Raw genomic sequence first — 144,179 nt, forward strand, 5'->3', positions numbered from 1 at the left:
TAATTACATATTAGTAATACACTAAATATTAAATTTGAGTGAGGTCCACATACTGTAGATCCGTCCCTGGCACCTTCAATGTATATTTTCTTAGAAATGTATAAGTCTTGACACATCATAAAATTCTATCTTAGCTAAATATGCTCTAATGTATATACCTATATAACTCATACTAAGATGGGTCCTACCATGTTAGGAAAATATTATCTACTTCAATTTTTTCCAACATGAGCCAATAGGACAACGATCCACTCCAACTAAAATTATTTTTCTAACTTAAGCACCAATTGCCCAAACAAGCGACATGTGTTTAGAATTTCTAATCTAGCACCTATGATCCAATGTATGGCACCTCTTCTTCTTATTTCTCTTTCCTCCATGTACCTCCTTAGCAAATACATTTGAGCTGCTCTGAATTAATGATCCGTGGCTTGGCTTAGCTTAACTCTGAATCTCTGATCAACATGAGCATGAATGGATGCACCCATGCTGCCCTAGCCAGCTAATCTGATTTGCTCATGCGTGTGTGTCCAAAGCGAAGCAACGCATGCTTCACCTCACCAACCAAGCCATGATGGGGGAGAAACGGCCGTCCGTCCATCCAATTCCAGCCTTTGGAGCACCGCAATGTCCTCCATCATTTCACCCTCCTTATCTGTCTAACATATCACTATCCTCTACTATTCAATGCAGCAGTGGTACTTGCTTATATGCACTCACTTGAACTCAAACACATTCCTCTTCCTTCCTCCCCCACACTTTGCTTCCCTTCTACTCCCCTCCTTTATGTCTAGCCACGCTTCTTCCTCTCTCTACTAACGATGAGGCCACACTCGTTTAGGGTGAGAGGGAGGATTAGTTATCTGGCGCGAACGTAGTAATAAATTAGTACATGATTAATTAGTTATTAATTATTAAAAAATATAAAATAGATTAATATGATTTTTCAAAACAACTTATCTATAAAATTTTTTTAAAAAAAATACACCGTTTAGCAGTTTGGAAAGCGTGCAAGTGGATCTTAGCCTCCCGCCTGAACACGGCCTGAGTTGCATCGACACTATTGGGGTCCCTTATTTAATAGACCCCCACTATTATATATCCAACTCTACACATAACCACTTCCTCATTAACATGGTAAAGAGGGGGGTTATCATCCATCACTACTAGCTAGCATGCACGCACGCACTACATTTTGAAACATCCAAGGTGGCCACTTTCGAGGGCTGGTCTAGCTCGCTTTCAAGGTGATGGCTTGTCATTTGCGCGCCGTCGATATCTAAAAGAAAGGCGGATTTCGGTTTCGGGGAATATTACTTTTCGGTAGAGGGGTGGTGGTGAATTTCATGAAAAATAAATATAAATTAGTTTGAAAAAAAATAGATTTGAAATAAAAAATGGTAAATCCATATTGAAGGAATAAATTATTAGGATTTTGCTGATTATTTTAAATTAGTGACACGGGATTAACATATACATTGTAAGAGATATTAGAAAAAGATTAATTTCTAGATATTCTTCAATCCGCATAGGAGAGGGCTTAACTAGAATTATCTTGTCACCCTCGACTTTTCACTTATGCTTATAAACCAAAATTTAGATTTTTAATCTTAAATTTAAAGTTAATTTTGAGTTTTTATCATAGTTTATTTTTTAACCTTAACTTTTATATCGCTAAGAATATAAGTTTTATTCATAAATTATTTTTTGCAGCCAAATATACTGTAATAATCACCCCCTATATTTCTCTGAAAAAAAAGAAACACCTGTTCTACTTCCTGCAAAATGTTTTCATAATTTCCTCTAGTCGAATGAAGCATTAAAAAATTGTTGACAATATAGCCCCTTGATCTAGAGTCCACCCTGAATCCCATAAACCACCAAATGCCTCACATGGCAAACCTAATAAGCTACAATAGCTGCCTCCACAACAACACCCCCAGCAGATCTGCTCCTATAACCATTCCCAGCCTCACCTCCACTCTCTACTATCTAGTACTACTCCATTTCAGTTAAGTGCTAGTGTTAGTGTTAGCCTCACACACAATTCACACTGTTCACTAACCCAAACACTAGGCAGCTCAGCTCAGCTCAGGCTCAGAGTAATTAAGCAAGAAAGAAGAAGAGGAGGAGGAGGAATCTGATACTGTGATGAAGAAGACGCTTCTTCCCACGGCGATTCTGCTTCTGCTGTTGCTGCTCGCGCTGCCGCCGCCGGCCGCCGTGGCGCTCACCGCCGATGGGCTCGCGCTGCTGGCGCTCAAGGCCGCGGTGACCGACGACCCGCTGTCGGTGCTCTCGTCGTGGTCGGAGGCCGACGCCGACCCGTGCCGGTGGCCCGGCGTGACGTGCGGCAACGTGTCGTCGTCGTCGGCGGCGGCGGGGAGGCGGGTGGTGGGGGTGGCGTTGGCCGGCAAGAACCTCTCCGGGTACATCCCGTCGGAGCTCGGCTCGCTACTGTTCCTCCGGCGGCTTAATTTGCATGACAACCGGCTCACCGGCGGCATCCCCGCCGCGCTGTCGAACGCGTCGTCGCTCCACTCGGTGTTCCTCTACGGGAACAGGCTCACCGGCGGCCTCCCCGTCGCGCTCTGCGACCTCCCGCGGCTGCAGAACCTCGACGTGTCGAGGAACGCGCTCTCCGGGGAGCTGCCCGTGGATTTGCGGAGCTGCCGGAGCCTGCAGCGGCTCGTCCTCGCCAAGAACTCCTTCTCCGGCGAGGTGCCGGCGGGCATCTGGCCGGAGATGGCGAGCCTCCAGCAGCTCGACCTCTCGTCGAACGCGTTCAACGGCTCCATCCCGCCCGACCTCGGCGAGCTCCCGAAGCTCGCCGGCACGCTCAACCTCTCCCACAACCGGTTCTCCGGCGTCGTGCCGCCGGAGCTGGGGCGCCTGCCGGCGACCGTCACGCTCGACCTCCGCTTCAACAACCTCTCCGGCGCCATCCCGCAGACCGGCTCGCTCGCCAGCCAGGGCCCCACCTCCTTCCTCAACAACCCCGGCCTCTGCGGCTTCCCTCTCCAGGTCCCCTGCCGCGCCGTCCTGCCGCCGACGCAGTCGCCGCCGGCGCCGACGACGACCACCCCATCGTCGGCCGCCGCCGCCACCTCGTCGGACCATCACCAACCAATCAGAACGAGCCTCATAGCTCTCATATCCATCGCCGACGCCGCCGGCGTCGCCCTCGTCGGCATCATCCTGGTGTACGTCTACTGGAAGGTCAAGGACCGCAAGGAAGGCCGCCGCGGCGGCCGCTCCACCGTCGACGGAGACGACGACGGCGACAGCAGAAAGGGGCTCTGCCGCTGCATATGGGGCCGCGGCGGCGGCGCCAACGACGACGACTCAGACACCTCGTCGTCCGGCGGCGACGAGGAAGGCGGCAAGCCCGGCGGCGGCGGCGGCAGCGAGGGGGAGCTGGTGGCGATCGACCGGGCGTTCCGGGTGGAGCTGGACGAGCTGCTGCGGTCGTCGGCGTACGTGCTGGGGAAAGGCGGGAAGGGGATCGTGTACAAGGTGGTGGTGGGCAACGGCGCGACGCCGGTGGCGGTGCGGCGGCTGGGCGGCGGCGGGGGCGGCGGCGACCGGTGCAAGGAGTTCGCGGCGGAGGCGCGGGCGGTGGGGCGGGCGCGCCACCCCAACGTGGTGCGGCTGCGCGCCTACTACTGGTCGGCCGACGAGAAGCTCGTCGTCACCGACTTCGTCGGCAACGGCAACCTCGCCACCGCGCTGCGCGGTAAGTACCTACCACTACTCTTCCGTAATCACGCTTACTGCTAAACTAATTACTACTACTAAACCTAATTTATCTCATTTTTTACGCTTCCGGTTTGATCTGAAATTAGCCTTTCTTTTCCAACTGAAGAATTTGACTTAAACTTTATAGATTTTCATAAAAATTAAATTCATCGATTGGACTGTATTGGCAGCAAAAGAGTAATTCATGATTAAACTTTTATATATACGATTTTAGCGACTTAAAACTAATGTTGAAATAGAAATTACGATAAAAAAACCCAGAAGAAATTTAAAATTAAGTTATAAAATTTAAATTTTGATAGTGGAATATGCGTTAGAGGGCAAACGATGAAACCCTGGAAACAAATTCCAGTGTTCTAAATAAGGCTTGAGAGCACTGTCGGTTGTTCCTTTTTTTGACGAAATTTTGTCGAGATTTTGATGTTTGTTTATCAGATGTGACGTACGTGTCTTGCATAAACTGTTGTCTAGTGTGTACTTGTTTGGAATTTTGTTATCAGAGTGGTGTGGTAGTTGTAGTACCATGATTTGCATTCGACGAGATTATCCCAAAGAGAAACAAAAGTTTTGGTTATAAAAAAGTGGTTTTCTCTGTCTGAATAGACAGTCAAATAGTTTTTTTTTTGAGATAGACAGTCAAATAGTTGTGACACTATCTAAGAACGTTTGCGTAGAAAAATGTCACAGAGGCAGCTGCTGGTCGCCATCGCATCGCCCAGTTCTTAATATACTAGGGCTTTTTATAATTTTTAGGTTTGCTTTTAAACCAGTGTTAAATTTATAATTGCCTCTAATGTTTCAATAATACTACTGTTTATAGGTATGGTAATGGACCTAACTTTTTACCTATAACATTTAAGTATTAGACTTAAAATGGGTTGAAAATATAATTTTATACAGATTTAAGCTAAATAATTTTAAGGACAGTTGGAAAAGAACCCAAGCAACTATTCCTATTTCCACTCCAAACCGTGTGTAGTACATTAGTGGTACCACTATTTGGTTTTGTTAGTCTTAAGTAGTGTTTTATTTCTTCGTTTCAAATATAGATATTTTCTATCTCGATGTATTTCCAAAATGCTACTATGGCCAATAATATCCATAATAAATTATTTTAAATAAAAAGTTGTAGTTTGTTTGATGATAATTTTTCTCTTGTGTTATTGATCTTCTTGATTTTTTATTAATAATCAAAATTTAAAATATTTTACTTAACACTTCAAACTTATTAGTTAGTTATATTAATTTAGAACGGAATGAGTACGTAATTAACACACACGTACGTTACTCTCAGTGAACGTGTCGTCTAATACACACACCTAAAGAGACGCAGCCCAACCAAAAATTCTCAACCTCACAAAATTAAATTTGAAGTGCTTGCTTATTCCAGAGTTCTTTAATTCAGACACGGTAGGTAACCATGACCGCGTTCGGTATAACTTAACACCATCTTTTTTCGCGCGCACGCTTCCCGAACTGCTAAACGGTGTATTTTTTTTAAAACTTTTTATATGAAATTTGTTTAAAAAAGTCATATTAATTTATTTTATATTTTTAATAATTAATAATTAATTAATCATGTACTAATCTATTACTATGTTTTCCGTGCCGGGTAATTTAACAGCGAACGCAGCCACATGTCTGTCATGAATGTGTATTTCTGTTATTTAAGCAGTTTAATTTATAAATTGCATAGAAACTATCATAACTAATTTGATAACAGCCCATAAGAATTTCTGTAACATTTCTAAAACTCAAATAGAATCCTGTAAATACAATTGCTCCCATTCAACTCCCCCAATCCAAGTAGGGCCCTAAATGTGCTGTAAATAACAGACAGCAAGCAACTTGTAGTAGTCAGAGAAGAGGAGTACAAACTCCAGCACAGAATATTTTAGGCTTACACATGAATAAATAAATGGATGGATGGATGGATGGCTGGATGGATCTCATCCCCAATCATGGGGAGGAATTACCAAAAGGCAAATGCACCAGGACAAAATCTGGAGCTGGGACAGGTCCTTTACAAGGTTCCAAAACAAGCAGAAGGAAGGCACACCGGCTTGTCTCCCTGGCTGGACCACATCCTTCATCCCCGGGCATTTTGCTTGAGATAAACTGGTCTTTTCATTCTCATCTTTGGCCATCCTACTGTTGTTGCCATACTCGGGGAAACTATTGGCAAAATTATTTACTCCCTCCTTCACAAAATATTTAATGCCATTGATTTTTATATACGTTTGACTATTCATCTTATTAAAAAAGTATATAATTATTAATTATTTTTATATCATTTTATTTATCGTTAAATATATATTTTTATACATTTATATAGTTTTACATATTTGATAATTTTTTTTGAATAAGATGAATAGTCAAACTTTTATTAAAAAATATCAACGACGTCAAATATTTAGGGACGAAGACAATAGTTGGAGATTCATCGAGTCAAACGGTTTGACCAGTAAGTGTTTAGCAACTAACCCATCAGTTGGACAGTAACATGAACGAGGGTAATACAAACTTTTAGTTGCTGGCTAGTGAATTGCGGATAGCGGGTGCTATAGTGGATGCTAAGTTTCAATAGCAAAATTCCAAAAATTGAACATAAATTTATATTATATACCAACACCAACATCAAGTTCACCTAAAATTTTGAAGTTTAGGACACGTACTTAGTTAATCATACATTTCTCTCACTATTGCCATTGGCCAAAGTTTGGACTTTGAACCAAATCTTTCATTTCTAATATTTATATGACCTATAAATTGGTAAATCTCGACCATAAACCGAACCAGCCTCCGGCGATGCTTATCGGAGCTTGGGTGGGGATAATGAACCAACACAATATGTACCCTACTCAAGGCCCTAATAGTAAGTTACACCTAAGCAATATTTTTCATCCATGTATCAGATTATTAGCACGCAAATGAATCTAATCAAAGCCAGAAAGTCTTATAACGTGAAACGGAGATAATACAATGTAAACAAAGTTAAGCCATTTATTCAGATCTTCTTAAGTTTTATTATGCACCAGATAGTTTAAGCCAAGAGATTAAAATGATATAGAGAAGGATGATCAATTGACCTACGTGTTGGAGGAACGTCATCTGTCATGGACCGGTGCATCATAGGCTGCCGACGGCGTGGTCCGATTTGTTTTGGAGGAACGACTCAATCCTCCATTCGTCCTGTTTAAATGTGATGTGATCTGCTTCAGAATACGTACGATTTACACCGTGTTAGATTGTTAAGTATAATTAATGAAGTCCAACGCCCAAAACTCCTATATGATAGGAGTAGCATGAGCAGGCATATATATATATATATATATATACATATAGTAGTACTTTGCCTCTGCTCTTTCAATAAAAAATAATTATCTCTAAGCATCACTCCACAAGCTTTAGGTGCATTAAAATACATAGAAACAAATCACACATGTAGACTCTAACCGTACTGTTTTATTTATAGCACACTCCCTCTAGGATGTTAGACTTTTTCTCTTATAATGTTTGGCCTTTAAAAATTGTGAAAATATCGTTTATTTTGTCTTTGACTTAGTTTATTATCAAAAGAATTTTAAACACGACTTGTCATTTTTTATACTTATACTAAATTTTTAAATAAGACAAATGGTTAAATGTTGCAACCAAAAAAGTCAAACATCTTAAAAGAGAGAGGTAATAATAACTAAAGAAGTGAAAGAGTGCCCTGCTTTGTGAAAGATTAATGTTCAGCAGATTCTTTACATCTAATCATGCCAAGCTCCAAAGTTGTCTGTCTTACTGTCTTAGTACTCCATAAAAAAAAAAGGCTGACAAAACCAAAGTGAATAGAAAGGCTGCCAAATAGAAGGAGCCTTTCCAGCCCCTCCAGAAATGCAGAGCCTGAATCAGGGGAAGACAGAAAGGCCTTTTCAGGCCTGAAACCTCTGTCACTGTCATGCCTTAACAGCATGCAACTCCTTGGTCACTAATCTATCATTAGAGACTACTACCAAAGCTGTCCATGAGAGCCAAAGCCAAAAAAAAGACTGATAAAGTGAAAAAAAAAAGAGGACATAATTGGGTATGGGCAGTAGAGGCATGCCTTGCTGATGATGCATGATCAGAATGCCTTTTCTGATGTGCTCAATTACAATGTAGAACTAGCCTGGGGAGGCTGGTGTTTTGGCAGATCTTGTCTTGTGGCTTTAGGCTTAAAGCACAAAGGTTGCCAACTTTTGTCTGTTGGAAGCGAAAATGAAGAAATTTTCTAGGAGGTGCTAACAAGAAATTGTTTGGTGCCTACTAATTCAGATAGCAGAGAGAGAATCATCAAATGGTTCAGTTGGGATATTAGTACTCAACCAGTCCCATAATATAAGACCTAACTATTTTTTTATAATATATAATATATAAGCATGCATTAACTATCACATATATTTTCTCTAAATTTGATTTATTTTAAATTCTTCACCATCAAAACAACCAACCACATTACATGCATAAATACATGACCTATATAATCTAAACGAACCTATATAATCTAAACGAGAAATTGATTATAATTTTTTCTTTGTATTTGTATTTGTGTTAGTGTTAGTAACGTCTTATATTGTGGGATGGAGGGATTATAATATTTCAATCCCCATCTTTTCACTTTTGTTTATACATATAAGCCAAAAGTTAAATTTTTAATCTTAAATTTGTAGTAGATTTTGAGGTTTTTTATCGTAGTTTATTTTTAGCCTTAGTTGTTAGATTGCTAAGAACGAATATATATATATATATATATATATATATATATATATATAAAAGTTCTATTTATAAATTGTTTTTCATTTACAAATATACCAAACAATCACCCCCTTCAAAAAAAAACCATTCTTATTGCTCAGGCATAAGCATAGGTTGGATTGATTTCCGTTATCTAAAGATGTAGAATTAAACTAGAAACAAATGCACCGATGTTAATGAGCCGACATATAGTGTCCGCAATCTCATTTTATGAATCCCACAAAAGAAATTGTGAACTTCGTTCGAAATTCGACACAACCCGAGTGGTTTGGCAGAGCTATGAATTTTGGGACGATGAAATTCGAATGAATCTTGTGAGGTTCCGAGGGTTGTGCTTCTTGTAAACTTTGGCCATTTGGCAACCAACTAATAACTAAACAAACCAAACAGTGAAAGTATCTAGAGTCATTAATGTTTACCACTGTGCCTTGTGGCTTCTGGTCCTGGGACAATCTTGAATGATCCAATCAAACGAGCGACAAAACAAAGGCAGGCAGGCAAGGGTTGCTTGTGTCTGGAGGGAACAATCACCAGGCACTAGTAGTGCAGTGCTGCACTGCATCTGCACTTGCTGCTGCTGCTGCTGCTGCACCATGCGTCTTCTGAAACTTCAAGGCGTTTCTTGATCTGGTCCTGCAGACACATCAATCTGGTAATTAAACGGCCATTATAATTCTGGGAGAGACATAAGTAGTTCAAATCTTTATAGGAGTATAAATTTTAGATTGGATTATTTGAGGGCTAAATTCTTGAATTTTAAAAAAATATTACATATATCCAGTTGGATATAAAGACCGGGTAAAAAAAACCTTATCTAAAAAATTATAATTCTAGGCACTTAGCGATCCATACGCTGCTTCTGGTGCACGTGAGAGCCCTTTGGATCTTAGTTTGAGCTAAGCTGGCCATCTGGCTTGCATTGCACATGGCATGCCTTACAAATTCGTTTGGGTAACCATGTCCATGTGGTTGTTAAACACGCTAATAATGGTTTTTTTTTGCATAGATTCTAATCATGCCTAATTCATACTTTTTTGTGTATTAGCCAAAGCTGCTTGCAGTATTTTTTCTGTAGATTTTTGTGGGATGAAAATAGTGAGTAGTTTGGTCGCTTTACAATTGGGGAGAAATTTCTGTGAGATGCATTATTAGCCACATGATGTTACTGCACTAGCAGCACTGTAGACTGATTATATGGATAGGGATCGGTTGCCTACCAAGAGAGTTCAAATTTCCACACATTTGGTTCAAAATCTTAAAAAATATTTGGATGCATGACAATCATTTGGTTTGAGTTTGTGGAATTTGTATTTAGAAAGCTATATTAATTCACATAAAACGACATGTATGTGAGGTCCGGGGTGGGGGCATGCGTGGCTAACCTCAAGAACATTGTTGTTGAATCTTGTAAAAATGTAATTTTCTCCTAAGTTAATAAATTAGGACAATTATAAATTTACTACTGATTTAAATGGTCATTGTAAAATTACCACTAAAAATGATAAAAATGTCACTAAAATTATTATTCTAATGACATCCTTGTACTCCCTCTATATTTTTTATATTATGTCATTGACTTTTATATTTATGTTTAACATCAAAAACTTATATAATTATCAATTATTTTGTTATAATTTGATTATTATTATAGGAACTTTAAGTATGATTCATAATTTTGTATATTTAAATAAATTTTAAATAAGACGAATGGTAAACTTAGATCTAAAATTAATAGCGTTATCGACGATTGATGTCGGTAATAAACTTATGAAAAAAAGTAGTATAGAAACAACTAATGACTAGTTTGTAAAAGCCCCTAATAATTTTGGTCATAGTATGGGCAATTCAAAACCATTTGTATGTTTCCCCATTTTAATCTTCGAACACAGTACACAAAACATTGTACCAAAAGTGCAGTTAAAAAAAATGAAAAATCTACTTTAAAAATTGACTGTTGACTCTTCTGTGCGTTGACATTTCAGGGCGTCCAGGTCAAACACCCCTGTCGTGGTCAACGCGCCTGAAGATCGCCAGGGGCGCGGCGCGCGGCCTCGCCTACCTCCACGAGTGCAGCCCGCGGCGGTTCGTCCACGGCGAGGTCAAGCCCTCCAACATCCTCCTCGACGCCGACTTCACCCCGCGCGTCGCCGACTTCGGCCTCGCCCGCCTCCTCGCCGTCGCCGGCTGCGCGGAGGACAGCGCCCTCTACTCTTCTGCTGCTGCTCCTCCGCCGCCGCCGCAGCCGTCCTTGGGCACCGGCGGCGGCCTGCTCGGCGGCGCCGTACCGTACACCAAGACGGCGGGGGCGGCCTCCGTGGACCGCGGCGGCGGGTACCGCGCGCCGGAGGCGCGGCTGCCCGGGGCGCGGCCGGCGCAGAAGTGGGACGTGTTCTCCTTCGGCGTGGTGCTGACGGAGCTCCTGACGGGGCGCGGGCCGGGCGACCACGCGTCGCCGTCGACGTCGGCGTCGTTCTCGGCGCCGTCGTCGTCGTCGGCCACGGCGCTGACGACGGACCGGTCCGGGAGCGGCGAGCACGGCGGCGGCGGTGTGCCGGAGGTGGTGCGGTGGGTGCGGCGCGGGTTCGAGGAGGAGACGCGCCCCGTGGCGGAGATGGTGGACCCGGCGCTGCTCCGGGACGCGCACGCGCCGCCGCTGCCCAAGAAGGAGGTGGTGGCGGCGTTCCACCTCGCGCTCGCCTGCACCGAGCTCGACCCGGAGCTCCGGCCGAGGATGAAGGCCGTCGCCGACACGCTCGACAAGATCGGCTCCTCATGAATCCATGAATGTGAAGTGATGATAAGCTTAAGGTTGTCTCTTGTGAGAAATCATTTTCTTTTCTTCTTCTTTTTTTTTTCTTCTTTTTGAGTTCTTGGAAATATTTGGTTGTAAGTGAGGTTTTGGTGGCTGCTATTCTTTTGGATGGAATTGATCAGGTCCTTTTGAGATGATATATAGAGGGTATATAGGAAGGAAGTAGATAATTAATGTGTTCTCTTGTAAGTTGCAAGTTTTATTGTTGTGTCTGCTTTCACTGAAAAGTTACAGATGCAATGTGGATGGAGTAATATTTCAATTTTGGTGAGGAATATGTTCGTATTATACCTTTATCAACTAGAAGGGTTTTTTTAATTGCATGATTGAGAAAATAGAGAAATATAGAAATATAGAATTTTGATAGGAATAGAAATGTAAAATAAATAATTAAAAAAAATTACAGGAATGACCATTTGATTGGACACAAAACACACGGATATCAGGAGAGATAAAGACTCAAGAAAACTTGTCATAAGGTTTAACCTCATGCCACATTTTCAAAACTGTTATGAAATGAAATATTCCATATGAAAAAAATTATAGGTTTGGTAGGATCCAATCATTTGTCCAAAGTGCCATATAAGAAATAAAAATCCAATAAATCGCGATTCTACAAAAATCCTATTTTTCGTTTGAATCAAAAGCGCCTAAAACTTTATAAGACCCATAGAGGTTAGAAGCAAAGTGCGTTTGACGTGAATCCACTTGACCATTTAAGTGGGCCAACTTGCTTAACTGTTCAATCCTTATAATACAAAATCTCTAAACCCTGTGGGATCGGAGAGATTTCAGGCCGTCTACGTCAGTGTTTTTTACACAAATGTCCCTGAACTTTGGTTAATTACGCATTGGTTCCTGCTATCGAGGGCCGTTCGATCCAACACTAGATGTGATCTGACCGTCCATGTTTCTCAGCGTGGCGGCCCTTTCGGACCCATGGAATCGTCGGATCGGGAACAGACGGCTCGGATTGTGCCAGCTCTCACTGAACCCTAGCCACCTCGCCCTCAGCCTCGCGGCCTCTGCCCCAGCTCTGCTCACTCACGTCGCCTCGCCGTCATCCTTCCCTCGCACTCACTGCTCTTCTCGCCACCGCAGCGTCTCTTGCTTCCATCCATCAACGCCGTGACACAGGCCACCACCGCCGCCACCATTGTCCTCTTCTCCTCCCCCTTCCGCTCTTCCAGTCACTCCACCGTTCGTATTTTTGCGCCGCTTGGCTCCTGCCACTGCTGCTTCCACTCCTAGACTTACACATTTGAGCGTCAGATTTGGTGATGCCTCGCCTCATCCGTGCATGCTCTTCGAGGATGGGATGGTGCTGGCCTCGGTTTCCTCTTGCACTTTCCCCTTCTTCGGCTACGGGACAATCGCTCGACTCCTCCGGTGTCCAACCCTGGATGCATAAGCTAGGACTCCATCATCTTGAGGTCAGCAGGCTGATGGGGTTGGAGAGTGTCTACGCCTCCTCCGTGAGCTTGGCGTCATCGTGTCGTTGGCCTAGCCTATCACACCGCCACAGACATAGTTCCCCTAGCCTGTCACACCTCCACAGCTCCACAGGTTAGCTATATCTTATTCCCCTCCCAATTTTTCCCTTTTCCTTATTCTTCCTGATGGATTTAGTTAATCAATTCTGCTGTGCTTACCCTATGGTTAAGTTATTCTCAATTTTCTGCTAATTCGTTTAATTAATTACATTCTACATCAATAATGTAGAAAGGTTCAGTTAATCCATTCCATTCAACATGGATGATGGAGAAAGACGCCAATATCGTCTTGCTACCAACTAACATGCTTTCTATTTGGAGGTATGGATGCGCTCCTGCTGCTTTCTCCTAGCTGATATATGTGGTTAAGTGATTACTCATTAAATTGTTTATGTTTTGTTCCATGCTAGCACGTTGATATATTATAAGACCAAACCTTGAATCTGGCCACCCTAAAGGTACACTTTACTTAAATTCTTGATTTCCATTTGCATTGTGAGATAGAAAGCTTATTCTAGGTTCCCAGATCAAGGAACTCACCCTAGCTGTGGTTTATGATTGTTTTTTGAAGATGTCAACTCCAGCGCCTATCTATCTAACCTGCTATTTACAGTTACTTCTTTATTATTCAGTGCACTTAATATATGGAACAAAAGTAATTGCTTCTCTTGTGCAAATGTTGTGTGATAATTTAACTGGTCTGGATCTCAATGTACAATAATACACTTTTTCTTCTTTTCTTTGCAGGCCCAACAGACCGGTTTAGTGCTGATGAATGCGACGTTGATTAAAGTGCAGGCACAACAGAATTTCTTCCTTGAGCAAAGACAGTAGGTATGCATCTTCTCTTCCTTTTTTTTAATAAAATGTGAGATGTAGTGCCATGCTCCTCGAAAGAAATATTTAGACATGACCATTAGCTTAAAGGTGTCTAGGTGGTCTGTATGTTAATAACTTAAGGGATTATACCTTTGTCGGACTAAGCCTATAAATTCTATTATTCACATTTTTTTGCTGGGAAATACAAATGAGGAACTACATATATCTGTTGGTATGTTTTCCATTTACCATGGTTGTTGTCAGGTAAAAGATTTTGGAATCAATTAGAACTTTAATGCTTTTTTTCACTGAATCGGTTCAAGTCGTATGCATCATTCTAACAATTTTTATTCTGCTATCTCAATATTTTATAATTTGACTCCTAATCTTTAATAGTGTGATTTCCTGTAATTTACATTCCTTTCCAGTTTCACATCCAGCTAACCACAAAGGATCATGGATTACCTTTAGGTACTTCTACCCTACATAGTAGAATGCTCAAATCAAGAACCATATATTTCTATTGGTACATTTTTCATCTACTATGGTTTTCATCAGAAAAAAAATTAAGAATCAGTTAGAACTTTATTAGGTCAACATAATCTTTAATGCTTTCTTTCACTAAATTAGTTCAAGTTATTTGCAGCACACTAACAATTTTTATTCTGCTATCAATATTTTCGAATTGTGCTCCTAATCTTTAATGGTGCGATTGATTCTGTAGTTTACATTCCTTCCCAGTTTCATATCCAACTGATCACAAAGGATAAATACATGGATTACATTTATGTACTTCTACCCTATGTAGTAGCAAGCTCTACTTATTTGTATTTTCCATGATTCCTTAACCTCTGATCATGTGAAGGGTATATGTAACGTATAGAAGGAAGGATCAATGTCTTCAACACATGTTGGTATTTTGATTTGCTACACCAACGACATTTTTAGTGTTCCTTTTAACTAAATCAATCTAAGCTATATGCATAACCTAACATTTTTGTTCTGCCATTATCATTTTCTTTATTTGTTCCTAATTTGTAGTGCCATAACTGATTCTAATGCTTAATTTTCTTTCCACGGTGTTTCAGTCATAGATACATCCATCTCACCCAAAAGGATCAATGCATTGATTACCAGTAGGTACTTCTGATACACTCAAGCTCTTATCACATTAAAAATTGATTGCCTACTACTATTTTGACTTCTACAAAATATTATTCTTGGTTTACCTATATCACATTAGGTTCACTGAGCGTTTGATCATGTCTGGTTGTCTGCTTCCCCATGCCTCTTTTATTTATCAAAGTTACTTCGTATGGGCACATGAGGCTCATACTACTTCATCACACAAGTGCTAATTTTCTTTAGTAATATTTGTTTTCTCATATGCGCTACTTATTGTTTACATATCAGCCTATGTTATGTGATCATTTCACGCATTATGTTCAGAAAAATATACTCTTATAGTGACTGTAGTCATGTGCCTACAGTTTCATATTCACTATTCACCTTACTCACAAATTTCGGTCAGAAAATTCACTTATAAGATCTCTGATTTACCTTTCAATGCCTGATTCTAGATTCAAACATTGGATTATTCAGATTAAGACCAGAGGTGGATTTGTTTCTGTCTTTTGTTGAATCTTTTTCACGGCTCGATAGAGAATTTGATAAGCCAATGATTTTTTTCCGTCTTTCATAATACGGTTAACCACCATGTTAACTAATCGATTACGAAAAATTTCATGCTTCCTTTCAGTTTTCTAACTCATGGTTTGCAACAGCAGGAGACCCCTTGAGGTCATACTACCTCCGTCCTGAAATAAGATTATTTTTCGTTTTTCCGTGTCCAACGTTTGACCATTCGTCTTATTTAAAAAAAAATTTGCGATTAATATTTTTTCTTACTAGATGATAAAACATGAATAGTACTTTATGCGTGACTAATTTTTTTAAGTTTTTATACAAAATTTTTAAATAAGACGAATGGTCAAACGTTGGACACGGAAAAACAAAAAACGATCTTATTTCGGGACGGAGGTAGTACCATCCATGAATAGGACTGAAGTGCCTGTGCTGGTAATGGTTGCTATGCAAACCTTTTGTATTAAAAACTCTATGTTCATGAACCTCTCAGCAATCTAGCTCTAAGTATTTACTCTCTTTTCGTGCTATGTTCTTTTACCTTCTGAAATTAATACTTTTCATTTTTCTTCATGATTGCCATCATTATATTTGTTTGGGCATGCACATGGATCATGGATGGTATGTATTGATGTACATATTTGCCCTATAAAAACACAGACATTTGAAAGGTAACGCAATGTTTAGCTAGCTTCCACTTATTGTGTGGTATATCTACAATTCATCGTTTTATTTTTGACAGGCAACAAGCTTTTAACTTCCTCGGTTGATAATGGCACTGGGCAGCTATGGTGATTCCTCACTTGGTTATAAAAATTACAATGCATGTTCATACATGTACATGGGGTACGAAAACCAATATTGCATGATTGCGTCACATAACTCTGTAAATTAAATTGATGACATACTGACTATTGAGCTTGGTATTATGTTTACATTGTCTTGACTCTTAAATGATAACTTTCGTTACAAATTTGTTGTACGATTATACCCAATGTCCTCATCAAAGAGACATATTTTAGTACGCGCGCAGCATAGTGCGCGTTTATTGGTAGTTATCCATTATCCTACGTCCGTTTACATTGAAGACAAATTCCGAGTGTTTGATTTTAGGTAAGTTCCTACTATATTTAGTGAAATTGGCACCGTCTAGTCTAATTCATTAAAAAAAAGATAGTCTTATTTGCTAGTCCCTCCGTTTTTTGTTACCGTTAACACCAAAATTTGGTAAATTTTCGTATTGGATTCGGATAAGGAAATGTGCAATCGCCGATAGAAAATCTTATCCACAAGAAGCCGAATTCGAGAAGGAATTGTGAAGACCCAGGCTTGGCGGGCAAATTTATCTATTAAGTAGAGTTAGTTAGAATTTTTATTTTATCTCTAAAGGAGTTAGAGTCCAATCGAGACTTGTGTGTTAGAGATAGAATCTAAGTAGGCGTTTGTTATTTGTTTTTATTTAATAGAAGTTGTATGTTGTGTCCAACACGGCCTAGCCTCAACCCGAGGGTATAAATATGTATGCCCGGAGTCATTGTTTTTCATCTACATCAATAAATAGATCAATTACTCTCGGCGCATCGCCACCCTCCTAACCGAGGTTTCAACTCCGGCTAAACTTGGCACCTGACGTGGGGCTGCATCGTCTCGATCTTCGACGGAGGGATAAGTCCTATGTTCCGTCGAGCCACGGTAATCGTTTGACTAGATTAGAACTGTCTCGGTTCGGTCTAATCTTCTAATCTAGTTGCGCGATTACTGGTTATCGTATCAGTTTCAACTTAAATCACTTTCGTGTTTTGAGTTGATCTGATCGACCACTTTGGGCGATCTATGTTGGTTTGATATTCGCTATTTGGCATATTCAACCTAGTACTGTCTCGGTTAGGTCCGATCTAGTAGATTGCGTTTGTCAGATGGTTTATATCAGATTGATGTATTTTACTCATTGTTTTATCGGAGTATCAACCGATAAGTTACCAGTCGTCGGCTCATTGGCTTGATAGCAATCTAGATCTGTTTAGTATCTATCTTGACATTGCTAGGTTTAATCTTGAACTGTCTCGGTTGTGTCCGATCTTCTATGATTATTCTTAGCAATTTGGGCTAGATATTTCATAGATCTTGGTTGTTTGTTCGTCGTCTATAGCTGATGATTTTTGCCGATCTATATGCTTATCATATTTACATCAATAAAGTAGCCGATTGCTTTACTACATTATTTCTATACCAATCGGCTTGATTTAGTTAGATCGACAGTTATTTATGTTACATCGGCTTATGAGAATTATATGCAAGTTGGTTTTAGTCGATCATAACACATGGTTCATTGTCTATTTCAAGTAATTCATCGGTTTATCTATTAGCCTTATCGATCTTCATGTTCCTATAATCATATCGTGCTCAACTATATACTGTCTTGGTTAAGTCCAATCTCTGTACGTCTAGTTCGATTTGGTTATAGAGGCTTGTCCGATTGACTAAGATTAATAAGTGACTTGGCGCAGGTTATGTTGATCTAATATTTATTTCAAGTTTATTTCGATCAAGTTTCTAGCCGATCCAAGCTTTTTACAGCCGATCGTTTATCCTATCGGCTAACCGTTGCAGCATCAACATCTGATCGACTGGATTATTAGTTACCTATTGGCTTGATAACCGATCGGCTTATTTTACTGTTCATCTTGTTAGTTGCAGGATCAAACTGACTGACACGCCCGCGCATCTTCTAAGATTTAGGTCCTGCACTGGAGCTGTTTAAGATTGAGCCTTCGTGTGTGGCACGTCAGATAACATTTTTGACATCAACAGTTACATGATATGCTGATTTTTTTTAAGTTAGATTTCTTTACGTTTGACCAAACTTATAAAAAGATATAGTGATATTTTCAATGTAAAACAAATATACTTTCACAACCTTCTATGGTTTATTTTCAATCTTCTACTGTTCATACAATATATTTAATGTTGTATTTAATAAAACTAATTTAGTGGTGTAGATATTGCTATATTTTTCTATAAATTTGGCTAAATTTTCTAAATAATTAAAACTTCTTATAATATGAAATGGATGGAGCGCATTCTTTTAGACATTTGGAGTTTTGGTAAATTGTCTTAATTTTAATCTATGTTATAAAGAATAATACTTCAATAATCATTACGATATGAAAAATACAAATATTTTGGAAAAATATAACATATAATAACATATTTTATCTAATCATAATTAGATGATTCACAACGTAATTTTTGTGCGTAATATAATATTAAAAAGTAGAAATGGATTTGATGATCAACTCTAACTCTTAAGTCATGTTTGAAAACAATATTTTGGATTAGCTGAATTTTGTCATAGCTATTTATAATACAAATTATTTTACTATTGTAGCAAGAAATTTTACATAATTTTTTTATACGGAATATACCATTTATGCGTTTAAGGGGTACAGATCCCCTAGAGTTGACTGCAACTCCACCGGGTGAATTTGCCATAATCTCTGCCCTCCACTATTTTCTACGGCTAGATGAAGGCATCTCAATATTTCCTAACTAATTTTGTCAAATTATTATTTTGTAAGCCCTAGCAGCTATAGCGTTCCGGGCAATAAAATTAACATAGGATGCACGTTGTTTTGTTCAAAGTTAAAACATTATGCAGTACATTGTTGACCACCTCATAGAAATATTATACCAATGCAAATGTTTCAGCAGAACCATGCTGATTAGGCTCACTAAATTATTTATATAATAAATATAGAGTTATGTAGTGCTCCATCTATATTTTACCTGTACTTTAATAGTTGAGATATTGTTATTTGTTTTGCACACATTTAACCATTCTTGTTATTCAAAAATTTGGTACAAGTATGAGAATATGTAAGTTATAATAAAATACATTTAGTAATAAATCCAATTACAACAAAATAAATGATGATTGCATAAGTTTTTTAAATAAGGTGAATGGTCGAACTTCTGCTAAAATTTAATATGGAGAGTAAAAAAATAACATGGTGAGAAGCAAAATGCATTTTATTTGCAATGTTAATTAGTGGTTACTTATAGTTGAGATTATTTCTAAACGAAATTGAAATTAAGCTTGCTAGATGACATAGATTAAACCAAATCTACCCGGTGGAGTTTCAGCCAACTCTAGGGGATCTGGACCCTGCGTTTAAGAAGTATGCCCATGAAATATTCAAAACATACGTGGGAAAAGAACACGGCCTTAATCTACGATACAATTGTAATTTGTATATCCTTGGACCCTTGTCTTATATTTTCATATACAAAATTAATTTTCTCAACAAGAATTTTATTGTATTTAGCTTCTATTTTCAGCACAGGCACAACATTATTTTGCACACAACTATTTTATTTCAATCAATTTACATCTACTATTCGTCAATCCTCCTCCCCACTACAAGTCAAGCAAAAACCATTGATTCAACGCACACACATGAAAATTCAAGTGGTTTTTCTTTTGAAAAACCATTTCTTTTCTCTATAGTTGTGTGTAGTCTATCGTTATTTATATGAGTACTTTTATGAATCGGTTGCAACACACGTGTATATTACTAGTAACATAAAAATACATAGTATACTCGTAAATGTACGTAAGATTTCCATCTTTTTATTTATTCTTATACTTATAAACCAAACTTTGAATTTTTAAACTTAATTTTACAATTGATTTTGGATTTTTTTTCGTATTTCTTTTCTAGCATTTTTTTACTCCCTCTGTCCTATAAAAAATAAACTTAGTACTGGATTGACATATCTTAGTACAATAAAACTGGACAAATATAGTACTAGGATGTATCACATCCCGTACGAGATTGGTTTGGTATGGGACGGAAGGAGTAGATTGCTGAAAACACATATAAAATTTTAAAAAAATATTTTAATTATTAGTAAGACGTTTTACTTTTGCTTAAATAAGAGAAAAGTGTGGTTGTAGCGCATCATCCCACCAACCTACCAAATTCAAACAAGTGGGACCACTCACCATTATCTCAAAAAGAAAAACTTAACAACCAAAAACCTCCTATTATCTATAAAATTCAGAATATATTTTTTTATATACCATAATTTTATTTACTACTATCTTCGTTCTATATTATAAGACTTTCTAGGTTTGTTTAAATTCACCTATATATTAATTATATATTTTATATATGTCTAGATTCATTGATACGAATATAAATCTAAGAAAACAGAAAATCTATAATATGAAACGAAGAAAATACCAGTTGAAAAAATACCACATATGCATCTGCAAAACCGAAATTGTCGTGCCACCCACTCCTCTTAAACGGACAAAGAAAAAAAAAAAAAGCCATTCAGGTGGTAGCCCATCACCTTTGCAAGGCCCACCAAAACACACAGGAATCAGCCTCCCCCCAATCGGCCGAACACAAATACTACCACCCACCACCTCCCGGCGGCGCCGCCTCCCCCTCCCTCTACCCCGTCGCCGCCGCCCCCCCTTAAACCCTCGCCCTCCCGCTCCGAACTCCCCCCACGATGGCGCACGCCTTCGGCTGCGGCGCCGCCACCGGCCCCGCCGGTGAGCCCATCCCCCCCTTCCTTTTGTGTGTGTGTGTGTGTCTCTCTCTTCTGTTATACTCCGTCTGGTCAGTTTCTCGTCGACTTGCGGCTGACCGGTTTCTGCAGGGGTCGGTCTCCTCCACCGTGAGAAGGCTGGGGCGCTGTCCGGTGGCCTCCCCGCTGCAGGCGCCGCGGTTCGAGCCCAGCGACCCGGCGGGAAGGGCAGCAAAGGCAAAGGTATTGGCTGTTTTGGGTGTGCGATGCCCGAGTGGATCATGCCCCGTGTGTTAGTGTTCCTTGTTTGTTGTATGTGTTTTGGTTGCTGAAATTGTTCCCTCTCTCTGCAATGTAGGATATGTTGTTGTCGACATATTTTCGTGCTAGATTAATACTTGTGTTACTAGCATGCCCAATAGCTCATCCAAATTTGTTCCTCCATATCTCCATCTAAATGACCATCTAAAAAACATTCCTACTCCATATTTATTTGTACTCCAGCAGATCATCCATATTACATTCTCTGTATCACACCCAACTATATTTTATTAATATATTAACTATCCATTTTCCCTTAAGCATATATTACTCAGGAAATAGTCTTGAGTCCTCATTTTCATCCATATTAACTATATGCATGATGGCTGAAAATGGAGGAGGTGTTGGAGTAACTGTTGGACCACATCTTTTACCATTCGTCCTCTGTTTTGTAGATAGAGTATGAGATGGGTGAGCTTCTGGGCATGCTCATGTGGACCTTTTTGGTACTTGCATTTTATTTTGTGATCATCAACCAAGCATCTGATCTAGGTTTGCTACTTTTGAGCAGTTCTTGCTGTGCCAATGAGCCAATCTATCGCCTTAGAATAGTGTCTTGTTTCTTCCTTGGACTTAACCACATTAGTTCTAACGCTGTCGATTGCACAAAAAAAATGTGCTCAGAGCGTATGAAATCACTTAAACATCCAATTGATTGATGGCCTTGTGTTTGCATGACTATGAAATCAGCCAAATTGATTGATGGCCTCTTGTTTTGTTTAATCTGGTTTTACTTAAAAGTATCGTACATGAACTTGTATCTATGAGAGCTTACTGCTTGCACTAGGAAATTCTATGGCGTATGCTATGCTAATTCTGTTCATCTTTGTCTGTAGTTGTTAGCATTCTGCACTTAATAAATGATACTAGTCAAATCATGCAGCTATCAGGTGTGCAAGTGGAAGTGAGCATGGTGGAATTTCAACTGCAACAGCTACTAGTAGTGATCAGAAGAATGGTGGACTGCGTGGGAAATTAAATAAAGTTGTTCTAGCTTACAGTGGTGGTTTGGATACATCGGTTATCGTTCCATGGCTCCGGTATACATATTTCTTGTTTTAATTTCAATTTGTACAATCGTATGCTCTAATAAATTTGGCTCATGCGAGCTATGTGTTTTACTTGTTTGATTGAAGGGAGAACTATGGTTGTGAAGTTGTCTGTTTCACTGCTGATGTTGGCCAGGTATGCTATTCATTACTTGCGTAATTATGAAGGCTAAAGAACCAAGTGGTTGTAGTATTCTCTTTTAGGTTGTAAATTTTAATGTCATGTTATACACAAGTAACAACATCCTGCTGCATCACCCAAGTCATGAATAATTCTTTCTCTGCTTGCCCTCACCGGTTTATGTGTGTTATCTGGTAATACTTTAGTTATTATTTTGGCCATTAGATTATCTTTTACCATATGGCCTTTTGCTCTATAAATTTTATAATTTGGGGTTCTTAGATCTAAGGGTATATTTCTTTTGTTGTCAGTAATTGAACAAAGTTGTACTACAGTTTGAAACTATCTTCTTTTTAGTTACGTTAAGTTCAATTCATATACTTTTGCAGGGTGACATTGAAATGGAAGGACTGGAGAAGAAGGCCAAAGCTAGTGGTGCAAGCCAGCTTGTTGTGAAGGACTTGAAAGAAGAGTTTGTTAGCGAGTACATATACCCCTGCCTGCGTGCTGGTGCAGTTTATGAAAGGAAGTATCTGCTGGGGACTTCAATGGCTAGGCCTGTTATTGCCAAGGTGAAAAATTGCCATCCCCTAGAACTTATGTAATATTACATAACTGTCTTAAAGGTAATGTTTTATATACATCTTTTGCCAGCTAATAAACAACAGTATTCAGAAGACACGCTCTTAAAATTTACAATGACTCTTGCCACAATAACAATGATCTTTATTATAATCAGTACTGTGCCATTGAAACCACTTGTGTGAAACTGATATCGCCTTTTGCAGCAAATTACTAATCTGCCTGAATTTGAAATATGTTTGACTGGAGCATGCCTGATTCCTTGCTAGACAATATATTTTCTTTAGCACCTTAATTTTTATTTGTTCCAAAAAGTCTCACCTGAATGATTTCAAAAGCCATCTTCAATTTTGTTAATCTGCTAGTCCAGTACAGAGTGCTTAGTCTGTAGTGGATGTGATACAGATTAATGATACATGACATTGCACTAATCTGATCAATGGAACTATGGGTGTGCGGCAAAGTGTTGGCCTACATTTGGTGATACCTGTCATTCAATTGATTTGGGCTCTGATAGGCATCATTTAGCAGGGCCTGGGGTGGGAGTAGAATCTTACCATGGGGACGGAGCATGAAGTGTGATACATGAGAAACAGAGGGATTTGCAACATGGAACTTTTCCTGCGCTTTTGTGTGAATTGAACTGTTTCCTGTCAAATTTCCAACGTTCCAAACTAGGCCTTCAATGGGGAACAAGAAACAGTACATCTTTGATTGGCAATGCATACTGACTTGCTGTCTATTAGAAATATTGGAAAAGGCTGGCTCTGCTTCTGCCATTGAACTGGTTGACATCTATTTATACCATCACGCAATGTGTTAAAAGCTCATGGATTGAATGTGATATGAATGTTTTCCTTTATACAGCTATTTCTTGTGGCAAGTTATTTTCTTTCTTATATGTGAGATAACATTAGATCTCTAAGTATTGTAGGATCTTACACTTAATATATAATCAAGTAATTATCATAAATTGTTGGTAACAAATTATGGAAATGATTTGCAGTAACATTCAAAACAGCACAAGTCATTTATATGTTCCTTTGAAAACACAGCCAAACAGAGAAGTGCTAAGTTGTATATATCTCCATTGTAGGCTATGGTTGATGTTGCGAAGGAAGTTGGCGCAGATGCAGTTGCTCATGGATGTACTGGAAAAGGCAATGATCAGGTAAATACTGATTTTAATTTGAATATCAATTGGTAGTCATCTGATGCTAACTTTTTTTTGTAGGTTCGTTTCGAGCTTACATTCTATGCTTTAAACCCTGAACTTAAAGTAGTGGCACCTTGGAGGGAGTGGGATATCACAGGGCGTGAAGATGCTATTGAGTATGCAAAGAAACACAATGTGCCAGTTCCTGTTTCAAAGAAATCAATATACAGCCGTGATAGAAATTTGTGGCACCTTAGCCATGAGGTATTTCTGCTGTTTTTTTTTAATTTTTCATTCCTTTCTATTTTTTATAAAGATCTTTTCTATGGCATTTTCTTTCTATTCTTCGATACCTGTTTATTGCAAATTGTTTGCATAGTTAAGTACTTAAGTTGGTATGAAAACATTTCAGGGTGACATTTTGGAAGATCCATCAAATGAACCAAAGGAAGATATGTATATGATGTCTGTTGCACCAGAAAATGCACCCTCAAAACCTGAGTAAGTGATAATCATTTGTCTTCTAGTTTGCTACTGTAGAAGGCTAAGTATTCTCTATGCTCTTTACTTTCATATGCAATTGGTCATTTCAACCATGTGATATATAATGGAGTTGAATTGAACAGACCATTTTTTCCTCAGAACTTGCTTATGGAGTCTAATCCACATTATCACACCTTGTCTTCCAGCATTGGTGAACTGAACCATCCAAGCTAGGTTCTGGAATCTAGATGCGACAGTCTGAAAAAGAAATGCTGTCTCTTTATATGATTAACTACTAAGCAATGCAAAGTTCTTAAATTTCTGTCATGATACGATTTATTATGCTTTCATCACTTAGCAACTTCATATTTCAGTTTAAGAAAAATATCATTTTAATTTAGATTGAAGTAAATGATGTGGTGAGTTGCCTTATTTCATTTTTTTCCCTGTGACACAGTACCAGCTATCCCAAGGGCCATGCAGACCTGACGTTAATTAGTAAGACATTGAGTGGTAATGTGAGACTAAAGTACTGAAAAGCTAATTTTCAAGGAGTGTTCAAAACTAAAGTACTAAGAACCTCAAGTTCTTTCTCAGATGCCATGAGCAGAATATTGAAATTGGCAACACTAACATCAACTCTTTTGTGTTATAGACTTTTTGTTTAGCAAGTTCTGTTTAACCCGTTACAATTTTGTGTGTGCTGCCCTTTCATCTTAGTGAAATATAGATTTTCATTGCCCCACAATAATATTCTTATTTTTTAATTAGCCCACCGCCCACATCATAATGCACATATGTACTTTGTTAAGTCTCTGGTTTCTAATCTAAGCTTCATACATCCAGGTATTTGGAGATTGGTATTATTGCAGGTGTTCCCGTTTCCATCAATGGAAGAGATCTATCACCAGCATCTCTCCTTGCCAAGCTCAATGAAATTGGTGGAAAGCATGGTATTGGGCGCATTGATATGGTTGAAAATCGCCTCGTAGGAATGAAGTCCCGTGGTGTCTACGAGACCCCCGGTGGCACCATCATGGCAGCTGCTGTCCGTGAGCTTGAGGCCTTGACTTTGGACAGGGAGACCATGCAGTGGAAGGACATGCTTGCCCTCAAATATGCTGAACTTGTCTATGCCGGCCGTTGGTTTGACCCGCTCCGTCAATCCATTGATGCGTTCATGGAGAATATCACTGCTACAACAACTGGCTCCGTGACTCTGAAGCTGTACAAGGGCTCGGTAAACGTTGCATCCCGGAAGAGCCCAAATAGCCTGTACAGGGAAGACATCTCCTCATTTGAGAATGGGGAGATCTACAACCAGGCTGATGCTGAAGGGTTCATCAGGCTGTATGGTCTCCCTACCAGAGTCCGTGCAATGCTGGAGAAGGGCATCTAAGCTCTATTTTTGCTTTAAACTACATCTGTGCTTGGGAAAATGTTATGGATTGACGAGTAGCACCAGACAAATGGGCCTCATGCAGTGTCTACAGGTAGGACGCTGAATACTTTCCGAGTTATTTGTCAGTCTTAGCGTTCGAAAGCTTAAATTGCCGTCTCAATTCTCAGCTGCAACTTTCGGGAAGTGTTGAATGATCTTGTAATGAATAATGGCTGCAGTCCACTGTCTAAACTGCAATAAGAGAATGTCTCGTGTGGTGAATGCACATCTGCATCCAATCAGTACTGGATGTTGTGTTCGGATTCTGTAATCCATGTGCTTTTACGTACCTTATACTAGAGACGTCTCACTTTGCTGGTACTTCACAATCCTAGGCGACCAATAGTTTGACGGATTTGATAGAGATGAGTACCTCCGTACGTACTGGAAGTTTTCTCTGTTCCCGTTAGCCCTTCGACAGGGCATGCATACTTCTTTTATCATAACTAGTACTCTCTCTCTCCGTCTCTAAAATATTTGACGCCGTTGATTTTTTTATATACATTTGACTATTTGTATTATTTAAATTTTTTTGCAAAATATGTAAAGTTATATAAATGCATAAAAGTATACTTAACGATAAATAAAATGATATAAAAATAATAATAATTATATAAATTTTTTGAATAAGACAAATAGTTAAACGTATATAAAAAAGTTAATGGCGTCAAATGTTTAGGGACGGAGGTAGTAATAAATTTGTTCATTATAATATGCTCATAATGGATTTTTTTTTGCTTTTATAAAAGCGGGAGTTTTTGTGAAGTGGGTGTGGGAAAGGAGATTGACGACTCTGTTTTTTTATCAAGTAGTAGAGATGTGGATACTTCTGCCCTTTTGTGGAGAAAATAGGAAATGTGATGGTGTGTTGTGATTAGAGGTAGATGGAGAAGTAGGCTAGTTACACGTTTGCTTGTTAGAAATAGATATATTTTAAGATGGATGAAGTATTATTTGGTTTGCAATTTTGGTTTGATTGGCAGGGTAAAGTCACGGCGGTAAAAATATTGGATTTAATTTATCCTTTTTAGGTTTTATAAAACATAGTTGGATATGATTGCCTATTACATATGCCCACTTAGAAAAATATCAGCATACCATTATCGTTTAAAATTTAAATATTTATCAATAGGCTCAATTTTTAGTCACCTGCAAAATAATCAAAGTTTAGATGGCTTATAAATCATTTAAAGTTCACTACAGTACCAACATTTTCCTCTAAGCCACTGTATGATGCCTTTAGATCAGGAGGCTCATACCTTAGCAAGTTAGTAGCCATTATACCTAAGTTGTTGCTCCCTCGTCCTTCCTAGTTCTAAGCAGTGGTGAGATGTCCTTGCCTCACTCATCTTCCCTGTCTCATTGGCTCTTTAAGTTGAGACACCAATACCATTCCCGCCTCCTAAGAGCAGGTACAATAGTAGACTATAAGCTGACTATAAACATATTTTAAAGAGGTAAGAGAGAAGAGAAGGAAAGTGAACTATAGATTTGTATAGCCAGCTGCAACATGGACTTCAAGACACAGTGTGTATATGATATGTAGGATATAATAATATATGTTTTATAACTAGCTATTGTATGAATTGACTATTAGATTGACTATAGATGAATTGGAGCTAGTAGTTGGCTATTCTATTGAACTTGCTCTACCCACTACATATCCAATGCCCTCAACGCCAGCTTTGCACATCACCCTTCTTCAGCCCTGCATTGCTATCCATCTGTGTTTGACTGCCCCCTAGTTGCATCCCTCCAAAGCCATTGCCATCTTCCGTCTCTATCGCCACTCAACTCCAAACCACATATATGTTATCTGTTAGAGTTCCAACACTGTCATCCATGACACCACGTCATTGTTGGTTAGTTTTCCCCCACAATCCTACTTCTCCCTCTCTCCTAGGTAGAGGTTGAAGATAGCTCTCTGGCCATTGGATTAAGTAGTTAAGATTTGAGAATATCTTAGTCATTTGAAACCTTATTACTACAATAATTCCTCTTTGAATATTGGATGGTTACTTTGGAACAATATTAACATTGGTAAAGGAAGTACACAAATCATATATCTTCGTTCCAAAGTATTTTTGGACCATTGATTCCAATACACATGAATCAAGCATTTCAGCAAATCATGTGCCTAGGAGCTAGCAGTTCAAAATTTGACTAATGAGGTGACTGCAAGGGAATCTTTCCTCTTTAATCTTACACCACCATCTTTTGCCTTTGAGTTGTGCTGATGACAAAAAATACATTTTTAACCTTAAACTTGGAGTTGATTATGAGGATTTTTTATCGAAGTTTATTTTCCAGTTTTAGCTTTTAGATTGTTATGGACACATATATAAATGTTTTATTCGTAAATTATTTTCTGTTCGTAAATATGTTATTTGGCATTTTCTTTTAATATGTCAATAGATGACCCTGAATCTTTTGCTAAACATGATTATATTTATGAACAGAGGGAGCTTTTAAAAAAAAGTATATCGATAATATTTGGTTTACCGGTATTTTTGTATAACATATAGGGGAGAGTCGACGTAAAACATATATGCATAAAAGAAAAATAAAGAACTTTAGCTATCTGCAAGAGAAAAAAAAACTTGAGCTATCTGCAAAAGGAAAAAAAAAAGAAAAATAAAGAACTTTAGCTATCTGCAAGAGAAAAAAAACTTGAGCTATCTGCAAAAGGGAAAAAAAAAAGAGGGCTACTATACGAGTGTAGGGTGGATATATAGGGCCCCTGATCGCTCAGGGACGCCACCAAACCCTACTCACATATACAAGTCCAGGAAGGAGGGGCACCCACGCAAGGCATCGGTGCTTGTTTTATGAAAGGCCAAAGCACCGGAAGAAACGCCTTTTTTTTCGTTTTGCGATGAGATGTTGATCATCGGCCCCCTGCAACTCGAACCCCACGGAGGAGGGAGAAGCAGTATGGTTTAGGGTTACAGCCGCACGTGGAGTGCGCTTGTTACGTGGGTGCCCCTCCCTCTCCCTGCTCGGCCACACTTCACCCTCTGGCGTTGCGGGCCCACGCCACGCTCCCACTTATAAACGAGTTGCGATCGGGGTAGGAAAGCAGTATGGGACTAAAGGGTTTCACTGTCCTCTCCTCAGTGCAACCTTAGTGGCAGCCCAGGTGAATTGATGGGCCGAGCCCATTTCTACAGCCCGGCCAATTCTTTGAGTTGGATGGCTGAGATTTTGGTGAATTTACAGTTGTAGGCAAGGGAGTGACTAGAAGAAATTCATGGGGGCAATTCAGGGACCTGGCAACACACTGGAGCAAGATTCAGATGATCTTACAACATTCTTACATATATAGAAGAACCAAAAAACAGAAAATGTTATTTCCAACTCAACACTTGTAGTTTCTTCCTCTGGTCTTGCTTGTGAATTTTGCCTGGGAATCACCTTGGTGACCATCAGAAAACCAAAAGATTGCTTGTATTTACAGAAGAGAAGCAAGCAGCATCTGATGCTGCTAGGAGCCTAGGACACCCTCATATTACTACTGGTCATCCAGCTTCCACACCTCATGGAGGAGCCTGTACCTGGCTGTGTTTGGGCTCCCAATCTGCTTCAACTTTGCCAGCGGGTTCAACGACGCCTTGGAGATGAAGGTCAATGGCGAGCTCAGCTCATCGAGCTCGTCGTCGCTCGTGTTGGACTTGCGAAGAATGGCCGATCCGCTCTTCCTAGGATCACCAATCATGCTTAGTATCGCGCCTGATGCAGGGTAAGGGTATAGGATGGGCAACGCGCTGCATGGGACCGCTCGGATGCCCTTGATGTTGCCCTCCAAATGCTCCTAACAACAAAATTGCGCAATGAGTAATAGTCCAACACTATCTGTGGATTGTACATAAGATCTGCTTTCCCTCAAATTTTGGTTAAATACATGTAATTCAATGTGGGTAATGCCTAGTTGCAGTTTTCTTCTTATGATACTAGCTACCTACAATTTTAAGTCAAAACAACAAATCCCTTGTACAAACATAATACTAAGTCAATAACCATTTATACAATCAGAACTAGCAATCAATTTCACTTCCCATATTTAGCTTCACAAAAAAACACGTCAAATCCTTAATCTGCCATTTTGGTTACAGTTGCTTGCCCCCCCAAAAAAAAAACATGCGAGTATGCCTAACATAACTATGTTTTGTCTATTTCACCATAAAAGGAATTAGGAAACATTATGGACCTATATACTCCGTGCTCATCACTAGATCTGATACTCTCTGGCTGTAGGTAATCAGGTAATCATCTACTTTTACTAGCAATGTAAGAGTAAATACAATATCAATGCATCCGAAAGCTAAATAAACCAACCTCTGACTCCAGTGCTTCAAGCAAGGAATGTTGAACTGGATCTGGACAAAAATCATCTGGTACAAAGCCATCAAGGATTCTCTTGATTATTGATGAGCTAAAGGTAGGGCAAAGCTGTGAAAAGCAGGACGTTCATATTAGAATTAGAAAACATCGTTACAACCAAAAAAGAGAACTTCACAAGTTCATATGGATATTTTAGGCACTAAAATAATGTCCATTGTTTGAACAAGATGAGAGTGCATGCCTCTTTCCTAGTACTGGTGTCCATGAGTACATCTTTAGGGATCATTAGTAGGTCACTCAATGCATTTAGGAGATAAAATGGCTTGCGGATTTCAGCAGCACCATTGTCACCATTCCCATTCTCAACTTCAGGATACTCATCCATGTCCATACCAAACAAGTCAGTAAGACATCTGGACCAGCTGCCAATCTAGAAATTGCAGTAAGGATAAAAAGTCAGTGCTCTTGATAGCAAGTCCAAAATAAAATAAAAATGTTCCTTTGGATGAGTACCGTGCCTCAGAATGAGCATGATTTTTTCACTTACAGCATTTTTCAGTTGGACCCCAGCACCAAAACTGAATTTCCCAGATGGTATAGGAAGGACCTTAGGATCAGTTATTGGGTCAGACATGGGATCTGTTGGAATCTCATCATCTGATTCCCTCAAAATAGCATTGAACATTGCTACATCCAACCTAGCTATGCATTGCTCCATTACCTATCAAAGAGAAAAACTGTTAGAAATTAGTGCACGTCTTGAAAATTTATATGGAGTCCATATTTTCCCATTCTCGGTTTAAATGTTAAATCAAGATATGATTGATCATATAAAAATTATTAAATTAAAGAAATTAAGGTGAGCTGGATAAAAACAATCGAAACAATACAATTTGAATAATATTAGAAAAAAAATACATATTACAAAGTATAAAATGCACAAAATATTTCAAGGCAAAATTTTATGGTATAACTTATACTTGTACACAAATTTGGACCCAACCCAATAATCATGATGTTCTATGAGTCCAAATAAAAGGAAAATGAAAACAAAGATGTTCTGTGAATCACAATGAACCAATGAACAAAGGGAAAAAATGAAGTATGCGTGCCAAAGGGCTCTGGATCAGACTGCTGAGATGAGGTTACAAGGTTGAATTTGAAATCGGATAGCCTGGAAGTGGTGAAGATGCTGACTGAGGAAGATGCCAATCGGTTGGTGCATGGGACATCAATCCAAGAGTTAAATGAAAGAATAGCTCCCTCCAAGTGGTTAGAGGGAAGTGGATTCGTCAGTGGGCAAAAATGGCAGCACATGTTTTAGCAAAGGAATGCTGCTCTATGAGTGTTTTACGACCTGATGTTCCTTAGGTCTTATTGAGAGGATGATTTAACCAGTCAGATATGCTTGGATAAAGTGGCTACAAGCCTTATCCTAAAGAAAACAATGACTGAAAGAACAAAGGTAAAAGTGACTAGGCTATGGGCTAGTGCTAGCCTACCATTTGCTCTGAAAAGAAAAATGGACATGAGAAAGGTTAGTGTTAGCTTCAATGGGCCTGATTCACGGTTATGCGTTGTACACAAAACTATAGGTTAGAGTTTAGACCTAATTTTAGTAGATAGGAGGAAATTCGAATGTAACTATATTCTAGACCAACTTTTAGTAGTCAGGAGGAAATTCAAATTATCATATCTAGCTCACCAATTTGGCCAACAAAGGCAGACATCCACACTCATGTCCAGCTGCCCTTACTGGGCAAAGCTTTTCAGATGCTTCCTTGAAAGCCCTTTTCCATATGTCAATTGATAAGGTTGCTTGTTGTTGATTGCCCACAACAGTAATCCTTCCATAACATTTCTTTGCATTTGAACTAGGCAATGGTTCACTGCTTACATTAGCAGATTGCATATGTGGTGTGAATGCCTGCAACATAAGATATGTAACACGACAAATATAACAAAAATCTTACAGACAAGGGCACAAACAGCAAAGAATTTAAACTAAAAACGAGGCAGACCTGCCACCAAATGGATTCAACAATTCGTGAGAATATCCATGATTCAATCTTCTTTAGTGCGGCTATAAATGTGTCAACATCTTCCCAGTTATCAAACTCAGGGGAAAGCAATTTTCCTTTCTTCCGGTTAAGAGATTCCCACATTGATGCAGAATTCCTTCTGGGTGTTGTTTTGCCAACATAATTGATAGCACTGCCATTAGATTGCTTAGATGTTTCAGAAACAATTGCTCGCAACACCACACAGTTTGAGAGCCAGAAACTCAACCTGATTGGATAAGTCATATCAGACAGCAGATAAATGAATACAACAGAAATTAAGAAGTTGCACAAACTGCTTACAGGGCATTGCATCTATATAATGATGACATACAGAAGTTAAGCATGCAAAGAATTATCAATTCATTGACAATTATTCCACTGAAAAGAAAGTGCCATTTAAAAATTACAAATGTTTGAGCATAAGAAGAAATCTCATGTACCTTGCCACATCATATCCACAAGCTTTTGCAACCAAAACCAAACCAGAGGAAGCACTTCTTGCTGCACTTCCCATTTTGTCTTTAGACCAATTTTTAAACCCATGAAGGAAATGCCTAGAGAGCCTTCGCGCTGGTGTGTGTACCTTGTTTGCTGAGCTACCATGTTCAGCAATCACTGAATAAAGGCCTATCTCAGCAGCAGCAGTTTCTCGCAACTCTGCTTCAAGCAACTCAACCCTAAGCTCTAGTTCTCGAATTTTGCTGTCATTACGGTTATTTGATATGCGTATTGGCACCTGGGCTTGTGCTCGATCAAAGGCATCAGCTCTATCATGAGAGGGTGCGATATCTTGGGAGTCAACTTCTTTCACTTCTTCCTTCTCAGAATCAACTTTCTTATTAATGATACTTCCACTAAAATCTGGAACTCTCATACTGTACCTCATATTTTTCACTCTATCACTAGTTAGGGTACTATATGTTCTCTCCCCAAAGTTTCTTTGGTGGGAGTCACTCATGCCATAAGCAAATGACATTTTACGACCAGCTCTCAGAGCATTTTGTGGTGGAAACGATGGGGTTTGTTCACCAGGCAAATCTGATAAAAGAGATAGATTCCCTGGATGGCCATTTGCCTTTTGGACTTGAATTGGATACTTTTCAACTTCTTCACTCCTCACTTTTGTACTGGAAGATGGCATTTCACGCTGGGAATCAAATGGTGATCTGGAGTCTTCACTACCAATTGTTCTTACATCCTTTCCCTAGTAAATTTCAAATTGGTTTCAGAATCACGCAGAAAAGAGATTATTAAGTTCAACTATTGCACCATTTTGAGAGTACTACTTTTACTGAAAGTACTAATCGTACATGTGAAAATCCTGACAGATAACATGATATTTACACAACACAATTAACTAAAGAAAAATACCACATATGCCCATTCAGAAATTCCCACAGCAATGAATTGCCTTGAGAGAAAAATTATGTAAAAACTTATTAGATTAAATACTTCTTTTCTGTATCAGCCACATTTTTAGTAAATGCAATGGCTAGAGATAGTTCCCAATGACCTGCCCAAAATTTTGATGTAAAGTACCTTCATTTACTTTCTTGAAAAACATATTTTAGGAAGACAATCAAATACAGCATGGATGCACCAGATCTGCAGAAATAGAGTTTAGCTTTTACCTTGAGAGACTCCTGAGATCTATTACTGCTGATACGTGCATTCCCATCTGAGCGGTAAGGGTATGGAGCTTCCTCATCATCATCATCAGTAAAGGAAGCAAACTCAGTATCCTCAGTGTACTCCTCACTCATTGTTGCCGACATCACTTCTTTTGAATCCCTATCAACTGATGCCTCTTTTGATAATGCATCTCGTGAGGAAACACTCGAGTTATCGCCATCCAAAGGCTGAATCCGAAGGTAAACCATGGGCTGCGCGTTGTTTCTCAAGCTCCTCTTGGAGTTAAGTGGCACAGGAACACTTGTGTCCTCGTGAAACATCGCGTGCTCAGCTAAGTCCAGCGTTGCAGTCCCTAAGTGCTGTCCTTTCAGTTTATCCCTCCTTGGTTCATACAGATTCAGCTCAAGCAGGTTCTTCTGCCATTTACCACTCTTGGATGACCCCTCCTTCTGAAAAACAGCCTGTAGGTTGATGAACTCATTAAATTCAATCTTTCCTAGTGTGGTACCTGATCCAATTGAAGGTGCAACGGCATTAGTCTTCCCCGAATTGCGCTCGCCATTTTCCCAGAAGAGGACCACAGATTTCAAAGACTTGAGAGATTCAGAAGGAGGCCATGGGCTGATTTCTTGAATGAAGATATTGAAGTCTACATGGAAGGGCACATCCTTCCTCGTCTTGCTCCGGAGACCTAACACCATTGTTGCAACACTATATACACAGAGCTTATGTATATAATTTGCACAATGGATGAAGATAAAACCGTCGTCCTCTCTCAATTATCCAACAAAAAAGATAAAACCGTCGTCCTCTCTCAATTATCCAACAAAAAAGTGAGTTGGCATTAAGTTCATTGACAAAGCAAAGGCCCTGCAATTAGCAAAAAGGGGTTAGCAACTTAGTACTAACTAACAAAGGTGGGAAAAGCAGCTACTGTACATGAAAATTAAGGATAAGGAGCACCAAGTCGTACAACCCATCTAACAGCAAAGAACAGCAAATGGAGTAGAAATCCAACTGAAATGAGAAGCATCTGTCCACATCAAAATCATAGGGAAACTTATTACAATGATTAAGGAGGAGAAAACTAAGTCAACCATTCGCATAAATACAACTGATGCCATCACATGGGTGGCATAAACAAGATGAAGCTATATAACTGACAAGAACATATTTTGTGTCTTTTTTTTTTGTTGTTGTGAACCTAGGTTTGGATTATAGCTTACTCTATCTTACAGACAAATCACAACATGGACATGAAGAAGCATCAAAGAATATATGGAAGGAAGCACCCCAAAAATCAAATAAACAAAAAGAAAGGAAAAAATGCCAGAGGCGCATAGAGATCTGAGCAAAAAAAAAAGCAGAGTCAATGCAGCACCCTGAACACTGATTGCACCCTTCTAATTTGCAAATGCCAACATTTTCACCAGAGAAAAAAAAGCAGGGAGAGGGGGATTAACTAAACTAATTTCAAGAACTGCCTCAAATGAAATGCATACATAAACCATACGATATGAAAAAAAAGGGTGGGCTTCTAGGGGGGATAAAGCTCATGAACTTTAACCCACAAAAACACCAAATGCAGTAGCAGAAAGTAAATGAAAAGAAAAAAAAAACTAGCAAGCAACAATACAAGATTGCTCAGTAGGACTGCATTGAATCGATTAAATGGTACTATAGTACTAATATAAATCAAGCTAATATAAATCAAGCTAACAATTTACGGCGCCCAAATCCGGTACCAAAAACCCCAAGAAAGGGGAAGCTGAGGGGATTCAGTACACGTTAATCACACCAAATTCAGTTGGAAAAAACAGCACCAATCAGATCAAGAACCCAAATGCAGCGAGGAGAAGAGAAGCCAGCCATCGAGCCTGTCAGGAAGCAAGAAAAGACAGCAGCTTCCGACAGAACCAAGGTAAACGCGTCAAGAACAGCGACCATCGACCAACCAACCAACCAACCTGAACCAACAAACCGAAAAGGAATTTACCAGAAAGGAAGGAACCGCAAGCAGGGAGGCTCCCCCGCAGCACGAGCTACCTCGGAAAGAATCGAGACCGAGAGAGAGAGGGAGAATGAAATGGCAGAGAAATGGAGATAGTGGTGGGATGAACGAACGAACGAATGAGGATGAATGATTGAGTTCGTGGGCACGCACACGCGGTGGTGGTGGTGGTTGTCGGTGGGCTGGGGGGAGAAGACGACGACGACGACACGGGATGCGAGAAGGAGGAGAAGAGAGAAGAGGGACGGGCCGGCCTTCTCGAGGTAAGCAGAGGATGGTGAGACGAAGCAAAGTGGAGTAAACTATTTTCGCAAGGAACGCATCCGGAGGACGACCGCGCGCCAGGTGAACTTCTTTTTTACCATTGGAACATCTGTAAATCTAAATTTTAAATTTTGACTTTTTTTATTATTTGAGTCATTAGTAATCTAAGTAAATTTTATCAATTATTTTTAAATATAAAAACTTTTGGTCACACCGTCATCGGAACTGCAACGGCAAGTTGTTATGCCATCATGAGTGACATGCATGCCAAAACCATGGTTTTATGAAAATGCTAGGTTTGTTGGAGAGTATGTTTTAATCTAAAATGAAACATTTGGAAAATAAAAAATATGCCAGGTTAGAAGTAATGAATAATTTAGGAATTAATATATTGTACTCTATCAAAAAAAAAGACGATTTCTGAGTTTTGTGTACGAAGCGTTTGATCATCCGTCTTATTTGAAAAAATTATTAAAAAATAAAAAAATTAGTCACATGTAAAATACTATTTATGTTTAACAATAAAAATATTAATCATAAAAAAATTTCAAATAAGACGAAGAGTCAAAAATCCTATCCAAAAACTTAGAAATTCGTTTATTTTGGGACGGAGGTTATATACAATATATGCTGCTTTACAAGGAGCTAGTTGTGCTGACAATATACCTGATACCTCACCTAGTTTCATTAATCTTTATATATTTTGCAAATTATCCATTGGCCTTGTTAATATTAAGAAAAAAACAAATATAAATGATATATATATAAAATCAAATTAAAGCAAATAATCCCATAAAGAAAATATTTGTACAAATTTCCTGAAACATGTATTTTATTTATTTTACATAATCTTATAATATAATTTATTGTTACACATGGCAAAGCATGTGAATTCAGCCAGTGTTATAAAAAAACTTAAGCCCACAGAAAAAAATAAAAATGTGTGAAAAAATGATAACCTGAAGAAAAGGACTAAATCTGAATATGGAACACTTTCAAAGGTTAAAAAAGAAACTCTCCAAACAGCATAGGCCCTTTCTATATACTGAGTATGATTGTTGGAGAGTCTAGAATAAACTTTTTTTAAACTAAACAGGCACAGGACAGCCAATACTTTTCATTAAGCATGAGTAAAAACCTAGATCAGTTACCGTAAACAAAGAAAAAACTCGTGGCCAGTAGCAATGCGTAACACATGGGACACTACTCGGCTCTCCAAATACAAATAAAACCTCGATGAAGCCCAACGCAAGACAACACTGTTACACTTGAATAAAAGCGCTACGACGACTCCAACTTTGCCAAAGCACTTGTGATCGTTGAACCTTCCATCTAGCAATACAGCAACTTTAACTCCATAGCGATCTCAACATCATTGCTAAAGAGTCGCCAAAACGAGCAAGAAAACACTAACTTCGATGGTGGGCATCAGCCTGAGCTATTGAAACACCACATCTTACACGTGACTAGCACCAACACCCTTAGAAAGGAACCGTAGTATGTTATCGTTGCAAACTTCATCACACTCCATGACAAAGCAGCTCCGGTTCCACCTAGTAGAACAATGAAGGAAGTTAATTGCCCACCACAAATAGAATTAAAATAAGAAGACAAAGGCCTTGCCAAACAAGAGAGTCCACCATTGTTCATCACTATGTAAAAAGGTTGTCCAAAGCGGTGCCCCTATAGAAAACACAACGTGAGACGTCACAACCACTCGCCTAGAAACCAAAACAAGGTTTTCACCTAGAGATCGTGGGAAGAGGGAAGCACCATAACGACGCCTCCAAAGAAGGAAACAGTGCAAAAGACATCGCCGTCGTCAAGTTGGTCAATAGACCAAGGATTTTGTCAACAGTTTCCCCTCTATCCTACACCCAACCTGCACAAACAGCATCACCGAACCTACTACAATCGTCCATCTAGTCAGCAAGCTAACCCGCCACCACTACTCACACAGACTCATAGGGTTGCTCTAGGTTGCCTTGGTGCCACCACGTGCCCGCTAACGTTGCTAGGACCACTTCAACTAGATCACCTTGCTATAAAGATCTTAGGAGCACACGGAGCGGCTACCTCCATCCCCATCTAATGCCTTGTTGTTGCGTCAACATTACTACTAATCGAATAGTTACCTCTAACACTGTCTATGGGCTTGTGGCTAGATATTGTTTTTAGTGACATCAGCTCCTGCTGGCCAAAACAACTCCATAGGCTACTATGCCCCTCACCGAAGGCGCTGACTCTAGACCGGGGTGGGGGGGACCAAATTGGGCCCACCGACACCGTGCCTCTGCCCAGCGTTGGTCCCAACATCCCCCAAGCCACTGCACCTCTCATAAAAGAATGGATCTACACTAGGGAGGGGTAAGGTGTGGGAGAGCAGATCCAACCTACCTCTGTCGTGCCTCTTCCCTCTACCATTGCCGCCACCTTATTAGTGTCTCTCGTCCTTCCTCGCTAACTCTGGCTGGATTTGGGTTACGTCGCCGCCTTCCAACCTCTTGGTTGTCGTAGGTCCCCAACTGCTATGGCGCCCTCGGGAGGAAAAGAACAGCCTTGCCGACGTCGTCCTTGCAACTGACCGGCTTTACCATCATACCCGTATAGGCAGCGGTGAGACCAGTGGCGAAGCCAGGATTTAGACTTGAGGGGACATTACCAAATATGGAATGGCCAAAAAAAACATTATAGTACATTAGATTTGTAATATTTCCATGGTAATAAATCATATGAACATATTTATATGTTTTGATGATAAAAAGATGGTTTTGTGTCTATTATTTATCATTGGCTACATAAATAATTTTAGAAGATTTCACTAATTAAAGTGAATAGATAAATCAAGTATTAGTGCTTAAGAAGAAATAGATATTAGCCATTGGAACAGCCAAGCCCATCCAAACATCATTTCTATTTTGTTTGTTATGTTGTCGCAAGCTTTAACTTTCTAAAATGCAAACTTACAAAGATCAACTGCCTAGCTTAATTAGGTGCAGATCACCATAGCAAAGGGATTATATATGGCTATTACTCCTAGCTTGTTTAGGCATGTAAAACCTAGCTAGTGTTGGAAGCTTTAATACACAAAGTACTTGACATATTCACGTGATTAGACTATTACTTAGCTTGTAGTTCGAAACAAACGCATCTCCTCCGGTTTTTTTAGTTGACGCCATTGGCTTGTGATCTACGTTTGATCTTTTTTCTTATTAAAAATATATAATTATTAATTGTTTTGTTACGGTTTGATTTAATACTAAAGTAACTATAACTTATAATTTTTCATATTTGAACAAAATTTTAAATAAGACAAATGATCAAACGTAAATTCAAAAATTAACCGTATCAATTAAAAAGAATCGGAGGAAGCATATTTTTAGTGGAGGCCAGGCCTCTTCCATGTGTTCGCCCTTGGATGAGGCAAGGGGTAGGGCCGACATGAAAGAGGTTCCTCTGACTTAAAGTCAGAGAGACACTAAGACTAACATGTGGATCCTACCGTATATATGTCCACATGTTAGCACCACGGATCCTCTGGCTTTAAGTCAGATGATCCGGTTTCGGGCGACGGGGCTTGGTCGCTGTCCAGTTGGCTCTGGAAGGGACTTGATTTCAGAACTCAGGAGGGGGATGGCTTCAAATCCAGGATAAACTAGAATACTCAAACAGATGCTATGACCAAACTCTCCTAACTTTTGGTTCTTATAAAAGAAAAAACTGACGTTTGTCTATGTCGGGTACGAGCATCGGATTCTACTTCCAGGCTCAAGCAACAAACAAGCCTTTTAACTTATAGTTCCAGACTTACAGGCCAAGATATTAGATGTTAACCACTGCCACGTGGCATAAGGTTCTCAATTGTGGTCGAGCAATCTCACCAACTGGTACATATCAACACCAATCATTTTTTTAATTCATAACACGGGAATTACCATTTTCGCCGATATTTGCACGAATTGAACTGATATTTATGGAAATTCTAAAAAAAAAAATTGAAAAAGAGTGAACACTACGTAATACCCACCTCAAATAACATTAGGCTCCGAACAATAGAACTAGCAAGCTATTTCTACAGCTTTATCTTTTTTTTATAAAATATAGCTATTTTTCACATATCCACTCATATAAATCAACCACAATCTTATTCCAATCATTTATATCTAATTTATTAAGACCTTGTTTAGTTCCTAAAAAGTTTCTCTAAAAACATTACATCGAATTTTTGGATATTTAAATGGAGCATTAAACATAGAAGAAGCAAAAAACTAATTGCACAGTTATAGGAGAAATCCTGAGATGAATCTTTTGAGCCTAATTACTCTATGATTAGCTATAAGTGCTACAGTAACCAACATGTGCCAATAACGGCTTAATTAGGCTCAAAAAATTCGTCTCGCGGTTTTCAGCCAAGCTATGAAATTTATTTTTTTATTCATGTCTAAAAACTCCTTCCGACGTTCGGTCAAACGTTTCACGTGACTTTCTTCCAAAATTTTTGCCATCTAGACTAAACGTGGCCAAATACTCATGTAAGCCTTGCGTTCTAAACCGAGGGAGTACGTTTTTTTCTACGCCTGCTGCCTCCCTACTTCCTACAGCAGTTGCTGGGACAAAGATCCTCTGAATTAATTAAGTCACTGACATTTAGATTCACTTTACTACTGACCTATACGTCACTGATTAAGGCTCCCTTCGGTTGGGAAATTTGTTGAAAGAGAGGTCGCATCGACGTGTACGATCACATATTTGAAATATTAAATATTGTCTAATTATAAAATAAATTTTAAATTTCGTCTGAAAAGAGCGAGACAAATATTTTGAGTCTAATTAATCCGTCATTAGCAAATATTAGTTACTATAGTACTTATAGCTAACTATATACTAAACAAGAAGCGCGCGTACAATAAACGAGAGAGAATCTGAGTTATTAATATGGGAAAAAGAACGCGGCCTAAATGGTCACTTGTTTGGTTTACTAGATAGGCCGGTGAGTCTGTCCTTTGGGCTTTGGCATGCAAAACGGCAATCGGAGCCTGGCTCCAAGGAAACGAGCATAGATGACTAGCTTGAATTGAGAAAACACGACGTATGTGCAATGTTTCTACTAGATATTTGACAAGAAAATTGCATATGCTTCAAACCAAACAACTTGATTGAGTAGACAGGCTGAGAAATCGCAGCTCACCAAACAAACAAATGTGCATGCTAGAAACAAGTTTAGCCGAGCCAGACCATCTAGCCTATAGGCAACCAAACACACTCTAAGTGCTTCATAGCGTGATAATTAAGGATGAATGACGATGAATACGAGGTATTTGGTTTGAATCTCATAAAGAACACATGTCCATACGTCGATAAAAAATATACTATCTCCGTTTCATAACGTAAGATGTTTGATTTTTTTTACCAAGTTTAACCATTCGTCTTATTAAAAATTTAGTACAAATATAAAAAATAATAAATCGTGCTTAAAGTTCTTTTAATAATAAAGTAAATCACAAGCAAAATAAATGATATTTCATAATTTTTTAAATAAGACGAATGATTAAACATTGCAACCAAAAAATTCAAACATCTTACGTTATAAACGCAGGGGAGTAGCTAGCACTGTGGTCTGAGAATCCATTTTCTCAAGCACTGCTGCCTACAAAGAGGTTCATTATCACATACATAAATAGCTAAACGTACGACCCAACCACTTACGAAAATGAGTTATGACCATCTGCACCGATGTTCACTATAGTAGTGAACCTCAATTCCCTTGTTTTTCACATAAATGCTTTCTGAGCTGTTAAACAAAATATTATATATATATATACATATATATATATTTGAAATTATATATAAACAATTGTTTTAAAATCATATCGATTTATTTTTTTTAATTTTCAAAAATTAATACTTAATTCATGATGCGGTAATATGTCCCTCTGTATTAGGTGCTGAGGGGGTTGGAATAATTAACTATTTGCTACTCTTACGAGTAGTGATGACAGAGTTGTCACTGGACTCACATGTCATAGACACATGATGGCCCACGTGTCATAGATATTGAGTGACAAGTATGTTATCGTCCATTCTTAAGAGTGGCAAATAATTAAATATCCCGCCATATAAAAATAAAAGTGCCTTTAAAATATTAAGATAAAGTCAATTGGCTTTTGGGTATCTTTTAAGAAATCAATGAATATAAGAAAAACCTTTGGTATCCCTCATTACGTAAGAGCACGGGGATGGTTAGGAAAGATGTGAATAAAATTTAAATAAATGATTTTAAATAAATGATAATTGGTAGGACAACAGTACTATAAAATATTACATATTTATATATAAAATGAGGAAATATTTGTAATTATGGACGGAGGGTGCAATCCACTACCTCAGTGTGAGATTATACGAGATTTTGACTATTCACTTATAATCTTTAATCATTAGGCTTATTCAAAAATTTAGTACAAATATAAAAATTTATGAATTTATGAGTAATACTTAAACTATCTTTTGATAATAAACAAAATAAATAATATTTTCAATTTTTTTAATAAGACGAGGGATCAAAAATTAAAAAAAAAACTCAAAATACCATGTAATATGGGATGGGACCATGGGAAGATGCCAGAGTGTCACGCTCAGAGAGGCGCACTTGTTTTAAAGCGTGCGTATGCATATTAGTCTTGTTTTGAATAAATAGATGACGTGATATGTCGTGTGACTAACTTGCAGCAACCTGCGCTGGACTCCTCTTGGGATACGAATGAGGTAAGGCCCCAGTGGAGCTTTACTTCGGACGTTTGATCAGATATTAAACAAAGCTTTTGGATATAAATAAAAAAACAAATTTCACAGCTTGCTTGGAAACTGCGAGACGAATCTTTTGAGCCTAATTAATCCATCATTAGCACAAGTGAGTTACTGTAGCACTTATAGCTAATCATGAACTAATTAGGCTCAAAAGATTCGTCTCACGATTTCTCCTAAAACCTTATCTTAGGCCTAATTAGTCTATGATTAGCCATAAGTGCTAAAGTAGTCTACATATGCTAATGATGGATTAATTAGGCTCAAAAGATTCGTCTTGCGGTTTCCAGGCGTGCTATGAAATCATTTTTTCATTCGTGCCCAAAAACCTTTCTAGCATCTGATCAAACATTCGATATGACACCCAAAAATTTTTTTTTCGTGACTGAACACGCCCTTAGATAAAGTTCCAAAAGGTTTTTAATATTGGTTTTCCAAAGATCTAAAAAAAGTAACATATGTAGGAAAAATGTAAATAGAAAATCATACAAAACTACAAAAATAAACTCAACCTGGTTTATGAGTTATAAAATTAACAAATCGCAAACATAAGTCATTGTTACAGTGTTATATTTTGTCATTTTTCTTCGTCATCTAATTTTGTGTCTCAGAAACAAATTTCGAGTTAGTCCTTATGACTTTTGATGATTTTATAGTATCATTTACTCTCTCCATCATAAAATAATTTTATTTTTCATCCAACATACACGTATCAGTATAAAATATAAAAGAGTACGGTACCCTCCACTTTATCAAATTTTAATACAATTAACCCTTATTTTATCTATTTTTAATGTATTCATTTCTTGTTTTTTCAAACTCCAATGCGATGATTAATAAGAAATAAGGAAAAATCTAACGAATGTCATTTACAAACACTAAATTCTAAAAAATACCATCGACGAGTGCAAGTTCTACTAAATGTCATCGTATAAACGAATTTGTCTAAAAAATGTCATCGTCATTAGGGTTTTATCAATATTTCTCCGTTAAGTGCTATAATATGAACAATGTATTTAGCGGCAGAGATGAACGTAACCCTAACGATGGTGATACTTCTCAAACAAAGTCGTTTATATGATGACATTTCATAGAATTTACACTAGTTAATGACATTTCTTAGACTTAGACATTTATTAATGATATTTCTTACATTTTTTTTAAGAAATAAACTTATTTTGGGACAAATTAGATTGAGCAAAAGTGATTTTATTTTGGAACGTATGTAGTCGCTACAGAGTACATGAAATTTTTTATTTGCAAATCTTTTTAATAAATTATTTTATTACTTAACCTACTAGCTAAATATTTTTTCCTTCAAAACCTTTTGCCATGGCACATAGCCTGACATGGAAAGACGGCGCTATGACATTGACTAGTTGACATCGCTATGACATTGAGTAGTTGACGTAGCAGCACTTCCAACCATACCAGTGGCATGTCATGGCAGCCACACTAGGTGTCTCGGCTCTTTTGTAGCCACGCCAAAAAGGGTGACATGGCCAAATCTACCTTGTAATATAGAAACTTGACTTACTCTTTGGATAAATCCAACAACTGAAATTATCTGTATTAAATTAAACGGTCCTCATTTCATCAGATCTCTTTTCATTTCTACCCTGATCTATTTTCCCTCACCTGCCCAGCCAAAATCACCCATGTACTAATAACCACAAGTAACGGAGTTGCCACGCCATCACCGCCGCAGCAATCGCCTATCGCAGTCGCCACGGAATCCCCGTCGCCACCGTCACCACTCCCCACCGCGGCCATCGCCTTGCAATCCTAGAGTGCGGGAGTGCGGGCCATCATGCGGCTGCCGCTGGAGTGCGGCGGATCACCTTCCCCTCCTCGCTCAAGCAGGTGAGGCACGACATCTCAATGCCCAGTTTTACTACACAGGTTTTAAAACAGCTAACTCAATGAAACGATGCATGAAACAGCTACTCACAGTGCAACGTTTTATTATACTATTTCTAAAACTAAACAAATCATTTCATTATTGTTGAAAGTTTGATCGCATGAAACGCCTTAACCCCTTAATGCGAGTTTCATTGCGTTACCGAGAACTTGGTAACGATGCCCAAACGTTTTATGGCCATGAAACGAATTCTCTCTCTCCTCACAATTTTATGCAAATATTTTCTTTTGTACTGATGTGACAACTAATTAATGTGTATGACACCTTCACGAAACCTCTCGTTAAGACTGGCCTTACCTTGTCGTCTTAATCTAGCCACTTTTGGGGGGATTTTGTCGTTGATTCTTTTGCAGTTTGAGATGGGTTTTGTTTTTGTTGAAGAAAGCTTTCACGCAATACTTTCTGAAGTATCGAACCTATCGGCGTGCTTGATTTGCATTTGTTCATTGAGAAAATGCTTTGCTCTTTTATCTGTACGATTCGAGGGGATTTCCGGGATATCAATTGTTGATTTGATTGCTGTTCTGTTTAATTGCTATTATATGTTTTTAGCTTTCGTATATGTAGATGCAATTTATCCGAAGGAATTACGGCCAGAATTTGATTTAATTCAGAAATTGGGATTTTTGTTTTTTGGTAGATGCCTCCGCCTGAATGTATGAAAGGATCAAATTGATCAATATTTGTTGCCTGTCGATCTCGGGATCTCTTTTGGGTTGCAATAATCATTTTATTCAAAGTATTGTCTATCTACTCGTCCTTGTTTTCCGAATTTGGTCGCCGGTCACTTTACTATATATGGTGACCAATATAGTGACGTGGTAGGTGAAGTTATTAAATAAATACGAGGTTTTGATATATTCATATATGAAAATGCTAATTATGACATTTGGATTTTGTTTTACTTTGTTAGTAAGAGTATATTGATGCCTACAGGTACAAGCTTTAGTTTCGCTTCAAGCGCTATAATTGATTTAGTTGATGTTGATACTGTTTTGACAGCCTGGACCGAGGGATGCGCCGATGCACTGCTTCATCAGGACGAACAAAAAGAACCCGACCTTCTGTATTGAGTTTTTTTTCCTGGAAGATATCACTTTCTTCTATGTAAAATTTAGTATCTGCTAGTATCTAAGCTAGTATCTAAGCTAGTATCTAAGGTATTAAAAAAAGGTACCTCTTAGTACCTACTTAAAGACGATAAAATTGATCTTCTATCTTTATCTCAGCTTAACGCATGGTAAGTCAGCTTGGATAATTTTTGCTTCCATCATGCTTTTGGCCCAGTGTTATTATGAATTGAGTGTGGCTTTGTAGACTGCGTCAACATGGTTCCCAGATTGTTCTTTTGGTTTAATTAACTGTGCCAAGTAGACAAAATATAAGTATATTAACTGACTCTCGGGTGGTTTCTGTTCTACTAGTGATCAATTGTACAATTAAATTAAATCTTATATGTCAAATTTAGTACTCCCTCCGTTCATAATGTAAGATGTCTAAATTTTTTAACTGTAATGTTTGACCATTTGTCTTATTCAAAAAATTATGAAAATATCATTTGTTTTGCTTATGATTTACTTTATTATCAAAATAATTTTAAGCGTGACTTGTCATTTTTTATATTTTTACTAAATTTTTGAATAAGACGAATGGTCAAACGTTGCAACCAAAAAATCAAACATATTACATTATAAAACTGAGGCACTAGGCACTAGCACGGTTATAAATATAAAGAAATTTGTTTGCTAACGTGTCAAGGTCTTTTCTATGCATGGCTTGTGAATCATGACGTGCGATCTAACTGTATTAAGGCCATTTCCAACAGATATCTATAAGCTATCTATAATAAGGTATACTATATAATTTTTTAATAGAAGAGAGATAAAAGCTATTTCTTAATCAAGAGATAGCCTCTTGTACATATTTTAATGTCAAGTGGAATGAATCGTGGGATCATTTGTACTACGAGTTATTTGCTAAGAACTAGACATTAAAGAAGTTATTTTTTATAATGCTTAGAGATAGTATGCTACCTCTATTGTCGTAGGTCGTAGGTGGCCCAATCTTGTTTTAAAACAAGATGTTATTTCCTTCTTTTAATTAATGACCCTCACACCTACTTTGCCGCCCACCTACATTATTTAAGGGGCTTAATAAGGAATATTGGACTAATTAACTTTGGTCTTTGGTAGTTGACAAGTTGTTTCAATCGAATACATTTTTATGGGAATAACTTAGAAATTACTGCTTAGAAGCTATGTTGGTGTTGTATTAAACTCTTATTGGCCATCGTAAAGTTTGGAAACATTAACCGTTTAACGTACTATAATCGATCAACTGAAAGGCTGGGTAACATTGATGCGCCACCAATTACACAGTGAACTTTGTGTGAACTTTGTACAATAGCGGGCTATAACCAAAGCATATTTTAAAGAGATAAGAGAGTCGAGAGAAGAGAGGTAGACTACTAAGCTGCACACGGGCTCTAAGATTTTTCAAGTGCTTCAATACATCTCATAGGGGCAATTTCATCAGAAGATGATATAGAAAACTTGTTTGATGTGTACAGATTGGAGAATGTACAAGTGTATAAATTGACTGCCTTTTCTAACCATCGTTAACTTCAAACATGTTCGTGTTCTGAACCACTGATGTTCCTCTGCTTTGTATGGAACCCTTTGTTTGAGGTCATAGGCGACAACAGTGATGTATTAGTATTAGCAAATGGTGTTGTACACGATCTGATTTGTGTTATTTGAATATATGCTTCCATGGTAGTTAGAGAAAAGAGTAGATTCAAGAAAGTAATCCATAATAGTTATATTTGTCATTGAAGGAATATAAGTTAAATATCTAGACAAAAAAGAGATAATAACGGGAATTAGTGAGAGGATAGGTGATGGGAGCAGCTCGGTGGCAAAAAAAAATCATTTGTTTATAAATTTAGAACTAACCATTATCATTTGTTTTTTTAAACAAGTCCAAGCCGATTGGCGAGTACCATGTGATAATCGTTGACATATCGAATATGGTGCAAAGGAATGACTCGTGGCATACATATTTTTGGCACCTTTTGACATATATTGTTTTGATGCAAAGAGACGATAGTTGTCATATTTTTTTATTATCACGTCTAGATCGTTGTTTGTGTTACTTTTGCTAATTGCTCATATACTACTCTATAAGTTACTTATACTAAATTATATTTTATGATTGAACAATTTATATTTGAAAATGATACTTTGAATGTTTTTATTTTATAATGTATTATCAAACATATTATGGCATCGTGGCGCTAGCATAGGCACGTTACTAGTATGTTCATATGTTAAAAATATTACTTGTAAAGTTTGTTCTTAAAAATATTTATAAATAAAAAATCGAGCTCATGTGTTAGCTTTTTTTTTCTAAAAAAGGCAAAAACGTTTCCAGCTTTATTGGTTTCCATGTAGACGTGGCTCCCACCGTAGATTTGATGTGGCTTATCAGTGGCTGTGCGGAAAGCCGGAAATGTATTCTAGATTCTTAAAGGAAACCCTATTAATTTATTATCTATTAGATGTCATCTAAATAGTTGTTAAAAAGTTTTAAAAAATTATAAAAATATATTAATACTAAATATACAACTCTATAAACATGCAAGTTTAAATATAAATTTTATAATCCGCAACAAAAATAAAAAAAATAACCGTGAGTATACATATACTATTTAGAGTTTAATTTGCTATTTTTGTTACGGATGATAGATATTATATTTAAACTTACATATTTACGAAATGATATATATTATATTAATCTATCTTCATAATTTTTCTAAAAATTTAAAAGCTTATTTAAATAACATATAATAGATGAGGGATGCGCCCGAGTTTAAAATTCACCCCGGTGGCTGTGCGGTTGCATTCATGATACATGGGCACGGTCGCCCCAACCAGCCAACTCAAAAGCCAAGTACGCAATTAAACACACTGGCTAGACGCGCGCGCGTACTGTGATCTGTGAGCTAATTAAGCTATGGCTACGGCGACCCCGCCGACGGTGGTGCTCATCCCGTTCTGCGTCTCCGGCCACCTCACGTCCATCCTGGAGGTCGGCAAGCGGATGCTCCGCAGCGGCGGCACCGACCGCGCCGTGTCGCTCACCGTGCTCCTCGCGCAGCTGCCGGCGGCCCAACGCGCGCCCGACCTCGACGACGCCATCCGGAGGGAGGCGGAGGACGCGGAGTCCGCCGGCTACGACGTCCGGTTCCATTGCCTCCCCGCCGAGAAGCTCCCCGAATTCCGCGGCGGCGAGGACTTCATCTCCCGGTTCATGCAGCAGCACGCGTCGCACGCCAGAGAGGCGATCGCCGGCCTGGAGTCCCCCGTCGCCGCCGTCGTCTTGGACTTCTTCTGCACCACGTTGCTCGACGTCACCCGCGAGCTCGGCCTGCCCGGGTACGTGTACTTCACGTCCGCCGCCTCCATGCTCGCGCTCATGCTGCGATTGCCGGCGCTGGACCGGGAGGTGGCCGTGGATTTCGAGGAGATGGAAGGCGCTGTCGACTTACCCGGGCTGCCGCCGGTGCCGGCGGCTCTGTTGCCGGCGCCTATGATGAAGAAGGATCACAACTACACGTGGCTCGTGTACCACGGTGACCGCTTCTTGGAGGCCGCTGGGATCATTGTCAACACGGTGGCTGAGCTCGAGCCGGGCGTCCTCGAGGCCATCGCCGACGGCCGGTGCGTGCCGGGACGCCGCGTTCCGGCCATCTACACAGTCGGTCCCGTGATGTCGTCGTTGAAGCCGCCGCCCGAGAAGCCGCACGAGTGCGTGCAGTGGCTCGACGCCCAGCCGCGTGCCTCCGTCGTGCTGCTCTGCTTCGGGAGCATGGGCAGCTTCGCGCCGCCACAGGTGCTCGAAATAGCCTCCGGCCTCGAGCGCAGCGGGCACCGCTTCTTGTGGGTGCTGCGTGGCCGGCCGCCGGCTCACTCGGCGTACCCGACGGACGCCAACGTGGAGGAGCTTCTCCCGGAGGGGTTCTTGGAGAGGACCAAGGAGAGGGGCCTCGTGTGGTCCAAGTGGGCGCCGCAGAAGGAGATCCTCGCCCACCGCGCCGTCGGCGGGTTCGTGACACACTGCGGGTGGAACTCGACGCTGGAGGCGCTGTGGCACGGCGTGCCGCTGGTGCCATGGCCGCTGTACGCGGAGCAGCACCTGAACGCGTTCGAGCTCGTGGCCGTCATGGGCGTCGCGGTGGCCATGGAGGTGGACAGGAAGCGCGACAACTTCGTCGAGGTGGCTGAGCTGGAGCGGGCGGTGCGGTGCCTGATGGACGACGGGTCGGAGCTGGGGAGGAAGGCGAGGGAGAAGACCACGGAGGCGAAGGCCGCGTGCCGGAACGCCGTGGAGGAAGACGGGTCATCGTACATGGCGTTGCAGAAGCTCACCAAGCAGATGGCCTATCCACGTGGTTATGAAAATTTCTGAATAACATTTTCCGGTAAAATTCAACCTATAGTTGGACGTAGTACGTGCGATTGTTGCAATGTGCTTATTTTGAGTGCAGTGGTTAGGGGCTGATTAGTGGTTACCTTATTCTTCCTTTTGCTTTCCTCTTCTTCCTCTCCCATTTTCTTCCCCCTCCCCCTACACACCGGATCCGCCCCTGTTTGAGTGGATGTAGAAACGTAAAAACAAAATTTACTACAAGATATATATTAAAAAATTTGTGTAATTTGCTAATAGCTATTGTAAAAAGATGTCACATCTAAAGGATATATCAAATATCTGGTAGTAATTTTTGAAGGACACTGTAACTATTATTTTACTATATCCCCATCTAATTGAAGAGAGAAGCATGTTAAAATGATGATTTTGCCCCTTATACCAACTGACCAAGAGATGCTACTCCGGTTGATCTGAGGCACTTGGGTAGCAGACCACCTCTTTCTCGATTGACTCGGAAATCCCAAGTACACTACGAAAAAATTGAAAACTACAAATTATTCAGAATTTTCAAAAATTTAACTACATATTATGCAAATTTTCCAAAATTTTAAATTATATATTATGCAAACATTGGAATTTTCAATACACGAGAGCGCAATGTGTAATTTGATATTTTTGCTTGACGTGTAATTGAAAATTTTTCGTAATGTGTATTTTGAAATGTTGAAATTTTCTTATATTGTAGTTGGGTTTTATAGGGGGTTGAGTGAGAGGTGGTCTAGTGAGACTAGAGGACTTTGACCAAGCCGAGTAATATGTAGTATTGGCTTGAGGGGCAAAATTGATATTTCGTCATGGTTTGTCTCTTCAATCAAACGTAATAGAATAATGGCTGTGATATTCTCAAAACAAATTACTTTTTTCTGGGTGTTCTTCAACCGTGACACGTTCTTATGAAACATTGATACTCACCATTAAATTAGACAAACTTTGAGTTTTATGTATAGCAAATTTGCCAACCGTAAATTTATATTTTCTATGGTTTGCTTCATAAATAAAGTTATGTATGTATGGAATAAGTCATACAACTGCGAAGTCACTTCTAATTGTTGATATCTTTTTAACTGAATCGATAAATATCCCGTGACTGAAAATTTGAGACATCAACTTCGATTTCTTCGACCAATGGATACGGTTTAATATCATGCACAGGGGTGAACAAATGAACAATGACACCATATGTCTTTTCCCTTCTAGTACAAACAGAAACCCTAGAGGAGGCAGCGGCGGCGGCGACCGGAGGCGGCGGTGGCGGCCACAGGGGTCCTCAGCACATGCACAGCAAGCATGACCGCGATGACAATCGATGGATCCGATGAGCCATAAACACTCGAGACAGTGAAGTGGTTATAGTGTTCATTGTCCCCGGGCCGTCTCTCCTTCCTGTTGTACACTGAAGTGTGCTTGCACACATGTCAAATACGGCAAGGAATCCCCAGTGTCAGTTGCTGCAGTGCGAAAAATCGGTAAGAATATTGACATGTGCATGCTATGTTGTTGCCAAATTGAATTGACCCTGTTTTGTTTGAGAAAGGATGGAACTTGCTTCTTATGAATCTAGGAAGACCTTCTAAACGAGTACGTAGAGGAGATTCATACTGTCGCGCCGACAAGTATCATTGTCTATGAGAGTTGGTAGATTTGCTTCGAAAACAATTGGTAGAAGAGAAGAATGAGAAATCAAAGTTGGCTGGGCTGCTAGATGCGAAGGAAAATGAATTGAAGTCACCCATTTTTTTTTGAACAAACTGGCAAGATGCCAGCTTCATTGAATAGAGATGGAGTAAATTGTACATGCGCAAGCGCAAGGGCAAAAAAATAGGTTCAAGGCCTTTGTGTTGAAAAAACTAGAAGGCAAGCCATCTGTCCAGATGATTCGCTCCTGCAAAGGCCCATGTTTTGGCCCCTCCTTAATTTTGGCTAGCAGGTTGTTCACCGGAAGTTCCTGATGCTTGAAGATTCTACGATTTCTTTTGTTCCAAATCTCCTAGGCAACCGGTAGCATTAGTGAACGCAAAGCCTTCTTTGGCGCTTCATTTGCGCAAGCAGTGGTCTCCCACCACTCTAGGAGAGTCGAGGCTTGATGCCACTGCGTGGGTTTTATCTATTCGCATGACATCCAGTCCCCCAGCTCTGCCCATATTCTCTTCACATATTTGCATTACATCGGGAGGTGGAGGGTTGTTTCCGGGCTCCTTCGACATAGGGGGCAGACGTAGTTATTCTGCCACCCACGGGTTGCTAGTCTGTCTGATGTCCAAACTCTATTCTAGATTACTCGCCAAGCAAAGGTTTTACATTTGTGCGACGCCTAGGGCTTCTAGATGATGGTGTTGAAATTGGAAGCTGTTGTGCCTAGGAGTTGAGCATTGTAGGCCAAAGCCGCCGTGTATTCACCGTGGCTGGTTAGCTTCCATGTTATCTTGTCTTCTTCATTCTCCGTTAAGTGTACACTATGGAAGACACCCTAAACCTTGATGAGTTGGCTAATTAGGTTCGTCGTCCATCCTGTGATAGCTGGTAAGTCGAGGTCTGCTAACCGTTGGTCGGAATGTGATGCTTGCTGCAGATTTGCACTCTTCTGTTTTGTCAAGGCATAGACTAGAGGCGTTGTGTCCTTTTGGCGCTGTCCTCGGAACTAGGCCGATTCCTAGAAACTTATTTTGGCTTCGTCGCCGATTGTCAAAGTTGTTGCCGTTGCGAAGAGGAGTTTGTCTGTGTTGTCACTTGGTGTTCCAGACCCCACCTAGGCTTTCTCTAGTGATTCCCACTCGTGCCAGAGCCATCTAAGGTGCAAAGCTCTTGTGAACTTTCCCAGGTTCAGGATCCCCAGTCCACCGGCAGCTGTTGGTAGGATAGTTCGTGTCCAGTTGACCTTACATTTTCCCCTGTCAGAGCCTCTCTGCCTGCCTAGAGGAATCTCCTTCTTTGTTTGTTGAGGGCTTCAAGAGACTCCTTGGAAGCTTTCAATCCCGTTAGGAGGAAAATAGGTTGCGATGTGAGCACCGCCTTTACCAGATTGGACCGCCCAGCCATACTAATGTGCTTCCCACACCATCCAGCTATGCGATTCATCGATTTGTCGAATAGTGGTTGAAGGTGTGTTCTTCGCAATCTTCCAGGTGTTAGGGGCAACCCTAGGTACTTCACTAGGAAGTTTGCTCTGGAGGCAGGCCTGCCCTCTAGGATATCATCGAGGTCCAAGCTGTCACACCTGATCGGGGCCACCTGTGATTTTTGTAGGTTTGTGCAAAGCCAGTTTCTTGCCCAAAGCGATATAGCAGTTCCGCGAACGCAATTACGATGACGTATTCATAAATCCAACCAAGGATTGAAGTCACCAATTGAAAAGCTCAATAAGTGTAGGAAAGATTGTAGCTTTGAAGAAGCAAATGGATAATCAAAAGTTTAGGAGTTATAGAGTGATTTACCTAGTAGTCATTTGCATCTTAGTTGTTATCTTAGTGTTAGGTAGAAATTAGCTAGAAATGTTGTATGTATCTTCTTTTGTTTCAGACAGGAGTTATGCAATGAATGATGTTTCTGTACAAATTGTTATGGATAATAGTTATGCAATGAAAATGGATGGGTTTGGGTTGGCACTCACACCGGCAGAGTGCTGAAACCAGGCGGTATTTCAGGATTTACATAGGCAACAAATTGACACAGCCACTCCAGGTAGGAATGCATAGTAGGCAATAAATTGGCATAGCCTCTAGGCATGAATCAACAATATGCACACATGGGCAGCGCAGCACTTGCTGAGGGGCGCAGGCGCAGGGCTGCAGCCTGCAGGGCCGGGCCGGTCGCAGGGGACAGGGCTGTCCGGCTGTGTGATGGTATGCTTTCATTCATACGAAACTAAAAACTGCCTAGTCATTCGCATACTTCGTACAACACCACAACCATCTCCCTTAAAACACAATTAGCGATGACAATTTCCCCGCGGGTCCCCAGTTTAGGTCGGGTCAGGACCAGGGGAGACTTCACACCCGCGGAGACCCAGAATGTATGTTAGACTTTGAAATGAAGGCCCAATAATACAAAGCCCACTCAATCAAATCCTACCCCCACTCTCTCTCCTCACTCTCTAAGTTCCTCTTCCTCCTGTTTCTCTCGGTCTCATCACTTTCACCCGACGACGGCGGCACGGCAAGGGGCGGCGGCGGCGTCGGGGTGGCGCAACGGAGCAGGCGACATCAAGGGTGGCAGCAGGGCTACCTAGCTGTGCGATGGCTAGTGACAGTGAGTACATACTCTCTTCTCTCTCTGACCATTGTTTTTGCAAGGGCGTCGGGGCCCGTTCGAGGACGGGGATCCGCCGGGACCGGGACCAGGGAAGGAGTTTGGGGTCGGGCAAGGGCCGTTCTTGCCTAACCCGGTCCCGATCCACCCTATTGCCAACCCTAAACACAATCAATCTTTATGTTCCTAGAAATTAGAACTGTAGTTAGTGCATTTTGCCAAATTCCATTGGTAGGTGGTAACATCTAACTCCAGGATTTTTTAAATTTTGTGATTTTTGGCTTTTAGAAGATTTATTTAAGAAAGGGCAGGGAATACACTAGCATCATAATGAGGTAGATGTGGAAATTTTGGTAGATCTATTTAGCACCAATTTAAATGATTGATTGCGTTTTATTGCTTGTCAATGCTATTGTCCGACTTTTGTTTAACTTACGTGCATATTTAGAGCTATTGGAACAGGGGTTAGCCCAAGTGCCAAGGCATAATTAAAAATTTATTCCTCTTTGTTTGACAGCGAAAGATTATTCCTACGTGAATGTTCCTCTCCTTAGCTTCAGTGAATAGTATCGAATCTTTATTTTGAGAGAGAAAAGTACACAAAAGATCCCTGAACTTCTCAGCGAGTTATAAAATCGACGACCAACCGTAAAACCAGATATCTGCATCCCTTAATTAACCATCAAAGCCGGGTCATACGTGATGCTTTTGACCACGGTCGCCGGCGTTCGAGTCAGCACGGTGTAGTTAGGGCATTCACAACCCAACGACTAGGATGGTATTCATAACATTAAATAAGTTACTATGCAGGATAAAAGATGATGTGGTAAGTGAATAAATAAGAAAAGAAAATGAAACCATGTCTTACATGAGACATGGTTTCTACACAATATTCAAGATACTATGTGAGATAAGTAGTATTAAATTGAAGTATGAAATAGTGGTGTTTGTATTAGAAGAGTAGTGTCTAGTACTAGTTTCTTGATAGTGTGGAGTTTATGGAAACTACATCTAGTGTTATGGATTAGAAATGCCCTTGGGATAATGACAAGGTCTTCCCCCCAGCCACCGTCAGCGCAACGATGCACACGCCACCCCGCGCCGCCGCAGCCGGGATGTAGTACTGCTCCCTCTGCATGCTCGCCTCGTGCATGCATGCCCGGCATCACCGTCTACTGCTCCCGGCCGGGAGCTTCCTCGCCACGTCCCTCGGCGATGAACCCGGACACCAGCACCCACGACCGGGAGAGCATCGCGCGCGACATACAGTTTGTTACGCAGTGACATCAAGACTAGCTAGCTTGCACGATGCATGAGACCGGCCGGCCGTGCGTGCTGCCGCTTGTTGTTGTTTGGAGCGACACATGTCGTATGTATAGCTGGAAAGCTAGAGCGGCAGCCCCTGCTTTTGGATTTCAGTACTACTGCGCCTGCGTTCTTTCTTTCACGCGCACGCAGAAATATTAAACGATGTATTTTTTTTAAAAAATATTTTTATAGAAAAGTTACTTTTAAAAAATTATGTACTAATGGTATCATCCCTGCGCGTGCCAGGGTGGATCCGGAGATGCTGCAGATGAAGTTACCTCTATCGTGCCGCGGCCGAGCGCGATGCGGTCGTTCCTGGAGTTGTACCTCGTGCCGGCAGCCGCTGTAGCCGCCAGCGTCCATGGGCACCACGTTGTGCACGGACAAGTCGTACGTAGCTGAACCCACTGCGCATCGGTCGCGAGCGCCTGCAGTACAACACAAGTAATTAGCCCAAGCAGCTGCAGCATGCATTTCATGTGCAACCGCGCGCCAGTAGAAGCAAGCAACGAAACGGTTTTGATCGATCACTAACCGAGGATGTCCCGGGCGAAGCTACAGTGAAATAGAGATGGGTGCCACGGATATCTGAATTTGGATCGGAGGAATGAATATATGGTGAAAATTCATAAACTTTAGTTAAAAAAATTTTCCGAAGGAGGTTCCTGGGAACCCTCCTTCCTTCAAGCAGCTTCGCCACTGAGGATGTCCCTGCCGCGGAAGGAGGGGAGTGGATTTTAAACTCTCTAGAGTGATCATTCTCTCATCTTGTTGAATGTTATTCAAATAATCATTAAAACTTTAGAAAAAATTATGAAGATAGATTAATATAATATATAGCACTTCACAAACATGCAAGTTTAAATATAACTTCTAGTATCTATAACAAAAATAACAAATTAAATTCGAATAGTATCCATAACAAAGATATATTAATATAATATATATTACTTATAGTCATATTTGTTATTTTTTGTTACGGACTGTACAAGTCATATTTAAACTTGCATATTTTAGGAGTTCTATATTTAATACTACCTCCATTTTATATTGTAAGATTTTCTAGCCTTGTCTAAATTTATCAATTGATGAATGTATATAATTTATATATATGTCTAGATTTATTAGCATCCATATGAATCTAGGTAAAGATAGAAAGTCCTATATTATGAAACAGAGGGAGTATTAATCTATCTTCATTTTTTTTCAATTTTTGATGATCATTTAGATGACGTGCAGTAGATAAGGAGATATCCCCTTGAGAAAGCCTCCGGCGCAACGGACAGCTTGTTGGCCTTGGTTGTCAGCAGGTGCGCCATGGTGGTGATCGTGCTGATGAACTCGGCGCCATGCCCACGGGCCACGGTTCACTGCCGCCGGGCTAAGCGCCTTGGTGACCATGCTCTTGTAGGCGATGGCGCGGTGAACAGGAAGATGTCGAAGCCGAGTGCATATCCCTTCTAGAGGAGCTTGTTGAGGAAGAAGCCAAACACACCAAAACATATCGTAACTATCTTGTGCTGACTCAGCACCGACGACCATGGTCAAAGCGCCACGTATGATACGTGAACTAGGTGCAATACTGCCCTAGGACCAAGTATGACCCAGGTTGCGTTCGTCATGCGTAAGGTAAGTTAACTTATCCCTAGCACGGAAAATTTAGTAATAGATTAGCATATAATTAATTAATTATTAATTATTAAAAATTATAAAATAGATTAATATGATTTTTTAAAACAACTTTCATATAGAAATTTTTTGTAAAAAATACACCGTTTAGCAGTTCGGGAAGTGTGCACGCGAAAAACGAGGGAGACAAGTTAACTTATTGGAGGCAACGAACGTGGCCCCAGTACGTTTTGATAGGTAACGGATGTCGGATATCTGGTTTTACGATTGATGGATGATTTTGTAACTCGCTAACAAGTTTGAAAGACCTTCGGTGTACCTTTTTCTTATTTTGATAAAGTATTTTTTGTTGTTCGCTTCTATGTTTGTAGATGGATTTTGTTTTATGAAAATCTAGTGTACGACATTTCGTCCAATGGGATCATTAAAAATATCCTCCACCTCTGCCATATCTCCTCGCAACACCAACGCCGCAACGGCTCGCCACACATTGTCTTGCCTTCCTCGCTGCCACAGCAGCAAAAAGCTCGGTCAATCATCTCTCGTGAAGGCCTGATGGCCATCGGTGTACCACGCATGCTTCGCACAACCCCCTCACTCTCTCCTTCTCCATATTTCTCTCTGTAGGGCTAGCAGCAACGTACTTGCGTTGCACCACCCTGTGCCGCGCCACGTTGCCATCACTGCCGCGTCGACCGCACGCCACCACCAGCAGCCTCGCACCCCGCGCCCTGACCATCCTCGCGCCCTGTGCCACCGATGTCACGTTCTGAGTTTTACTATAGTCTAAATTACTTAAATAAATCACCGAAAATCAATTCACTTAATTAATTCAAGAGAAAAATCCCATGCAAATTAATTTAATTAATTGGAAGCTCGTCGGAATATTTTAAAATATCCGGGGGCACTTGAAATTATTTTTTTGGATAAAAGCCGTAGCCCGACTTTTCATTAAAGCTTAAAAAAGAGGTTTGGGGATCGGGATCAATCGGTTTTACAAAGATAAAGCATCCATAGCCAAACTAACAACACTCTTCAGCCTTACTGGAAAACAAACGAACACATGCACAACCACCAGACCAATCTACAACAGCAGCATACCAAAACACTAGATCATACACTAACTTCTGCCACCAAAGAATTTTTTTAATTTTTAGAACTTTTTAGTAAATAATTTTATTACTAAAACTCCGGGAAAAATATTTCCACCGTATGAATCTTTTGGCCACGCCACCAATATTGGCGTGGTGAAACGGCTTGCCACGCCATTGTTGGCAAGACTGCCACGCCGATCGGGCTGTGTGACAGCGTTGTCTTGCGACACCACAAACACTGGCGTGGCCAAATGGTTTAGTTTTAGAAAAATTTTGTCCGGTGGTTTAGTAATAAAATTACCTACTACAAAGGTTTATTTAATAAAAAAATTTCGCCACCAAAACGTCAACCCGAACTGATTGTCAGCCAATTCTCTGTAATGTTGATTCTTCTTGTTGTTTGTTGCAACGCCCTGATCTAGCGCTCTAGAACTTCACACTCCTCGGACCGCAGAAGCTTTGTCCACTGCATCATCAGAAGACAGATAACCGAATAGGAATGAAACACGGGGAAGAGAGAAATATATCTCTAAAAACCATATCATTGCGCACCACCCATAATTGCCAACATACTGCAGCTAAAATACAGAATTTAACTCTGTCATAGCTAGCTCTGTAATGCTAATTAAAACAATCATCAAAAACCTCAAGGTTAACAGGTAAACTAGACCAACCTAAAGCATCCCTACAAACACACCACATAAAAATTGTATTTCGACAGTTAAAGAAAATATGATTTGAATCTTCTCTAGCACTGACATAACTCTGATCCCTCCCAGTTCATTTTTTTTTAATTGCACAGCCGACTGAATTCTATCTCTTCAAGCTAACCAAATAAAATGTCTTAGCTTTAAAGAAATAGGAGAACTCCACAGATCACTCATTTTCCTGTCCTTAACACCTCTAAAGGTCAAAAGATCATACATAGATTTAGTGGTGTATACCCTTTTATTATTCAGAACCCAAATTGGTCTATCAACTCTCTTAGTAGAAATGTTATCCATAGCCAAATGAACCATACTGCACAGCTCTCTCCAATGTACCTACCATGTCTTCGTCAGGAAAAAAAACTCTTCGAAATTATTAACAAGATTTAAAGAGAAATTTCAAAGTATAAAATATTGTTTAAATAAAGTATTAAAAATCAGCAATTAATTGGAAGCAAATCCATTTTTCCTTTCCTTTTCTCCTCTTTTTTCCCTTCTTTTTTCTCCTTTTCCTTCTTCTTTTCTCCCTTTTTCTTTCTTCTTTTCTCTCCTAGCCGAGTGGGCCATCGGCCCAATCTTCCTCTCTGCTCTGGCCTCCTCTCCCTCCCTCCCTTCCGCACTGGGCCGACCCCGTCCATGGCCCAGCAGCCCCTCCCTGACCGTCCCGCTCTCTCTCTCTCTTTTTCCGTGTGGGCCAAGCCGAGGCCGTCGCCCACCAGCTCCAGAGGTCGAACCAACCTCCCTCTCCTCTCCCGGGACACTGACAGGTGAGGACCACCTGTCAGCCCCATCTTCTTCCGCGCGCCACATCTGCAACCGTCTCGGCCACCAAGATGCGTCACGCCCGCACGCGCTGGCCATGCCTCATTGATCCCGTGCGCCCGCTGCCACCGCGTTGCCAACGTGTCCGCCCGTTGCCGCCGATCCTGCACACCTGCAATTGCCGGCCGCTTCCTCCGCCCCACCTCCACCTCGCTGCAACCACCGCACCAACAGCCACCCCGTAGTTCGCGCTCGCACCGGCCACCCACAACGTCCGCCCCGCCTCCGACTTCGCCGCGCCGTGTCCGCCTCGCGCCGCTAACCGACGCCCCGTCCTACGCATGCCCGCCGCCTCCCTCTCCCCCTATTTATACCCTAGCAGCCGCCGTCGCTGCTCCTGCTTCGCCCGACGTCGCTCTCACTCATCTCGCCAAAACATTCACAAAATAGCAAAAAAATGAAAATGGTATTCCAGTTGTTTTTCCCATGTTAGCGGTGGTATTTTATAGACACTCATTTAATCGATGGTATTTGGGTGAAACCACCGATTATAAATTATATAGGCAAATAAACATCATGTGACCGTGACATTCTTATGCTAGGAGTACTTTATAGTAAGGCTCTAGGCTCACTGGCGGTTTGAGCTTAGCTTATCTTAGCCTCGATTTAATCTTGGTTCTAGCTCTAAACGAGTCGAGCCTGAGCTTTGTTGAGCCAAGCTCGGGCTTCAAATAAACGATCTTTACTTATATATGGTTTTTATTGTTCATTTAGTAACTACGCACAATTTAAGATTTTCTATTCTTACCTGATTCATATGGATGTCAATGTGTATATATTCACACATCCACAAACCCCATACATGCATCAATAAATGGATTATGCAAGGTTAGAAAATCTTATAATATTAAACAAATGGAGTACGTAGTTGATTAAATACACTATTTGTTATATATCCACATAATGAATTAGCATACATTGACATCGTATATTTATTTTATTCCATTTACTCTTCTTCCATCAATATGATCACCTAGAAATTAATTATTTTACAAAATACTATCCTTAAAATATGTTATATTACTTATAACTCGTGCCTGAGCTGAGCCTGTCTAAAAGCTCGAAGGTTACCTCAGCTCGAGCTTATGTGTAGCTTCAACCCTTTTAGGTTATACGTATGCTTATAAGTCAAAATGTTAATTTTTTTAGTTAATTTTTGGAGGTTATTACTAAAGTTTATTTTCAACATTAGCTTTTAGATAGCTAGGATTACGTATATAAAATTTTTATTCATCAATTATTTTTTATTTATAAATATATTATTTAGTTTTTATCATAAAAAAGACAAGCAATCATCTCTAAGCCTATGACATGCACGCTCGCTCGAGCTCGGCTTATTGACCGCCTACTCCCTCGACTCACACGTTCTCCTAGAATTGCTACAAAATCACAAGATTTTGGAACTAAGCGGCCACAGAAACTCTCCCTCGTGGAAACTGATGAACCTGACAACCCAGCTAGTACCCTCTGTGCATCAAGACATCGATCGCTTGGAGTTGAAACAACAAAAAGCTGGATTTGGGCGCCACATGGAAAATTAATTAGCTAATGTGAGAGGATTAGGTGGTCGCCACCAAACCTGGGGTTGGTAATGGTTGAGTGACGTACTGTCAAGTAGTAGTAACTGGTGTGGGTTGGACGTTGTTTTGGCAGGAAAATTAAGGAAAGAAGAATGCTCACGCTGACGTTCGAAAACGTATTATCCATCAGAAGCGAATTTCAAGTCATTCTCTTGTTACCATGTTTGAAAATACAAGAAACAGTGCCAACGGTTTGATGACTCCTGTTGGCTAGTGTGACACTGACTTGTATCAAAAACCTCAAATTGTGTCTTATTGTTATTACCGAAAAGCCCCAGCTTTATTCCATCCCACTCCTACAGTATCTTTCTACTTATATATTAAAATTTAAATTTTCTACCTTAAATTTAAAGTTAATTTTATGATTTTTTTCTCCAAAGTTTATTTTATATCATTGATTTTTAGATCGCTAAGAATATAAGAATAAAAATTTTATTCACAGATTATTTTTCATTTATAAATATGTCATTTGGTTTTTTACAAAAACCGAAACAATCACCCCTTAAATACAAATTTATAGCTGAACTCTACACATCTATTTAGGCCATGTTTAGTTCACAAAAATTTTTGGAAGGAATATCACATCAACGTGTACGGTCACATATTTAAAATATTAAACGTAGTATAATTACAAAATAAATTTTAGATTCCGGCTAGAAACTGCGAGACGAATCTTTTGAGCCTAATTAATTCGTCATTAGCACATGTTGGTTACTGTAGCATCTATAGCTAATCATGTTCTAATTAGACTCAAAAATTCGTCTCGTGATTTCCCCATAACTGCCATAAGTGTGTAATTAGTTTTAGTGTTTATGTATATTTAATGCTTTATTTAGGTGTCCAAAGATTTGATGTGGTATTTTTGGAATAAGTTTTTGGAACTAAATAGGACCTTAAATACAAATTCGCAAAAAATGGCGGTTATCTTGGCCAAATTCGAACGTGAATCCAATTGAAGCTGAAATACGAATCAATGCCTCACCGAATAGGAGGCTGGTAACCGTGCCAGTGTTCGTATATTACAGTTTCCAATCAATCTCTAGCCTCTTTGTTTCATACAAAAAATTATAATTTTCAGACAAGACAAAGTTCATGTTTTGTATAGCTCCAGATCACCGATACATATTGGATTTAGATTATCGTGATTTGTAATAATAGGACGGAGTTATTAACAAAAGTGCGTGGGTAAAACCGTCTTTTTGGCAATATAATAAAGTGTAACAGAAAGCCCACCAAGTAGTAACAAAAGGCCCACCTAAAGCTCACCTCCACCTGCATTGCACTGCACAGTCTGCACTGCACGAGTAGTTGTTGCGGCGGCGGCGGAGAGGAGGAGACGGAGATGGCGGCAGCGGCGGCGGCGAACCTGGAGGATGTCCCGTCGCTGGAGCTGATGACGGAGCTGCTCCGCCGCATGAAGTGCAGCTCCAAGCCCGACAAGCGCGTCATCCTCGTCGGTAAGGCCTGCCCCCCTCATCCTCCCTCCCTCATGTTCGTCTCGGTGGTTTGGGTTGGTGGATTCCGCTTCGATGCGTGCCTGCCCTGATTTTGAGAGATGCCGCAGAAAGGCCCTGCGGGTTGCTAGATCTAGATCCGCAGCTGCAAAGTTGTCTCTTTTCTGGTCAAATCTGGGGTTTCCTTTCTACTTCCACACACACACTCTCTCTCTCTCTCTCTCTCTCGTCTCTCGTCTTGTCGTGGTTGTTGCGAAGAACATGTCCGGCTGGATTCGGAGGAAAATGTTGTAAAATTCAATGTAAAAACCTCTTCTTGCCCCCCTGGAAAATGCGACGATTTTGATGGGTGAATGTAAAAACTAATACGAGCATTATCCATTTGTATCTGCTCTTTTTTTCATCTCTGGACTTAGGTGCATAAGGATAGTTTATTAGGCATCCTGGGCAGAAACCTTTGCAATTGATGTTCTAGAATGGCAAGACAGACAATTTTGACATCCTTTGTTTCACAAAATTCTCTAGGTCCACCTGGCTGTGGGAAGGGTACACAGTCACCGCTGATCAAGGATGAATTCTGCTTGTGCCATTTAGCCACCGGTGATATGTTGAGGGCTGCTGTGGCTGCTAAAACTCCACTTGGGGTCAAGGCTAAAGAAGCTATGGACAAGGTAGGGTTCAAGAAACACATACAGATTGCAAATTATAACCAGAAGATATGGGTTTCTTGATTCTTTTGTGTCTTCCCTTATCTTCTAGGGAGAGCTTGTTTCCGACGATTTGGTTGTTGGGATTATTGATGAAGCCATGAAGAAAACTTCGTGCCAGAAAGGTTTTATCCTTGACGGTTTCCCTAGAACTGTTGTTCAAGCACAAAAGGTGAGTTCTGTGGTCAATATGCATCACTAGGAAAAAAAAACATAGCTTCCTTTTATTCTTAGCACTGTCTAAATAATGGATAGTTTCTATCATTTTATCACTTATTAAAAAAATGGGTGCAGCTTGACGAAATGTTGGCCAAACAAGGTACTAAGATTGACAAGGTTCTGAACTTTGCAATTGATGATTCAATATTGGAAGAACGAATTACCGGTCGGTGGATCCACCCATCAAGTGGTAGATCTTACCATACAAAATTTGCTCCTCCTAAGACTCCTGGAATTGATGATGTAAGTCACACCAGAATACTTGGTCTCGCATGCATGTCAGATTTGTATCATTTTCATTACTTCTACTAGATTCGGTTCATATATTGTTTGATTGCAGCATGCGCTTTTACCATAATTTCCCTTTTCATTGTTGTAACACTCTGCTTGTTTCAAAATTAAAAAGTTTCATTAGATATCTTCTTTCCACTGTTTATTTAGTTTGATTATGGATATTTTGTTCTTGTTTATGTTGTTTCTGTATGAAAGTTAAGTGCACCTTTTTTGGCCAAGATATGCTAGGCATTGTTTGCATGACACACCTTTTGCTTCCTTTACTGACAGTTGTGACTGCTTAAGTGTCCGTAAGTAGATCTATTGACATGTGTTTGTAGCAGGAGATTGTATATTGTTTCCATTGCTTCCAAGCATATTCTTCTTTAGCAAAGGGTTAATATCGAACATATCTGTGCTGCTATTATGTAAATTTGTTTGATATAATTTGTTTAATTGGTAATATTCTGTGCACTGCTTCTCCCTGATTGCTTTGTCTTATCACTAAGGTTACTGGAGAACCATTAATTCAAAGGAAAGATGACACAGCTGCAGTATTGAAGTCAAGGCTGGAAGCCTTCCACGTACAAACTAAGCCTGTATGTTTTCTTAAGCACTTATGTTTTTAAATATTCAGATTCTTTTCCAGGACAAAACCTTATTTCAGTTAAGGTGTTTCTTGCTTATCTTTCATTCTTTTTTGTTCTGATTGCATTTTGCAGACCTTACATTTCTAGATTTGTACTTTTCTTCCATTTTTGAGTTTGTTTAGTAGAGCTCCAAGAGTTCTTGACTATTGGTACTCTAGATCAAAAAATTCTTTGAGCTGAAACTGGGAGTAGATTATGGTTTCTTAGGCGAATCATTTTGTTCATGGACATTATTTTTGCCTACAAATTCCACATCATTTAAAATTCATGTGTTAGAGCTCTTAATATTTCACTAGTTAAATATCTGTGCTTTGCTACGGATTTTATGATGTGTTATCAAATTTTCTTATATGAAATAGTCACCTCAAATTGAATTTATATGTATATATCAATCTATATTTAACTGGTTTTTAATATCAAGAAATTTGAGGGTTAAATTGTAAAACTGTAGTGAGGGTAGGTGGTGGCCACTACTTTTTATAGGAGTATAGATACTTCATATGCATGACATATAACACAGTTATATGTCTTGCCTCACGTTTTAATCTGAGAACTTTAACTTCCTCATTATTTTTTTTAAATCCTGAATTTTGTTGTGGAAGCTCTATTGTTCTTTATCTTCCATAGTGCAAAGCAGTTGCTACCTGTTCAGTCAGTTTAAATTTTTGGAATGGTTTCCTTACTCTAGGTGATTGACTACTACACCAAGAAGGGCATAGTCGCAAATCTTCATGCAGAAAAGCCACCAAAGGAAGTGACTGCTGAGGTGCAGAAAGCCCTCTCATGAAGTGCATGTTCTTCAGCCTAAAACATGGCATGTGCCAACAACCCTTTGACTGGTTTTCTAGATGTTTAAGCTGCCACCAACACCTTGTAATTTTTCATTTTGATTCTCCGTATCCGCAGTCGCTCCATTTTGTCACAGCTTTCACTCCAGTCTCGGGAATTTGTCAAAATAATTTGTTGGAATGAGGAAAGAAATTTTGTATACCAACACCAGTATGATCACATCAAGTCAATCTTGACAAAGTATTTCTTCGGTTCATCTTAATTCTGGAAATGATGCCGTTGTTGTGATTGATTGTTTTGGATTCAAAGAGACCATCAATAAGTTATAACTAAAGGGAGGTGTTTGTGCAGCACTGCTACATTTATTTAGAGTTGGACCCATAGGGCGTGTTTGGTTTTGTAAACGCATGAGCTGAGGCCATCTTATTTTTATTTTTGCTTGTGTTTGGTTATGGATTAGATGGGTTTGGGCGTCCTCCCCATGCTAGCCCGCTGCGACCCGCCTGGCTTCATGGTACGGACTCCTCTAGCTTAAAGTTAGAGTGGCTAACATGTGGGCCTATGAGCGGTGGATCCACTGTTAGTTATTCATGTCCCTCTGACTTAAGTCAGACGAGCTCCTTTCTGGGGCTTAATGCTCTCCCTCACACGGGTGCATCGGTGATGCCACCATCGAAGCGCTTGCCCCCTACCTCGACATCGGCAACGCCATTATCGCCGGTGGGAAGGGTCACGTCGACTCCTACAACACAACACCAGGGATATCCTCGAGAAGGCCGGCATGCGCACAGAGGACGAGGCCTATGTCACCTTCATTAGCCCCAACAACAGAATCAAGTAGCAGAAGATCAGAAATTGTCTAATTTTTTTACCACATTTACATGATCAAAATAGAAAATCCATGGCAAATTTGATATATGATTTGGCCATATAATTTTGCTATATTAAATAATTAATACATTCTTTATTGTAGGTGTGAGTTCACATTCTACTTAGGGGAATACGTAAAAGGCAACATTGTCGGAGATCCATAATAAAGCAAAGAAAGGTGGGTAGTTGACATAAGCAGTAAAATAATATGTTCTATATTAGCTATTGCATGAATAACACCTGCTCTACCTCTCAGTTTAGGTAATTATTTGGCTGAATCGGAAAAGCTACAATATTCAAAAGATTTCGTGTAGCATCCAAGAAATGTTTATTTAATTCTATACACAAGATGTGTTCTTGTAGTTTTGAATTTCTATTCTCAAGATGTATTCTTACACATACCTAAGAAAGATGCATTATTATGAGTGATCTACGAGAAGTATATATGCTAAATATATATTTAAGTCCCATTTATTCCATATGATTAAATGATGAGAGCGTTGTTAATCCTGCTACAACATGCATGAATAATAAATTTTCTTGAACATATAGGTAATAAAATAAAATAATTTTTCACATATGAAGTTATTTAATTTTCTCTGATTACTAAATTAAATTGAGGATACATATGTTCTAGGAATGCTTCTTAAATAATATCACCCTTCCTAACAACAGTATTTCCGGACCACACTTCTTATTATGGGCTTCGTGCCCATGTGTGCCAATATTGTGGTGCAGAATTTCGGTATATTTAAGTAATCATATTCACTTTCATCTTTGTTGCTGGGGTGGTAAGGTTTGTTTGCCATATTTGGAACCTCCTCCAACTTTTTTGCCAAACTGCTAGACTCAGATAGTCGTATGTTATCTAAATACTTAAATCTCTATTAGATCATACAATTCTATGTTTGCTTTCACATCAATGAGTGCTAAAATTATGTATAAACAAAGGTCTTGGGCCATACATGTTTGAAATTCATGGCTAGCTTTATCATCGAATTGGATATTTACTTCCTCAAGGGGTGAGTTTTCAGGGTATGCAAAACCTTACATTGTTGATACTAAGTATGAGGTCCACAACCGCATATCAATTTTTCATTGAGATAGGTATTGCAATGATGGCAACAAAGTTTATACAAACATAGTTGACGGTTTAATAAGCATGTTTGAATTAGTAAAATCATTCATCGCTGCTAGGGACTTTCTGAGGCAAAGGCATAGCCAACCTTTGTGTCTTAGGATATTGCACGATGGCTCTAGGGCTACCCCACATAATAGTGCACCTACAACTTCTCAAATGACTTTTTTGGTGGGGCTACTAGCAGCTACAACTTCTCAAACAAATCTCCAAAAATCAAGAACTCTCCTAAATAACACTCAACTTTTGAGAATATGAAGTTGTGGAATCCAAAAAAAAATGAACTATAAGCTAGAAGCTAGAAAACCTAGCTTTTCTATATTATGAGAAGATTGCTTCTCACCAATTGCTTTGCTGAATTTTAAGCTCTCACAAATAGACCCAAAAGATAGTTGCTCGAGTACTGGGTGATTTCTCAGGAAAAAAAAGAAGTCATGATGCAATAATGCAAGAGAGGAGGTGGGTTACGAAGAATTAGTAAATTCTTTTTGCTATGTTCAATATAGAGTTGCTAACCTTTCTTCTTCCTTGACAGTTGACAAGTCAAGGGCCAACCGGAGACAACACAGTGACAGCTAAAGCACTCTTGTGGCCAAATTAGAGGGAGAGATCATTAGGGTTTTGCTGGTGGTAAAGGTTAGAAGGGAGAAGCTTGGCGGTGGCTATGGATCTAAGTTGTGTGACTGAAGACGCCACACAAGATAGAATAACTTAATTCGCTCGTCTGAACTTATTGTCTTAACAAGCTAGCCCGGCTTTGACTCGTGAGCTAGCTTGTTAGGCTTATTAACCAGCTATAGCTCACTTAAATTATCTTCATAATTCATAATTTTTACTATTTTATTATATAGTAAAGAATATACTTAATCAATAAAGAAAACTTTAACAGTTTGTATGTAAATATAAGACTAACCACTAGTTAAGCATCCCTAAATATATATACTTATAGTGATCTATTATACTAGCGAGCTAAATAATCAGCTCTCAAGCTAGCTTGTTAGCCTCACGAGCTAAAAACCTAGCTCAACTTGATTTTAAGACTTAAATTTAAGCAGCACTTCCAAATTTAGCATGATCCACCTCCGAGTCGTGAGCTTTTTCTCTACCCTGATGTACAGATCAGAGTGGTTTGTGGTAGAAGGGTCAAGACTGGAATAGGGTCAGAGAGGGGCTGTGTTATGGTGAAATAATAAGATCTATGTGTGGTTGTATTGCTGTAATTTTGACATTTTGGCCCTTTTGAAAAACTTATTTTATAAATAGACCCGTGAAAAAACTTATTGCACAAATAGACCTTTTTAACCGCGCCAATGTCATTGGCGCCGTCGTTGTATAGGACCACACGAACTCAACGAAATCATTTGGAGGACGATACCAATATCATTGGCGCCGTCCTATACAACGACGGCGCTAATGACGTTGGCGCGGTCAAAAAGCTCTATTTGTACAATAAGTTTTTTCACGGGTCTATTTATAAAATAAGTTTTTCAAAAGGGCCAAAATGTCAAAATTCCACTCTGTATTGAGATCCATAGCTGAAAAGGAATTAATGTTTAAGAAAAAAATTAGTTATAATCCCTAGAAGATTCCACAATTATTTCACTAGATGGTGTGAGAGAACGAGGAAAAAAATCATAGTAAAAAAACATGCATGAGTGCTCTCAACATGAACACACACGATTTTTAGCTTGCAAGTTAACCTTGGGACCACTACGACAGAATTCTACGGGCGAGCAAAATACATCAGGTTCCGACGGCACTTAAAAATTTGATAATTTAAACTAGTCATAAACCAAAAAAAAATCTCCATATGGTTCCTACTATAATAGTTTAACCCAATTTATTTTTCATTTATTTTGCATTAGTTGTTGCTGTCAAACAATGCAGCATTATGTCACAGCAACACCACCAGTGGGCTGACCCAGGATGGTTCCCTACTTCATCTTAGCAATCTACTCTAACTTTGCTGTCCAATTCAGTGAACTCTTCGAAATATGCCTTGAAATGTTCATACGAGTGACTGACATCATCGACAGCGCACATTTCCCTGATGCTGTGCATGGAAAGTTGTGGTGCTCCGATATCCACAGTTCGAATACCAACACCGCTGGCTAGTATTGGGCCGATTGTTGAACCGCAACCCATGTCGTTCCGAACAACGAAATCCTGCAAAAATAAAAAAAATGAATGCAGAAATTAGACTGTACTGATGCATGAAAGAGTGGCTCAGGATGGTATTATTATGTCATGATTTATGTTGCTCATATACATCTGCAACGGGTCAAAGCCTGATAAAGTGGAACATAACCAGTCCAGGAGCTTAAATGAGTTTATTCAGCTCTAACCCGATAAACAGAGAAAAAATAACCATAGGTTAGTCAAACATGATTTTGAAGTTAAAATAATAAGGATGCAAAGATCAAATAAACATTGAAGTAACTATGACAGTTTGATTAATTCAGAAGAAACCACTATTTCATAGCTGTGACACATGGGTCCCTCACACATGAACTAACCTGTACAGGTAGATGGTGATTCTCAGCAATTTCCCTAAAAATAAATGCCGTCACAGCATTTGTTGCATATCGTTGGTTAGCGTTATGTTTAATCACAAGTCCACCATGTAATTTTGGCTGGTGATTCTCCTCATGCTTGTCCTGCAAAGATAAATAGAATGTGGTTCAAAAGGTTGAATTTAATTGTAGCTGTACATATGCAAATCTCAGATACTGCTTCAAAGAAAATCTTACCATATAATTGGGGTGTAAGGCATGTGCCATATCTGCAGATACTAAAAAGCTTCTTTGAATAGCCTTTTCTAGCAACTGAAAATTAAAAGAAGGTTCTCATAATGTAAACCAAAATGGGTACACAGACAGTAAGCAGTCTGGTGTAAAAACTATAATGCTATATGATGAATTATTTCACATAAGAGAAGAACACGCATAATGGGGAGGTTATTTCAGTAACTCTCACCCTATTTTTTTTTTGGATCTTAATCAATTTATAATTGAATCTGACTAGTAAATGTAAAAAAAAAATATGCAACACTCCTATAAACAATCCTTTGAACCACAACAAAGTATGTGGTCAACAAAAATAATATGGTTGCATGAAATAAGTAACAGATTTGGTCACTGACTGAAACAGGAACAAAAAAGCTTTAGTCTTGGGTCACGAATTCAGTTAGTACCCTTGCATTCGAAGAGTTAAAAGACCCTGTAATTCTTGACAAAGCATCTAACATGGCTGGAGAACCAGCTCCCTGAGCTGAATCAGATCCAACCTCCTCATGGTCAAATAGAGCCACCATTCTCACACCAGATTCATGAGCAAGAGAGTCTTCAGAAGTTGAGTCTATTAGGGCCTGAAACAGTATAGGGTAAGTAATTGCATGTTATTTCCGCACAACAGAAAATAACTAATTGGTCGTCACAAAAAAGGAACTAATTAGTGTTCTGTTCAAAAATGGATGCACCTAACTTTAGTACCTTCAAGTACTTTATGGAACAGGTACCTTATGGAGCAGCATATCCAAAATGAAAACATAATGTAGCAAGTAAAAATATTATAGCATTCTAAAGGACACTAAGTCGCTAATCCATTCAATAAAAACAGTTGAGATTCATGAAACAAGCAGGGTTCCATGTATACAAAAGAAATGAATAAAAGGTCAGAATATGAGCTATTAGTTGTAGCAAATTTTACTGCCTAATTTTGGTATCGTTGTTTGTTTTACTTCTCTCCCATTTTGTCATTCTTATAACACTATTAGATGCTCCCTCCATCCAAAAATATAAGCATTTTGGCTATATATCCAGATTCATGGTTAGAAGTTGCTATATTTTGGGATAGAGTAAATTTCAAAAAATAAGTTTAAAAGGTTATAAAGTAGCGTAAGTTCATACTAGCTAAAATAGTGCTTTTTGATACATTTAAAAAAAATTAAAAATTTATCCTGCAAAAGGCTAGCATGCAAGTAATTTCTTCCTGTAACAGAAAATAAGATTTGCAAATAGAACAGCATAAATCACTCAAAAGTGGTGTAACGAGCTAGATTCTACACAAACTTAAGCTATAGTATAAAGAGGTGGCATGGAAAGTTGTTACTAGAGTCAAGTAAGAAAATTCATACTTGTAGGAACAATAGGTGAACTGAAAACAGAAAGACAAACCTTCAATGAACAAAATGACATGCAAAGATTGTCAAGCCTTCCTGAAAAGATGAACTCTTTCATAGCACCTGCAACAATGCTTGGCTGTGTATCACACAGTTGCAGCTCAAAGTCGCATATCTCATCAGGCTTGCAGTTTGCCTCTTTAGCGATGAACTGCAACAAAAATGAAAGCAAGATATATCATTAGAAAGAACTTACTTTGGAACCAGACGATATTGATATGTATTATTTGAGAACAAATTTGTTCAATGCAATTACTATATAGTCTATGATAAAAGAAGTACCTGCAATAATAGTGGGTGATGCTTGATGTTCTCACTTCCAGATGACTCCTCTGGACCATTTTCTTCCACTAATTTATTCATTTCATCCTGCAAAATATCGTACTCAATTAAGACCTGCCTTCTGAAAGGAAAATAAAAACTAGCAACATCTCCATACTTCTAATGGAAGTCCATACATATAAGTTTCACATAATGAAGTGCCAGCGATACATTCAGTATCATGCCAACATTTTTCGTGGATGCAATAGGTCAAGTGTTACAATTACTACAAAAAGGATCCTAATGTTTAGAAATCCATTAGTAATAATTTGTAGAAATTGACAATAATATAGTTCTGCATTCAAATTTAGAAGATAAAAAAAATAATACATGGTGTACCATGTCGATAGCATCTTATACACAGTAGATGCAACATCACAATGTATCCTCAATATATATGAACAGCGGCTGTCATTCATTTGTGCTACATCAAATCTTTTGAGCCCAGTTAAGAAGGTTAGTCACTGGTTTGTCTTTTCACCCAAAGAAAACATAATATTTACTCCAAAATTGATTCCAAGGACCAACTACTTCAATGGATATAACAAAGTGAGTAAAATTGGTGACAATCAAGCGACTGAACATAAGGAGGCTTTAGCACAAGATGGATCAGGCAACACAAATCTATACTATTATAAAAAGCGGTAACGATTCTGTCTGGTATTTTCGTCCGTCGCCACCTGGGCCGACCAGGCCGCGCATGGGCCTCCAACAGCCCACGCACCGCACCACTCCCCGCCCATCGCCTCGGCTTCTCCTCCGGTCGCCTAGCACCTCTCCCCTCCGGTTGCCTCACCCTGCACCACTCCCCACCCGCCTCGCACCGCCGTCGCGAGCTCCCCTCCCCTCCGGTCATCTCGCACCGCACCACTCCCCGCTGGTCGCCTCGGCCTTCTCAGCCACCTGTGCACCAAGCCGAGCCGGCGAGCCCGAGGCAGCACGCGTGGGTCTCGCTACAGGGCCGCCTCGGCCGCGCTGGGGCTCCCTCCGGATGAGGCGATGGCTTGGGAGCTCTTCAGCCCACTCCACCGCGTGCTCCTGGTCACGACTGTTGCGGCTGCCTCCTCCCGCTTTCTTTCTCCTCTGTTCTTATCTTTCTTCTGTTTTTTTCTCTTTTCCTTATTTTATTTTATTTTATTTGGTTTAGTTTAGTAAGCTATGTGAGGAATAACTCTGATCGAGATTAGTTTAATATGGTCCCAAGAGAGTTCTGAATCAGCTTGTGTATACATACAGTAGCATCATTTAGAGCATAACAGGGTTGGGATCGAGCGAGTGGGTGTGGGTCCTGGGAAGCCAGCAACCACTTTTGTAATGTTAGATGCATCTGAAGAATTGGTTGTTGTTCTATATGCGGGTTCTATCAGTGTTAGATCTCAAGGTGTTGCCGAGCAGCAGCAGATGAAGAATGACCAGCAGCGAGTTTTGAAGTTTATGACTGATTAACAGCCTCATGTCGTATCTGTAGGATCGTCAAACTATACTTGTAGGCAACTCAGGGATAACATTTATGAGGTATTTTTTTATTCTGTTCATTTAGCAATTTCTTTTCCAAATCAGGTTATAAGTTTAGTTGTCATCTACAGAGTTATATGCTCATAAAGTTTCTAATTAGGGCCCAGCAGAATGTATTGTTTTAACCTTTTTATTTTAGTTGGTTGCTATGTCACTAGGAGCAACATTCATGCCCATATGCAGAGAATTTTTTCAGCCTGTGCTATAGCCAGAACACCGCTTAAGCTCACCTTAGTGTTGGATGTTACCTCAGTAGGTGTGAGCAGAAAAAAAAACCGAACCGATAATACTGGGACCGAGACCCTGAAATTCAGTCATCAATTCGGTCTTAGATACTGAAGGACCGAATTTTTGTTCAGTCATTTCGGTCATGTCTACATCTATCTTGGTGTGTGTTCTTTGATGCTTATCCAGCATCGCCATCGCCGTACGTGTGCGTTAAATTTTGTTGCTCCCAATCTTAATTTACTAATTTTAATTCTGCTAATATTTTTAGTTTTGGTGACGTTGATTTCCATTATACGTTCGTGATGAACTGATTAATAGAACGATGGAGCTCTAATTTTCACAACCCTACTCCTACACATGCAACCCAATATGAGTCTTCATTAGGGCGTGCAATTTTTTTTGTGATTTTTGTTCTATAAAATCGTTGAATATTTCTATGGTTTCTTCCCATATATGAAACCTCTTGCTGATTTTAATTCATGAGCAATACCGAATTTTTTGGGTCCTCAATTTTTCTTAAGAGTTTCTAATATATATTATATCTATGAACCTTTTACATGGTAAGTCATATCGTATACATGCCGTATTAAGTTTCAATAACCTATTTATTAGTGTGGATAGATTTTTGCGAGTGGGGTACGTAAAGCGAGAGTATTATGATTCTAAATAAGTAGGTTTTTCCCGTTGCAACGCACGGGCACCTTTTCTAGTATAATACAATATTGCTACGTAAGCCAACAAATTTATGATGCTTGATTTGGATGTTATTAATCTCATGTTTAGTCCTAGCAACTGTAATGCAATATTGTGCATGAACAAGCCAAATTCATCACAGGGCTTTACATTCTTTGTCAAGCTCGTTTATTTGGCATGGAGATGATTGGAGTGTATCTAGAATGGCTATTAATGATTTTCCTAACTTGTCATGTTATATTAATGGAATGTACTCAAATCAGATCCTAGTAATTGTAATCAAATCACCTTAACAGATGTGGCCAGCACAGGGACAAGATGACTCTGGTTGTTAATCTTGAAACCTTCAGAGGAGATAGTCCTGTACATAATTTAAGCAAAGACAATGTAATTGTAAAGAATAACAGTATAAAAAAAGGAATTATGTCCAGTGTAGGTTGCTCTATGGAAAGTAAATTGCATGGTGAGAGTAACTTGTCAAATTACTGGCAAGCTAGCATGACAAGCAAAAATATTACTCCCTCCGTTTTTTTATTCGATATCGTTGACTTTTGGATCTACGTTTGACCGTTCATCTTATTCAGTTTATTTTAGCAAATATGCAAAATTATAAGTCATTCTTAAAGTTGCTTTAGTAATAAATCAAATCATGAAAAAAATAATTAATAACTATATTTTTTGAATAAGACGAATGGTTAAACGTAGACCCAAAAGTCAACGGCGTTAAATAAAAATGCAGAGGGTGTACATTAATTACATATAGTGATTTATTTTCAAAAGGTCCATTTAAAATTAATATATGAATGCTAATTAATTTACATGTGTTGCACGTCAATTACATAAGATGCTAAAAGCTAGGGCTTTTATCCACATTTACCATTGGTATACATGTAAACTGCTAGCTATGTTACCTTAATATATATCTAAAGTTCAGAAAACCAATTAGCATGATAAATCTTTCAGCATTGGATACCATGCAAAAACTATACCAAGAGTAAGGTATAATTTGAAAGAAAAAGAAGATAATGTCATTTCTGTAAAAATATTTCAATACGAAATGAGCAAATGGACATGATCTGGGTATGCATGATCTCTCTAGTAATCAATGGTGCAATTATGTCCCCTGTTCAGTTTAAGCAAGCACATCCCAGGCCAGCTATTCCTATGCTGGTATTAGTTTTAGTTTCCTGTAAATTGGTGCAGTATGTTTTTAGTTAGGCATCTGAGTAGATGGCTCAGTTAGCTTTTGTGGTGATTCTGTTCGGTTGAGGTTTAGATTTCTATTCTGATGCTAATTAGCTTAAGTTAATACTGACAGTGCCAAGCTGGTATCACAAGCAAGTTTGACATGGGCATTAGGCTAGGATGCCAAGATCCACAACACCCAATACCTGGTCTGGCCAGGGAAGTCTGTTAGGAGATTAGACTGAGTTGTTATAACGGTCAGGTCGTTTCATCTATATAAGGATGGGATCGCACCTGCTTTCATTAAGCAATGAATCATAATTATTCTGATATCTCTCAAGTTCTGCCCGACCTAGAGTTCTCCTCTCATCCAAATCAAGCCAAAGCTGACCAGCTATCCTCCCGATGTTGTTTATCCCCTACAATAAAAAAGTTTCTTCTGCAATTTGGATCTATTTGTTATCACCAGTTCAAATTTTTAAGAAAGGTTAACTCATTATTTGCTACTGGATAGTACATAGAATAGATGAGTTGCCAAGAGAAATCAAACAGGCCGTTGGACATATATGTGACCTATGGTTTAATCTATCTTATAAACTGTTTTAATCTACCACTACAGATCAAACCGTCTAACAAAATTACGACCTAAAATTCAATGTAGGTCCAACTTTCATGGGCTTTACAAGAACGAAATGCATTAATGGATAACTTGCTAACACCAACCTGTCAAGGTGAATAGCCAAAGTGGGGATTCTCATGATTGGCTCTTGCACTCTTACAAGCTTATGTGCATACGACACTTCACCATCCTTCTTCTCCCGTACAATCACCCTACCAGCAACAGTGAGATCACGATCGAACCACGTGTGCCACAAGCCACCTCCGTAAGTTTGGACTCCAACCTCAAGATAACCCCCTTTTGTTACCTGCATGGCAAGACGCGGGATTTAGTCATCAAATGATCAAGCTTATATCACATCATTAACTCAAACATAAATCAAATGCGGAGTAGTACTAATACGAGTTAAAACATGAAAACCAACCATGGACACGGGCTTGAGCTTCAGGCAGGGACTGTCGGTGTGTGCGCCGATTATATGGAACCCATTTCCAGCAACATACCTACAACACATCAACATAGCCAACAATCCACAAACAATGAAACAAGGGCTTACATAATCCACCACAAAACCGTATAAAACTACTAAAAGTGTGTTTCTTTTTACAAAACAAGAGTATGGTAAATTCAAAATCTAAGAGATGTGAGTAAGATAGGGACAAATGAGGGGGGTGGAGGCAAGCGGATCTCACTGGGCGCCGATGGCGAAGGCGACGATGGTGGAGTGGTTGCGCGTGAAGAAGTACTTGCGGCCGGGCTCGAGCCCCACCCACTCCTCCCGCTCCGACAGCTGCGAGAACCCCGCCGCCTTCAGCCGCCGCTTCGCCTCATCTGGTCCCCGCCGGCGGGCCGCGGAAGTGCCAGGCGACCACGTCAGTCCAGTCCAGTCCAGTCCCAGTGAAGAAAAGAAGGAAGGAGTGAGTGGATCGGTCGGGCGCGCGTACCGACGGCGTGGAAGGCGGTGGGGGAGGCGTTGAGGAAGTCGACGAGGTCGCAGACGACGGGGGCGACGGAGGCCATGGGCGGCGGCGGCGGTGGATCGATGGGTCGGACCGTCGGAGACGCGGAGATGATGGTATTTTGCTATACTTATTTTTCGTGGGAATCTATCGTATGGAGTGAGTAGTATACAGTACTAGCGACAAATTTCTAGTTCCAAATCATACCGATTTTTGAATAGATGAATGAATTAGAGAGTCTAGATATCTTGATAAGACCGAAATTTTGATGATTTTATCCATTTCTAGACTTAGAATAACAATCAATTGTGTCAAAAACTTATTCCAAAACTAAATCGTTACCTTAGTGTTAACGCCCGTTTTTGGAAAATAGTCATTATGGATTAATGCACGATTAGAAACCGAATCGGACACGAAAGGGAATAGGCTAGAAGAATAAGTTGAAGTTGATATGGATTCAGCCGATAGAGTTTGAATCGAATAAGGATTGCAGTCCGATTGGACCTAAAAGCTTGGATATAGATTTGGAACTAATCAGAGTCCGTATAATTTAGAGTTATTTGTAAATTAGAGTTTGTTTAGGATTTTATATCTAATTAGAATTTGTGTGTAATAGGTTAGTTGTTAATACAGATCTATATCCAGTTAGGTTAGTTAGATTTCAGGATATAAATAGGTTATCACGTGGCTTCGTAAAAACAACAATCGGTTCATCCAATTCAACTTCGGCACATCACCAAATTTTTCAACAGAGCAAGCTCTCAGCACGAGGTTTGTCAGATTCGCAATGTAAGCTCGTGTTTGTCAACCTATTGATCAGCTAGAATATGACTATCTCGATTTAGTTCGATCTCCTCTCTAGCTGACCAACAACCTATCTAAGGGTTGTTATTGCTTTAATCTATTTGTAGTTTGAAGTAGTGATAGTTTCTCGATCAAGTCCTCGCGAGTTTTTTATTCGATTTGTCAATATGAATCTGTTCAACTTAGTTCTATTTCGATTTAGTCCGATCAATCTAGTTGGCTAGGTTTGTGTTGTCAGATTGGATCAAGTACTCGTGAGGGCTTATCGCTGGAGTTCTAGCCAGCATTATCTTAAGTAATTCATCGGTTTATTTATTAAACTTATTGATCTTCATGTTTCCTATAGTTATATCGTGCCTAGCTGCATATTGTCTCGGTTTGGTCCGATCTATGTAAGTTTGGTCCAATTTGGCTGTAGGAACCTATACGATCGGCTAAGATTAGTAAATAGATTGATTTATTACGCTAGTTTGATATCCGATTACTCATACGTTGCAATATTTTACTGATTTCATGCATGATTACGATTAGATTTGAATTATCTTGGTTTAGTCCGATCTTCTAGATCTAGCGCAATTATGTGTGCGTTTATTTATTATTGTTTTGTGTTAGTAATTACCATAGCATTCCAATTTACTTCGAATTCCATGTTTAGTCTCCTGTCGGTTGCTGACTGTGTGTGCGATAAACACCAGATTGGTCCGATCAGTCGATTAATCTTAAAACTGTCTTGGTTAAGTCCGATTTTTTTAAGATTAATTGGTTGGTAGAGCTATTCGGTAATTATCCAACCCTTGATTCAGCCGATTGGGCATATTTTCATCTGTCACCATAAAATTCCTGTAAAGCCGATCATATAGCTCATCGGCTAGGGTCCTGAAATGGTATCAGCTATCTGGCCGATAGCGGTTTACGTTTGCCTTTTTCTATGTTATATCTTGTCAGTTATAGGATCAAACTAACTAGCACGTCCAGCAATCTAAGAATTTAGTTCCTACACTGGAACGTTCTTAGAAGTGATTCTCATGCCTTCGTGGATACGTTGTTATCATTTTCAGCGTCAACACTTAGAGCTATCTATGAAGACGCGGAAGTAGAGCATCTCCGTGTCATACCAGCTGGCGCTAGGAATATTGCTATGGTAGCACCAAATCCACGTCAGTAATTATTCCAAGCCCAATGGCATTGGCCTCTTGCTGACATCGAATTTGTACCACTAACTAGCCCAACACTAAGATGTTCTACTTCCGCTCTTTAAGGATGATGTCAAATCCCTTTGTGCCTTTCACAAGTTTAATCGACAACGGAAGGCCTAAGACTTCGTTCATACCATATGCCATGGTGTTATTGCTAAACTATCAGACAATATATTGCAAAAGTAACTGGTCAGATTATCCAACGTAATTGATGAGACTGTGTTCATGTCATCTGTCTCGACTAGTTAAAACAAAGATGGAGGTGCCCCTTACCAAATGGAGGGCTTGAGGTGCTACCTATGACATCTAAGATGATTATATGGGCATAAACATAGAATGATGACATCGCATAGTGTGTCTTGCCCGAACATATAGGGTATTTGTGGAAAACAAGGAATATAGTTAGAAATGATTTTTTTTAAAAAGCTTCAAGAAAAAACATGGCCTAACATATTTATATAATTGATTATATATATATATATATATATATATGTATGTATGTATGTATGTATGTATGTGTATAGTGTACATAGTTCCCTACAGATTTGTTGCTTTTGATTATTTGCATATTATATATCACTTTAAATATTGAAGTAGCTGGGGCACATACAATAAGACTTTCATATTGTCAAATTATGACATATGTACGTATTGTCCGAGTACTATAGAAAAATTTCTTGCTCTTGAACCGATAAAGGACATTGCCTCAATTATGTTCTTTTGGCTAAATGCAACCGTGAGAAAGATATTTGGTATTGCCCAGAACACTCAATGTATTTTTGTAGTCAGGACAATATACACAATAAAAGACAACCTAACATCGGGTGGAACAAGAGAAATTAAAAAATTATAATTATGGACAAAGTACATCTGAGTATGCAAAAATTATTGTGTGTCCTATAATTGCAATTACTCGCTTATATTTAAATATCTATATTAATCTGCCCAATAATGCTTGATGGCATCAATGTTTGCTAATATGTTTATCCAAATATTTCATGGGAAAGAAAAATAGATAAAATAAGTTGGTACTATGTCGATATTTTATGCATACACTTAGACTAATTTCTGAACTCCACTTAGATATTATAACCAATTATAAAGCAACATGCTTAGATAAAAGGGTCAATGGTATCGGTGTAACTTAGTTGGATAAATGATAACTATGTAATCCTACTCCAAAGTTGACTCGTTGAGATAGTTAAATTGATGACATATCTGTTTAAGTTCGGGGACCACTGCCATTACCATAAATATGAGATACTCTATAAATATGTATCTACTCCGGTAAGAATACTACATACTAAATCCTACGTAAAAAGAAATCCATACATATGGATAAAGTTCCACACAAACAAGGAAAGAATCATAAATAATGAAACAAATACGATGTTTTACCTGGTTCCTATTCATCTGCACCTCCCTAGTTCTACTTGCACAATAGAGCAATTGATTCTATAAAAACACAAAACCCTGGAAGATGGAAGACAAGATAGATGTTTTACCTGGTTCCTATTCATCTGCACCTCCCTAGTTCTACTTGCACAATAGAGCAATTGATTCTATAAAAACACAAAACCCTGGAAGATGGGAGACAAGATAGCTGTCACGCCCAGAAATTCCTCACATGAATTTCTGAACTTAATTGTGTATTAAAATCCCTGTCCAGGACTAGCCAGGATACACAAATAGACAATGTTGATTACATAACCATTGTTCTTAGAAACAACTGAAAATGACACTTATTCTAACGAAAATGCAGCAGAAAGGAAAGTAGACTAGCTCCAGCGGGTACGACTCCAGTCCACAAGCAAAGCTTCGACGGTAGACCAGCTCACTCCTGAGAGTCTCCTCCATCGGACTCCACTTCTAACTCTGAAGGGGGAAATTGGGCAAGGCTGAGTACAAACCACCGTACTCAATAAGTAGCACGAAAAATAGGGCAATAAATGATGCATAGGGATCATCAAGGACATGCTAAGGTTAGTTGCAATAAAGCAACATTTAAATAAATAACAGAGAGTAAATTGAATAAAAGTAATTAAATACGTTAAAGAATAAATACATAAATGATAATTGTAAAGTACCACAACACTGTCCAACGTTACACCACGTTGCGACAGGCCCAACCACTACTCAACGTTACACCACGTTGCAGTAGTCCCAGGTGAAAACTAGTTTAACCAAGTCATTAAAGGTTCACTAATCACAGTGAAGCTGAGAGTCCGCCCATAACCGTGGGCACGGCTATTCGAATAGATTATACTCTGATCAGAGGTGTACTACTGTACCCACAAGACACGACTCCACTACACTTGAACATGCACCGACATACCACCATGGCATACCGGAAAGGAGACCGTGATAGAACCCGTCACATAACCCTCCCTATTCAATCGCACCGCACTTCAGGTTTCACTCCCTCCTTTACACCAAGTCGGGTAGTCCCCTCTTGTGCCTTGGTAGATCCGAAAGCAGCAGAGGCTTTCGTTACACCACGATTGTCCGTCCATACTCCATCATGCCTACCCTTACCTTGGTACATCAAATAGTTCGAAGCCATGCTCCAGATCCCACCTTACCTATTCGGCATGTGGTTAGCACTAACTTACTTCCAGGGTTTCCCGTGAACCGGTCCTTAATTGCCATGGGTGCGACTCTCAAAACCATGCACCCACAACCCACCATTAGCAATATTTTAGTTGACATTAACCCGAACCGGGTAATGAATCATAATTAACAGCTATCCAGAACTAGTGATGATTAAGTGTGATCCCATGAGCTACTTGTTCTAAGCACGACTAAGCATTAACCTAGGCCTAACTCTACTCAAGTTACCCCTGGTCTAACATGAATAAAGTCAGATAATCAACGACATGATAATAAGGATTACCCGAAAATAGATACAGTAAATACTTTAATTAAAACAATGCATATTTGAATAAATAAAGCGGAGAATTTGCAAGAATAGGTTCAATATGATCAAAGATGAGTGTCAATTGCCTTGCTCTGGCCCCTAGGGAACTTCGGCGACAATCTCAAAGTAAACCGGCTCTTTGGCGGGGTCCAAATCTAAGCGACAAAGCACAAAAATAAATAAAATAGGCACAAACTCTAGTGAAACAGTAAAAGAAAGTATTTTTAATGATTCTTGACAATTTTATGAATTTAATGAAATTTGAATGGACCTAAACGGAGACTAGATGAATTAGATATGAATTTTAGAAGTTTTCTGGGTTTTTTAACTAAACAGAAAAGTCCTAAATCAATTATTGCGTAATTAATAGGGCTGCTGACGTCAGCCCGAGAGGAGAGAGGGTTCAGGCTGACAAGTGGGCCCAAGGTGTCGGTGAGAGAGGGGGAGCGCAAAGGGGCTGACGGGTGGGGACCCGAGGGGAGAGAGAGAGGGAGAGGGCGGTGGGTCGGCCGACCAGTGGGCCCGGCCGAGAGGAAGAGAGGGAGAGGCTAGCGGGTGGGACCCTCCGGCCGTTGAGAGGGAAATAGAGAGGGGGAGGAGAGCGTGGCCGGCGACGAGCGACTCGAGCGGCGCGACGATGGGGGCAGCAGCGCGACTCGGCGGTGGCGACGATGGCGGGCACGGCGGCGACGACGCGACCGACGGCAACGGCGCAGGACGGCGGCCGGCAGTGGACGCGGCGCACTGCGGCGACACGATGAGAACGCCAGGCGGCTCGGGGAGGCGACAACGGCGCGACGGGCGCGGCGGTGCGGCGATGCACGGATGACGGCGGGATCACGTCGGTGTTGATGAGGCGAGGGTGATGGCGGGCAGAGAGACGGCGGCGACGGCCGGAGCGCACACGCGCGCGGCGGCGGCGGCGACGGTTTCGGCGGTGATGCGCGGAGAGGAAAAGGGAGGGGAGGAGGAAGCGGCGAGGGGGTTACCGGTGGCGGGAGCGGCGCGACGAGCTGGCGACGAGGCGGGACGTGGTGTGACGGCCAACGGCGAGCGAGATCGGCGACGGAGGGCGAGATGGGTCAGCAATGGCGAGAGGGACGAAGGAGGCGGTGACGACGCTGGGAATGCCCGCCGGTGACGACGGGGCGGCAGCAAGTCGACGAGGCGACGGGACGCTCGGTGACGGCCGATGGCGAGGGCGGCGAGGCATGGACGGCGAGATCGATCGGTGAGGAGAAGGCGGCGGCGCTCGGGTGCAAGTGGGGGAAACCGGCGGCGATGCGCGAAGGGAGGCGGGATTTAAAGGGGAGGGGCGCCAGCTAGGGCGGGACGGTCGTTGGAGACCGGGTTGGCCACGACGACGGATCCCGCGGCGGCCGTTGCGCTGCGGTTGCGGCGGCGGCGGAGTCCGGTTTGACCCCGGCGCGGCGTGGAGGGAGGCGGCGCGGACCTAGTGCGGGCGCGGGCAGACGAGCTGTGCTGGGGCGAGCGGCGGCCCAAGAGAGAGGGAAGAGGCGCGCACGCGGGAGAGGGGGCGGCCGATCGGCTGGACCGGCCGAGCGGGGGAGGTAGGCTGGCTCGGCTGGGCCGGCCCGGGAAGGAAGAGGGGAAAAAGAAAAGGAAAAAGAAAAAGAGAGAGGAGGAAAATTGAACTTCGGCCCAATTTGAGAAGGAAGGGAAAAAGAAAGAAAAAGGAGAGGAAAAAGGAAAGCCCCACTTTTGCCGAATTTTAAATTAATTTGTTTGGTCAAATTTTATACTTCTTCAATTTGAGTTTAAATCCAGTTAATCGATTTGCAAACCTCGATTTAATTAAATTACTTTCTTTATAGAGATTTTTTTCTGAGTTCATTAAGCAATTATTATTTACGAATTTCTTTTACGAATTAAGGCTTAGGATAAAACTCTGGATGTGACAATAGCTAGACAAGACAAATCCTATTGAGTCAATATTGGAGAATCTTGAAATCATCTAATGAGCGACAATCATGAACAAGCTCTACACCAATATAATTGTAGACTGGATTATGGTTTTTGTATTTATACATCGTGCTCATATGAGATTGATATAAAGACAACACCATCCTTATCCAACAAAAGTAGGTATTACTCATCGCCAGGTGCCTGGACCTATATATAAAAATCCATGTCTTTCTTCTCGCTGACAATCTTACAAGACTGACCCTACGCCTAATAACTACCGTACTCGTGTATCACCCGTCAACAACCCATGTCCAGCACTTTTCTTTGTAAAATATAAATGGAGTACTGCTTCCGTCCGAAAGGGACTTTATTCGTTGGTTTCTATGTAGCGTTTAGTCATCCGTCTCATTTAAAAAAATTATAAAAAAACTTAAAAAAAGTCACACGTAAAGTAATATTCATATTTTATCATGTAATGACAATAAAAATATTAATCGCAAAAAAATTTAAATAAAACGAAAAGTCAAACGTGGTATTAAAAACTAAAAAATGAACTAATTTTGGGACATAGGGAGTATAAGCTTCAACAAAATCCAAATGATTTGATAAGAATCAGCCAAAAAATATCAAATCAAGTCCAAAATAAAAAAAATCAATCAAGTACTGTACAAAATAAAAAAATATCGGCCGACCTGGCCCAATCAACGCCCTCCCCTCATCCACACCGCACCACACCAACCACCTGCGCTCCGCCTCCGCCGTCCGCCTCCTCCCCCCCTCCCCCAACCGCCGCCGCCCCACCCCAACCCGCTATGGCCTCCTCCGCCTCCGTCTCCGGCGCCCACCACCGCGTCCTCCTCCCCTGCTCCCCGCGCCGCCTCCCCCGCCCCCGCCCGCGCACGCGCGCGTGGCCCCGCTCCGGCCGCCTCCGCCTCGTCGCCTGCCACGCGGACACCCTCCTCCCGTCCTCCTCCACCCACGCGCCCGCCGCGTGCCCCTCCACCGCCTCCGCCAACGGGTTCTCCGACTGGCTGAGGGAGCACGGGCTGCCGCCGGGCAAGGTCGCCATCCTTGACCGCCCCGTCCCGTGCTTCCGGGAGGGCAAGGACCTGCCGCTGCACTACGTCGCCGCTGGCCAGGATCTCGAGGTGCGGATTAGGTGGGATTTACGGTTGGTTCCGGTGGCCGTGGCTACCGATCCTCATGTGGTTTGTCGATCCGTTGCTTGCGCAGGCGGGGGATGTGGCGTTCGAGGTGCCCATGTCGCTCGTCGTTACGCTGGAGAGGGTGCTCGGCGACGAGTCCGTCGGTGAGTGCCACTTGATCTATTTTAGTGTTCAATTCTGTAATCTGGTCGGCTTATGGTTGAGGAAATGGAGAATGTTCATTCCCTCGGTGCACATTTCACAATCGACATGAATTTAGCACTGCGATGGTCTTCCTGTTGCGGCATTCTGTTTAAATGCAGAGTTTCTTTGGTTTGATCTGATGTCCATCCTATACCGTGGACTGTTAAATGAGTGAAGTATAACTTGACTTGATGGAATTCATAGAACCTAGAAATAAGATATCGGTGGGATTAGTTTACTTTGTTAAGTAATCTTCCCTGTTCTCTCTGATTAGCTTTAGTACCATGTAGGGCATCGGATCTAATATTGGTACCAACAATATGACAATGTGTGTGCTCTGGGGGAATTCTATTTGAGTGTTAATAATCAGTATTTAGCATCTCTAGGCATAGTTTGTGTATGATTCAACTGGTTCAAGAATCTGTCAATCTGCCACCTTGTAATTCAACTTTAGCATGTGTGAAACTAACCCCATCTTGCTTGCGCATCTTAAGTATGTTTTCAAGAACTCGTAGTCTTCCTCTATGCGAACATGCTGCACATTGTAGTTAAAATGTAGGAATTCCGCATCTCAACCTTGACTTAGGTTAGCGAGCGAGTTTATAGAATTTTATTTCTATTTTCAAGCAGGTTCTTTTGCGAGATTGCATTTTCTTTACCTATTGCATTCGTCATAAAGTTGAGTCCAGAGCTTTAAAAGTTTTAGTCATCAATAATGGCAGCCAGAGTAAGAAAGCAGCCCGATGTTTACTACATCTTGGTTAAAAATAGTTTAACCTGGATAAGTTTGAATTCACATGATATTTCTGTTGGATAGGTCTTCCATGAATCAGTTGTTCAATCCCTGTGTATTTTCTTGTTAAGACCTGATATTTGAAACTTATTGGTGGTTTATGTTTGCCCAGTTGTGCTAACACCAAAAGAAGAATATCCAAACCAATCTATTTTTTTATGTTATTGCAAATTGTTTTTATTTTTATACTATGGTGATGAGTTGATATTTTTTAACCATACAGCTGAATTGCTAACGACAAACAAATTATCTGAGCTGGCATGCTTGGCTTTGTATCTCATGTATGAGAAAAAGCAAGGAAAAGATTCATTTTGGTATCCTTACATTAAGGAGCTTGATCGGCAGCGAGGAAGGGGGCAACTAGCTGTAGAATCTCCTCTCTTGTGGACCGAAAACGAACTGAACTACCTGAAGGGCAGCCCCATCAGGGTTAGTTGTTTCTTGTGCACTATAGGTCAATATATTATGAGCAGATTTTATGCACTGTTAAGCAATACACAACTTAAGTGCTATAATAATTCAGGATGAAGTTTTTGCAAGAGATGAGGGAATAAGGAGAGAGTATAATGAGCTTGATACATTGTGGTTCATGGCAGGTTCATTGTTTCAGGTTCTCTTTTTTGACCTTCCCAAAATTTTCCCTTCTGTGGGAGGTTGTTGCATTAGCTGTTTGTTGTTCTCATATCAACTCTTTTGCAGCAATATCCGTTTGACATACCTACCGAGGCTTTTCCATTTGAGATCTTCAAGCAGGCTTTTGTTGCAGTACAGTCTTGTGTGGTCCATTTGCAGGTAACATAATGTGCAATGAAATCTCATTTATCAAAAAACCTATGATTTCTGAACATCTGATTTAATTTATTTTCTGTGGTGTTGAACTTGAAGTTTAAGATTAATTTATCAAAATCTGCTTCTCCAAATTACATAGATTTTTTCTGTGAGTATTTTTTTAAAAACTTTCTTAGTATTTTAGTTTGGTTAAACAATCCATTATATGGCAACCCCTTTTCAATCACTGGATAAATACTGAATCTGCTTGTCACTAAGTTGGTTTTACTTTCCCTTGAAGAACAGAAAGTTAGTTTAGCTCGAAGATTTGCACTAGTTCCATTGGGTCCACCACTCTTGACATACAAGAGCAACTGCAAAGCTATGCTGACAGCTGGTGGTGATTCTGTTCGGTTGGTTGTGGATCGACCATACAAATCAGGAGAACCAATAATCGTTTGGTACGACATTTTCGTCGGATGCATTAAAATTCTTGTTGTACCTCATCATATTCTGCAATCTTCAGTTCTGATTTACTGTTTGCAGATTTCATTCATTTTGTTTGTGCATCTCCACTGTAATGTCAAGCTATGTAAATTATACAGGTGTGGGCCACAGCCAAACTCTAGACTGCTCCTCAACTACGGATTTGTTGACGAAGACAATCCATATGATCGCGTAGTAATTGAGGTGGAACTTGTTTGCTGTTGGTGTGCATTGATCTTCTAATTGGATTTTACTAAGCAATACTGAATTATTGTCTCAGGCATCCCTAAACACAGAAGATCCTCAATTCCAAGAGAAAAGAATGGTTGCTCAAAGAAATGGAAAACTGGCTATCCAAAATTTCCACGTGGGAACCTCAATTTTGTTTTTCTTTTCGTTTGTAATGCAACTGCAAGTGTTGTATATTGACATCCCTTAGGTGTATCAGGTCTGTGTAGGTAAAGAGAAGGAAACAATTGCAGAAATGCTGCCCTATTTGAGGCTAGGATATATTTCAGATCCAGATGAAATGCAAGCCATACTTTCTTCCGAAGGTGATACATGTCCAGTAAGCCTACTTGCCCTTCCTTTGACTTGCTACATGTTACATTTAGTAAATTATTTGATTCCTATTTGGACAGATATACTGGGTACTGTTAGAATTTGCAATTACAAATATGAGATAATGTGCCCTTTTATATATTTCCTGCAGTCTGCGTGATCCGAAACCCCTAAACATGTCTATTTTATTTATTACATTTTTGTGGTCATCATGTGCACAGTCAGCCAGTTTGTGGTTTCTGCATTTTCTTTCTTTATAAAACTCCAAAAGCACCTTCCAATGGGCAGTTTATATGGGGCATCTACCTTGAACTATTGTTTTAAGCCTTGTACAAACGCAGAAGTCAGCCAGCCCGTTGATCTAGCTTTCATTAGTATGTCTGTAGCAACTGAAGCCATTTGATCTCGAGATCTTGTATTCTCTGAAAATGTGAATTACAATAAGTAGATCTGGTTGAACATTTCACATTCTTAGGTTATTCGGAAAATGGCTTTAGTTTTTTTAGGCCACCACAATTTCCATTCCCTGTTTTTAGGCTCGTAAGTGTATAGGTTCATTTAACCAATTATTAAGTACTTATATTTGTAATGGTTTCTGTATATATAAATAGGAGTACAGGACAGTGAGGTGCTAGTACATTTGTTTGAAAATGACCAGATATTTACTGAAAATGCTTGTGGTGAATCTACTCTATGTAGTCCTATATACCTATACAAATTTTCCCTCAGTGTATTTATCACTAATTCTCTTTTCTGTCATCAAACCACATTATCCAAGGTGCAGATTATAGAAAGACAAATCGGCTAGCTACAAAGCAAATCCACATTGCATTTAACTGCAATATTTTTCCATGCAAATTTCCTGTAGCAACATGTGGGGTTTCTATTGAGTTTGTTATTGAAAGTTGAGCAATGTACCAAAATAAATATGTTTCCAACTGTGATTGTAGGTCAGTCCATGCACAGAACGAGCAGTACTTGACCAACTTGTTGGATACTTGGAATCACGATTGGCTGGCTATCCAACAACTTTGGATGAGGATGAAGCTATGGTAATGAGTTGCAAAGTATCACATGTATATTTTTTAAAAGCTGTTACCTAATGTAAAAAGCTATTCATTACTCTGGTATTGGCCAGTTGGAAGATGGCAATTTGGAACCAAAAAAGGAAGTTGCCACTAGGCTTGTAAGATCGGAGAAGAAATTGTTGCATAGTTGTCTCCAGGCTGCTAATGATTTAATAAATAATTTGCCTGACCACACTGTGTCACCTTGCCCTGCTCCATTTGCTCCTGAACTGAAATAAGGTACCCTTGGCAACACTCTGTATGTTTTCACTATTTCCCGATGTAAATGTATTACATTGTTCTCTTTAATTCCTGCTCAGTAATCACACAATGAGCATCAGTCCTTGCAACATGGATGCCAGTTCAAGCAGCGTTCTCCTTAATGATCACATCCAGTTGAAGTACATCTGTAGAAGGTAAATATGATAAATTTTCATGTGTTTACGTATGAACTAGTGATAGGATTTGAACCATTACTAATATTTCAGTGCTGTTATGTTTATTATAACCTACTGAAAGGGTGTACCGCGTGGTTTTAGCCAAAATCCGCCACTGGTTGAACCGAGGTAAGCCGCAGTAGGGGTGGTTTTGTCACAGCTTCATTGCAGTAACCACACATTTTGAAGTGAAATTAGCCGCTAGTTAAACCAAAAACTTTTTAAATTTAGACAAATTTATCCAAATAAAACCTCTGGTTACCGCTACCGCGCCATAGCAGTAACCCCGGTTATCACAGCGGTAACCAGCGGTTTCGTGAAACCTGGATTCAACTAGTCCATTGTTAGTTGGTGTACATTACATGTTTTCATTCTCTGTGCACGTGTACTAGTTTTAGTAGTTGACTACAAATCACTGAATAATTAATGAAGAGACCAACATAACTATGTCAATCATAGTCACAAACTCACAACACCTAAATCACTATATAATTTTAGTCAACTAAAGTAGTCTGTTAAGAATAGGTAAGCTCCTTCATTTCTTGTTGAAAATAGTTCCTATAATCTTAATGGCTTGTCTAGAACACAAAACAAGCTGAAAACATATATAAGGCACAGGAATGTCCTGTATGGAGCAGGGGAAAGTAAACTTATTAGGAATTTTGTGCTATTCGATGTCCCATTTGGTCTGTGCCCTGTTCCTTGGGCACTGTAAATTAAATGGCTTTTGTACATATGCAGCAGTCTTTATGCTCTCTTATCCCAGTCCTGTGACTCCTGTCTCGTGCATATCTCTCCCTCTTCACACTTGTGCATATTTGAGGGGGAGAAGGTAGATTGTCAACTACACTGCATACGTAAGTTTGATTAGGTTGCACTGCAACATGCACAACAGTAGTAGCACATAGAATGTACTGCGAGAAGTCGGATCAGATCAGGGATCCAAGGTCAGGCTGATGGTTCAGCAGTACAACTACTTATTATTTACATCAATATAACATAATTTTTTCTCTTTTATTTTGAGAACACAACTGGTTGGCAATTAGATTTAATATATGGATGCATGTATGCATGACACAACAAGAAATCAAAATGTCGCAGCAAGAAAATCTGACAACAGATGAGCAACTGGATTTTATAGTTCATGCAAACATGAACATGATTTCAGAAATAAATGGCTAGACCTCTACATCTGATGCAAAGACAAACTCAGCAAAGCATGGCATCTCTAATAATCCAAATTGCACAGCAAAGACATAATGGATATCAAGGACTAAAGTCACTAAACTTGTTAAATGTTCAACTTTTACCTGACCAAGGCAACTGCTATTACTGGGAGGTGGGGATGGCTGATTAATTCAGCGGCTGGGGACCTTGCTGAACTGGCCAAACTGAACAAGTCCATGTTGGATGTAGCAATGTTGACTTTAGACCATATTGATACTTCATTGCTTGGTTGCTGTGCAGTGTAGAGATAAGGGCACATTAGCAGTTGCTTGTCTGTGTCTTCATATAGGATAGCTTCCCAAGATTTAGTCGTTTATTTGGTGAGGCATTCTAGAAGCATGTTAGCAATCTGACATGAATATTCCTAGTTTACCTGATCATATCTAATTCTGTAAGTGAATGCTCCTTAAGTCATGCATCTTTTTGCAGGAAATCTGAAGTCTGGCTGATGGGTGTCCGCATGTAGATTTGGCAATTAGTTGCATTGCACATAAGTGTGCACGGATGTTTTGTTAACCTAGTGGCTGTTATATTCACTGAGTAGTTTCTGTACATTTTGATGATTGGGAGATAGGAACACCAATGATGTACATGTTCGGTCTCATTGTTGAGAGAGATTTTGGGAGCCGTCATGATTTCTGCAATTCTCTTTTTCATGAGCTTCTGATTTTAGCTAGCTCATTCTGACTACATGGCAGCAGAGAATTGTATAAAGCAGCTTACACAGGAATTGCTATGGATTTGGAATATTTCATCCATTTCTCTCTGTCTACCGTAATGGTAGACGTTTTACTGCGCGGATTGCAATTTTTTGGGTGTTCCATAAAGCGTATGAATGTGAAAATTAATGATCGTGCTGCATACTCCCTTCTCCTGTTTCAAAATGCAAGTATTTGTAGGATTTAAATATTGTATCATGATATAAGAGCATTTCTCGTATTATTTATAGTACTATCTGTTCCATCAACTATTTGAAATCCTCTCATCCTCGTTCATTTTTTATTTATCAAGGGGTGTCATGGTATCTTTTTTTTTCTTAACCTTAACCTGTTAAATAACCTATAAATGTATACATTTTAGGATAGAGGGAGTAGGTTATTTTCTGGATAGCCTACAGCTACTGCATCTGCACACAGATTCGATAGATGGTGATCAGCCACGGTTCTCATACTTGCTGGACAATAAATTCATGGGAAGATTAGTGGAGATGATGAGAAAACGGAAGAACTTGGCGGGGGGATTTCGGGTGTCATTTATTTTATTGACCCCCTGCTGGATGCTGATGAAGAACGCCCCAGTTTAACCCTCTCATACAGCAACTAACCAAACACATTTACTTCAGTTGGCATAAAAAACTAATAATCTAGTTAGAACTGATTCTCCCAACAAATGTATTACAGTAGTAGAGCTGTCCAAATAAACTCTTGTTCATCTTCTATTCCTTTTTATGCTATGGGCTTATATCTTCTTCATGAGGTCATTCAACAAGAGATTGACTATGTGAGGCGAGTTTTACTGGGAAAGCCTGGATCGATGATAAAAAAAGATGCCATATGGTGAAATGGGATAATATAACTTTCTCAAAAGATTTTGGTGGTCTGAGCTTCAATGACACACAAGAGCTATGAATATATCTCTTCTGGCTAAATGGATCTTTGAACTAGAATCTAACAATAATTGTCTTTGTACGATGGTGCTTAGAAATAAATATACGAAATCCGTTGGTTTCTTTCAATCTAATCCTATTTCTAGTTCCATGTTTTGGCAGGGGCTAAAAAAATTAAAATTTGGACTAATAGAGGTTCTAAATGGAAAATTGGAAGTGGGAGTCATTTTTTGTTTTGGAAAGACATTTGGATTCGAGAGGTGGCTCTAAAAACCAAATTTTCCTTACCTCTTTGAGATTTGCAATCAACAAAACATTTTGGTTAAAGAAGTTAGAGAAGTTGGAGCTAGCAGTCTTAGCTTCAGAAGAGTTTTAAGTTAGATTTTGTTTGTTGGAGAGAGTTATATGAGGTGATAAATTCTCTACAGAGTTATGTTGGTGAGCTGGAAAATGATGAAATTAAATGGGTCCTGATTACAAAAGAGATGTATACCTCCAAGTCAATGTATAATTTCCTAACTTTTAGAGGTATAAATGATTAAGAGATACAAATGATCTGGGGTGCCCCTATCTCTTTGAAATACAAACGTTTTCTGTGGCTTGCGTGGAGAAACAAAATTCAATTAGTAGGGCAGCTTAAAAAGATAGGTTGGGAAGGAGCTGATACTTGTCAACTTTGTAAACAACGTGAGGATTCCTTACGTATCTTTTTTAAGTGCCCCATGGCAGTTTTTATCTGGTGCACTTGCAGAGATGCATTGAGATGGAATAGATTACCGATGTCATTCGCAGATTTCGCTGATTGCGAGTTATGGCATTGTCGTTCAAAAATACCTAGAATAAGTATTTGTTTGCTAGCTGCTTGCTGTTGGTATTCGTGGGCGGTGAGAAATGACATGATTTTCAGAGATCATTATACCTAAGTCACCCTTACACATTTTCTTTCCGGTTATCTGTTGTCTTATGCAGTGGAAACTGTTGTTGAAGTGTTGTTGGTGTAGTGTTTTAGTTTTTAGTCTTCAGTAATTAGTGTTTCGGTTTCTGTAGCCATCCATCCTCAAGTGCTGGAAGTTTCTATCAGACTCTGTGATGGTGGACCTTTTATCTACGCTGAGTTATTCGGTTGTTGGTGGTTATTGTTTCGGGGCTACTTGCTGTGTCATTGAGAATCAGGTACTTTGTACCCCGGTCGATATTGTTCTGGTTTGCTTGCTTTATAAAAAGCTGGGCTTTTTAAGCCTTTTATCAAAAAAAAATTATTTGGTTCACATCTTTCTTTTAATACATCTTAACAACAGTAAAGGGGGCACGCACAGTACATCTCATTTTACCCTTTCGTATATTTTTGCATCTTCTTCCAACTTACACATGTATACATACATATATGACCCTTGGCTGAGTGTGGCATGTTCATCTGATGAAATATCCTGTTTCATATTTTTCCTCTTGCAATGCATATGTGTCGCTCATGTACTCCAAGCCATTGGGATTGGTAGGAACCAGGAAAGGATAGAGCAATACGACCATATGTGTTGCTCACCAAGCGCATCTAGCACACGTTGCTGAGGAGTGACCAACGTCTTGCAGTTTGCTGTGATGGCAACCACAGATTCATGTGTTGCTGGCTGAGAGACCTAGGAGTAAAAATGGGACGGATATTTCCCGTCATCCCGCCTGACCCGAGGCTTATGGGAATAATGTGGGAAAGAAGAATGGTTAACCAATATTATTCGAGTTCGAATCCAAATTGACAAAAAAATATAGGTTAGGATATGTGAAGAGCTATATCTGCCTGAATGTCTCATATTATTAAATATGTAATAAAATATATTATGAGTTTATATATAAACATGGTAAAATTAAGGTAATCACTATTTTATAAGCTCACGAGTAGTATTGTATATTTTTTTATTAAATATTATTTTTAAATTCTAATAATCTTTCTAGATTTAATACACACATATATATATTAGAGGTAAAAAATACCCGTTTTTGAATCCGAATGTAAGAAAAAAAATATGGGTTAGGATACGGGACGAGGGATATATTATCCGGCACTATCCATATCCGGTTCCGAATTCAAATGAAAATATGGGTTAGGATATAAGAATGTTGTGATCCGATCGTACCCGACCCGATTTCACCCCTAGAGAGAACTACGGAAGCATCTCTACATTGCAACTCCTCTGCGCATTTCGATCGGCATGTGATTCAACTTCCATGCAAGTGAGCATTAAAAATGAGCTCAGTTTTCTACATTGGCCAGGGAGGAGCTTCATGCATCATGATTGGGGTCTGAGTGTGCTATGTCCATTCGGTCAAGTTGTAATCTTTGTTTCATGTTTTATTCTTCTTGCAATGTAAATTTGTTTTTTCTAGCGAGAAGGCCTCAACCCAGGTTTCTATAGAAAGCCAAAGGTGCCAATGGGTGATTGTTGCTGGGGTTACCGGTTTAGGGCTTGTTCGGTTCACAGGATTTTCAAACCATAGGAATAGGAAAAACATAATAATATTGTAGAAATGCACGTGCAAAAAAAAATGATTGAAACAGAGAAAATTTTTCTTCAATGAGCTAAATAAAGAGGATGGAGTTGGAGTGGATATTCTTATTCTTATGGAATTAGTACATTTTGGAGAACTTGTACATGATTCCTATGGAAAATTTTCATTTGAATCCCGTGAAAGATATACAAGAACAGTGTATATTCCAAAGGAATAGACATTCCCTATGGTTTTCTTTCAAAATGAACGTGCCCTTACATGGCAAGAGCAACCAACATGCATGCCAAGCCATCAGGCTAAAACATCCTACACCTAGACATCTCTGCTACTTACAAAAGCACAGCCATCCGTCATCCTTCTCAGTGCAATTCCATCCTGAGAAAACTGAAAAACAAAATGAACCCTCCAATCATAAGAAAACCGAAAAAAATCCAACCACTCCCCACCAAGGTTCTAAACTTTTTTAGATAATGAGTCCCCACTCACAAGAAAATCAAATTAAAAAAAAACCATATCATTTTGAACAGACCAAGTTGCCAGCATACAATAGCAAGTATAAACAAAAATGAACTTTTTTTTAAGAATACAGTACAACACAGAAGACACCACGAGCGCCTCGTTTGTCGAGGGGGAGTCGAACTCAAGACCTCAGATGCTACTGAGGCCTTTTTAACCACTAGGCTACAAGCCCTTTTGCAATAAAAATGAACTCTTTAGTTGAGATCAAAGAATCTTCAAAATTTTCCGGGAATCTCCCCCAGCCAAGCCCAGTGGATCTTGTTCTTACTAGCCATCCAGAGGAAGTGCTTTAATCTTACCTCTAAAGATTAGCATCTTATACATATATAGAGTTAGAAGTGAAAATCCATTTTTTGTCCGGAGCCCACCGAATTTGTATCAGCAGAATTGATATTTGGCCTTGAAACAACATTTATGAACCTGCATAGGTCTTGCCACTCTTGGATCTTCCATAAGAAGTCCACACCTCTATATAGAGGTGATTGCTTTGGTGTTTTATGGAAAAAGCAAAATGACATATTTATAGACAAAAAATATTTGTGAATAAAAAGTTTTATATACGTATTCTTAGCGATTTAAAAACCAAGGACATAAAATAAACTTCGGTGAAAACCCCCAAAATCAACACTAAATATAAGGTTGAAAATTCAAATTTTGGCTTATAAGCATAAGTATAAGCGAAAAGATGTGGATGAATAACAGGTTTGATAGAGTAAGGGGAAGAGTGTTTTCAGAGAGCAGTTATCAAGCCAACTATGGAGGCGGCGGCACCGAGCCTATTCGAGGGCGGTGCTGACTAGCATAAGTGCTCTACTTTAAAGTTGTAGATGTTAAGTTGATCTACCAACTTTATAATTGACTAAATATACATTTGAATTTTTTTATTGTCCAAATATACGTTATAATTATTTTGATATATTTCGAAAATAAATAATTAAAAGTTTTGAATGACCATAGACGAACAAGGTTCCTATATGAGAACTATAGATCTCATCGAGAACTCAAACTTTGTAATTAATAACCTTTTAATTTAAGATCATACAGTGATTCAATATGTGTTACATGATTTAAAATTAATAGTCAAAATAATAAAATGAAAGAAGTAATCAAAAGTGCTTCATAGATGAGATGGTTGGGGTGCTCTGGAGGTGGAGGTCATTCGTAACGGGGTTTACCTATTAGTAATTATTTTTATATTCGTAACTATTAGTTTTTATTTAGCCCATATAGACATGATAATCTCCCCACTCACACATCGATTAGATGGCGTCCACAAACCATCTGACTCATTTGCTGTGAGTCACACAGTAGATCTAAGTAGCGCTGCAACATAAGGTTCACGTGTCTATACACAACCCAAAAGATTAGACAAATGATGAGCATCATCCTAACCCAAACTTTTATGGGACTAAACCTAACAGTGTACATCTATGTGCGGAGAATTTTGTAGTTTATTCATTGGTTGATTCTTTCCTCAAGATACATAGAAGCTATTTTGTCTGTTTCATATTATAAGACTTTATTTACAAATGAATCTAGACACATATACAAAACATATACATTGATATATAGATAAATCTAGACAAGCTTATAAAATCTTATAACATAAAACGAAGGGAGTAATATTTAACTGACTAATCCACCGTCGTACCTACCATTTGCCCATTGAGAAACTCTGGACATATGCCCCTACAACTATATATGTATATGTAGTGAAGCTCTCACAGCCGTAACTTCCGTTCGCCACCGTCTATTGCCATCGTGCAAGTTCGATAAATATATAAATGCACGACATGTGTTCATATATACTTGGCCGAGTCACTTCGTCCAGAGAGGGTTTTACCTAGTTACACATATTTGTGTTACTGTATGTACTTCAGAAAATGTGTTTTAAGACTTTCTTGTTCTACTACATTGGTTTTGCCAAGCAAAGACAGATATTAGTCACACTACGGAATTAGTGGGCACCAGGAAGAAATAGTGCAGATCCACAAAACTGTCCTGTTCGTATTAATCTTCTTGTTATCGATTCTTGACGTACGTGATTATTGTAGGTACCAAATGCTATGAAAATATATCCGTTGGTTCTTCATGCAAACAGATGAATACAAGTTTATTTCTGATGATGATACGAGGGGTGTATATATATATACACACACAGTAATCTAGCCATATTTATTTTGGTTTCTTTTAATATAATTTTTAACAAACCTGTTTTTGTTATCACTAGCATAGAACATCCTTTTAATGCCAATTGGGAACCCCATGTAGGGGATATATTACCGACGCACAGTACAAAATAATTAACAAAAGCATCAGCTAGGGAGGTCCATCATTAGTGCCGGATTATGAACTAGTAATGATGGGGTGAGTAAAAAAGGAAAAGCATAGAGCCTGGCTCAAGGAATCAAGCCGACGGGGCGCTCGTGTCGCTCACCCCCGGGGCGGCACGGGCGGCGACAGCCTCGCCGGGGCTAACCGCTTCCCTCCTCCCTCTAGCCTTGCCGCCGCTCGAGCGGCCACCGGCAAAGCCGGCCGGCTGCCAGGACGGCGGCGGCAGGGCCATCTCTTCTCTCCGCTCGCGCCGTTCGTCTGGGGTGCGTCGAAACCGAGCGGAGGCGGGCTGCGACGGCACGGACGTCGGCGGCCACGGCCGGCGCCGCTGGGGCTGGATCCGGTGCCCCGGCGCCCAGATAGATACCGCGGAGGAGGCTGCAAGGCAAGGGCTGTGGCGGTGGCTGCGTCCGCTCGGCCGGCGAGGGGCGAGGCGAGGTGAGGTGAGGGCTGGCTGCGTCGGCTTGGCCGGCGCTCGGCGGGGAGCGTCGTCGCAGTGAAGGTTGCTTCATCGTGCCCCGCAAACGGTGCAACAGCAGCAGCAGTGGGCCACGTCGGCGGCGCGCAACCTCCGGCGTGCTGCTGCGGCGCCGGGTGCTTTGGAGACGGCAGGACGTACGACGACGGCCGTGCAGGTGGGGCGGCTGTGGCGGCCTCGGTGGCGGCGGGGCGTAAGCGTCCGCTGCATGCGTCGTGGCTGTCGCAGGGCGGCGGCGCTGTCCGCGTGACCGACGGTGCATGGCATCTGTGCGTGGCTGGGTTCCACGGCCGGGGTCACTGGATCCGTGGCCGGCGTGCCCGGATGTGGCTGTCCTCGGCGTGGTGGTGGCGGCGGTGGTCTGCTGACGGCGGCTGTTGGCGTGGAGCAGAACGGAACAGGTGTCCATGGCAATCTGTCTTCCTCGCTGCCGGCCGGGTTCTCTCCCTCTTTTCGAATTTCCCTCCCTTCTATGGCCGGACCTTGCTCTGGTTGTGGGGAACATTCGAGGGTGGGCTGGGTCTCCGGCCTGTGCTAGGAGATGGCAGCGGTTTGTTGGCACTACCGTAAGTTTGGCTGAGGTTTGATTGCTTGTGAAGTGATTTAGATTGTTCTTTGGACGTCAGTGTGAAGGATGCTTCTATGGGGGGTGCGGAGACGCTGGCGAAAGCCTTGCTGTGCCTTGGGCCGGCTTGACAACGATGACGCTTGTGGGCGCCGTTTCCCTCCCTAGAGGCGTTGTCGTAGCGTTCTCTCCCATGTCCCGTAATTTTCCAGGTGAAAACCTTGTTCCGATCTTCGGACGAGCGGCGGTGGCGTTCCACGTCGTATCCCTCTTGGGGGCATCACTTCGGGGAAGCCACTCTGAGCATCGACAACCATTGGCGGTCAGTTCTATAGCCTTCGTTCCTTGTGTTTCGGCGAGGCCTTTGTCTTCTTGGACCTGCTTTGTTCTTGTAGCAGGCAACTTACTCCTTTGTGATTTTGCTCGGTGAAGTCGGAGCTACTCGCTGAGGGTGTGACGACGCTTAGCAATGATGACATGGTGTTTGCAATCTCTCCGCAGGTGTCTAGTGCTAGCTTGAAGGAAGTGGCTCTTTGGTGGCTTGGCTGATGTCTTTTGTAGGTTGTTGAAGCTGCTATTTGCTTGGTCGGCATACTGGCAACAATGTCGCTTGCGGCTGTGAAGTTGGCGCTGCTGGGTCACTTGGGCGGCTAGCTCGGCAATGATAACATCTCTTTTGCGAGGTTGGAGCTGTTTGTGTCGTCTTGTGCTTAGCGCGGTTGAGGCATCTTATGTTAGGCTCCGCTGTTGTGGTTGGTTGTGTAGTAGGCCTCATGTCTTCTGTGTGAAGGTTTTGCCGGTTCTCCTTAATTAACCGTGCATTTGTAAGGTTTTCGGGCCCGGTTTACCTATAAACTGGGTCAATTCTCTTCTTCTTAATATAAAAGCGGAACTTTTTACGCCTCGGTTTCAAAAAATCAAGCCGATGATTCGAGCAACCTAAGATCCTCATCCACTCCCTAATCCCCAAAATCAGATCTAGAAACGACATCTGCTCCCCTAATCCCCACATCAGATCAAGACCATTCAACATCAAGAACCCTTCCTAATCCGCAAATTAAATTCAACATCACACTAATATCCCAATCCACAGATCAAGTACATAACGAATCAAAAGAACATGACTGAGAGAGGGGGCAGGGTTACTGCTAGCCAAATCTTTAACCCGGCCACACTAATACTATTTGTATCACGAAAGGACCCGTAGCCTAATGGTTATAAAGGCCTTAGTAGCATTTAAGGTCCTAGGTTCGAGACGCTTGCGTGTGTTGTACCGTGTTCTAAAAAAACTCTTTGTATGGATTTTTAAATGAACGTGGATTAGTAAGGTGTCATACATACCATTATACCAATACTAAATTGGAATAAAAAATACCCCATGGGTGCTGGTTTTAGATGAACGAATATTCATCTAAAAAATATTCTAGGTCTGTCGAAGATTCTGAAATGTATACAGAGTACAAAAGAAAAACATAGAGAAATAGGTTCCATTTTATAGGCTAGAGCTAGATGAGATTTATTCTGCTTGTCACATTACTAGGGCTCCGTGTTTTTGGGCTAGATGCATAATTACTGGAAAATTTGATGCTTGAAACGGATTCGGGGTAAACAAAATAATATTAACATTGACAATGGAAAATTTACTTGCAGTTAAAATAATGTCGTCGAACTATTGACCACATTGAGATGAACATGCGTGCATATAAAACAGTCCAGCCAATACCCCGTTTCTGCATACTTTGGATTTCCTGTCCCAATTAATTACTCCCTAAGTCCCTATGGTCATTTATATAGTTTAATTCTCCCATCGTGAAATATAAGTTACTAGAGGGACTACCAGTACTATATATACAAACACTTGAAAATGCAACAAAAGGATCCTAAAAACATATGTGAAAATGAGCTTTCTGGAGTTTCTGCTTGTATGTCTACTGTCCTCCTGCTATTGTCGATCGTCACAGACATACCATTTGGCTTGAGAGCCATTGGGAGAAGATTTCGGTGCTCCTCTGTCTTCTTTGGTTGCTATAACCATTTTTGGTTTTTGGCACCAAAAGAGTGTAGATATCCACAGGGAACAGCCCAAGTTAGCGTAATTTTGACTACCCATGTCTGTTAAGTTGACTCCAGAACATAGGTCTTATAGCTTAGGAATATCAACCTGTTATCCTCTTAGAGCATCTCCAATAAAGAGATAAAAATTAAGTCATAAAAATCCTGTATTGGAGCTCTTCTAAAAAATAATGGGTGTAAAAATTACCCCATACTCTCGTAGAAGTCCAAAATGAGATCCTAAAAATAGTAGTTGGCCACCTAAGCAAAATTCGTTAGTTAACGATCTGGCGTTCCTCCCATCTCGTTCATGTTTTCACGTTTTTTCTACCCTTCCAGAAAATTCAGTACATATCAGATTGTGGAGATAATTGTAACGAAATATCAACATACATTTGTAACAATTCTCATCACTCGCAACACTTCCGGTGGCATATAATTAGCATAGGACCATTGCAGGTCGTACATGAATACAGGTATAAAATTCAAGCACTCAATTCTGGAACTAGAGACAGAAACATATGAGATATAAATGGGGGAAATTGGGTTGGTTAGTGGCAACTATATGAGCAGATTTGGTTCATATGAGCAGATTTGGAGAAAAGAAATTATCATCGCAGCTCTACACTCTGCAGCTTCCGATTTGGATCGGTTCCATTGACCCCCACTCGATCCAAAAACATCTCACACACTCGCATGACTGGATGCTCAAACAAAGGTAGTAAACAATAGCTATTTTTGATTAAAAGCATAAATCTGATATCATCGCTACTGATGGAAAAAAACATGTCCAGCTTACAAGCAAAAAAAAAAAACACTATTAAACTGCCCACAAGCTTATTTTTGCAGTAATCCCAAAATAAAACCGAAGGAAATTCATGACCACCAAGCACTCTCCTGAGAAAGGAAGATATAACAAAATTAATACCACTAACACCAAACATTGATATGCACGGTCATCTCCTCTCCTTAATATTTTTAAAAATCATCCCCTGATCAAACAAAAAATAATGATAAGTAACCAAATAGCATAAATATTAATATTTTGAACAAATAATAAACGCTTAATAGGACAATCAGAGTTTTTCGTGCGACGAGCAATTATCTTATTTTGTAGGCTCTTATAGTACTGTTGTTGAAGTACAACATTATTGAAGTAAAATCTACTGTCATAATCCTCTCTTCTTTTAACATTCTCTTCAATTATACTTCATTAGCTTACATTGCAACCCTCGCCTATTCAGCTTGAGTCCTAACTAGTTCACTTGCAACTCTTTTTTGTTACAACTCAACACTATCTATGTTTATTTTATAAGACTGGTTATATCTCTCTTTATTTTTTTTCTCGTTTTCCACATCTAACTCTTTTTTTCTCCCACAAATGTTCAATAGCCTTCACACATGCTTCACCCCCTCCTTTCCTCGATTGACCCTTTGTCCCTTTTTTACCCATGAGTCTCTGTAGTTTCTATTTCTCCTACATCATGGAAAGTCATATCATCATCAGTATTAGTTCTAACTGGACATGTATTTGTAATAGCTTCCTTTGCTTCATCTTATTATGCCACTTGGGTTATGAACGCAACAGACTTTAGCAATGAGAGGATTGAAATTGCTTGTTGTCATCTATGGTAGAAACAAAGCCATCGCCTGTGTAATCTGAACAACTAAAGTCAGAAAAATATAGAAAACATGTACAACTTAGATAAAAGAGCCTACATTATTATGAATTACCTTGTCCTCTATGGTAGCCCTGGCCCGCTTTGTCTTCTTCCTTCAATTTTACTAACACACCCACAAAACATGTTCACATTTTCTTAAGTAGTTCTCCAACTACGCGCATTGGACTTACAATAGGAACTAATGTGAATTGTTTGTTTTCATGGAAGTAGTCATAAATTTTCCTCCAAAATGCAAAACTGGTTTGATTTATACCTAGCACTGGATCCTTACTTGTATTCAGCTATGCTGAAACAAGAAGCACATCTTTCTCCCCAGTAAAATTCTTTATTCTTTTTTAATTTGGTCTAGCTGAAGGAATTTTCTCCACAATAAGTGTATGATCCTCCTCATATTGTCTACTCTGACCATCCCAATCATCTGTTGCTCCATGACTACTTTTATTGCATAAACAAAGTTTTCCACAACCAATGAAAGTAATATACATGTGATATCATGATAATCTCTAAACAAAGTGGCCGGACTGTCTGCTATGTGCCTTCACTTATTGTTATATAAACACCTCATTAATCTATGTAGTTCGATCGAATATCTACTTTCAATTTAGAATGTTCTCACAATTACCTTTTCCAACTAGTTGCAGATTGCACATGTGCTGCTTTACATTGTAAAGATGCAGACTACTCCCTCCGTCCCTAAATGTTTAAATGTTTGACGCTGCTGACTTTTTTATACACGTTTGACCGTTCGTACTATTCAAAAAAATTATGTAATTATTAATTATTTTTATACCATTTTATGTATTGTTAAATATATTTTTATGCATATATATAGCTTTACATATTTGACAAAAGAAATTGAATAAGACGAGTAATAAAACGTGTATAAAAAAGTCAACTGCGTCAAATATTTAGGGACGGAGGTAGTATTATACTGTATTAATCAGGATGACAATCTATTGGACTGGAGTGGAGGGGACAGGGGCAGGGGCAGAGACTAAAAGACTGATACGCTGGCAACTTGTAATCCTTATCGGCTAGTAAAATTAAGCATCAATATTGTTAGTAAAAATGTAAATGCAAATGTTGTTACTTGGAATTAATGTTATCCCCTGGTGATGGCATTCTTTTATTGCATTGTCTAAGATAATCACTCTTGTGTGCTTGTTTGACTTATGCTGTCTTTATCAGAGCTAGAAGGGTCACAAAGATGTCCAAGAGGGTGGCAAATTCAATCCTATCTGGTGTTCTAAAGGTCTCTGGGTTTGTTATCAGCACTGTGCTGAACTCGAAACCTGCTCAGAAATTCTTCAAGTTGAAACCTGCACAGTAGCAGGAAATATTAAATCTTAAGTTTGATTGCAAAGTTGTATTCTATTTGCTGTATCGCCATATGCTTTTAGAATGTTCGAAAATCTGTATCTATGACCTGGGCTAGAGGAGCAGGCCCTGATGACGCGGAGGAGGGGCTGGCAATGACCTTGGGAGGAGGGGCAGAGCTAGCGGAGATCTGGGTGAAGGGGTGGAGTGGCCCGCGGCGCCTGTGGCGAGTTGATGCGGAAGGGGCGGCGCTGGCCGTGACCTATTGCGGAGAAGGACTGCGCGGGTAGAGGAGTCATGGAGCAAATAGCGCGGGATAGGTGTGGATGCAGAAAAATAACTTGCTTTGATGAACCATTGCTTTGATACGAGTGGGACAATTTGAAAAGTTGGTAACATACTAAGATTCATGGTGATGATAATAAAGACGAAGAAATAAATTGAGGAGAAATTTCAGGTATCATCCATCCTTTGCTGGATGTTTTGGATGAGGAATACTGCTGTTTAAACGCTTTTTCTTACTATCCCTCCTGGTATTGAAAATTGGGTAAAATACTCACACATGATTTCACTATCACATTCACTGAAAGTTTCGGACTTGCTACAGGAGACAGAGGAATTGAAGAACTTCAGAAAGAGAGAGAAACCAGAGTTTTGTGCTATGAAGCTTTAGCACCTCTTCTACAGTTCACTTGTTATTATTAGAACCAAACCCGGGTTTATTAGACTCAACAAATTTGTGCCTAAAACGCTAGTCTGGTCCATCATGATCGCCCCATTCGGCATAATTTATATATATTTCACGATACCAGCGTGAAATATATATAAATTACGCCATGTGACTACTAGTACTACCTCCGTTTCATAATATAAGATGTTTCACTTTTTTAATTGTAACGTTTGACTATTCGTCTTATTTAAAAATTTAGTATAAATATAAAAAATGACAAGTCATACTTAAAGTTCTTTTGATAATAGAGTACGTCACTAGCAAAATAAATGATATTTCCATAATATTTTGAATAAGACAAATGATTAAACATTACAAGCAAAATAGTCAAACATTTTACATTATGAAACGGAGGGAGTACTATATATACGGGCTTTCTTTAGTTGCTGCTTCGATGTCTACTGTCCTCCTGCTATTGTCAATCGTCACAAACACGCCATGTGGCTTGGGAGCCATTGGGAGAAGATTTCAGAGCTGCTCTGTCTTCTTTGGTTGCTAGGACCAGTTTTGGCCCCAATGGAGTATATATATCAATTAGGAACAGCCCAAATTACAGTAAGTTTGACTGTCCATGCTTGTCATGTTGACTTCAGAACATAGGTCTCCCAGACTAGGGATATTAATGTGTTATCCTCACTCGACTTTGGTAGTTTTATCCTCCTATTTGAGAAGCAATAAGAATAACTAGAAAGAGTCACGCGCTTCGCTGCGTGCGTCGTATTGGCGTTCAAGGTCTAACGTGGACATTAAAATAAATTCATGAATACTGCATTCAGATCTTGCCACACTGAGATTCAAATATGAATTACTGAGTTTCTTTTGACAACTATCTATATGGTCATGACCACTTTGTAAAACATCAACTGGACAAAATCGGCACATGGATACTATGAATTATATTAGAGAAAACGATCAAGGTTGTAATCACACTCATTAAAAGGCAGTCTTTCATATGTATATGTAAATCTTCGCCACGAACAAATGGAATCTTTTGTGATAGCTCCTGCATTGTAAATCTATTTTAGTTCTTTAGCTCAGTGAAATCAGAAGGGCATCACATGTATTGACAACAATTTAGCACATCAGCAGTACACCCTTCGCAGAGTGGCACTGAATACTGAGCTACCCTCTGCATTATATCTAAAAATTTCAAATTAGATTTCATATATTAGATGGGCATTCATAAGTGGGCTCAATAATATTTTGAACTCCCAAAAGGAGGGGACAAAATTAAGGGGTCCTTCATGCTGAAGTGAAAATTTTTTTGAAGGAATAGGAACAATACATGAATATGATAGGATTGCATGTGTAAAATAGAGACCGGATTATTGGAAAATACAATATTTCTAATAGAAGAATACAAGGTTAATACGAATAGGCTAGAGTGGATTATTTTATTCCATGTGAAAATGTAGGGAGGGAATAGAGCTCCTCTGGAATCAAATGCAGCAAATCCTTCGAACCGAAAACATCTAAAGCAGCAAATCGAAAGTTATCCTAAATTCTCACATATCCTCCGTTTTGAATAACCCCTCAATTGTCAAACACAAAAATACTTGATGAAATCATAACACAAAGTGAACCTATGATGAAAGCTTCATAATCATATTTGTGAAAGCATAAATTCAATCCAAATGGATGGATGTACTTCCAATATCATGGGGTGTTTAGATTGAGAAAATTTTTGAGAGAAGTGTCACGTCAAATGTTTGACCAGATGTCAGAAGGGGTTCTCGGACACGAATGAAAAAACGAATTTCACGGCTAGCCTGGAAACCGCGAGACGAATCTTTTGAGCCTAATTAATCCATCATTAGCACATGTTGGTTACTGTAGCACTTATGACTAATCATGGACTAATTAGGCTCAAAAGATTCGTCTCAAGATTTTTTCCGTAACTGTGCAATTAGTTTTTTGGTTCATCTATGTTTAATGTTTTATTTAGATGTCCAAAAATTCGATGTGATGTTTTTGGAAAAAAAAATTAGGAACTAAACAAGGCCTCAGTGTAGGGGAAAAAATAAGAGAGAAATATTGCTTGTTAGGCAAGAAATTAACAGCCACAACTGCAGGTATTAGAGCATAAGCCAGGGCCATCTAAAATGGTTTAAACTGAAGAGATTTCCAAAATTGCATGTGACATGCCAAAAGATACTCAGGCAGAACTTTATGACCACTGCACAAAAAAGAATAACACAGTATAGCTAAGGATATGGATGCATGATCCTTTGGGGTATCACATATGCTGTTGATGTGATCAAAAGTTCACTATATCATGGACATTATATAAATCAATTGAGAATGATACTTCTGTAGGTTAGAAGTACATATGGGTAATCCGTAATCCATGCATTGATCCTTTGGGATGAGCAACAGCTGTAATGTGAGATTGGATAGCATTTAAAGAAAAAGGTATGAAAATAATTGCGCCATTAATGATTAAGAACAGATATAGAGAATGCTAGAAAAAAATGTTAGGTTATTACATAGAGCTAGAACTGATTTCATTTAGACATTAAAAAATGGTCATTTTGGTCTAGTAAAGTTATGCCCAATATTACAACGTTCAATCAAACCAACTATATCCTTTTTCAAGGTTCAGTTGTTGTTGCCTTGACCTACAAACTGAGTTTTGGGTGGCTGCAGCTGTTATAATATGCATAAATTATAGAAGTACCATGCTTGCATCAAATATGGTTGCTAAAATATTCATACCATGGTACGATATCTTTACCTTAAGTGTGGAGTCCTTGAGACCATGAGATTGATCTCTTCGAAATAAAATGATGATGAACAAATCAGTAGGAAACAACCACAGATGGAAAGTTACCATAAGGAAATGTGGTTGCTTATCTGCAGCTATTATAATATGCATAATTTATAGAACTACAAGGCTTGCACCAAATATGATTGCTAAAATATTTATAGCATGAGACGATCATTACCTTAAGCATGGAGCCCTTGAGACCATGAGATTTATCTCTTAATTTGAAATAATAGGATGATCAACAAATAGTAGGAAACAACCACAGGTGTAAAGCCACCACAAGGAAATGTCGTTGCTGATCTGCATTCCATGGCAATAAATAAAAGGAGTTATAGAATGTATAGGTCTGTATTAATCACATGGTTATGTAAACACAAACCAGCTAGATCTTTTTAATGCTAATGATCTCTGAATATGCTTTTGTAGAATATGCTGCCACGTTTTAGTTTTTTAAGGCTGGAAAAGGTTAGCAGATCTGGAGAGAAGATAACATACTGTCTCATGCTGGAAGAAGTCCAGCAGGTTTCTATTGGACATGGAAACAGAAACTGAAGAACAGGAGAGATAACTACTTCATTGTGCAGGCAGGTGGCACAAAACATTTCATCAGAAAGAAACAATTGTTTTTACTCCCCATATTCACTGACTTGTATATATATCTTACTATGAATTTCGCACAAACCAGAGATTAGGAATAAAATTATTTTTATACCAGGATGCTCATTATCCCTATCTGTAAGTTCCAAAATCCTTGAATGAATAACATAAAAGGAGTATATTGGCAAAGAAAGACATAAATATTATAGCCTTCTATCGTAAAGAAATAGACACAGACTGCATAATAGATATTTATGCACTGGAAGTAACATATATGAATCTGGAATAAACTTACTATCTCAAAATGCATATAGAGGTTAATAAATTAATAGGTCAATAAAAATGGAGATAAATAAATGTACCTTTACACTGGTCAGATTGAAAGGCTGGATATGGTAATATGCAACATTGTCCGTTTCACAGATAATCCTTGATGACTTATTCAAGGACAGTGCCAGTATAAGATTGTCCCCATAATGAACATGATCAATGCATTCATACTTGGTCATCCTACTAATAAAAACAGTGGGCAATGAATTAACAAAATAAATATAATTTATTGGAAAGGCTAGGAACCCGAGGATACTGAATAGATATATCATCCACTCATAGCATAAACACGATATTTCGGCATCAAACTAAACCTAACTAATCTGATGAGCAGTGTAATGACCACATACATTACCCCTAGAGAAGACATGAAAATAAGCATCCATAACTTAAAATACACACACAATAGCTAGCTAACGACAACTAATTCATCTTGCCATTGTGTTTCACCTATGTGGAACTGAATGAGCAGGAAGGCAAGAACATGCATCGGATGTTACCTCTTTCAGGCAGAGACGAACCAGCATCGGCGGCTTCCGACGATGCGTAGCGCACGGCTGGAGCAGAGATGCCCAAGTGCAGCCCATTTTGATCTGCTCCGCCGCGAGCTCACTGGCCCCCAGCTCAATCTGTGTTGCCTCTCGATATGCCATCTTCCTTGATCAGCGTCGCCACCTCGTCGCCGTTGGATCTTGGCTTGGCTTCCTGCAGTGGAGGTCGTGGTAGGGGAGCCGACGGTGCTGCCCTGTGGCCATGTGGCCTTGCCAAAGCAACCAGCAGCCGGAGCCAAGATTGGAGGAGGCACACACAAATCCATGGCAGGTACACCGAAGGAAGTGAATGGATTTGGCTCCGTACTGAGCAGAGGAGGGAGAGGAAAGTGAGAGGGAAGGGGTGGTGGATCCAGCGGCAAGGAGGCTAGGGCCGCCGTTGGGGATCCCGCTGGAGGAGGGCGAGGCGACCGTAAGCAAGCGGAGGAGGAGGGTGAGACAACGCCTGCGACGACACGCGCGTGGGAAGGAGGAGGGCGAGGTGGCGGCGACGACGTTGATAGGGTGCGGCGCAACGGAGGTCCGGAGGACGGGGCAAGCGGTGCGGGTGCGGCAGCTAGTGTTTGGTGCTGCTGGCGAAATCTACGCCGTCCGTTTCCGATCCAATGATCCCACGGGCCCGAAAGAGCAGCCACGCTGGGACACGTGGACAGCTAGATTGTGCCTAGGGCGAGATCGAAGGGTGTGCAATAGCAGGGACCATCGCGCAGTTAACAGAAATTTTAGGAGCTTTTTTGCAAAAGGTGCTAACGTGGCACGTCTGCCCATCCGCCAAACCCACGGTGTTTAGGTGTTTAGAGATTTTATATTCTTCACTCATCACCGAGTCTGTCTTGTCGTGATGATGAGACTTGGCAGATGGCATGTTTTGTGTCTCGTTAAATCAAGAAGTTAATATCTGCGATCACTGTTAGAACATATTACATAATCTTGATCCACACCATTTGCTGAGATGGTCTGGCCGTCGCCACACCATTTTGCGTGCAACTCGTATATTTATGTAAAATAAATTTTACAAAACTACATATAGTTTGATTAAATTATCATACAACTATAGATTTAATATTACTTTTTTCACAACGGTATTTTTTTTGTAAAACTTTTCTATAGGAAAGTTATTTTAAAAAATCATATTAATCTATTTTATATTTTTAAATAATTAATAACTAATTAGTCATATATTAATCTATTACTACGTTTTTCGCACCGGATAGCTAACACTCCCTCTCACCCCAAATGAACGCGGCCTAAATATGTGGTTGTCTCATACTTAAATTTGTAATTTGTTAAGAAATTTGCTGCTAAAATTATAGTTTTATAATACACAATCTTAAATATGTAGTTTTGTGATAATTTGATCAAAATACCAGTAGTTTTTGTGGAATTTACTCATTCATGTATATTTTAGGTTTATTCTTTAAAATAAAAAAATATCTATATTTGAAAAAATTGCCCAGAGCAACACTATCCCACAGTCTGAGTACACAGCAGCATAGAATTGTGTAAAGCAGTTTACTGTGACGTCTGGCTGCCGTACAATCGCTGTTGATTTTAAATGTTCCATCCATTTTTCACTCTTTAAAAACCTACATATAGTTTGATTAAATTAACATAAAACAACGTATTTAAAGACGTGTATTATAAAACTATATATTTAACATTATTTTTCATAAAACTCCAGATTTAAGTTATTGTTCATAAAACTACAAATTTCACATCAATTTTATCATAAAACTATAACTTTTTGTAACTTAAAATAGATAATAGTGAAAGTGTAAAACCTGTAGTCCCTTAATAGTTTTACCACTAAATATGTAGTTGTCTAAGACTTAATTTGTAGTTTTTAAAGAAATTTGTTGCTAAATCTATAGTTTTGTGATACATCTTAAATATGCCGTTTTGTGATAATTTGATCAATGTACCAGTAGTTTTGTGAAATTTACTCATTCATGTATTTTTTAGGTTTATTTTCAAAAATCAAAAAAGAAAATATGTATTTAAAGAAATTGCCCAGAGCAACACTACCGCACAGTCTGAGTACAAAGCAGCATAGAATTGTGTAAAGCAGTTTACTGTGATGGCTGCGGTGCAATCGCTATTGATTTTAAATGCTCCATCCATTTTTCACTCTTTCTAACTTTTTGATACCTTTTACCGGCCGGATATTAAAATTTGGATGTTTGATAAAAAAAAAGGCATGAAGGTGACAATTATCGCGCTGCATAGTTTATTTTCTGGACAGCCTTCCACTGCTGCACTCAGATTTGACAGATGTTGATGAACCATGGCTTTGATACAAGTGGGACAATTTGAAAACCTGGTAAGATTCATCCATCTTATTGATCCTTTGCTGGATGTTGAACGAGGAATGCTGCCGTCTAAACCCCTTTTCTTACCCTGGTGTTGTAAATTGGCTAAAATACTATCCTACCTGGTATTGTAAATTGACGAAAATACTCACACAGGATTTCACTATCGCATCCACACCGAATTTTTCAGAACTGGTACAGTAGACAGAAGAACTGAAGAAACAGAGAAAAAAACAGAGTTTTGTGCTATGAAGCTACAGCAGCTTTTCTGAAGTTCACTTCTCATTATCTATAACCAAACCTGGGTTTGTTAGAGTGAACTGGCTTGTGCCTAAAACGCTGCCATCACACGATCAGACGGTTACAGCTACGGCAACTCAATAACAGAAAGAACGCTACTTTGCCTTGACTGAAATTACTTAGATCGAGAAGCGTGCACATAAAAAAACTAGAGAATTTTGATAAGTTGTAGGAACAACCGAACGCGGCCTCACTTTGATTTATAGTGTACCTTATAAGTTTGTATATATTTGTATCGATACTAATGTATATACACACGAACCATATATATTGATTAATGAATTAACCTAGGCAAAGTTAAAAGTCTTACAGTATAATATAAAACTGAAGGAGTATAAAATTTTAATTCAAGATAAACTAGCAACAGGATTACAGATCACCTGATATGTCAGTAGTTATGGAGTTTGCCCAACGCAGTGATACAACTTTAGATCCTGCAAACAAGTTGACACCCCAAAGAAGGTCTTAGCAACAGTGCAAGGGGTGGAAGCTTGATACAGTTACTTCAGTTGGCATAAAAAAAACAACCATATAGTTAGAACTGATTTTCCCAATAACAAAGAATTTGGTACCATCTTTCTTTTTATCCACCTCCTTCTATATTTCCTCCATAATACATATGAACTCAACAACTATTAGTCTGTTACCATTATACTGCGTATATATGGAAGATATGGCAGATAATTATATGGAACAATTTATGAGGTAATTGTTTAGTTTTTTCATAGAAAAAAATCAAATTGTATATTTGCGAATAAAAAATAGTTTGTACATGAAACTTTCATATCCATGTTCTTAGCAACGTAAAAGTCAAGGCTGAAAAATAAACTACGAATAAAAAAATTCCCAAAATCTATTCCAGATTTAGAGTTGAAATTTTAAATTTTAGCTTATATGCATAAACAGAACAGAAAAGATGATATCGTTACAATGATGTGCCCATCCATAAAAAGCTTATCATGTGAACTATTTCATCCATTTCTTTGTGCAGCAACTGATCTTTCTTGTATGTGATGATAAAACCTATTAATACATATGACCCTTTGAGAGATAAAGAATTCTATTGTTTAACACCATTAATTACATAATTATTACCTTGTGTGGCATGTGTGCCCTTTTAAACTCGCCTATAGACAACTGTGGAACCAGACAGGAAACTCTTTTATTTGGGTTGCTGAGGATGCCAAAACGGTGGGAGTGGGACTTTATTTCCGAGGTAAAAATGATCGAAGAAAATATCTTGGTGCAGTCATTTGCATGTTTTCTCTCCCTGTATTAAAACAATATTGCTAACCACAGAAACAAAATAGTGAGCTACCAATATAATGTATGTGTCAACTACACAATGAGAAACAGTAAATGAGAATAAATAGGGAAAAGTCAATTTACCATGTAACTGCAATGTGCAAATACACATTCATGTCGTTAGATTTTCTTTTAGATTTGCACAGATGTTAATAAAGCTTTGAATCGCTCTTTTAAGTATAACGTGAATTTCAATGAAGTATGCAATGACTTAATTAGGATAAATATGCACATATGCACATAAATGCCATTGACTTTTAGTCCATGTTTATCCTTTCATCTTATTAAAGAGAATACATGATTATTAATTATGTTATAGTGATTTTATTTATTACTAAAACTATTTTAAATGTGAATTATAATTTTGCATATTGCCTTGAAAATATTGAATGAGATGAATGCTCAAACGTAAATCCAAAAGTAAACGACGTTAAATAAAATTAATTTGAGGGAGTACTTGTTTACATATAAATGCACACAAAAATGGCACAACATATATATGAACTGTACGAAAATGATGGCAGAGACTTGTCATTTCCTTAGAGCTTGGCAACAAAGAGCTTCTGAGCTTGCCATATATTAATTGTTTTCTTTTCCCTTTCTCCTTGCAATGCTACTCTACCAACATAGGATTGGAATGCACCACGAATAAAGAAAACAGTACCTGCATCTATGTGTTGCTCATCAAGTGCATGTTGAATGGATGAAAAACACATATTTGTCCGAACGTGCAAACTTGGGCTTGCAGCGCAGCTGTAGGAGCAGCTAGCATCATGCTAGTAGCTATGGTGACAGTGCGGAGGGGAGTGTTGCTGAAGAATGGCACTCGAAGCTCCCCGTTTGCTTCGGTAACCATAGATATATGTGAAAATGTCATCCATGGTGACAAAATCCTAGCCGTAGGTAGTTCTCCCAAGTCAAGCCCTAGCGGCCTAGCCGCATATGGACGCTAGCACATATGTGCACGACGTTTCTGTCGCGCATGCGTGGATCTCAATAGAGACATCACCAAGTTACAATATTGATCAGCGAAGTTGCACCATGAGGTGTAGGTGCGAGAAAGTGAAGGTTGGATTACACCTATCCACTACTTTCTCTATATCGACGCGTGTCTGTCCGTCAAATCACTCACTATACTGTGGTCTTTTAGCACATTCTTTGGCTGCATAACACATCATTTGGTAATCATACATGATCATTTAGTTACATGGTTCCTAGTTTATGTGCTAAAAATTTTTGTTCTATAATATTATAGCCTACGCGACATATGACCTTCTAATATGGATGAACGTACCTTTTAAGAGAGAAATAATTCTATTGTTTAACACCATTAATTACGTAATTATTACCTTGTTTGACATGTGTTCCCTTTTAAACTTGCCTAGAGACAATTGTGAAACCAAACAGGGAACTCTTTTATTGGGGCATTTAGTTATTTACCACTCTTAGGATTAATGATAACATATTTATCACTCGTTGTCTATGACATGTATGCCCTCATGTGTCTATGATATGTGAATCTAGTGGTAAATATGTTATCTCCACTCATAAGAGTGGTAAAAAGTTAATTATTCCTGTTTTATTTGGGTTGGTGAAGATGCCAAAATTGTGGGTGTGGGACTTTATTTCCGAGGTAAAAATGATCGAAGAAAATATCTTGGTGCAATCACTTGGATGTTTTCTCTCCTGTATTAAAACACTACTACTAACCACAAAAACAAATAGTGAGTTACCAATATATTATATGTGTCAACCACCCAATGAGAAACAACAAAGGTGAAAAAATAGGGAGAAGCCCATTAATACCACGTAACTGCAGGTGCAAATACACATCCATGTAGTTAGATTTGCTTTCTGATTTGTGCATGACACATATGTTAATAAAGCTTTGGATCGCTTTTTTTAGAGCAAGTTCAATAGAATAGCCAACTGTTGGTTCTAAATCGTCTATAGCCAACTTAATAGTCAATTCATACAATAGTCATATACTACAGAATTAATTTCGGTCCCACCTATCATACACATATGTGTCTTGGAGTCCGTGCTGTAGCTGGCTACAAATTAGTAACCCGCTGCTCTTCTCTCTCTTCTCTTATCTCTTTAAAATATACTTATAGCTGGCTTGTAGCCTGCTATTGTACCTGCTCTAAGTATAACATGAATCTCAATAAAGTATATATGCTATGACTTAATTAGGATGGATATGCACATAAAGACCATTGACTTAGTCTATGTTTATCCTTTCGTCTTTTTAAAGAGAATACATGATTATTAATTATGTTGTAGTGATTTTATTTATTACTGAAGATACTTTAAATATGAATTACAATTTTGTATGTTGGCATAAAATTTCTGAATGAGACAAATGCTCAAATATAAATATAAAAATCAATAGCGTTAAATAAAATTAATTGGCGGGAGTACTTGTTTACATATAAATGCACACAAAAATGTCCCAACATATATATGAACGGCACAAAAATGATGGCAAGAGGTTTGTCATTTCCTTAGAGCTTGGCAACGAAGAGCCTGCCATATATTAATTGTTTTCTTTTCCCTTTCTTCTTGCAATGCTACTCTAGCCCATATAAGATTGGAATGCACCAGGAAAGAACAAAACAATACCGACATCTATGTGTTGCTCATCAAGCGCATGCAGCATGGATGAAAAACACATTTGTCTGAACGTGTGAACTTCGTCCTGCAGCGCAGTTGTAGGAGCATCTAGCGTCATGCTAATAGCTATGGCGACAGTGTTGAGAGGAATGTTTTCATGAGGAATGTTGCTGAATGAAAGACACTCTAAGCTCCCTGCTGCAACCATACATCTACGTGAAAGTGTCGTCCATTGTCCACTATGCTGAATTTTGCTGGATGGAATAATTCTCTACCGCCGCGCGCTCAACTGTCCCTCCCATGTGAACTCCTGCACAGCGGATAGATCATGGATATGATCCCATATTGTCATCCCCCATGTTCCTCGTGTCACTGGTGTTTGATGTTAGGTATAGGTTTGGGACGGACCAAACCGTCACTAGAAATGTGCTAACTAGCTAGTGCCCCATTTCTAGCTTTGTGTCTTGGGATTAATTTGCTTCAGTAACCTACCTGATTTAGGATTATGTTTCAGAAAGGAACACTGGAAACCACCATATATTTGGCGATCATAGTTGTTTTGATATGTATTCATGTCAAAATCTAACGTAACTTGGAAAAAAGATATTTTTTCTCTTTTAAAAAGGGAAATTTGTAATAAAAAAGTCAAACATCTTACATTATGAAATGGAGGCAGTAGTTTGGTTGCTCAATGTCGACGATGTCGTCGTGTTCGGCAGCGGTGCAGACCATCTTGACTCCCAAGAGCACATATTTGTGCCAGGTATTTCAAAAAACAACAACTCTGTACTATCAACGTCCGAGAAACAATGTATTTTCGCATTATTCATGTTCAATACTTGACCGTTTGTTTTTTAAATTATTTTTCATGATTACTATTTTTATTATTACTAGATGATAAAATATGAATAATATTTTATTTATGACTATTTTTTTAATTTTTTAAATAAAACGAATGGTCAAATGTTGAGCGCGAAAATCTATAAATGCAGATAAATTGTGACGGAGGTAACAGGTACTAATGTACCCGATACAAATGAGATTATATATTTGTTTTGGTTGGCATCTATACTTGCACAAATAGCTCTTACCTGCCTATTTTTTCACATATTTTTTATAACTGGCAAGAATGAGGTCAATATTTGTGCCAGTTCGTATCTATACCTAGCAAAAAAAAAAAAACACATGCAACCATATTTGTGCCTATCGAATTTTTTATGATGGTTATTTATTAGGCTCGGGTGTTAGTTTTGCTGCAGGAGTTGCCTGGTTTTGGAAATATCAGTGACGGGTATTCGCTCACCGGCACTAATGCGCCAACATTTTTGTGTAGTTATATGGTAGTGTTTGAAGAGGATGAATTTTCGAACATATATTGAAAAATTAACGACGTCAAACATTAAAAACCAGAAAAAAGTAATATGATATAATGCTTATATTTAACCAGCTAATGGACCATCGTACCATCCATGTGCCCGTTGAGGTACTTGACATATTCTCCCACAACTATATATGTATAGCCACACCTTTTGTGTTAGCATATTTTCTCTTAGCATCTATATAGACGCAGACACCATCTATTCCCATCAATTTAGCTAAAAACCTTGATACATCATATTTGACCGAGTGCTTTATCCATTCAATTACATCTGCTTGTTTAAACTTCTCTTGTTTTGCCACATTGTTGCGGCTTTTGCACACACATGTATTAGTGACACTATGTATAGGATTGGAGGGCACCAGGCAAAAATCTTGCACATGGACCAAGCTACACCAATTACTATCTCAACATCTTCTTGATTCCTCGTTTTATTACTCTATCTATCCATACATGTTTGAACATATCAGTGTCACATTCTGTCATAATTTGCACTGATTAATTCTCAATGCACATACTACAAGGTGTAGAGTTGTGAGTTGTTTCTCATGATGATATATACGAATCCGTGCGTCCTAGCAATAAAGAAAATATGAACCGTTAATATACTCTTTCTAGATCTCTCTTTATGTCTGAGGTCAGTGGTGTCTTCGACTATGTTTGACCATTCGTCAAATTCACACAAAATTATATAACTATCATTTTCTCCATCCATTTGTTTTGTCATTAATAAAACATTATGTATGACTTTTATTTCTGCATATTTAAAATAAATCTAAATATGATGTATGATCAAACATAAAAACCCAGAGGGAGTATCTCAAAGCACAAATGATAGATTGAATGAATAGAAGTATCAGAAGTAGCACTCAGTAGCAAGCAATCCGGTGATCTAACCAATCATGGGATCACTCGACAAAGTAGTGACGCTAACAAAACCCAAATAAACTTGAAGGGGTAACTAACTATTTATGGAGTGAAGGAGGTGGGGGTGCGTCCCCAAACAGGGGGAATAATTTACTTTTTGTCACTTTTACAACTAGTGTTAACATATTTGCTACTGGACCCACATATCATAGACAGCGAGTGACAAACCTATTATTTGCCATTTATAAGAGTGGCAAAAAGTTAAATGCCCTGCCACCTTGAGACTCTCTTGGGGTGGGGTCCTAGACGAAGTTACAAGTCCATAGGCCCATATATGGTAATGCAACACCTTGTTTTCATGAATGTGGACGACTTGGAAGGAATTTTGTAATTGGACTAGATCCGTTGGGTAGATGACTCTGACCTTTCCATCAAGTACTCATAGGCCGGAAACGGATCTCGTATGTAGATTTAGCGTTTGTTTGAGGTTAGCACTGTCTCGAGAATCTGAAGTAGAATCTAGAACTCGAACGACTTGATCACAATATCTTTTTGGTGACATATGATATGAGCAAAAGGTGGTAACATGCATGCATATAAAATATGCCACCACCCCGTTCTGCATTCTTTTGATTTCCTGTCCCTATTACACCCTATGGTCATTTATATACTACCTCCGTCCCATAATAATCTCATTTTTCGTTTTTCCGTGTCCAACGTTTGACCATTCGTCTTATTTAAAAAATTTGTACACCAACTTAAAAAAATTAGTCACGTATAAAGTACTATTCATATTTTATTATCTAGTAACGTTTGACCATTCGTCTTATTTAAAAAATTTGTACACCAACTTAAAAAAATTAGTCACGTATAAAGTACTATTCATATTTTATCATCTAGTAAAAATAAAAATATTAATCGCAAAAAAATTTTAAATAAGACAAATGATCAAATGTTGGATACGGAAAAACGAAAAATAGAGTTATTACGGGACGGAGGTAGAGGTAGTAGTTTAATTCTCCGAGCGTGAAATATACAGAAATGCCAGTGTCACATTTCTGGAGTTGCTGCTTCTATGTCTACTGTCCTTCTGCTATTGTCAATCGTCACAAACACGCCATTGGGATAAGATTTCATTGCTGCTCTGTCTTCTGTGGTTGATATGACCATTTTTGGCACCAATAGAGTACATATATCAACCGGGAACAGCCCACATGACCGTAAGTTTGACTGTCCATGCCTGTCAAGTTGACTCCAGAACATGGTTCTCTCATATTAGGAATATCATTCTGTTTCCCTCACTCGACGTGGGTAGTTTTCTCCTCCTATTTGAGAAGCAACAAGAATAATTCATCACTCATCAGCGAGTCTGTCATGTCGTGATGATGAGACTTGGCAGATTTTACATGTTTGGTGTCTCCTTGAATCAAGAAGTTAATTACTTCGACCATTGTTAGAACACATTATATAATCTAAGAGCCACACCATTTGCTAAGATGGACTGGCCGTTGCCACACCATTTGGCGAGAGCTTAATCTTGCCACCATACACATGCAGGTCATATATGTATGTAGAGTAAATTTTATAAATCTACACATAGTTTGATTAAATTATCATAAATTATAGATTTAACATTAATTTTTCATAAAACTACAGAATTAAGATATTGTATCACAAAAACTACAGATCTCACATCAATTTTATCACAAAACTATAACTTTTGTAGCTTAAAAAGGATAATAGTGAAACTCCAAAACCTGATGTGCTTTGCTAGTGTCACCACTAAATATGCAGTTGTCTGATACTTAAATTTGTATTTTTTTAAGAATTTTGCTGCTAAATCTATAATTTCGTGATACACTGTTTTAAATCTGTAGTTTCATGATAATTTGATCAAAGTACTAGTAGTTTTATGGAATTTACTCATTCATGTATTTTTTTAGGTTTATTCTTTAAAATCAAAAAAGAAAATATATATTTAAAGGAATTGCCCAGAGCAACTACCGTACAGTCTGAGTACAAAGCAGCATAGTTTTTCACTCTTTCTACTATGTTAGTAAGACTTTTTGATACATTTTACCGGCCGGATATCAAAATTTGAGTGTTCGATAAAAAAAGCATTAAGGTGACAATTATCGCGCTGCATAGTTTATTTTCTTGACAGCCTTCCACTACTGCACACAGATTTGACAAATGTTGATGAACCATGGCTTTGATACAAGTGGGACAATTTGAAAACCTGGTAAGATTCATCCATCTTATTGATCCTTTGCTGGATGCTGGATGAGGAATGTTGTTGTTTAAACCCCTTTTCTTACCTGGTGTTGTAAATTGGCTAAAATACTATCCTACCTGGTACTGTAAATTGACGAAAAACACTCAAACAGGATTTCACTATCGCATCCACCCCAAAATTTTTCGGACCTGCTACAGTAGACTGACGAACCGAAGAACTTCAGAAACAGAGAAAAAAAACAGAGTTTTGTGCTATGAAGCGACAGCAGCTTTTCTACAGTTCACTTGTCATTATTTATAACCAAACCTGGGTTTATTAGACTCAACTGCTTCGTGCCTAAAACACTGCCACGATCTATGATCAGACAGTTACAGCTACGACAACTGAATAATAGACTGAAAAACATAAAGAACGCTACTTCTACGCCTTGCCTGAAACTACTTGGACCCCACCGTGAATACAGGACGTGTCAAACAAATCCAGTTCCCGTTTTACAACGTAAGACACTATAACTTTGTATATATTCATATAAATGCGAATATATATATATAAAAGATCCTGTATAGCTACTCCCTGTACATCTATAATAAAAAATATTTTCATAACTATTTCTGTTCCTACCCAACAGAAAGTATAGATACTGTTAAATCTTATGTGAATGATATAACTACATGTATAGAGTTTGTACTTTCTGTTGGAAGAGAGAAGAAATATGTATAGAGATGTTTTTGCACCTTAGACATGAAGAGAGTAGCTACACCTGATAGTAGGACAGAGTCTTCTTATATATGAAAAATGAACCATATATATTGATTAATTGATTAACTAGGTAAAGTTAAAAAGTCTTACAATATAATTAAAACTATAGGAGTATTAAAAACTTAATTCAAGATACACTAGCAACAGGAATACATATCACCTGATATGCGAGCACTTTATGTAGTTTGCCCAACGCAGTGATTAGCCTGTCAGGCTGTCACCTTGACACAGTTACTTCAGTTGGCATCAAAACAACCATATGGTTAGAACTGAGGGCATGTTTGGATCCCCTAAATTTTTTCTAGGCCCTGTCACATCGAATGTTTAGACACTAATTAGAGGTATTAAATATAGACTATTAATAAAACCCACCTCATACTCTAGACTATTTTGCGAGACGAATCTATTAAGTCTAATTAGTTCATGATTAGCGAATGTGATGCTACAGTAAACATTTGCTAATCATGAAGTAATTAGGCTTAAACATTTTGTCTAATGAATTAAATAGCATTTATTTATACAATTAGTTTTATTATCAGTCTATATTTAGTACTCCTAATTAACGTCCAAACATCCGATGTGACAAAGGACTAAAAAAAAGTCTCTGGATCCAAACAGCCCCTGATTTTCCCAGCAACAAAGAATTCGGTACCATCTTTCTTTTGATCCACCCCATTCTATATTTCCTCCATAATACATCTGAACTCAACAATATATAGAAGATATGGCAGATAATTGTATGGAACAATTTATGAGGTGATTATTTGGTTTTTTCAGAGAAAATGATCAAACCGTATATTTGCAAATAAAAAATAATTTGTAGATAGAACTTGTATACACATGTTCTTAGATGTAAAAGCCAAAGATGAAAAATAAAATATGAAGAAAATCTACTCTATATTCTAGGTTGAAAATTTAAATTTTGGCTTATAAGCATAAGCAGAACCAAAAAGATGATACTATTACAGTCATGTGCCCATCCATAAACAGCTACACATGTGAATTATTTCATCCATTTCTTTGTGCAGCAACTGGTTTTTCTTGTATGTGATGATAAAACCTTTTAATACATATGAGTATATGACCCTTCGAGAGAGATAATTCTATTGTTTAATGCCGTCACGTAACTATTACCTTGTCTGGCATGTGGGCCCTTTTAAACTCGCCTACAGGCAACTGTGAAACTAAACAGGGGAACTCTTTTATTTGGGTTGGGACTTTATTTCCGAGGTAAAAGATGGTCGAAGAAAATATCTTGGTGCAATCACTTGCATGTTTTCTCTCCTGTATTAAAACACTACTGCTAACCACACAAACGAATAGTGAGCTACTCATATATAATGTATGTGTCTACCAAACAATGAGAAACAATAAAGAAGAAAAAAAAGGAAAAAGTCAATTTACCATGTAACTGCAATGTGCAAATACACATTCATGTGGTTAGATTTTCTTTCAGAATTGCACATGGCACAGATGTTAATAAAGCTATTAATTGCTCTTTTAGTTAAGTATAAAGCTATGAGTATGCAGTGACTTAACTAGGATGAATATGCACAAATGCACATAAACACCATTGACTTTTAGTCCATGTTTATTCTTTCGTTTTATTAAAGAGAATACTTGATTATTAATTATGTTGTAGTGATTTTATTTATTAGTAAAGATATTTAAGATATGAATTATAATTTTGTATATTGGTATAAAATTTCTAAATGAGACGAATGGTTAAACGTAAATCCAAAAGTCAATGGCGTTAAATAAAATAAACTGGAGGGACTACTTCTTTGCATATAAATGCACGCAGAAATGAACCAACATATATATGAACTGCATGAAATGATGGCAAGAGGTTTGTCATATTTCCTTGGAGCTTGGTAACAAAGAGCTTGCCATTGTTTTCTTTTCCCTTTCTTCTTGCAATGCCACTCTACCCCATATAGGATTGGAAGGCACCAAGAAACAAGCAAACAGTACCGGCATCTATGTGTTGCACATTAAGCGCATGCAACATGGATGAAAAACACATGTGTCCGAACGTGCAATCTTGGGCTTGCAGCGCAGTTGTAAGAGCAGCTAGGGTCATGCTAGTAGCTGTGATGACAGCACAGAGAGGAATGTTGCTCAATGAAAGGCACTCGGAGTTCCCCATTTGCTTCTATAACCATACATCTATGTGAAAATGTCATCTATGGTGAGAAAATCATAGCCGTACGTAGTCCTCCCGAGTCAAGCCCTAGCCACAAATGGACGCTAGCACATCTACGCCCTACGTTTCTGGCGCGTACGCGTGGATATCAATAGAGACACTGCCAAATTACGATGTTAATCGGCAAAGTTACACGATGAGGTGTAGGTGCGTGAAAGAGAAGGTCAGACAACACCGATCAACTACTTTATCTACATCGACACGTGACAGTTGTCAGATCGCCTAACTCTACTTCGGTTTTTTAGCACGTTCTTCAGCTGCACAACGCATCATATGGTAATGATACATGATCCTTTAGTTACATGGTTCCTAGTTTATGTGGTAAAAATTTTTGTCCTACATTATTATAGCCTACACGTACCTATACACATATGACCTTCTATTACAGATGACCCTTTGAGAGATAAATAATTCTATTGTTTAACACCGTTAATTACGTAATTATTATCTTGTCTGACATGTGTGCCCTTTTAAACTCGCCTATAGACAATTGTGAAACCAAACAAGGAAGTCTTTTATTGAGGCATTTAATGATTTACCACTCTTATGATTAAATGATAACAAATTTATCACTCATTGTTGTGTGCCCTCATGTGTTTATGACATATAGATGCAGTGGCAAAATATATTATCACCACTCATAAGAGTGGTAAAAAGTTAATTATTCCTCTTTTATTTGGGTTGGTGAGGATGCCAAAACGGTGGGAGAGGGACTTTATTTCCGAGCTAAAACTGATCGAACAAAATATCTTGGTGCAATCACTTGGATGTTTTCTCTCCTGTATTAAAACACTACTGCTAACCACAAAAACAAATAGTGAGCTACCAATATAGTGTATGTGTCAAGTCTCAACCACACAATGAGAAACAATAAAGGAGAAAAAATAGGGAGAAGTTAGTTATTATCACTAGTACAGATCCCCTCATCTATGACGGTCCATCGTATGCCTAGGCTATTGGGCCGTCAGAACGAAGTCATCTTAATCGGGCCTAAAATGAGCCCGTTATAGATATAGTCGCACATCTGAATGCAGGTGTATATGTTTAGAGCCCGTCGGAGATGATACTCATCTGTGACGGGCACAAATATATGCCCGATTGAGATTGTCTCAATCACCTCAATCGGGCCGAACTATCAAGCCTGTCAGAGATGACACTCATCTCAATCGGGCCTAGATTATGGCCTGTCATGGATGACTCTCATCTCTGACGAATGGTCAAACATATATAAAAAATCAACGGTGTCAAACATTTTAGGACGGAGGGAATAAGTGTCAAGAATGAGGTTAATATTTGTGCAAGTTCATATCTATAGATACCTAGGAAAAAAAAACGCGTCCACCCATATTTGTGCCTATCGAATTTTTTGTGATGGTTATTTATAACGCTCGGGTGTTAGAGCATCCCCAACAGCTCATATATCCCATGCTCTATCCTAAAAATAGAGGATGAAGACTAGAACTTGAGCTCCAACAGAACAGCTATCCTATCATCTATTTTTTGATGTCATCTATATTAGGAGAGATAACCTTCATATTTGGATGATCGCTCTCTATCCTCCAAAGAGATATAGAGGATATCATATATGGATGATCTAGTGGAGTACATAAAGATATGATGGATGAAACTAATTTAGATGATCATCTAAATGAAGATATAGATGACCAAAGTTAGATGAGCCGTTGGGGATGCTCTTAGTTTGGCTATGGTGGGTGGCTGATTTTGGGAATATCAGTGATTCGTATTCACTGACAGGCACTAATGCGCTGATATTTTTGTGTTTTTATATGGTAGTGTTTGAAGAAGATGAATTGTCGAAAATATATTGAAAAATCAATGGCATCAAACAGAAAAGGTAATACGAGAGAATGTTAATATTTAACAAGCTAATGGACGATCGCACTACCATCCATGTTCCCGTTGAGGTTCTTGACATATTCTCCCAGAACTATGGCTGCGCTCGCTAGCAAGGCTAACATCCAGATTTCTTTCTTTTTTTTCACATGCTTTCCAAACCGCTAAACGGTATATTTTTTACAAAATATTTCTACAGAAAAGTTGCTTTAAATATCATATTAATCTATTTTATTTTTATATTTAATAATTAATCAGACATGCACTAATTTCTTACTATGTTTCCGTACTGGATAACTTACCCTAGAACTACCTACAACGAACGTGGCCTATATATGTATAGCCACACTTTTTGTGTTAGCATATTTTCTCTAAGCATGTATATAGACGCACACACCATCTATTCCCATCAATTTAGCTAAAAAAACTTGATACATCATATTTGACCGAGTGGTTTATCCATTCAATTACATCAGCTTGTTTAAAATTCTCTTGTTTTACCACATGATTGTTGCTGCTTTTGCACACACATGTAGTAGTCAAACTATATATAGGATTGGAGGGCACGAGGAAAAAATCCTGCACATGGACCAAACTACACCATTTACTATCTCAGCATCGTCCTGATTCTAGGTTTTACTCCTCTATCGATGCATTTTTGAACATGTCAGTGTCACATTCTGTCATGACTTGGACTGATTAATTTTCGATGCACATACTAGCAAGGTGTAGATTGGTGAGTTGTTTCTGATGATAATATCTATGAATCCGTTTGCCCTAGCAATAAATAAAAGATGAACCGTTGATGTACTCTCTCTCTCTCTCTTTTTGTTTGAGGCTAAACTATGTTTGACCATTCATCAGATTCAAACAAAGTTATATAACTATCATTTTTTTCTTGTCATCTTTTTTATTTTTAATAAAATATTATGTACAACTTATATTTTTGCATATTTAAAATAAATGTAAATATGATCTATGATCAAGCATGCCAGAGGGAGTATCTCAAAGCACAGATGGGAGCATCACCGAGAAATAAGCCTCATTTTGCTTTTAATAAGCATATGCAAAAACATTAATTACTAATTAAAAAATCACTTGCAGTATCACTTTTATATACGTGTTATTGTCAAACTAAAAGTAAGGCTGAAAAATAAAACACAAGCAAAAATTCCAAAATTAACTCTAAATTTAAGTTTTTAAATTTTGGTTTATAAGCATAAGGATCAGAAATACGAGGGGCTCAGACTCTCAATGTATGTGGCTTAGATCCGGAATTACTGAAAATTTGATACACTATGTTGCAGGAGGTTGAGAGGCATCCAAAATAAAACACAGAAAAAAAAAGATGCTACTAACCAGAGGTAACATACTGTAAACAGTAAACAAAATGCTGTTAAATTTGAAGGTTTGTTTTTCAGTCCATTACTTTCATTAGAGCCATCTATTTTCTTGAATATAAAGCATGAATGCTAATAGGTAACCTAATAAGCTCTTCGTTAGAGGTATAGGTCCTCGGTGGCCTGCCGCCAACGTTTCTTAGGCCTTTTCTTGGTGAGGACTGTACCCAGTTTTATATGCTTGTTTAAGGCCCAGTTCATTTCCTCTCTTCTTATTCTCAGATTTCCTCAATTTTTCACGCGCGCGCATCCCGAATAGCTAAACGATGTGTTTTATTTGATTGTTTTATAAGTTCGCTGCAAGGCGGCCAACCCCAAAAATATATTCTAAGCCCAATAGAATACACTAGAGTATGAAGAACTAATTAAGAAAGACTTAAATAGTAGGGAATGATTTAATATCAATTAAATATGTAGAAGTAAGGCTTCGGACCCAGACCGACTAGCTAGAAAGGAGTACACTAGGATGAGGAACCTTCGTTCTATGATGAAAGGACAACGATGGCTCAACCCTAACGTATTTAGCTCAAAGGAGTACACTAGGATTTACAGGTTTGATGGGCCCTGAATGCCTATGAACCTGTGAGCCTTAGGATCATCGGTGTATACTTAAGGTGTGTTGAATGACAAGAGATATGGAGTGAGAATGAATTAAAAATATTTTCCCCAATAAAAAAGGAATTATCATTATACCTATGTAATAATGCATTCCAGCTAACCACCATAGCTAATATTCAATTAAAGATATATCTCAATTGTCAGCTATCAACAAGGAAAATAAAAGAAATGTGCAATCTGTACTGTGTACAATAACTGCACTTCTCCGCATCAATCACCCTGAGCTCATCATTTAGCTTATCCTGATGCTTATAAGCCAAAATTTGAATTTTTAACCTTAAATTTAGAGTTGATTTTGATGTTTTTTCATTGTAGTTTATATTTTTAGTCTTTGCTTTTAGATCTCTAAGAAAACATATATACTAGTTTTATTCATAAGTTATTTTTTCTTTTCAAATATGTCATTTGTCTAGCTTTATCCCTGAAAAAGCTAATGATGACCCCACATCATTTTGTATTTTAATTCCTTCCATGTCATATTTGTGGAACTCATTTAACTTGCATATATATGCACTATACTCCAATGCATGTGTTACTCACCTATGCTCATTTAACTCAGCAGTATTTTCTGTTCTTCCAGTGCATGTGTTACCCACCTATACTCCAAGTTAAAACTACATGGGATTGGAAGGAACCGGGAAAGGATAAAACAATATGGCCATGTGTATTGGTTGCCTTGCACATGTAGTGCACACATGGGTCTTGTGTTTGACAGAGCTCTCTTTCAAGGAATGAGTCTCCGTCCAGGGTGAACAAATGAGGCTTTTCCATAGCGTCAAACGCCAGCTTGCATTGCAGCTATATATTCTACATGGTGATGGTGTAGATCAGGGTGTCATCTGGTGAGATGATGAGGACATCTCTCTCGTACTATACTCATTTTACAGGTAGACCTCTCAAAAGAGGATGGGGAGTTACTGTTTTTGTTTAAGGAAAAAAAGAGTTGACTCATAAGAGGTACCAGGCTCGATAGCCTTATAAACACATGGTTAATTTTAACAAAAACGGTAAATAAAAAGTTGACAAGACAAAAGAAGTACTTTTGTCAAACAACTATTGAGTGCCAACATCGGCCAGTGTTGGCTTATCGAATTCCTCCAAAGGGACCTCAATATGAAGACCGTAGGCATGGTCCTTGTGGGTCGAGCCTCTAAGTCTAAGGAGTGGAAAGCAATTTGAATTTCCATCCAAACACCGGAAATATGTTTATGCTTTTAGTTACAGGTGACTTATGAGCTCAAGATGGATGTGCAAGTCAATTGTGTATATTCAAGATCTGTAGGCCTGCCATTAGGTCTATCAAATTGTATAATACATGACAGAGACAATAATAGACATATATATCATGTGAGATAAGGACTATATTAGTGTTAGAGCATCATGGTAGGCTTGGTAACGAGGCAGCACGGGGCCGGGGATGGAAAGAACACCCCTGCCCCCACCACAAAATACATCCCTAGCCCAAAAGTGCTCCCCGCCCTTGTCCCAGGCGGATCCCCGGCCCTGATGGTCTTGAAAATGTAATAGGATGCTAACTAGGCGGTGGGCGGAGCTAGAGAGAGAGGGCGGTGATGTGCGGCAGGTCCGTAGATGGCCGTGCGGGCAGAGTTGACGAGCAAGCTGCGTCGGTGGCGAATAGGGAGAGTGCTCCCCGCCTATGTCCCCGGTGGATCCCTAGTCCAGAATTGGGCCTCGTTGGCCTCGAAAAAGTAATAGAATGCTCATTAGTCGGCGGCTGGAGAGGATGGTGACATGCGGCTGGTCCGCAGATGGCTTTGCAGGCTGCATTGGCAGCACGCCGGCGGTGGGTGGCGTCGGTGTGGAAGGCTGTGGCACTATGCTGAGCTGCTCTATGATGAGGACATCACTCCTTCGTCTATACACAACAATTCTCTACTGGTCATTCAAGGTCCACGACAATTGAATTTACAAGTGAGCCTATTCTAAAGGGAGACACTTAGAGAGAGACTTAGAGGCATGGAGGACTAGCAAGATCATCCAAATCAAGATGGAGGTATGAACCAACTCAACTTCGAGTATAGATCAAATTCTAGGACCACTCTACGCTAAAACAGACGCCTAGATCGCGTACGAGCTTAGATTGGGGTGTTCTTCATCTGGATGGAAAGGTAAAAATATAAACTATTCAATGGTTCGGGTGTCATGTCCAAATTCACTACAAGTTAATATCCAGAATCTATATCCCGATGATACGTCGCCGAATTTGCATGACCCTAAATTGGGAGTCATTGGGAGGAGATTTTGGTGTCTATATCTGTTTTATGGTTCCTCCAAGCATCTTTCTGCCAATATAATACATAATTTTTTTATTTTTTAAATTTTTTTAAGAAATACTTTTATTAGTAAACCTCTGGGGAAAATATTTTCAAAATTGAACCTTTTGGCCACGCCAGTACTAAATGCGTGGCAAGACAACACTGTCACGCCGCCTGTTCGGGCATGGCGTGGCGTGGCAGACTTGCCACACCATTGACAATGGCATGGCAAGCCGTTTGGCCATACCAATATTGGTGACGTGGCCAAAAGGTTTATGCGGTGAAAATATTTTCCTCGGAAATTTAGTAATAAAATTATTTCTTAAGAAGGTTTAAATAATAAAAAAATTCTATGATACACCCTATCAACAGCCTGTAGCAACACCAATCACCCTAAGTTCATAGTTCACTTTCTTCCTGTGTTGCATTTATATGACGGAATAAGTCCACTTTGACTCCCTCAAAAGTGGTCCAAATCTAACATATGATCCTAAGCCATAAAACCGGTGTAATTTGACTCCCTTGGTGTTTTGAAGGGTGGTTTTGCTGACGTGACACTGACGTGGCGGTGTTGACCTAGTCTTGGTCCCGCATAGCGCTTGTGTGGTATTAGAATTAACAAAATATTAGTAGGACCCATCTGTCATACACAAAAAAAATATATTGCGGGACCCACTGGTGGGTGTGGCCCTCATGTCATACTCTCTATTTCTTCTTTCTTCCTTGTCTCTTTCTCCCCCTTCGCCTGTGACTGTCGCCTTCCCACAGCCGTGTTCGCCGCCGACGCAGCCCCGCGCCTATGGTCGTTGTCTACGCTAACACCTCCGCGCTACCACAACCACCGCCGGCGTGGCCCCGCGCCCGTGATCATCGCCGTCGTCGCCTTCCCCACGGCCGCGGTGTGCCACGCTGGTGGTGGAGGCCCTCCACGACTTCCGGATGCTGCTCGACGCTGGTGGTGGTGTGCCACGCTGGTGGAGAAGGCCCGCGGGATTTCCAGCAATGCTGTCGCCATCATCCAACAGGGCGCCGCCTTTGCCGCCATGCTTGACCTCCATGCCAGCGAGAGCCACCCGGACGGCAACGAGGTCGAGGTCGACGACAGCCACCACCACAAGGACCGCCACCTCGAGGAGGAGGATTCTCCTCCTTCCCCGTCCCGACGTGGGTAGCCAACGAGGAATGGAATCTGCTCACCGCTGGCGAGGCGTTCGTGTCCGGGCTCTTCACCAACATCTCGGTGGCGATGGACGCCCTGCCAGAGACGTATAGCGGGAGGTACGTGATCTACGTGAAGGAAGGTGTGTACGAGGAGACGGTGAACATCACCAACAGAATGGCCAACATCACCATGTACAGCGACGGCTCCAAGACGTCCATCATCACCGGTAGCAAGAGCATCGCCATTGAAGTACGTGTTCTTGTGTGTGCATCGCCTAGAAGAAGTAAGGTGTTCTTGTGTGTGCATGTGATGAGGCTAGGGATCACGAACACGGCGGGGGAGGAGAAGCAACAGGTGCTAGTGCTGTGGGTGAAGTCGGACTGGAGCATCTTCTTCAATTGTCGGATCGAGGGCAAACACGTTGTTCGCGTAGGGGGAGAATAGATAAGGGAGAAAGATGGGAGGAAGAAGAAAGAGAGAGGATGACATGTGGGCCCCACCTACCAGTAAGCGCCACGTTAGTGAAACCGCCTCTAAAACCGTCAAGGGAGTCAAATTGCACTGGTTTTAACAGTTCAGGAGTTGAAATATCCGGTTTTACGGCTTAGGGTCATGTATTAGATTCGGACCACTTTTGAGGGAGTTAAAATGGAGTTATTCCTTTATGTGACTACTCGTCTTATCAGTAGATATGTCTAGAAAAGGCGCAAGCGTTCATAGGCATCCACGCTAGTGCGCGAGGAAGGCGGCAATAGGGTTTGCTCCGATGTTTGTTGCTAGAGCTTGCCGTGCCATTTATCAGCAGCTTCTGATAATCCATAACCCAACCTAGCCAGGTTCTTTGCCCTTTTTGCGCTGGTTATCGAGGTAGCTTTTTGGTTTTTAATCAAGCTACAATTTCATAAGTTGGAGTATTTTTACCTATATATCACCTTATTTATCACAATTGGCTATAGATTTTTTAAAAGAAAGACTAGAATAAATTTGATTACCTAAACAGAAGATCAAACAGGTTCAAAAGCAGTCATGCACCTCTCAAATGGAGTACCGTAAAAGCCCTTGAGGAAATCATATCTTCTCAGTTGCATATATAGCTATCCACTATTTTATCTTCAAGATTATTAACCACATTATTTTTTAGAACAATAATTTATTCCGGCCTGTACTTCAATAAAGCAACATCCAATCAATTATTATAAAGATCGTGGGTCGAATAACTGCGACCGCTTCTTCTGCAGTATTCTGACTACTATTAATTTCCCTTAGCCTGATGTACTATATATTTAAATACACGGAAATACAACACAACCGGTAAAGAAAAAGGCAATGTGTCATGTGTATGTCGTGAGGTGAAACCACATATACGAGAAAATAGGATTTTTCATGAGTTGTGGCATGTGTATAATTACTTATTACTACCTCCATTTCATAATATAAGATGTTTGACTTTTTTGTTACAATGTTTGATTATTGATCTTATTTAAAAATTTTGTACAAATATAAAAATTGACAAGCCGTGCTTAATGTTCTTTTGATAATAAAGTAAGTCACAAGCAAAATAAATGATATTTCCATAATTTTTTAAATAAGACAAATGGTCAAACATTGTAAGTAAAAAAAGTCAAAAATCTTGCATTATGAAACAGAGGGAGTATTATTGATTGTTAGAAACATAACTAGGTTGAAAGTCATTGGGAGAAGATTTTGGTGTCAGTATCTATTTTATGGTTCCTCTGGAAATTTTTTCTGCTAATATGATACACCTATCAGCAGTCTGCGGCAATACCAATCACCCTAAGTTTGCTTACTTCATGTGTCACATTTGTGTGATAACTCGTCTTATCAATACAAGAAATATAAATAAAGTTAAAATTTCTTATCTTTTGTTCACAAGAGGTCAAAATAGATATCATATCCTTGGAAACGGTAATCACCGAAAGGTCGCATCCATGTTCAGAAAAATAATGGGTGTCAAATCCTTATAAACAGTAAACATAACAAGTACAAGATAACCGATGCATTGGCAAGATTATAATATTTATGATATCAGTAACGATAACCGATGCATCGCAGGGGTTGGCGCCTAGTCTTAGAGCAGGTACAATAGTACAGTATAAGCCAGCTATAAGCATATTTTAACGAGATAAGAGAAGAGAGAGAAGAGCAGCGGTCTACAGATTTGTAGCCAGTTGCAGCACGAACTCTAAGACATATATATGTATGACAGGTGGGACCGAATACTAATTGTATAGTATATGTTTATAAGTAATTATTGTATGAATTGACTATTAAGTTAGCTATAGATGATTTAGAGCCAACAGTTGGCTACACTATTGAACTTGCTTTTAATTAATCCATCTAAAAATGCATTGATCATGCTAGCTGCAGAAGACTTTAATTAAAGAATCAAGACTTCTCTCGCTTCCTTTATATACAGGATCTGTAAGAACTGCTTCATGTGTTTACTTACTCTATTGATTAGTCCAGAAATCTTAAGTGTTCTAATTCTCCATGTTTTTCGCATTATCTCCTCATAATTAAACAAAACTTAACATGTCCACAATATAATGTGTGATGGGCACTGATAACAACTCTATGAGGTTGGGAGGCATCTAGGAAAAATTGTGGAGACACAATATGTGGTGATTGCCATCATTGTCTCTGACAGCTCAGTAAAATAAAGCAAGGGAGATAAAGCCAACAATCAGCAATCAGCCACCATGAATAGCAGATCATCAAATCCTGCCGCATTTTTGTCATCCCTGTCACAGCAGAACCATATATGTGCATGTCTGTTTCCGATTGGCATATAGTAAGTAGAGATGACAAATCGTGTGGTCTTTTCATAAACACCGTGAGTCTGATTACATCTAGAGAAGTGTTTGTGTGAAAGGTGTTAACACAGTAATCTAAATGAAACCGCTCGATGAACCTGCCTGGCAGTATTTTCAGTCACGAAGATTATATGATCCCTTTTTGTCATTGCAACCTAGTTAGCTTGTATATTTTTCACATATCCATCTTTATTCCAAAAAGACCAACCACATAGACGATGGGAGACAATGGAAGTAATTCAGAAACAATGATTGATCTCTTCTCTTAATTAAGTATATTTTTAATATGCTACGCGGTGGAGAAATGTTTACACAACTGTTTCTTGGTGTTGCTCTAATTAAGACTCCGGCCTTTTTCGACTAATTTGCCCTTATGCGGTTGAATTTAGTTTATGCAATTACCAAACTGATCTTTTGAGTACACTGTGGCCCAGTAGATAGAAGACCAGAAGCAAATTAAATAAAGAGTAAAGTGCACCCGCGGTCTCTAAACTTGTGTGCATGTGTTATCTAGTCCTGAACTCTCAAAATGTATTTTTAGGTCCCCGAACTTGTCCGGGGGTGTCATATAGATCCAAACGGGCTCTAACCCGCTGACGTGGCATGCCACGGTGTCGCCTATGAGAAGGGAGAGAAAAGAATAAGGATGAGAGATACTGACATGTGGGACCTATATGACACCCCTGACCAAGTTCGGGGACCCAAAAATATATTTTGTGAGTTCAGGGACCTAGATAAACATGCACACAAGTTATATGGACCGCTGGTGTACTTCACTCTTAAATAAACTAGCCATCAACCCATGCGTTGCACGGGCTACTGGTGTAATATTTAATTGGAATCATATAGATGAAATATTGGCTATTAAATATTGTTGAAAGTTATGTCTAATGGTTTTAAAATGTCAAAAAATAAAGATTAATACTTACAGCTTAATAATTTTAAAGTAATGAAATAATAGAAAGATATTTTTACATATGTTCTGTCCAATACGTATATTTGATTCCACGACGTCCTCTTAGAATGTTCACTTAAAGTAGAGTACTAGTACCAACCTATATGTAATTTTTGCATTAACGTGTGTGACCTTACCAATAGTCAATAGAGTTCCCCTCTGATACATTTAATAAATCCATATGAAATCTAACTATTTAATTTAACACTAATTGTTTTTTGTTTGATGCCAACTGTCATTAACTATGTTTTGACCACTTGTCATATTTAAAAAAATTGTACAATAATAAAAAAAACATCAGTATTGCTTAAAACTACCTTTAATATTAAAAATCCAAACAAACTAATTAAAAATTATGTATTTTATTGAGATAGATAGTTTAATACAACTAAGAAGTCAATTGTCTGAAAAATTAAGAACTGGCGGGGGTATAAGTTTGTAACACGGAATCATATTTTTATCATGCATAGAATATGTTTCAGCCTGCTAATTATTAATTTCAATTTACGAATAACATAGTAGAACACTGATTATATGTAATTTGCATTGTATTTTTGTCATATGTAGAATATTTTGCAGCCTGCTAATTACTAATTTCAACTTAAGAATAACATAATAGAAAACTGATTATATGTAATCCACGATGGATATAGCTACTTCATATTTATACAAAAATAAAGATTGTGGAAAATGGTATATAGATTTTAATGGGGGGCTGATTCACTGAAATTAGTAATTAAATAATAAACCTCCTAGCAATGCTGTAAAAATTTAGATAATTATGATTTGTGTAAAGATTAATTGATTCTCCCTCCGTCTAATCGCCAAAGAAGTTTTAGGGTGTCCTACTTGACCGTCACCAATCGAGCAAATTTGGAGGATGAAATATGTATGTTGAATATCGGATTAATGGGCCTTGGATGGCTTTAGAAGACCCACATCGATTACGACGTAACAATTATGTATGTCATCAGTTACCAACGTTCATGATTAAGGGTCTATTTGGTTTTCACGGATTTTTTTAAGTCCCTGTCACTTTACACACTAATTAGAAATATTAAATATAGACTACTAATAAAACCCACCTCATACTCTGGACTATTTCATGAGACGAATCTATTGAGCCTAATTAGTCTATGATTAGCGAATGTGATGCTATAGTAAACATTTGCTAATCGGTGACTTAATTAGGATTAAAAAATTTGTCTAATAAAATAGTCTTTATTTATGCAATTAGTTTTGTTATCGGTCTATATTTAATACTCCTAATTAATGTCCAACCATTCAATGTAACAAGAGACAAAAAAAAAAGTCCCTGTATCTAAATAACCACTAAATGCTTAAGTAATGAATGGCCAGATCTTTTTGGTTAATGTGACAGCCCGTAGAAAGTGTCCAATTAGGATAGGCATAGATGTGCTATAGTCTTGAAAACGATGATGTGTTTTGATCTTGATCGATCTCGATTTTAGGGTTTGATCTTGATCGATCTCGATTCTCACCCAACCTTTCAGGGTTGCTTAGATGGGGCTAAATTTTTAACCCCATGTCACATCGGATATTTGGACGCTAATTTAAAGTATTAAATATAGACTAATAAAAAAACTAATTCCATAAATAAGCGCTAATTCATGAGACGATTTTTTAAGCATAATTAATCCATAATTAGAGCATGTTTACTGTAGCATCACAGAGGCTAATCATGGATTAATTATGCTCAATAGATTCGTCTCCCGAATTAGTCTAAAATTATAGATGAGTTTTATTAATAGTCTACATTTACTATTTATTTATAATAAGTATACAAACATTTAATGAGCCCCTTGTTCCAAATAGCCCCTCGAGTTACCTAACGCAATGATTATACATGTAGCTGCACTACGCATGGAATTAAAGCTGCCCTACAGTCACAAGGATGTCATTTAATATTCTGTCATTTATTGTACCCAATGTTACAAAGTCCGCGTTCGTTTGCCATCCGTAGGTAACCCATATTCTCATTTTCAGTGCACATGTTTCTCGAACCACTAAATCATACGTTTTTTAAAAAATTTACAGAAAAGTTGCTTTAAAAAATTTAGGTAAATTTATTTTTCTATTTTCTATAATTTATAATTAATTAATCATGTACTAATCTATTATTACCGTGTTTTATTCGCCGGTTAACAGACATCACGTGGAACACAGCCAAAAAGGGTGATAGCGGGCACTAGTTTGAATGGAATCTAAATATTTATTCTTTTTTGCATATAATGATTACGTTCGATTTATCAGCATTGTCCCCGTACTATTTCTCGGTTTTTTACACTTCCTAAATTGATAAACAGTATGTTTTGCGAAAAGTTTCTATATATAAGTTCTCCATATCACCTTTCTAGAGTAGATTTTTAATATTATAGTAGTTAATTCCACCGTTTATACTATTAAATAGCTATCAAATAGTTAGATCATTAATCTTCATCACCAAGAAAACACAGCCAATGTGATTACTTAAGAAATTATTCACCATCTGAGGTCCCTTATTTTATCAGCAGTGGAGACGGGGAATAAGTTCATCTGAGGTCCCTTATTTTATCAATGAATCTGATTTTTGTCCTCCAACCAAAAAAACCAGATAAAACTGATCCCTCATCTGTCAAAGCCGGTGCAAAATAAGTCCTAAGGCGGTTTCGACGGTTGTTTTGCCTAACGTTGTGCCTATGTGGCCGGTATGACTTGGTACTCATCTTGACGTGACATTGAGATGGCACATAAAGAAAAATTTAACAATAAAAACTAAAGAAAAATATATGGACCCACATGGTAATCAAATAATAAAATTAAAAAATAGTGAGACTTACATGTCAGTGGGCCCTACTTACTCCACATCATCCCATCTCTTCTCTATCCATGTGAATTCGCTGGAGACTAAGGAAGTCGATCTGGTAGAGGGTATTGTTACAGAGGACACATTTCTTTAATTATTATATTTTGCTTTCAATGTCATATCACTGCCACTGCCACGTAGAACGAGGATCAAGTCAAACCATCCATGTAGGCACCACATCAGCCAAAACCACCATCCAAACCGCCTTAGTACTTATTTTACACTAGTTTTGACCATTGAGGATATGTTGTATCTGGTATTGTGGTTTAGGGATAAAAATCAAACTCGTTGTCAAGTTAAGGGGTCTTAAATGAACTTTTTCCTAGAGACGGGCACTTGGGGGGAGGAAGTGGGCTCCAAATCAAAGGATGAAGTGAGTGGATGTCCAGCGTTGGCCTTGAGGGGTGACCATAAGGTTAGCACCTAACCAAGCCTGACCTGTGGCACCTCATGGATGCCTTTTAATTTCACACAATACTTTTGTACAACTATATATACTATTACTTGTGTATGCTATCCATAATATGAAAGGGGTTTACTAGTATGGTTCTGGACTGTTAGATCACTAGTACGACCCACAAGTATGGGGTACTATGGTGTACCATAAAGGATATCTATAAAAATTGCCCAATTACCAAACAAGTGATCTGCTTGTTGAACAAATTGTTCTACCGAGATGCCCATACAAGAATAGAAAATGGCACTGAAATTAAATACATTTTTTGATGATGAAGTTCATTCTAATCCTATATCGCTACGTACGTACTGAGTGTAAGTGATCCTTCCCGAATAGCATAAAAAAATATGTTGAGGTTACCACCTAGAGGCGACCTTTTATCAACTAGACCGACTAGGCACACCCTCACCTATACTATTGTTGTCATTATGATTAAACCATTATGTTCCCCCTATATGTCAAATGAGTAGACCAAGTTACATGTACGCCGCCAACTCTAACCTCTGTCTCATGTTACAACTTTAGGTCCATCTGTAAGCACATAGGGCTCATATATTTAACACCAATTCTAAACCCGCACCCTGACTAGTCAAGAAAAAAAAACTAGTAGTAAACGAGATAATATTAGCATATTAGCATACCAAATTGTGCAGGACCCATGCATATGGGGAACTAAGGATCAGAGTAGGGAAATTTTTGAGCATATTCAAATCTGTTATTGTGCATATACCACAAGTTCAATTGATCAGCAATAACATCCATGTAGACGGAGGAAGTAGGTTTAAGTGCCAACGATGAGCAAGAGAGGGTATGGTATGGGAGCATTCAGCATCCGGAGCATTCAGCATCCGTGCCAGGAGAATGGAGATATTGTACATTGTGGTCAAAGAGCTAAGAACAAGAGGGGAAGACGAGAAGGCTGTTGGAAATATGGTCACATTTCGGCATATTTTAAACCAAAATAATAGAATAACATGCATGACATTCATAGGGAATAATCTAGAATATAGGAACAAAACATCTAACAACATGCTTAATTTGTAATAAGCATAAACATCTATATTGTGAACATTTAGCAATGAACTCATTGCTAATAGGTATTCAAAAACAGTAAACAGAAAGAAAAGGAACACGTTATACCTTGAAAACGGCCCTCCGTTGGTGTTTGAGATAGTACTGCCTCCGTTGATGTTGTCGTTCCCATTGCCGTTGCCACTGTCGCTGCCATCACCGTCGACGCGCGCGCCTCCGTCGGTCGACATCGTGAATGGAGAGCGAGAGCGAGCAGTCGTGCGAATGAACTCCCCAAAAATCTTAGCACCCACCTACCTATGCAGGTACTCTTGGCGAGAGGGATTCCGGAGGCCTGCTCGTTCCGATCGCTCGTGCACACAAGTGATCAGAACCGGGGAGACAGAGAGAAAGCGCAAAAACTCGAAGAACCAGAGGAGCAAAATAATGGAGAGTTCTTCTGCACCGCTGCGGGAATTTCGGGAGACGATCACGGAGATTCGAACGCGTGTATGTCGGTCTTCCTACCGTTTGAACCAGTGAACAGAGAGTCTCTTCTACCTCTCTATTTAAGTTGAGATTCTCCACTTTAATTCTCCAATGTGGTATTATTGTGTCTACCATTTATTCTGGGCTAGTGGAATTTTAATTAAACTTAATTGGGCCTAGCCCATTTAATTAACAGAGGCTCCACCATTTCATGGCTGGTTTTATTAGCGGAGAAGAAGCTATAAATTTGGGCTTATGATCACGGTCAATGTTACGAGCTTCTGGAATGCAATTAGATCTTTGCAATGGTAATCTTTACTAGTCTTACAATCAATTCGATAGGAAAGTCCATTGGCATAAAAAAGGGGATTCGTTAGCTCGCTATTTATTATGGATCAGTGAAATGAGGGAACCAATCAAAACTATTCAACAAGCAGGTGAGCCCAAGGGCAATGTCCCCTATTTCGATCTAAAGAATTTTACAAGGGGAATTGTTTGTGTTTCGTTGAGCCCGTTTTGTGGTACATGAAGCTCACATGCAACTTCCATGGCAGTTTTGTAAGTGCTCTTTGATGGAAGTGGTATCCAACCATGGATGCCAAAAAAAAAAATGACCCAAATAAATAACAAATAAATCGGAAGCATTGAATCAAAACAACAGAACGTCATGAATAACTCCATATATAACACGAGGAATAACTCCTGTTTGAATAAAGCCCTATCTTTTTATTGTTTCGTATTGGCTATATAAAGAAGCAAGGGCGGAGCTAGCGTAAAATACAGTGGTGCTATTCATTCAGTGCTTTGAACTAAATTAAGATTGCCACAGGTGTCTCAATTTGAATTAAAGGGATGTATATATGGTAAAAATTGATAAACTCTAGCTAAAAAAATTTTGGAGGGCGTTCGTGGGAAACCCCCTCAGTTTACGTAGCTCCACCTCTGTAAAGAAGTGTATATAACTGCGTAGCATGCTAGGATGATGCAAATTATTCGGTTTGTAAATGAGAAGAGTTTAAGATAAGAACTGTTGTTTTATCGTATTTAATTTTCTCTATGTAACTAAATAGCATAAGCATGCGTCGTTGTGAATTTGTTCTAGGTTTTATATAGATATGATAGATTTAATTTGCCATGCCCTTTCATGTGTCACAGCATGCAGATTTAGCTTCATCCACCACAAGAAGGCTGAAGCTGAGCTTCATGTAGAACAAAACAAGCTCAACATAACACAAACAAGGTCCATTTCGTGTGTGCAAATTAGCTCGCCCATGAGAGCGAGCTGTTGAACATATGCTTTTCTCGAGTAAATCTTGTTTCTTCTATATATTTCTGAGGAATTATTCTGTTTCTAGCCATCAGATATACCAACTGAAATCGTGTGAGATTGGGAGGCATAAGGCAAAAATACTACGGATGGACAATTCAGTAGAGTGGTCCACTCAAGATCACCCGTAGTGTGGGTTGATCCTTTGAAATTACACCGCTGTGAATGGTGTTGTACATTGACATATGAAACTTTTTAATATAAAATTTTAGTCATATCTAGTATCTAGAGGTGCCATGTTTTTATATTACAAGATATGTACCTCAAGGTACCTTCACGAGGATGGCAAAAAGCTATAGACATATATAATACTCCCATAAAAGTACAATTTTAAGACTAATCATCCATCATTCTATCCATGCAAGGCAAATGGACATTGGGCTAGGAGGACAAGGCCCATGACATGGGTCAGTTAGATAAAATGATCTTAACAAACGATTGAAGTTTTACATTCAAATAAACTTTTATTGCTCTTGACTTTTCCATATTCACATCAATTATGAATTTCGATCGATGTTGATATTCAAGTTAGCACAAAACATTCATTTCCCTATATATGAAAATTTTTCAATTTTGGTGATCTTTTCATATCACCCCATGTTGCAGGGTTCATGTGTATAGTTTTGTTGTTCATTTCGTCCAAGAGGTAGAGGCGACGATAACTGGCCATTTCTTGTTCCATATAAATAAATGAATGACCTACCAATGGGTTTATCTAATAAGTGACAAAAATATATAGAGCAATAGATTCAACAAATGACCTACAAAATGTCAAATAGGCACAAATTAAGAGATATATATACACCTATATTGTTCCATTGTTGGGCTAGCTAGTGGTTCTGATACATACAATGCTAAAGTTTGCTATAGCTGAGTTACCATGGAGTTCATTCGATCTCATCGATATCGTAGCTGTGTGAGGTTGAGAGGCATTAGGAAAAAATTTCAGCGATCGAGGATAGACCAAATAGCCGCCAAAGCCAGTCAATTTGCAAGGCATGGATTGATCATGGGCATTTGCCGAGCATTCTAACATGGATAATTTTTTTTAGACAAAGAGTTTAACGATTTGCCTGGTCAAATTGCCCTTGTGATGCGGTATACACTAGCATGAGTCACTTAGCACGGTGTAGTCGATCGAGCAGGCCATTTTGCGTGAACCAACTCTCTGCTTTAATTTAACCTACAGTAAATTTACTGGGTGTAACCTATAAGCCACAAATGCTGGTCGCACTCAGCGTGGATGTTCGATGATCAAGCAATGCCTAATTAATTTTGTTCTCTTAATATTCCTGTCTGTAAATATAACCGAGTAGTAAGTAGACTTAGGCCGTGTGCGACAGGGCAGGGTAAGTTAACTTATGCCCTGGCACGGAAAACATAGTAATAGATTAGTACATGATTAATTAATTATTAAAAATATAAAATACATTAATATGATTTTTTAAAACAACTTTTCTATAGAAAATTTTTACAAAAAATACACCGTTTAGCAGTTCGGGAAGCGTGCGCGTGAAAAACGAGAGAGGTAAGTTAACTTAATTTGCCTTGTCGAACGCGGCCTTAGCAAGACAGTGCATCAAGCCATCAGAGCACAATCTCATGGCGGCAACATGTCTACAAATTGGTCTCCAAAAATAAGAGAAGACATAACGGCATCGCCATCTCAGAACATATGGAGTACAATTTGGAAAGAGTAAAATTTCCTAGTTTCCAACAAATTAAACCATGGCCACAGCCTACGACCAGGACCTAGCAGCATCATCATTTGGCTTTTTCAAGTAAAAAACAAAATGATATATTTGTAAACAAAAAATAATTTATAAATAAACGTTTTGTCTACGTGTTCTTAGCGATATAAAAGCAAAGGCTAAAAAACAAACTACCATAGAAAAAATCCCACAATCAACTATGCATTTAAAGATTAAAAATTCAAATTTTGGGTATAAGTATAAGCAGAAATGGAAAGATGAGGCACCAATTATGGAAGGTGGCTAACATACCCCTCTGTTTGAAAGCATAAAACATTGCTAGGTCATCTAGCAGAGATTATGATTAAAAAAATTGTCGTACTCAATAAAGTTGCAACGAATGAAGATGAGAGGACAGGAGAAAGATAATATAGAAAGAAACATGAATGTGAAATGATTAATGAGATAAATAAAATTATGAATAATACTATAAATACTTAAATTATGGATCATATCATAAAAATACTTGTACTGTGGCACGAATAGAGTAGAAACAAAAAGACATGGTCAACCTCAGACCCAAATAAAGTGGAAACACACCTAGCCTTCCCAATGTTGCCAGACATTCATCAACTTAGATAGGTCTGATGATGATGATGATACATGAATACAAGATATTTTTATAGCATTTTTCCTATCCTTGAGAAGGTACCATGATGTACCACTGTTTTCTATTTAAAATTTGGTATCTTCTAGTATCTAAGGTACCAAATTTTACATAGAAATTAAACAGTGATACCTCCTGATACCTTCTCAAGAATGATAAAATTGCTCTTGTGGTCATGCCCATGTATGGTTGTCCAATCATGCCTTCATCTAAGCTTGAAGAAAATTATTGCATCCGCCAGTAAATACTTACATAAACGGGCTAAAGAACCTTCTACCATAGCGTAGTGCTGTAAAGTAGGCTCTCATTATGTGTTGAGTTTTGGCAGGTTGAGTTCCTACACGTCCGTAAAATAAAAGACTGGATAATGTACGGATCACAAAGGTCAATTCCTTTCAAAAAATAATGTGAATTTTAAAGATAACGGGATCCAAAGATCAATTCCTTTTTCAAAAATAATGTGAGTTTTAAATATAAGGAGGTCACTTCGTATCCTCTACCATAATGACGCTACTGTTAAAGTCCATATAAGAGTAGGATTCATATATAAGTGATTGTAATGATGGTACCATTATGATTATGATACAGGATACACATTCATCTATATTAGCATGTTTGTTGCTAATTGTAGATCTTACATATGCATGTATGTTTGCTCTTTTTTATCTATGTGCTCTCCTACCCTGTAAAAGAAGCCAAATGAGCATGATCAGAGAGGTTGGTTGGCTTTTGCTAGGAAACAAAATTGAAGCCAGGCTAGCCAGCAATTACTCCCAAGCTTCATATATCTTACATCATTGTCCATAAATCATAATGTCAAAGAACTCTGTTGTTGTTTCCTGAACAACATATAATAATGTCAATTATCAATTATTGATGTGCGCATGTCACCTCCAAATAATTCAGTCATCCATGCATTCTGGAAATTAATATAATGAGGACTTCAACTTGGATGTTGTGAACTCTGATGATCTCTGTTTTATCGTCTGCACTTGTCTTTGTATGGGTGCTGCTAGAATGTCATTTTACTGGTCAGTTGTTATTTTCACTAATTTATATCAATCGGCTGTTGGCTCGTTGCTGCTGTATGTTGTGTGCGCTATATGTCATTGCCGCTTATTTGATTATTTTTTTAAAAAAAATCAAATTGGCCAAGGGTTTCAATAGTCTTCAATTTCTGCTTCTGCGGTTGTTTCAGACACCAGAATGTTTTTTCCCCGAAGAAATTTCTTGTGCAAATATGTAAAATTATAAGTCATGCTTAAAGTCCATTTAGCAATAACTAAATCATAATAAAATAACTAATAGTTATATATTTTGATTA

General features: G+C 39.2%; 7 protein-coding genes and 1 long non-coding RNA gene across 10 annotated transcripts; 6 read left to right on the plus strand and 2 right to left on the minus strand.

Annotated features, from left to right (window-relative positions):
* The first annotated feature begins 1,955 nt into the window (after window positions 1-1,955).
* LOC102715633 (receptor protein kinase-like protein ZAR1) lies at window positions 1,956-11,622 on the plus strand. Its single transcript, XM_040529200.1, has 2 exons — window positions 1,956-3,736; window positions 10,524-11,622. The coding sequence occupies exons 1-2, from the start codon at window positions 2,152-2,154 to the stop codon at window positions 11,315-11,317; spliced, it is 2,379 nt and encodes a 792-aa protein (XP_040385134.1). The 5' UTR covers window positions 1,956-2,151; the 3' UTR covers window positions 11,318-11,622.
* Window positions 11,623-20,773: 9,151 nt separating this feature from the next.
* Window positions 20,774-26,324, plus strand: LOC102715907 (argininosuccinate synthase, chloroplastic). Its single transcript, XM_006664387.3, has 9 exons — window positions 20,774-20,875; window positions 20,983-21,093; window positions 22,055-22,211; window positions 22,308-22,356; window positions 22,731-22,913; window positions 24,020-24,094; window positions 24,158-24,343; window positions 24,492-24,580; window positions 25,409-26,324. Exons 1-9 carry the CDS (start codon window positions 20,833-20,835, stop codon window positions 25,959-25,961), a joined length of 1,446 nt encoding a protein of 481 aa, XP_006664450.2. The 5' UTR covers window positions 20,774-20,832; the 3' UTR covers window positions 25,962-26,324.
* A 2,898-nt stretch (window positions 26,325-29,222) lies between these two features.
* Window positions 29,223-36,256, minus strand: LOC102711391. 2 transcript variants are annotated; one of them, XM_015843273.2, is made up of 9 exons: window positions 36,036-36,256; window positions 34,039-34,909; window positions 32,848-33,611; window positions 32,366-32,633; window positions 32,050-32,271; window positions 30,892-31,065; window positions 30,586-30,774; window positions 30,339-30,452; window positions 29,223-29,814 (listed from the first exon to the last, which is right to left on the minus strand). In XM_015843273.2, exons 2-9 carry the CDS (start codon window positions 34,738-34,740, stop codon window positions 29,515-29,517), a joined length of 2,733 nt encoding a protein of 910 aa, XP_015698759.1. In that variant the 5' UTR covers window positions 34,741-34,909; window positions 36,036-36,256; the 3' UTR covers window positions 29,223-29,514. The 2 variants fall into 2 exon arrangements, with proteins under 2 accessions (XP_015698759.1, XP_015698760.1); XM_015843274.2 differs by lacking the exon at window positions 36,036-36,256 and adding an exon at window positions 35,825-35,872.
* Window positions 36,257-49,004: 12,748 nt separating this feature from the next.
* On the plus strand, window positions 49,005-50,613 carry LOC102716182 (anthocyanidin 3-O-glucosyltransferase 2-like). The gene has a single exon (XM_040529555.1). It carries the CDS (start codon window positions 49,051-49,053, stop codon window positions 50,503-50,505), a length of 1,455 nt encoding a protein of 484 aa, XP_040385489.1. The 5' UTR covers window positions 49,005-49,050; the 3' UTR covers window positions 50,506-50,613.
* Window positions 50,614-63,171: 12,558 nt separating this feature from the next.
* Window positions 63,172-66,353, plus strand: LOC102716467 (adenylate kinase 3). The gene is made up of 6 exons (XM_006664389.3): window positions 63,172-63,368; window positions 63,891-64,036; window positions 64,125-64,244; window positions 64,367-64,534; window positions 65,074-65,163; window positions 65,903-66,353. Exons 1-6 carry the CDS (start codon window positions 63,254-63,256, stop codon window positions 65,999-66,001), a joined length of 738 nt encoding a protein of 245 aa, XP_006664452.1. The 5' UTR covers window positions 63,172-63,253; the 3' UTR covers window positions 66,002-66,353.
* A 3,325-nt stretch (window positions 66,354-69,678) lies between these two features.
* Window positions 69,679-77,858, minus strand: LOC102716748 (probable aspartyl aminopeptidase). Its single transcript, XM_006664390.3, has 11 exons — window positions 77,697-77,858; window positions 77,445-77,583; window positions 77,177-77,255; window positions 76,857-77,059; window positions 75,237-75,309; window positions 72,474-72,560; window positions 72,187-72,342; window positions 71,205-71,378; window positions 70,762-70,836; window positions 70,528-70,668; window positions 69,679-70,177 (listed from the first exon to the last, which is right to left on the minus strand). Exons 1-11 carry the CDS (start codon window positions 77,770-77,772, stop codon window positions 69,956-69,958), a joined length of 1,425 nt encoding a protein of 474 aa, XP_006664453.1. The 5' UTR covers window positions 77,773-77,858; the 3' UTR covers window positions 69,679-69,955.
* Window positions 77,859-85,366: 7,508 nt separating this feature from the next.
* Window positions 85,367-92,000, plus strand: LOC102717030 (fructose-bisphosphate aldolase-lysine N-methyltransferase, chloroplastic). 2 transcript variants are annotated; one of them, XM_040529666.1, is made up of 14 exons: window positions 85,367-85,702; window positions 85,788-85,863; window positions 86,920-87,125; window positions 87,220-87,306; window positions 87,396-87,488; window positions 87,771-87,925; window positions 88,070-88,154; window positions 88,231-88,317; window positions 88,399-88,518; window positions 89,462-89,563; window positions 89,650-89,818; window positions 89,899-89,994; window positions 90,098-90,144; window positions 91,672-92,000. In XM_040529666.1, the coding sequence occupies exons 1-11, from the start codon at window positions 85,367-85,369 to the stop codon at window positions 89,815-89,817; spliced, it is 1,515 nt and encodes a 504-aa protein (XP_040385600.1). In that variant the 3' UTR covers window position 89,818; window positions 89,899-89,994; window positions 90,098-90,144; window positions 91,672-92,000. The 2 variants fall into 2 exon arrangements, with proteins under 2 accessions (XP_040385600.1, XP_006664454.3); XM_006664391.3 differs by lacking the exon at window positions 90,098-90,144.
* Window positions 92,001-98,254: 6,254 nt separating this feature from the next.
* LOC107305427 lies at window positions 98,255-100,147 on the plus strand. Its single transcript, XR_001551582.2, has 2 exons — window positions 98,255-99,568; window positions 99,748-100,147. It is a non-coding gene; the product is annotated as an uncharacterized LOC107305427 (long non-coding RNA).
* Window positions 100,148-144,179: the final 44,032 nt, after the last annotated feature.

This window comes from Oryza brachyantha, chromosome 12, assembly GCF_000231095.2.
Source record: "Oryza brachyantha chromosome 12, ObraRS2, whole genome shotgun sequence".
NCBI lineage: Eukaryota > Viridiplantae > Streptophyta > Magnoliopsida > Poales > Poaceae > Oryza > Oryza brachyantha.

Bases quoted from the DNA above. Each gene is read 5' to 3' on its own strand.
- LOC102715633 (XM_040529200.1), top strand. From the start codon at position 2,152: ATGAAGAAGACGCTTCTTCCCACGGCGATTCTGCTTCTGCTGTTGCTG. The intron at 3,737-10,523 runs GTAAGTACCTAC...TTGACATTTCAG, and splicing joins CCTCGCCACCGCGCTGCGCG to GGCGTCCAGGTCAAACACCC.
- LOC102715907 (XM_006664387.3), top strand. From the start codon at position 20,833: ATGGCGCACGCCTTCGGCTGCGGCGCCGCCACCGGCCCCGCCG. The intron at 21,094-22,054 runs GTATTGGCTGTT...CAAATCATGCAG, and splicing joins GAAGGGCAGCAAAGGCAAAG to CTATCAGGTGTGCAAGTGGA. The intron at 22,212-22,307 runs GTATACATATTT...GTTTGATTGAAG, and splicing joins GTTATCGTTCCATGGCTCCG to GGAGAACTATGGTTGTGAAG.
- LOC102711391 (XM_015843273.2), bottom strand. From the start codon at position 34,740: ATGGTGTTAGGTCTCCGGAGCAAGACGAGGAAGGATGTGCCCTTCCAT. The intron at 32,272-32,365 runs GTCTGCCTCGTT...CTTATGTTGCAG, and splicing joins TTGAATCCATTTGGTGGCAG to GCATTCACACCACATATGCA. The intron at 30,775-30,891 runs GTAAGTGAAAAA...TGCAATTTCTAG, and splicing joins GGGTCCAACTGAAAAATGCT to ATTGGCAGCTGGTCCAGATG.
- LOC102716182 (XM_040529555.1), top strand. From the start codon at position 49,051: ATGGCTACGGCGACCCCGCCGACGGTGGTGCTCATCCCGTTCTGCGTC.
- LOC102716467 (XM_006664389.3), top strand. From the start codon at position 63,254: ATGGCGGCAGCGGCGGCGGCGAACCTGGAGGATGTCCCGTCGCTGGAG. The intron at 63,369-63,890 runs GTAAGGCCTGCC...AAAATTCTCTAG, and splicing joins CAAGCGCGTCATCCTCGTCG to GTCCACCTGGCTGTGGGAAG. The intron at 64,245-64,366 runs GTGAGTTCTGTG...AAATGGGTGCAG, and splicing joins CTGTTGTTCAAGCACAAAAG to CTTGACGAAATGTTGGCCAA.
- LOC102716748 (XM_006664390.3), bottom strand. From the start codon at position 77,772: ATGGCCTCCGTCGCCCCCGTCGTCTGCGACCTCGTCGACTTCCTCAAC. The intron at 77,060-77,176 runs GTTGGTTTTCAT...CTTGCCATGCAG, and splicing joins AGCTCAAGCCCGTGTCCATG to GTAACAAAAGGGGGTTATCT. The intron at 72,561-75,236 runs GTGATTTGATTA...GATATTTTGCAG, and splicing joins TGCTGGCCACATCTGTTAAG to GATGAAATGAATAAATTAGT.
- LOC102717030 (XM_040529666.1), top strand. From the start codon at position 85,367: ATGGCCTCCTCCGCCTCCGTCTCCGGCGCCCACCACCGCGTCCTCCTC. The intron at 85,864-86,919 runs GTGAGTGCCACT...TTAACCATACAG, and splicing joins GCTCGGCGACGAGTCCGTCG to CTGAATTGCTAACGACAAAC. The intron at 88,318-88,398 runs GTGGGAACCTCA...TAGGTGTATCAG, and splicing joins TGGCTATCCAAAATTTCCAC to GTCTGTGTAGGTAAAGAGAA.